This window comes from Tympanuchus pallidicinctus, unplaced genomic scaffold (genome assembly GCF_026119805.1).
Source record: "Tympanuchus pallidicinctus isolate F22 unplaced genomic scaffold, pur_lepc_1.0 scaffold15, whole genome shotgun sequence".
NCBI lineage: Eukaryota > Metazoa > Chordata > Aves > Galliformes > Phasianidae > Tympanuchus > Tympanuchus pallidicinctus.
Genome location: NW_026294669.1, coordinates 24,847,072 through 24,969,121, shown reverse-complemented (window position 1 = coordinate 24,969,121; position 122,050 = coordinate 24,847,072). Strand labels below are relative to the sequence as shown.

The 122,050-nt window shown below is 44.4% G+C and overlaps 1 protein-coding gene across 6 annotated transcripts; it reads left to right on the top strand.

Annotated features, from left to right (window-relative positions):
• Window positions 1–42,940: 42,940 nt before the first annotated feature.
• Window positions 42,941–102,455, top strand: KLF7 (KLF transcription factor 7). 6 transcript variants are annotated; one of them, XR_008204770.1, is made up of 6 exons: window positions 42,948–43,320; window positions 71,827–72,439; window positions 88,068–88,191; window positions 94,518–94,912; window positions 95,560–95,644; window positions 96,472–100,387. XR_008204770.1 is itself a non-coding variant. In XM_052675624.1 (4 exons), the coding sequence occupies exons 1-4, from the start codon at window positions 43,219–43,221 to the stop codon at window positions 94,553–94,555; spliced, it is 693 nt and encodes a 230-aa protein (XP_052531584.1). In that variant the 5' UTR covers window positions 42,941–43,218; the 3' UTR covers window positions 94,556–100,387. The 6 variants fall into 6 exon arrangements, 2 of the variants coding, with proteins under 2 accessions (XP_052531584.1, XP_052531583.1); XR_008204769.1 differs by lacking the exon at window positions 96,472–100,387 and adding an exon at window positions 102,038–102,455 and having other exon boundaries at window positions 94,518–95,644; XR_008204767.1 differs by having other exon boundaries at window positions 95,560–100,387.
• The last annotated feature ends 19,595 nt before the right edge of the window (window positions 102,456–122,050 follow it).

Sequence of the window (122,050 nt, the reverse complement as noted above, 5' to 3'; positions counted from 1 at the left end):
GCGCGGAGCCCCGGCCCTCCTCGCGGCGCAGATCCGCCCGCTAAGCTTTCTACTGCCGGCCGCCTCTAGGCCGGGGGGGCAGAGAGGAGCAGGCGCCGGGCCGGGAAGGAGGAAACCGGAGCGCCGGCGGAGGCACCGGGCCACGCGGCCATTTGCACCCGGCAGCGCCGTGCTCCGGCACCCCGGGGAGGGACGGAGCTCGGACGGGCTCCTTCGAGCGCTGAACGGGCAGAGCCTTGCCAGGGGAGGCTCTTCGAGGAGCCGGTGCTGCCTCGGGGCGGGGTGCGCTGCCAGAGTGCACCTCCTGCATAGCCTGCACAGCCTGCACCTCCTGCACACCCTGCAGCTCCTGCACACCCTGCACCTCCTGCATGCCCTGCACCTCCTGCACACCCTGCAGCTCCTGCACGCCCTGCACCTCCTGCATGCCCTGCACCTCCTGCACACCCTGCACCTCCTGCACATCCTGCACCTCCTGGATCGTCATGTCAGGGCTAAAGGGCTCACCTCGTCCCGTAGAGACGAGGGCCGACTTTACCAACTCCTACAGCCCGATAAAAGCCCAACGCGCTCTCGTAGAAAGCACTTTTGTCTCACGAAACCTCAAGATGGCACTGTAGAATAAGATTTGAAGCTCCGAGTCAGGTACATCCCCAGCGCACAGTGCTGAGCTCGCCAGCTCTGCCGCTCAGTGACACTGCGCTCCTGTCCAGCCTTGTTTTCTCAGGGACACCCAATGGATTTCATTTAGACTATCTCAGGTAAATCCATCCAAAATTAAAAGGCGGTGCAGAGAATAATTGCAGCCACATCTCATTTTTCACTGTGCTGTACTTGTCCCCTTTGGCCTGTCTGCAGGCAAGGAGATTCAAAGCTATGAGAACCTATGTGACAAAATGCCTGCAATGAGCAGAACAGACTTGGTGATCTGAGTGTCTCTTTTCGATTCCTGCATTTATCTGTTTTCTCAATCCTCTTCTCTCCTTGTGTTGATCTTGGTGTTACATCATCTTTCTTTGCTCCCCGTGACCAGCATGGTGGATGTCCTCTACACATGCCGGTTTCCCAGACCTGCCTTGCTCACCATGGGGCAGCAACCTTGAAGGATCAGTAAGCCTTTAAGAATAAATTCCAGTCCTTGAAAGGCAACCAAAAGGCACAGACCAGGCCTTAGACAGCGACTCCCACTAGTAGCCCCAGCTGCACGCTCAGGCAGAGTAGCAGCAGTACTGCTAACAGGGCTGAGTTACAGCCGGGCCCTGAGCTATATACACAGGCGGGCAGCTCCTTGCATGGCTCTGATCCTGCTGCCCATTTAAGGTCTGGATAATCCTCTGGCAATCCCGCTGGCCTTCCCCAGCCCTGCACTCACTTGAGGCTTTCTCAAAAGTCCGTCAGCTCAGCTGCAAAGGGCATCTTGCAGTGGTAGCTGTTCCTTTGCCTGCCAGCGTAGGCTCCTCTTAGCGCACACTGCTCAAGAGTGCAGTTTATCTCAAATTAAAACAGATGCCTCGGGTAGGTCACATGCCTGGAGTCATTTGAGATTGTGCCAATGTTTTGTTTCTGTGGTATTTTCATCTCTTGCCCATAGCTGAGGCTAAGACCATATGTGGACTGGAGCTGGCTTCAGCCCTGACTCACACTGATTCAGTGGCAAGACTGGGAGATCATCTCGTGTGCAGCTGCTCTGAAACTTTCTGGCAGCTGTTTTGCACATTCTTCTTTCCCTTCCAGGGTACTTGTTTTTCTCCTCTCAGTCAGCATCCTGACCAAAATCAGGACTCTAAGTAAAGCTGGAACTTCTTCGGGAGTGGGTGTCTGAGCCGCAAAAACCCCTTCCCTCACTAGCATCTGCATTCCTTTCACTGTGGTCTCTTGGGGAATTTGGATAAAATGGGATGGTAATGATGTACCAATTACCCACAAAGTCCAAAAGGGAGAGGTTGACTTGGGGAGCAAACTGGAGAGCTCAGCAGTTTTCAATTCATCAGTGAAAGTTTGCTTGATGATGAACGAAACCCAGCAAGATTAATTACTTTTCTCACAGTTAAGCCTCAGGGGCAAATTCATTAGCTCTGCAGCTGCCAGGCTGATTATCCTGGGCAGTGGTTCCTCGAGCATGGCTTTGCAGGTTGATTCCCCCAGACCCAGGGTCTGTGGAGGCTAAGAAATAGCACAGAGATCCAGAAAGGTTGGCACCTGGCTGCGAGGTGTGGCAGAGCCATAGACCACAAGTGGCAATCTGGAGTAGTCAGAACTGCAGAACTGCTGACGCTGGTCACACACAAGGCAATATTTATTGCGGAAACACAGAGAAATGTGCGTTTTAAGCACTCTGGTCTACACACCACTGAGCAGAATGCAACACAAAGATAGTTTCTGAAGCCACCTCAGGGACTGATGTATAACAAAAACATCTTTCAACATCACATACTTGCTGTCAGTTCCCATAAGACCATTGTGGTCTGGCAGTGCAGGGACAGAGAGAGGGTGTTTGCTGTACGTGTATGACTTAACGTACAGGACAAGTATTGCTGGGAAGAAAAGAAGGTAGGGTGTGCTCCAGGGCTTCAAAACCACATTCACTAATGGATATTCTCCTCAGGAAAGAAAGAGACAGAAGCAGATTGTTTGCAAGTGATGAATGTGGAGGAAGGCAGATGTTACATTAGATGGTTAGCAAAGTGTCCAGTACATTTCAGTATAACAAGCATTGCATTGCACTGTTTTTGAAACAGATGCAGAGGGAGGCAGGAGTACCTCCATGTCTCTGTAATGGATGTTGCTGTTCATAGCAGACTGATCTAGTGGTGACTGGTAGGGCAAAAAATGAAAGATGCTCTTCTGAAATCCAATGGCAAGTCCTCCATTTTGGTCTCTGCATCTGAAATAGATGGAGGCTTAGCTACAAACTCCCATGCAGAGCAGTCTTCAATCATTTTATAGCCTCTCAGGACGAGCTAAAACTGCTTACTCATCAGGAGGAGGAGAAAACCCTACAGGTTTAGTACCTGCCAGGGAGAAGAAGATTCACTGGGCTCCCTGAGCACTATATTACAGAAGTAGGTCTAAATTCACAGGTACCTTAGAACAAAGTAACCAAAAATAGAAATGGTTTTCCAACATCATCCCACTTAAAGTTAATGAACTGCAGCTCAGGTCTGCCCTCCCTGCTCTTGGACATTAATCATTGCTAAAAGCAATAAATCTTCCAGGCCAAATACAGGCTTTACAAACAGGCAGTTTGCATGCTCAATTAGCCCAAGGAAATTGGTGACTTGGCTTAACCCCCATTGTTTGAAATACAAAATCCTGCTGCTGCATCGGTCATATTTTTCCTGTGAAAGCAGCAGCCCAGGAAGGGAAATCCCTGTCCCCTGGTGGGGACACTTCCCTTTCTGCAAAGCTGCAGCCTTTGCCCTCACCTCAGTGCCACTCAGTGATGCAGCAAAGGTGGGATTTTGACAGCAGTGCAGCAGTGAAGGTGCAGGTATGCTCTGTGCTGCTTTTCTTGCTTTGGGACCTACAGGGAAATGGCCTGACAGCACCTTGATTATCAGTGTCATTGTACTGACAGCACCTCCCTTGTACCAAAACATGGGGACATTTTTCTTGTCTATCAGCTCTTTTACCACATACTTCATAATTTGTGGGTATACCCAAAACCCTTCTGTTGCTTTAAGAACTACAAAAAACTGATTAATGATATTGGCAGTGCTTTACTGAAGAGTCAGGCACAGCAAATGCAAAGAGGACAGGCCTGCAGCTGAGATACCATGTACTGGGATGTGACTGCAGGGTGAGAAAGGCCAGCTCAACGCAGGGGAGAGATCTCTTGGTGAGAACTTTTCATTCCCTGTGGGAATTGGAATTCATCTGTGGCACATGGAGAAAAAAATTGATGTAGAAGACCTGGTGGAAGTCAATGCTGAAATGAAAAAACACACTAAACTTAATGACTGCTTTCAGACTGAAAATGGGGCGGTGGGGGAGAAATTTTCAGGGAATAATTTTGAGATTTGGCCAGCTTTAGCTCAGAGTGCCTGCATTGTGGTCTGAGGTTGGCTGCCAGGGATAATCACTCTGATGGTAAATACTGCATTTCTATCGGCACAGCCTGCTGGTTTGGAGTCAGCTCCCATCATATAGAAAACATTATTTAGAGTTACTTCCATACTTTGAAAAAATAAAAATAAATCTTACACCTCTGTATCTGTCTTTCTGCCATGTCAGAACCTAGCAAACATTCATCTGGTGAATAATTTTGGTGGCGGCAGGAAGCTGGGAGTCCGTGCGTGTGGTGTTTGGTTTCAAGATCAGGATCTCATCGTCTCACTTTAGCTAATGTCTGTGTATGTTGAGCTGCTCCAGTTTTCAGCATGTCCATTTGATACAAAGCTGGGTTGTTGGAGTTGTGGGAAGAAGGGGGAAAATACTGGTAGAAACATCTGGAAGGTAGGCTTATTGGAACAAAGCAGGAAAAAAAGAAGGTGGAAGAGCGGAGGAACTCTTAATGCTGACTTCCTTAGTTTTCCATTGCAAGTGTATGCTATCCATTGCTAATTTAGCTGCACAAGGGGATCATCATTCTTTTAACATAAGCCGGGGCTCCGATCTTTCTCTCAGCTTGTGATACCCAAACAGCAAATTGGGTCCCTGTTGAGTTGTATTTATCAGCTCAAAAGAAATGGAATTTTTCCCTTCCACAGTCAGGAGGAAAGCCTTGTCAGACAACATGACATGCTCTCCCAAACTCCTTGTAGGTGGTCAGTTTCAACCATTAGATTGGCACATCCTCACTGTCCATCATGCATCCCCATCTGCTCTTCCTATCCCCACTGCCCATCATCCATGCCCATCTCCCATGCCCACCATCCACCTCCATCCCCACCACTAATCTGTGTGGTCTCCATCACCACCTTTCATCCCACACCATCATCTTTTGCACAACTAATTGCTTTGAGCTCTCACCACATGCACTGATTGACGTGAAGATGACTACAAGCTGGTTTGAATGGCAATTTAAACAGGCAAGCAGGAAGCTTGGATTTAAATAACGAGGTTTAGCCTTCTTTTGGATTTGTTTTTGCTTATTGTCTTTCAGGTCGATTCTCATGGATTGCTAACTATTAAAACGTGGTGATTTATACAACACCTCCCCTGGCTTTGCTATTATATGTAGGTGAGAACGAGATACTGTATCTAATCACAGGTATTTATTTATCCAATTACATAACATATTTACCTGTGTGGCTATATAACATATAATTTAATTTGTTCAATGAAAATAGTGTGCCTTCCTTACTAGATTTGTGTCAAACCATCTGAACATAAATTGGAATTCAAATAAAAAAATCGCATTACTTTAAAGTATTCTTATTTAACTATTGATAAAATAGCTCAAATGGGCACAGTGTAAATGACAGTAAAATTGGCATTTACAACAGACCTATTAGACAGAGGGGAATTGGACTGAGGAAAACAAATTGATTTTTTTCTACACTGCACTTGACAACTGCACATATGGAAGGGATCTGCTGATTTAGAAAATCCTAATCATGGACAAATGCTCATTTCTTTCCTTCTGCCTCTCACTTTGGGGTTGATCTCCAGGGGCTGGGGGGCTCCTGATGTTGCAGTGCACATCTTGTGTCTGCTCCCAGTGAGCTACTACGAGATCTTGGGAAATGGCCCAGGGCCTGCTGCTGTCGGCATGCAAATCTGCACAAGCAACAAGTGCCTGAAGACCAGATCCAGCTGTACAACTTGAATAAAAACTATTCTGTGTTTTTTTGAAAGCTCCAGCTTTTGCATCTGTGGCATGATACCCTCCTGCTCTGCTTTTGGGGGTCTGTGGGCACACAAGGCTATGGCCAGGCCAACAAGAGGAAGTGACCTTTGCTTGTTGATAACAGTGAATGTCAGGAGGAAGTTCTTTACAGAGAAAGTGGTGAGGTGCTGGAACAGGCTGCCAGAGAGGCTGTGGATGCCCTGTCCCTGGAGGCATTCAAGGCCAGGTTGGATGGGGCCCTTGGCAGCCTGGTCTAGTTCAGATCTGGAGGTTGGTGATCGTGCCTGAGGCAGGGAGGTTGGAATTTGATGATTCTTGAAGTCCCTTCCAACAGAAGCCATTCTATGATTCTATGATAACATATCATTGTGCCACAAACTGGGAATAAAACAGGAGGAGCTGATGCTCAGCTGATAGAAAACATCAATGTATTGACTTTGTATCTCTTTGTCAAGATAAAGATTGATTACTTCTCCTCTCCTTTAACTGGTAAAATTTGATATATAAGTGAGCTGCCATGCAGAGCTATGTACAAAAGGATATTATATGGAAGGGGAAAGCCAAAATCAAGCATTTGGCTGAGTTTAAGCTGCTAAAATTGACAGTATTATCTCTGTGTGTGGGCTAGCACTTTTGGAAGGCTAATGGTGTCAAAATGGCAAAATAAAATGAGAGTAGGTTTGGGAGGACAACAGACATTACCCCTAGAAGAGATTTGTGGTTTAATGTGAATGGCTTCACATTAGAAGGACTCTGCCCTGGCTGACAGGTGCTATCCTGAGAAAGGCACCAACTTGCCTGCTCCCCTCTGTAAGATGGGATTATGGAGGACAGCAGCAAGGAGGCTGATGGAGAGGTTCATTAGTGGAGAATATTTTCTCGCTCGTATTTAGCTCTGGCACGTGGGCAGTGTCCAGCCTACTGCCCACCATACCAGTCCCAAGCTGCCCAATGTAGCTAGTTCCTGTGCCAGCAGGAGGAAATAAAACGTTGTAAGGATCTGTGGCAATAGTTTTGTTTCCTTCATGGATTCTTTAGCAGAGCAGTAAATCCCACAAAATCTATTCAGCCTTCCCCCTGCAATCTGGAATTCTGGGTGAAACACATCTGGACGGATCTTGATTTTTGGAAAATGGGCATAGAGAGAGAACTGTGGCTTGCAAAACAACAACCAGGTCTCCCACTGAAGCCTCCAAGTTACAGCAGGTCTTCTGCTCCCAAGTAGTGGATTTCATCCTCCTCCTGGTGGGCTGCCTTCAGCACCACTTCCACTATGGCTACAGCATCAACAACAGGAAGGTGGGATAACATCCCAGAGCTGCTGCTGGCTTCAGGAAGGCTTAGCAGCCTTTGGGTTAGTGTCATTTCTTGTGAACAGGAGGGATCAAGAGCTATATAATGAGAAAACACTGACCACAGCCCAATCTCATTTCAGTGCCAAATTTTAATGGCTTGTCTGACACAAATATCTCAGGAAGAAAGAAGATCAAGAGCTGTGGAAGACCAGAAACTGCAAAGAAAGCACAATGCTGCAGCATGAATTCCTGGGGCCCACTGTTTCTTTAAGCACAGCATAGGGCTGTGCTCTGTCCAGGAGGAACAATCCTGGGTGAAAGGGCTGCAGCTTCCCTGCAACCTGCTGGGGCTTTGGGAAGGCAGCAGTGCACCAAAGAGATGGAGGAGCCATGCAGAGGGTGAGTGCCACGCCTGGGGCATGGGACAGCACCTGGCAGAATGGGATCTTTCTATGGCTTTATTTTTCCTTGTACCTCTTCACAACAAGAACTTATGTGCAGCCTAAGCAAAAAGTTCCAGGGCAGCAGCTAGGAGGGAAAAGAGATATGACTGTGTATAGCTAATGGCAGATCGTAAATGACTGGTGGTGTCAGACAGAGGTCTTCAGCAGAGAAAGACTTGAAATGGTAGCTGCCATTTGTTATCTGCAAAGAAACAAATGGAAGTACTTTTGCCTGATGCCTCTTTTATGTCCAGGTCTGGAGCTTTTCCTTGTTGCTGCAAAGCAGATTACACTGATGGAAGGGAAACCACCGGCAGCCATCTGCTGCGAGGCAGCTCGTGCTGGGAGTGCAGCCGGGATGCCCCCAGGGTACTTCTTAGGGGCTGCTCTTGGCTCAGTGTGAGATCAGAAAAGATGAAACCCTTATGACAGTGGCAACCTCCTCTTCCTCTTGTTCCTTCCTCACTGCTGGTATGGACAGTTTGATCCCAGGAGAAAGGACTGCCTATACGTGCTTTAGCCACATGTGGGTGCTGGCAATGCCACTTCTTGGTCAGACCAGGTTGCCTCTGTTCTCTTTATTTGCTTTCCCACCATGGACTTCTCCATCTAGTTCTGTGCTCATAAAGAAAAGAGTAATTTCTTGCTGTGTTTTCCCTTCTGTGGTCCGCAGAGTCATATAAACAGTGCATTTTCTGACCGAGTCAGGGAAAAAGATGCAGCAGCCTATGCCAGATTGTGCTGGCTGATACAAACCTTTCTGGCTTTGACTATTTTCATCCTTTCTAAAAAAAAAATCCATCTATATACACTACCACAACAACAAAAAAAATCTGTTTTGAAGAAAAAATCATCATATTTTCATGCTTTTCCATTTGCTCTGTCACTGTGGATGCTGGCTGGGCACAATTAAAGCACCTCGAGACTCTTGACACTCATTTCTCAGGGCTGATTTTAGGGCCGAGCCCATCTGGCATAGCTCCCTGGTTCCTGGCACAGCACTGGATTCTCTTCCTGCTGCAGCCAGGGAGGCTTTGGGATGGGGGCTACTTCAGCATGTCTGCTCCATGGCTTGTGCATTCTTGGGGCAGAGCTGAAGATGACAGCAGGAATTTGGTCTCACTCCACCACCTCGCTTCTACACAGGAAGTGCAGCTGGGCAAGAGGATGCTGCAGAGCACAAGTGGGGCCTTTTTGGATCAGCAGAGGCTGGGGAGAGGGCACTACTGGCAGTGCTGGGCGCTGGGCTCTGCCTGCCCACTGGGCGGGGGAGGTCTGCTGCTCCACCTAGCACAGCTCTTGAGCCGACAAGACAGCGGCCAAGGAAGGCAGCAGGAACTTTATTATGCATCTTAATTTATAGATGCTTCCTTAAACCAGTCACAGACCTCATCTGTTTGAGAAATCAGGTTCATATGTCAGCTGTTATGCCTTCTTCCAGGCAAATAGCACCACAGCATCTGCAATTTCCATAAGTATGTAGCACTTTGAAGATGGAGATACATGAGACACTTCAGTGTAGGTTGCCTTTAAGTGCCTCAGGATTTGTCTCATCAACATAAAGGTCTATTCACTGCTCAGTGCGTGCTTGTGTTAGCCTGAAGTTGCTCGGGAGGAAAGAAAAGAAAAGAAAGGAAAAAGAAAAGAAAAGAAAGGAAAAAGAAAAGAAAAGAAAGGAAAAGAAAAGAAAAGAAAAGAAAAGAAAAGAAAAGAAAAGAAAAGAAAAGAAAAGAAAAGAAAAGAAAAGAAAAGAAAAGAAAAGAAAAGAAAAGAAAAGAAAAGAAAAGAAAAGAAAAGAAAAGAAAAGAAAAGAAAAGAAAAGAAAAGAAAAGAAAAGAAAAGAAAAGAAAAGAAAAGAAAGGAAAAGAAAAGAAAGGAAAAAGAAAGAAAAGGAAAAAGAAAAGAAAAAAGAAAGGAAAAAGAAAAAGAATTAAAGAACCAATCCATAAACTTAACATAATTTCCTGAATTTCATTCATTTTTCTGTAATTTTACACGTCTTCGCATTAAGTGCTTATGTTGTCAGAAAAGCACTCAGGATAAGTAATATCACTCTGTGAGTCACAAATGGAAGCCATGTCGGCTGGCGTTGTGAAATGGATCTATATCTGGCTTTTTGTCCCTCGATTTGAGATGATCTAATTTGATTTCTGTGATTTACGGTGAGGAGGAGAACACTTGCTGTCCTCCTGCTCCCTCTGTGTGCCCTCACTCCATTTCTTCCCCTTTCTGAATATGTTGAGTTTCAGAAGTCGTTAGTCTCTGGAAGGAGACTGAGCATACTTCTTGCCCAAACCGTTTTGTATACCAATCACTGGAAGAGCGATTTTTTTCTCCTGCCCTTGCTGACAGCCTGTGATAGCACGTATCATTCATGCCGGTCCTGAATTTGGAGATCATGGCAAAACTGCATTTGTAAAAGAAATGAGTGAGGCATTTGGGTGAATTATGGAGACCTGCAAGAATTTACTGCTACAGCATGGCACTGCCCATTTCAGTGCCAGTGCCGCAGCATGACAGCCCACTGACTGCACCAGCAGCTTGATTCCTGACCGCAGGGCTGGCACAGCATCTCCATGCCTAGGGGCTCCCACGGCACTTAGTGGGTCAAAGTTGAGATGTGTAAAAATGAGCCATCTATGCAATCTTGCTAGCTGTTTCTTGGACAAGGAAAAACTCAGGCTTAATGCAATACAGTTTAGCAAAAAAAAAAAAAGCTGCTGCAGCTCAACATCAAATAGGTTAATGCTGGGATTGCCATGGACATGTGGCACAGGGCCAATATGTTGATCTTTGTGGACATAGTTTCTGAACGTTGCTGCAACCTGCAGTCCACTCCCATGTCCACACCAGTCACTGCACCTTTCCTTCCCCTCCAGTGTGGCTGCAAGCACCATATTGACCAAGATGCATGGAAAGAAAAATGCCTGTGCTCTGCTCCCCCAAAACTGGGGAAAGAATGGTGGTGGCAGGATGGGCCCAGTGGGTCACTCCTGGCTGCCTGGCACCCTCTGCCCTCACTGCATCTGCAGCTCAAGTCATGAATAAACGCAGTAGCCACACAATATTCTCAAGCAAACATCTATCTCGCAGAGCAGTGGCTGCTGTTACAGGCTGCTGATGGAAGTGTAGGGAAACAAGTCCATTGGAGCACAGCACTGGAAATGAGGACATTCTCACAATAATTTTTTCTTCAAGTTAACAGTTTCCAAATAAGCAGGTGAAACGGTCTGAGGTGATTAAAGCAATAGAGAAGATTAGTTTTGTTAAATATAATCACCTTTGCTTCTCTTTTATGCATGGAGTGATTTTCTCAGCAGGATGTGTTATCTATTTTAGTGAATGCCTGGCTTTTTTTTTTTTAATGTAAATCAGGTTTTTAATCTTTTTGTGTCAATTTGATCGACTGTAATAGCAATTCTATTTGGTAGTAGTTCCCTCCTTCCCAAGTACTTCTGCACATTTAATTGCCTTAATTGTTCTAATTTGAATAAATGTGGGATCATACCTCGGCTTTCTGAACCTTGCTGAGGACCCAAGGTGTGGGCCTGGACCCCTCTGCTGGCAGAGATGGGGTGAGGAGCTCCCATGCTCACCTTGTCTCCACAGAGCCAGGACTGAGTTGCCAAGTGCTTTGGGTTAAAGCCAGAAAGAAAGGAAGGTGCAATGTGGCATCCTCATGTGCTTTATTAGTGTGTGATAGGGAGAGGAAGTCAACGTGGCCTTTCTAACTGGGGAGACAAGGAGCAAGCAGATGGCCCCAGTTACCTATTTATTTCACAATGACCACTGATCCATTTTCTGCAGAGAGATGAGGATGTAAGGAAGGTGCTGCAGCATCTGGGGATAAATGCTTGCAACCTGGGTGCTGGGTTTGCTATAGCTGGCAGCTCCCTGGGAGTGCTGCTCCCTGCAACACACCCACCAGCAGCATCCCAGCATCTCACATGGGAAAGTTAAGTCCCGGTGTTACTGGGAAATAAAGAGGAAAGAGCTAGATCATTATCGAGGAGGAAAAAAAGGCTATAGTAGAAAAGAAATTAAGAGAAAAAAATAGCAAGTTGACCATTATTAGGAAGGGAGATGCAAAGAGATAAGAGATAGGGGGACACAAACATCTCGTACAGTATATTAAACTTTGGCGCGGATGTAAGTATAAAATGCTCCACAAGTCCTGTAATTGAGAAAATCCATCAACTGTCCTGACAGCTGTTCCAGCATTTCCAGAAGCGATAAAACTTGGATTTATTTCACTTCTGGAAAGAGGGCAGTATCACCTTCTGGCGGCTTTAATGAAATGCCATAAAATTCGAGGAAAAACTGTGCTGTAAAGTAATAAAAAAGGGCGTTTGGCCGCGGATTGTTTGCTGAAGCACAGTCGGAGGGGACGTGGTGGCCCTGCTCCCCTTGGCACTGTCCCTGGGGGATTCCCACAGTCTGCTCTCAGTCCCCGTGCCACGTCCCTGATATCCTTGGTGCCAGTAACAAGCAGTCGCCCCAGGGGGTTTTTACAGGCAAAAGTCCTAAGTAAAGACTGACCCCTTGGTGGTGGCTTGTGCTTGCTGGGACAGAGACAGATCAGTGCTCTGCAGGGGGAATAAAAGAGCATTCTTAAACATTCCTTAGGGTCCTGTAGAATTTGTCAACATATTTTTTTGGTATTGGCTTCAGAGGCTTTTCCAGTGACTGCTTCCTTGCTATTCTAAGTGGCACACTAAGTTCTCTCTCAGCATAAGGGAAGGTGAGCTGCCACCTCTCCCCACCACAGTAGGCAGCAGACACAAATCTCCAGCTGCTCGCAGTGCCCAAGTCAGTGCAGGGCTGGGCAGGCTGAGCTCGGAGCAGGAGCAGGGACACGGAGTGGGGCTGCAAGTGTGGACACACTGGTAACTGCATCTATACTGTTTTCAGCCACTCTGTATGGTGACAGGAGAAAAGGTCATTGCTGCAAAATACCTCCTGTTTCACAATAGCTGCTAGGCAGCGAGCTTGCTTTTCTATTTAATTTGTGAATTGAAACTAAATTTGTAATAGCTTTTAACTTATTTGAAGAATCCCAGACTGTAATTTAGATTTAATTTGTTGGCAAAAGAGTGTACCTTTTGCACACATTTTTCTTTTTGGCTAACTACCATCTCTCACACAACTGCTGGCATGATTTCCTTGCCATCACCTCACTTGTGCAGTGCTGCGGGCACCCTGGGATGCAGCCCTAAGCATGGTGTGTTCCAACGGCAGTGGGGAAAAGCCTCAGAGCAGCTGAGGGAGCGGCGCTGCTGCTGGCAGGGAGAGGAGCCACAAACCTCCTGGGGCACTGGGCAGAGTTCTGTGCTGGGCACTGTGGGTCTGCCAAGGTCCTGGGAGAGACTGCTGCCCGCAGCCAGAACCCAGGAGTGTCCTAGGACACTAAACGAGAATTATTTGAGTATTGGGAAGGGGATTTCCTGAGAATTTGGTGAGTGCACATCAGGAGCTGATACCGAAAGACCCAATGACCTGCCTGGGGCAATGCTGACCCAGCAGCAGGGGGACATCCTGCTGCCACATTCCTGTAAGAAGAACCTTCCAAATTAACCCAAAGTCAAGATTTCTGTGTGAAGGTTCCCATGGCAACTGTGCTGCAAAGATTAAATATTTAAAAATATGGAAGTGCTGCTGGCTTGCAAAGCAAACACAAGCGTGGGTCACACCGTGCCTGCAGCGAGGAAGTGCCGGTGTGCTGCACCAGATGGGACGGGGCTGGGGGGTAACAGGATTTCCAGCCTTCACACCCCAGCCCACCAGGCACTTCTCCTTCCCCAGGCTCCTTGTTCCCCTTTCTGGCTTCCCACGTCACCAGGAACCACCACCATGGCCGCAGTCCAGACAAGCAGAGGGGTGAGGCCTGCCTCAGGCTGGGAGGCTCCAGCTCCAGGGGCTTCATCCAGCACCAGCAAACACTCAAGAAACCCTGAATAAGGAAACTCTCCCCACGTCTGATCTCTGCGGAGCAGCATCACTGTCCACAGCCCACACAGACCATCTCCTCATCCCCAAACCACAACAAAGTGCAGAGCATGAGGCCAGCCCTTCTGGCAGCCACCCCTTAGCCTACTCTGAGCAGAGGAGCAGGGAAAACCAGTTTAAAGAAAAGAGCAAGTCTTCCTCATGCCAGAGGAATGTGATCTGTGGAGAATGTCAAAGCTGTTCCCAGCAATTTGGGTAGAGAGGAGCAGACCAGGCAGCACTGATGGTTTGCCTTGTTTTTTCTGCACTGCTCTTTTGTTCAAAAGCACTGAACAGAGAAAAACAAGTGTTCTGGAGGAAGTTATCAGCTCCATATACTGGTGGAAAGCTACTAATTCACCAGAAAACAGTGATCTGTTTTGACTGCCTTGTTTTGGTTCTGGCGTGCTTCTCCTAGAATACACTGTTTGGGTGGCACAGATGCTCCTTATTTCAGTAAGACCATTTCTGCTGTTTCTGAATCAAAATGTCAGAGAATTTCACTGCCTGTGTCAGAGCAAGGAGGCCCCAGCATCCTGCTCCACGAACCTGCTTGGAAGCACATGGCATTTTTCACACACTGAGCAGGGGTGCCACAGGACAGGGCAGGGATCAGGCACTGGGGATCAGGTATTAGGGATCAGGGACAAGGGCAGGGCAGCACCCAGTGTGAGTGGGATGGGCCACATATCCTGGTTATTGTGATGGTGCCAGCAGTACTAAGCACGGCGGTTCAAGCACTGGGATATCTGCAGAACTGCACAGATGGCCCTTCCTGACACGATAGAGATTTAATGGCATCAAAACTCCAACTCTTTTCTCTGGAAAAGAGATATCTCATCTTCAAAATCACCGACAAGTTACAAAAGTTGAGCTTTTAATGGCACCCACCGTACCTATATTGATGTCTAACATTTCAGCCTTGACTCTAAGGTAAGGAAAAGTGATGCTCATTAGAACCCTTCTTCTAATTAGCTGCTGCAAACAGATTTTCTTTTATAAATGCCTGAATGTAAGGTTATTTGTGCACCTAATTTCTTTTTTATGTTACATTTATTTTTAAGTGTAATTCACTAAGGCTTAACATTTGTAATTCTTGCAGGGGCATTACAATGAAAGATGCACATTTATTACAACCCCTTAAATTGCCGCATTTTATTTCCATATGCTTTTAAATTGCTATTGAGCTTGTTTTGTGCTCTTCCCACCGTTAAAGCGTATTTTTTTATCGTACATAAATGGTAAATAATTGATATCTGCCATCTGGTGCTAATCATCCCACCAGCCCTGTGTCTCCACCCTGTCCCTTTATTCCTCATTGCTTCTCCCCGACCAGCTCTTCCCCTCCCTCCCTCTGCCAGGTTTCTGCAGCTCCACACTCCCGGAGCTCTCGGTGCAATGCCCACAGTCATGCTCCCATTACTCTCTGTGCCCAAGAGCCCAGCTCCACCAGTCCCATCCCACAGGGCCCTCCCTGCCTGGAGATGCTGGACCCAGGCACTGCAGGGCTGTGCTCCGCAGCCCTGGGCTCGTTACTTCTAAATAGATGGTATCGCTGCAAGCATTTTCTGCTGTGTTAGCAGCAGAGTGTAGGGATCCGTGTGAGATATGAACACCAAAGTGCAGAGTTGGCTTTCTCTCAGTGCTGGAGAAAAGCAGCTGTACATTTCAGCATTTAATGGCAGCAAACCCCAAGGCCTGGTGGCTCCAGAGGGAAGCACTGAAGGCCCAGATGCAAGATGATGTGACTGCTGCCCAATCCGCCAAGGAACAAAATGAAATCTCTCTGATTTCCTAGGACTCTCACTGAGCTACTATGCTTACACACACTGAAAAACAATTACAAAGTATCCCATTGCCATATTAACATAGGAAAGCCTTGGGTTTGACTGGAACCAACGTGTGACTTGGATGAGCAGAGCAACTTTTTGCTCTCAGCCTGAATTACATCCTTCCATAAAAACAAATAACCACAAACTGGGGCAGATTCTTAGGATGGAGAATTTCTCTCTAAACGGTTAAAGTTGAGCAAGGCTGTGGGTGACCAAAAGCAAGATTTTATGGTGGGAAATGCCAGGGAAATACAGCCAGAATTACTACCAGCCTAGCCCATAATGACAGCCTGTGCTGTGCAGAAATGCAACCAGCCATGCTGAGCTAATTGCTGGTAAGGAGCCAGGAGTAGTAATGAGCCCCAGTGGGACTTCTCTCATTTGGGGATGACAGCCTGGGGGGAGCTGGGCACTGCAGGATGCAGCCATGGGTGCAGGACATGCTGGGGCCATGGGATGCTTCACTGGGCCCAATATAAGTGAGCTGGCACTTCAGTCCTTATCTTCCTTCCACCTTACAGCAATTTTGCTTCACTGGTGAACCCAGCAATCAGTATTTAACACACAGGAGGAAGATCTGGTGAAGATCTCCTGTGAGATGCGTTGGCCACATTCAACCCCAGCTTCCTGCTGTCCTTGCAGTGTTGGAGCTGTCAAATCTCAGTGTCACCCATGGACATGGCAAAGTGCATCAGCCCAGAGCATGCTCCCCTGCAGAGCCCTGTCCAGGGGCTTCTTCCCAGGCTGGTCCAGGCTGTCCTCTGAAACACTTAACCAATGGCATTCATGACCATGAGGAAATTTCTATAAGGAGAAAGCCCTGTACTGTGTCAGGCAGCACCAGTGTGTGATTGATGGCACGCGGTGGGGTATGCAGGTACCAGCAGGGGGGCAGAAATGTTATTTTCTTCCTGCATGTTTTTGGTACAAGAACTGGCAGCTCTTTCAAAGCTTTTCCTGAAAGCTGGCTGTCTTGTGGGATTAAAAAATAATGCTGTGTCAACAGATGCACTTGCACGGAGCAGGTGAAGCAGCAGTGAGTGAGGGAAACCTGCAGAGAACCATGGGAGAGCAGAAATCCCCAAGGCCTGGACCCACCCCCCTAGCCACAGCCTGGTGGCATGCAGGAATTGATGGAGGTGAAGGCATCCTATGCTGCTGCAAGGCCCAGGGCTATGCTCAGCCAGGTGCAGCCACTTCCCATTCTGTGCTTCCCTGCACAGATCTGACGGGCTCATTAGCACTGATTGGCATTTCTGGAGTTTTCAGGGCACTTTGGAGGAAGTGCAGAGAGTGGGAAGAGGAATATGTTAACAACATTTTCACATAAGCCTTTCCAGCCTCCTCATTTTTCAGTTAGCAGTGGAATGAGTCCAACTATCTGGGATTTTAATGTAATTAAAAGCAATTGGGCCCAAAAAACCCTGAAAAACACTAGAAAAGTCACAAACGTTCAATCTTCTCCCAACCATCCCCCAAGCCACATGGGATGGGATGCTAAGAGCATATGGTGGTGGTGTGGGGTGGCTGTCCCCATCCCCACCACCACCCCACACCAAGTGGCCGCCCTGGTCATGTGTGCACGATATTCATCATAAATTCATTCTGCAGGTGAAGTGGGAGCTGGTGTTTGGTGCTGAGCAGCCTGGGGCACTGCAAAAATGCCAAGGTAGCTGGTGTGTGTTCATAGTGAGCACAGAGCAAAACTCAGCCCTGAGCTGCACCCAGGCACAGCATCCCCAAAGGGACTCTGGAAAATTTGCCACAGGGAACTAAAGCTCTTTGTGTTAATAAATGGATAAAGAAGGAAACTTGCTGCTGGTTTCAATTCTTGCACTCTCTGATGATCTTTGCAAACCAGTGCATTGTAAACTCTTAACTAGCACGTTGGATTTTCCCTGGGACTGGCAGCACAATGAGCTGTGAAGCTGGGAGTCACTATTGCACTGCAGCTTCCCCAGCTGCTCATGTTGAGCAGAACTGGACATCCACATCCCTAAAAGTTGTTCTTATTCTAGGCAATGTGGAAAAGGTATAATCCAGATACATCCGGAGCACTGCCTGATACAAGGTATTCACATCTCAGCATGCAAATACACAGTCTGTATTTTCCACAGGCATCCTGCTTAGCCTTTAGATTTCCTGGGATTTGACTTGTGAGTGGGAGTTCTAAAAGGAAATAGCTAATAGAAAGCAAAAGAGCAGGCTGTGCTTAATAACTACCTGATTTAAGGCGAATGTGAGGTATATCTAGTAGTGAAGGCAAAGCCTCTGCTTTGCGAACTGAGCAGCAGCAGCCAGCAGCATGTGCTAAGCACGGGTCCCTGTGCCTGCTGCCATGGGTTTAAGATTAATGTTCCTTAAACTAAACAAGAATGGATGGGAGGATTTTCCACCAGCGCAGCTTAGTGAGTCAGGAGAAAACCAACATTCAGCAGAAATAATCTCAGTCATTTCTATTGGGGTTAGATTTTCACACTGAATCTCAGCTGCCAATTTGCATGGATAATCTCAGATTAGTTTTAGTCTGTGGCTTATTTTTTGCTTTGCTGCTTTCTCCCGCTCCTTAACAGTACACTTCTGCAGCCACAAAGGCAAAGAACGGTTACGATATCTAAATAACAATGATAAGAATGTCCATCTAAACGTGAGCGGCTCAGCGCTTTTGCCTCCCCCCCCCTCCCCCCCTTCACTATGCATTATTCATAGCAGACAACAGGACCAAATGTGTCCATTCCCTGTGCAATTACCAGGAGAACACACGCAAAAAAGTGCTAGCGCCTCATAGTGAAAGGAGATGTGCAAGCACCGATTATTTGCAAGGCATTGTTACAAAACCTCCAAGTCAGACCTCCTGGCAGCTCTCATTACACATCCTGTGCAAGCCGTGTGAGAGCGTGGTGGTGGCTTTTGTGTGCTTACAGTGTGCTGCTGCTTTAGCACACTCCAGCTGGAGCTGTTGTCTTATCAAAATGCCTGCGGCTGAATGACAGGGCATTGGCAAAACAAGACATCGGCAAGGCACTCCAACCAGTGGTCACTGAGGTCTCCAGCACTGCCACCACGGCTGCTCTGTGCTCCCCAGCACAGGAGCTTTGAGAAAGATCACCTGCTTGGCATCCTTTGGAGATGCATGCTCCTTTGCAAGCAACTTGCAGTTGGACTAGATGATCTTAGTGGTCTTTTCCAATCTCGATGATTCTATGATTCTATTCAGTTAGAATCATAAAATTCTAAGGCACCACCAAGAGCATCCGCTGCCACAAAGCTCCATTCCCAGCCTGCGAGCATCCCCATGTAGCAGCCCTGTGCATGGGCTGGAAAGAGGGGATACTGGGAGCCTAAGCCCAGCTACCTTGCTGAGACGCAGACCTCATTAGGGACAGATTCACCATGCCACAATTTGGGGCATTTTGGCTGAAGCCAATAGATACAGCTGATGGAACTTCTCTGAGTAATGGATTGATGCTAACAGGTGCCACCAGCAATGGGACTAAAATGAGAAAGAGCAGCAAAGCTCTTGTTTCTGCTGTGCCAGGCACTGGCAGGAATTAGGCAGCCGTTTGGGCCACAGAGGGGCTCAGCAGTTTGGAGAATACACCCTTCTTACTTTCTTGTTTTGTTGATAAATACTTCTTGCAGTGCTTTGGGCAGTAAGTCTTTTCTTCCAGGTTGGCAGGCCTGGGAGGGCTGACACGGGCAAAGATGTGTGGTTTCCATGTGGATCCTTATTGTAGACATGCTGCAGCACTGCAAAGGGAATTGACTTGAGCACAAATCAAGCAGGGCCTTAAGTGCTTTGTTGAACAGCAGCCGAGCTCTTCGGTAACGAACACGACTGACAAAAGAAATACAGAAACAAGACGTGATAGTCTAATGTGGCTGCAGCAGGGTAACTGTTGTGATGTTTTCTGCGGTGTAAGGCGACATGTGAACACCATCCATCAGTGCACACTGCTGCCATCTTTCACCAGAGGCTAGCTTAAAAACCTTCAAGACTTGGCAATTAAGGGGACTTCTAATTGAAACAGAACAACGGTAGCATTTTAATTGCCACGCAGCTCCACTTCAGAGTGCCACATTCTAGAAGAAATCCATGTTTCTACATGAGGGTTTAAAAGCACGTTTTAAGAATCATACAGAAATTCTGTCATGCATATGTTTTGTCTCAGGAGTGATTTGCATAGATGTGGATGGCCCCATTACTACACAGTACTAAAGGTGCATGCAGGGATAGAAAACACACTGCTTCAATGGGCTGTGTTTGCCCATCATGTTGGAGGAAAGGGAGACAAAATTCTGCAAGAGGAGATGGCAGTGATAGTACCCAGGCCTGCACTGGGCAGGAGTTGCTAGCAAATAGAGGATGTAATTTATTAATATACATTTATAATTCTTTCATTTACGAGAGCCCTAAGGCATGCTGCAGCAGACAATTCTGCTGATCAGCTGAATAAAAGCTTTTTGAGCAAAGATTGCACACCGTGTAGGGAGCTGTGCAATACAAAATCAATGTGTTGGATGGGAACTTTTCTGCAGCAAGCGGTTGAGGGAGCTGCTGCTTCACAGCCCTGATATTTGCCCATATCAAGGCAGATGACCACCAAAGATCAGTGTGTTGCTGGGTTTTGTTGCTAATTAACTGCTGGATGCCACTCGAGATGCAGAAGATCTGACCCATGCCCATGCTCTGTGCAGACCCCATGCAACACCAGCCCTGCAGGGGCCCTGCTGGTTCCCTTGGTCTCAGCCCCTCACCCCATCAAGTCTCTACAGTGGGAAGTTAAGGAGTAAAAGGCTCCATCTGCTGCTGAGGTGTAGCTAAGTCTGCAGACAAAGATTGTAGCAGATAAACACACTGATCTTGCTCTCAACCAAAAAAAAAAAAAAAAGGCCACTGGAGGACTTTTTTTAACCCGCAAAGTAAAAGCTTTATAGCTAGTATTAATAGGTTTTATCTGATGAAAACATTGCTTTCATCAGGGATGGGCTTCCCTCTTTCCCTGCAGCAAACATTTGAGGAGATGCTTTAATTTTTTTTAAGCTGTCATTGATTTTTCAGAAGCAAAAATGGACACGATCAAGCAGAAAAAATCCATTTTGTTGCAAACTGATTTTCATTTGGGAAAACACTGTACAGTTTTCAGCTTGGCCTCCTAGCTTGCTCCCTGACCCACTCTTCTGTTGGTCAAAAGGTTACGGGAGGCTGATAAACATTGCAGATAAGTGAAATTGCTTTAATCGTAATCAGAATGTTAATATTCCTTCCCAGACAGCAATGTCCCGCTGCTTTCTGCAGGTTGGCCAGAGCTGCTGCTGCTGCACCAGGGAGCTGCATGGGCGTGGAAGCCGACTTACAACGGACCGGGGACCCGCAGCAGCCAGGAGCGGGAGCGATGCCCCATGCCCCTTCCCTCTCGGTATTTGCAGCTCAGCATCCCACGGCCGACGGCCTTGGATGCGTTTTGCAATCGTCTCCGCTTCGTACCAACTCGAGGAAAACCGTGAAAAGGTGAAAAGCAACGAAGCTGGCACCCACATTGTTCGTTTCCAAATGAGATAGCAAAGCTGCTGCTCCAGTCCGCAGGGGCACCGTCTGCCATGAGTCAGCAAGCAGCCAGATTTACTGCCGATTGATTAAATTAGCATTTGTTACAAGGCAGAGAGGGAGGCAGAGGGAGAAATCCTCTTCACGGCTCTTGAATTATTTATACCCTAGAAGCCTCCGGCGCAGGCTGCAGTGTACCCACACAGGGACGTGCTGGGACCTTGTAGTACCTCGTGTCCCCCGACGAAGTTCGGCAATGGGGCTGCCCTGTGTGCATGGGTCCATCACTGCCGCGCCGCTCCAGAGGGCGTCTTGCTCGCCTTGTTTTGGCGACGGGCTTTGTTTTCCCCATAATGCCGTGATGGATGGAAGGGAAGCACCACTGTATTTTAAACGCCCTGCATCCACTGAGTCTTTTTTTAATTGTGTCGGAGTGACTGTAGGCTTCTGCAAGGAAGGGAAGGCAGCGCTGGTTTTGCTCTGCTCCCTTGGCAGGAGGCCAAACATGGGGAAAACAAAGCTGAATTCCCAACAATTTGACGTGAGATCTTTTTCCTAGGCACTGATAATTAATCTGGATGGAGTCAGCCAGGCGCACTGAAATCTCAGTACAGCCTGTCTCCAAGTGCAGCACTCAAGACATGACACAGTGGGCTCAGGACACAGAGGGTGGTGGAGCACATGCATCCTCTTGCAGGGGCTGCTAGGCTGGGCTGTGAGTGGCTACTGGGATGAGAGAACACAGGGATGCTGAGAAACATGTCTTACAGGCAGGCTGCTGAGCAGGCAGGTTGTGCTGCACAAGAAAATCTATGCAAATCTGGGCATACAAACAGCCAGAGAGGAGCAGGACCACAGGTCTTTCATTCTTGCTGCTCTGCCTTATTTAAGAGCAAGCCAGACCCGATCCAGACAATAGCACTGACAACAATGTCCATTTATTTGCGGAATCGGCAGCTGGCTTGAGTAAGAAATAAGGAAACTCTTCCTTTTCTCCTATAGACCAATATCCACTGTGACACCATTAGGATGTGTTTCTGTGCTTCCTGGTTTGACCATGTGTGAGATCCGCAGCCTCTTGCAGGGGAGAGGAGGGTAGAGCAGAGCAGAACAGTGCTGTCCCTGGGCAGGGGACTGCTAGCATGCCTGTCCTGGAGAAAGAATTTAGGTATTTACATTCCATGTTAGTCAGCCATCAGATATTCACAGCAATAGATAAATGAGGAAAGGAGGGGTGGTTTGACTGCACAAGGGCTGAAAAGGGAAATAACTTTTTACAACCAGCCAATTAAGTTATAAATCTTGTTACATCCAGGATTTATTTAATTTGTTCTCTGGACGTAAGTAAGAGGGAGACATGCACTTGGCCAGGCTGGCCAGGCTTTGAGAAGCAGTGCTGGCATTGTGGGGAGCAACATTTAGTCCTGCACCCGGGGTGTTCACCATGGTCCCACTTGCCTCAGGCTTGCAACAGCATGGCTTGAAATTTTGCAGGGAAAAAGAGAAGTATTTGGAGGATATGAAAAGATTGGCTTGGCCAGGGCAAAATCCTCATGCCAAAATAAGACTTCTGAGCCTGGGCTGACCATGTGGTAGCTCCCACCTCATGATGCATGGAGACAGGGCACAGGGACAGCTTGGGCATCTTCCAGATGCTGCCAGCAGCCAGGCACCAGAAGACACAAGGTCAGCCCCCATGCTGGCCACTCCTGGTGCCCCTCATCATTCCTTTGTGTCAAGAACAGAGCTTTTTCCTTGCAAGGGTCATGGTGCATCTCCTCGATACAGTGAGTCCGTAGTGATGAATGGGTGTTCGGAGCCCTTTCCCAGCCAGCCCATGCAAATTCCTTGACAACATTGTGCTGTGAAGCTCCAGGTCTTTGCTGTCACAGGTCGGAGGAATGCCAAGGTGAGCACAGCCACTGATGAAGTTTCCAGTCATATTCTATTTTAATAATGAGATCCTCCATTTGTTCAATTCCTAAAGGTGACCCACAAAGAAAAGTAAAAATCTGGGCTCGTGCCCAGTGTTCGCTTCCCTGTGCTGAAAAAAAAAAAAAAAGAAAAAAAAAGATCTGGACGTATGTATTTTTACAAAGCTTTGTTTCACACATCAGAAATTCAGATCCCTGCTTAACATTAAGACTCTGGGGGGACAAAATAACTCATAAACAGTTTGGTTACAATGGTTTGGCTGAGCATTGGAAAGGTGACCAGAACATGCCGGTCTGTGTTCCTGTTTGGTCTGTTACTAACACCATTAACATCTATTGCTAAAGAGGCCAGATTCCTGCAGTAACTCCTGTAACACCCACATCTCCCTGCCACATGTCCTCCAGCCACCACATGGTAGGGAGGTCCTGGGAAGGCAGAGGGAGGGCAGCACAAATGTGGATGCTGCAGATCTTTGCTCATCCTCACCAGGATGTGGGCAAAACCATGTGGGATGCCCCTGCTTCTGCCTGGAAGCAGGACAGAGGCACTTGTGATGATGCCTGTGTTTAAAGTTTGAGATTCCCAGATGCTTAGGCAGCTGGGGACACACAGACCTCTCGGTTTGAGCCACTTTTTGATACTTGTGTACGAGGGATGGGCTCTCACCAGACCCAAGCCAACTTGATCAGACTCTGCTGGGGCCAGGGTCCTTGTTGACATCAGGAGGATCTGGACCATCTTTCAGAGGAGGCAAATCCTCAACTTGAACTGCTTCCACAGTCAGAGGTGAGGCAGCATGAAGCACTGCCTCTCTGTCCTGGTTTTCTATTCATCCGTGCACAGCTCTTCAGCCCATTTTGCAGATGCTGGGCAAATCTCCATCAGGCAGTAAGCTCTCTGCAGAGAGGTATGCTGCTTCTGGCTCTGGGGTCTTGCATGGCAGCATAAAAGCTGCTGAGTTTCCTTCTCTCTCCTAGCTGTTCAGCTCTACAAGAGCTCCCTGCCACTTCCTTCTGAGCATTTCGTTGGCTCTTTGATCCTTTCCACTCGCCCTCTGCCAAAACCAGGGCTGCTCTCCAAACCCACCAAAAGTGTTTATTGGGTTTTACGCTAAGTTTAGTAAAGGCTCTGTCTTACACTGGGGATTTCGCTAGTGTCCCTGTCAACTCTGCCTTTGAAAGCTTTCCTACTCATGCTCACTAATAATTTATTGCTTGGCTTGTGCTTGGCTTCCTACTGTTCTCTTGGCTCCACCACTCTCCCTCCCTGTTCACTCATCTTCCTCATGCAGGTCTGGGAGCAGGAACCAGTTAATATTTGATTTCTTCCCTGCAGGCCACGTCTGGCAGGAATCAGGGGACCAGCCGCAGCCGCCCCCAGAAGCAGCGTGAGCCCTGGAGCCAGGCACAGCCCTCCCACGTCTCACTTGGCCGCCTTTGTGCCTCAGGACGCCCGGCCCTGCTCCCCGCCCCGCACCCACCCCCAAGGGCTCTTTCCCTGTTGATAATCCATTATCTACATTTAATGCCTCGCTGACGTCCTTCCCTTTGTCTGATGGTGAAACCTCGACCAGATGTGAGGCTTCTTCTGTTACTAATGGCAAATCCTTTTGCAATAGCTGGTCGGAAAATGGGGAAACTGTTTTCATGAAGTGAAAATTGAAACATTGGAGTAATTTTCATTCTGCAAGCCTCACAAAGGAGCGGTTTTTATTTGAGGTCATTTCTATATATATTTTCTTTTCCCAGAAAAAAACCTGTAGTTCAGAAGATGAGTTTGTGTCAGCGCTCTCACCACTAAACATCTCTGCTGTTCTACTGTAGTTCCTATTACTCTCATGTTTCACTTCTGAAAAAAAATGAACTGATGGAAGGGAGGTGGCACAGCTCAGGTCTGCAGGCTGTTTTACGCCTGGCTGGAGCAGCTTAAGGCCTGGGATAAAGCCTGCCCTGGGCAGAGCCATGAAGCTAGAGCAATGAGCCCTTGCCCTGCTGACAACTTGAAGAGGGTCAGCCATAGCCCCCCTATAAAGCAGAGGTGGTAAGGTGTGGCTGAGGATGGTTCAATCGTTAGCCGCCTCCCTGGGCAGTAAACTACACAGTGGGAACACATGAGTGAAGAGCAGGAGGCACTCCTTGGTGCAGTGCGTGTTGGTGGCAGGACAGGCACAGCAGTACTCAAACAAAGCCCTCGAGGTTAGGGCTTTGCTATGCTGGCTAGGATCTGCAGGCTAGGATCTAAACTGAGACTCCCAAGCTATGGGTGTGCAGGTAACACAGCACACAGCCCTTTTCTGGGGAGCAACCACACTAGCCCAGCACTTTGCTTTTGCACTTGAACCTTGTGTGCTGGGATCTGCATCACCTTTTTTGATGAGACAGATGGTAAGAGGAAATCCTGGACCACGGGAGCCCTGAGCCTTGTCAGCAAGGCTGGGAAAGAACTGTCCTCCCGACCAAATGCTCATTCTTATCACTACAAATATGTCCATCTATGTTTTTCCTTCACATGCAAGCATTAATTTCTGCAGCTAATCAAAAAGTCATTGAAAAATGTCAGTCTGAGAGATGTAATCTCTCCTGTTCAACAAACTGTCACTGAAGGCCCCCCAGAAAGACCTGTAAGGACATGACTGTGTTCTGGTGTATGTGCCCAGAGCCAGGAGCTGAAGAGCCTCCCAGCCTTACTCACAACATTCGTCCAGTTCAGAGGAAACAGCTACTTTTTCAGCTTTGGTCTAATTCAGGAGGATTTTTTGTTTTTAATTTATGAGTACAATGACATACCTGTGAACTGGAGAGGTTTGTGTTAGAGCTGTGGAAGATATCGTGTCCAGTCATTTTGGAGAAAAAAGATTATAAACTCATTTGATACTCCAAATAGTTGAAACAATGGATAGAATATGTGAAATGAACACACGCAAGGCAGTGTGAGCACAAGACAAACTAATGCCTGAGAGATTTAACAGGAGGTGGTACAGCAAATGCACAGGATTACAACCACAGCATGGTCCAGGAAAGGAAGAGCAGGCAGTAAAATAAGCTGTGAAGGATGGCTACTGGGAAAGCAAAGGAAGAAACGAAACAGTGAGATGTCGGATCAGCAAAAGCCATCCTGGAGCTGTAAGCTATTTTCCTCACGTGATTTTTCCCATGGAAGCAACATGGAAGCTGGCAGCAGGACATAGGACACACAGATAAGGGCTGAATGTTTCCAAGGGGATGTTCCAGCACCCACAGGTTTTGCAGCTGCTAGCTGCACTCACCTGCTTGATAACTGAAGCAGGCTCCCCATCCCAGAGCAAAGGCAGTAATTGCAAACAAACACTGCCTCTGTTGGAGTGGCTCCAGGGCAGGGGAACAGAAATCAGGCAGACCCACTGCTGGCACACAACTGTAGGGAAAACTGGTGCTGCTTCAGAGAGAGAAACAGAGGCACAACAGGGTGCCTACTGAAACCACTGCCTCGACTACCCACTTCCCACTGGATCCCTCCCGTGGGATCCCTTCCAGTAGGGCTGTGTCTGGGCACCTCTTTGGGTTTCCTCAGAATTGCTGTGAGGTATCTGGCTGTGCCTGCCCTGCCCTGCTGGGGAGGATGGTGCAGCACCAGCATAGGGCTGAAGTCCCTGAGCAAGAGGTTCCCTGCTGGTCATCACACTGCAGGAGATGGATGCGGTGCAGCTGGCCGGCACTGGAGAAGGATGACACCATTGCCGTGTCGGGGGAAAGCTTATCCCACTTCTCCTTCAACCTGCACCTACAATTTTCCCTTTCAATCTCTCTCCAATCTTGCTGCTCCCACATGGGTTAGTAATATAGGGCACGCAACGGGGCTTCTCCCTGCCTGGCCTATCCTCATCTATTCAGCTAATTAGATTGGTTTTGCTGGAGGGGGATGTGGGGAAAAGGGAGGGAGAAGTAATGAGAGGAGAGGGGGAGATCTTGTCCAAAATCCGCACTTTTGCTCCATTTTCCCTAATCCCAGGCTGGTCCCAGCTTTAATGCCATATGCAATGCTCTGCAAAACGGGGGGCACACTACTGCTTGCAGCAGCAGCAGGTGTTTGAGCAGTATTGCTCCTGCCCTAGGGAAATAACAGCTCCCAGCTGGCCAGCGAGGTGCCACAGAGCAAGCAGCAAAGGATTTGTGTCTGTTTACCCCCCACCCCTCTTGCAGAGAGAGCACAGAGTGGGCCAGACACAGACAAGTGGTTTAGGGGCGAATCACCCCCAGAGAGCACCCATCAGCACCAAAAATACCCACAGCCAGACCAGTGTCACACAAGCAGCTTTATGACTCCTTTAGTGGGGAATGAGTGGTTAATTACCATGTGCCACTGCTGTTAACCTCTGCAAATAAAGTCTAATTATCGCAGATTAATGAACAGAGCAGAGGCACATCCAACAAGCCACTGCTGAGGGTCTTGCAGGGCCACATTTCATCGTCTTTCTGAGTACCGCCATCCTGCCTGCCTCACACTGTGCTCCCCTTTGAGCAGCTCCCTTCCATATTTGGCCTTGCCACCCCTGGGCGGCTGAACCCATGGAGATCCTGCAGCTGGCCAGCACTGCTTTGTACTGTTCCTTGTTTAGGAATAGGAGGTACTCAGCAAAATCCAATTTTGAATAACAGTTTTGAATGTTCTGCCTTTCAATGTAGGTTATCCAGTTATCCATCTCCTTTTCTAGGTTCAGTGGAATGAGAGGTGTCACTTGTGCCTGGCTCCATCCAGCCATACTGAGCGACTGGATTGCATACATTTGATTGCAAATATCTAACTGAAAAATGAGATGTGCACAGGCAAAAGCAGAGAGATATCAGCACTTCAGAGCACTACCAAGATAGAAGGGAGCTTCTTTGGGAGGCTGAAGCCCCATATAGGTGTAGGGATTGTCCTACAAGGACAGTCACACATCATGGCCCATCTCTTCCCATGGTTTCATCAGGAACTCCTGCATCATCCAAATCTTTCCCATCTCTGGGAAAGAAAAAAGCTATAAGCACGCAGGTAGCTCTCGTAGTTGCAGGGAATAGCTCAAGAGAATCTCACAGACTGAAAAAGCAGACAAAGAGAAAAGAGAGCACAGTTATTGATTATTTTTAAACTCACACCATCTTGAGAATCCCATGCCCAGAAGGACTGGAGCTCTGACAACCACAAGTGTTGGACTGGCATGGCAGTGCTCCAGCAGTGCTTGTCAGAGCTGCATGGCAGGATTGGGCCCAAGCTGAGGCCTGGGGGGGGGAATGGGTGTAGCTTCAAAGAGAGAAGTGTTAATAGATTACAAGATTTTATGGTCATGTCAAGAAAGCCTACACTTCAAGCACCAGTATAAATAATGAAACATTTTTTTGCTATTCTGGCTTATTTTCAGCACTTGCTGAGGGGCTTTGTCTCTTACCCAGTGACCAAAAGTATCCTTTCAGATTTAAATAAATCATCTCACACTCTCCCCGATGAGCATCACTACCACACACACGTGAGATTGCTGCACAAAGGTTCCCGTGTTGCCAAATTACTGGAGCCTCTTCTCATTATTCAGCCTGAATTTAAGTTGCCAGTCCCAACTTCCCATGCTCTGAAGCCAAGAGGGATGCGCCAGCAGAGAAAGGAAATCCATACCCAGGGATGCACTGCTGCTGCAACCGATGCCTAATGGCCCTCGTGGCAGAGCTCTGGCTGTCTCAGCTGTACCAGACTGAACATTTCCCATTGTCTCCCTCGTGGAGATGTTGCTGCTGAATAGCACAGAAACGTCCCTGGCCAGGCTGTGTGCGAGCGCTCCGACACGCTGCTGCACCAAGAAACCAGCAGATGTAGAGGAAGCTGAATGGGCAAATGAATGTTAAAATAATTGGAGCCACCATTTCCGACTTGATGAATATGTTGCTCAAATTACAGCTCTGCCTTGAAAACATAACAAAACAAAAACTCCAATGAATGTAACATTAATTTAATAACAGCAGAACTTGTAAATAATGTAACATTCATTTAAATGGTTGCTCATGCAAGATCTCTTGAGAGGAGTGCAAAGGATGTTATAATTTTGGGGATGGGATGACGAGCTCTGTACAATGCCATGTTTTATTTGTGGGCTCCCAGCAGCATGTGGCTGAAGAGCAGGCAGCCCCCAGCCCTGCTGATCAGGACTCCTCCTGCTGAGGGAGCACACTGGGGGTGGTGGCTGTGCTGCATACTTTGTGAACAAATGGGGCACGCTTTCCTTCCTGCACCGATCAATGTGCCCATTCCCACAAGCCATGTGCACGCAGCTCTCAATACCCAATTCCTCTCTTCCTCCTTCACACTGCACATAATTAAGATAAAATCCCAGTATTTTGGTTCCTAATATACACCAGTCACTCTCCCCAACCCACAACAGTTACAGCGAACTCACCTCACTTTATTCGCTTAAGGAAATGCTTTGCCCCACACACTGACAACCCTGTATGCAAAATGATTTCTCACAAGGAAGCTCCTTCCTCCTGCACACACCCATGGGGTGACCAGGAGGGCTGGCACTCAGGTGAGCCATCCATCCAAGCCAATTGGTGACAGCCACTACAAACACAGTACGCTGCTATGGACTGTGCAAAATCCACACGGCTGCAGCCTCGCACATCCCATGCTCTGTGGACGAGCATCTCTGGGTCTGACCTTTTCCTTCCTCTTCCTTTTCCTCTCCTCGTTGCTCAGCTGTGTTGCAGGCTAAAACTCTCTGGAAAGGTGCATGCATGCCTCCTCCTCGCTGGTCCCCAGCTCTCTCCCCAGCACTGCCCCATGCCTGGCTGCAGGGCGCTGGTGGCTCCCACCCCACACAGACACAGCCCAGCTGTCCCCCCTCCACTTCAGCTTCTATTCAAGTATTCCACTTCTCTTTCACCCTCAAGGGTGAAATTAAAGGTGGAATTAAGTTCACAGGAACACAAGAAAAGCAGTCCAGAGCCTAGCTCGTAATTACCATCCAACCCAGAGAAAAGCAGAGCACAGATATTCGATCCAACTCTTTGTCCTTTACACTTTTTTTTTTTTTTTTTAAGTTGCCCCCCCCTTCATTTTTTCTCTTTTTCTTTCCTGCTGTAACAGCCTATTGCCAGCATCCACAGCCTCCTTTTGCCAAGGACCTCTGGGTTTTTTCCCTGCCTGCTTCCTCTGCTTTATTTATTGACATATTCAATAATTCAGAGGAATCTTATTTTAAATGCACAGGGCAGAACTCGCCCCCAGGTTTAAAAAACAAATCCTGTCACGTTTGGCAAACAGCTGCACACAAAGACAGACATCAAACATATGTACCCAAGTATGCAAATTCAAAGAATCAATAGGTGGAGAGCATTCTCTATTTCCATTTTTCATTTGGAAATAAAAGCTCGTGCGTAACATCATAATAATATTGCAGCGCCGGTGTCCTTGGGGTGAAGACTGTCCTACAGAATGCACCCCATGGATAAGCTTTTCTTCCACAGTGAAGGTCAGCCTGCTGCCACAGGGACTGTTCCTACACAACCAAAAATACTTCATGGAGAACCGATGTGCAGGGCTGGGCTCTAACTTAACACGACAGCCTCCTCCTCCTCAACCCAGGCATTGCTCTGTGCCAGCTGTGGATGGCCCCAAAGCAGTGGGCACTGAGTTCTGGCCAACTCACCTCCGTGCTCCTTGGCTGAGCACCTTGCCCAGCTGGGATAGTGACATGTGGACTGAAGGTGGATGGATGCCTGGTGCTTGTTTGCCCTCTGGTCTGCAATGAGGCTGTGCAGTAAATTTATTCTGTTCCACTATGCTATTTGGAAGGTTGCAGCTCCCTTTGCAGCACCCGGAGTGCATTTGTTTATTTTTCTCTTCTCCCGTGCCCACTACGCTGCACAATCTCACAGTTGACCAGCTCACTCCAGCCATCACCTGTCATGTAATTGCCACGGTTTGTTTATAGATAATTGAGAAAGAATTGTAAACGCGCTGAGATGATTAAGATATACACAGCTGGTGTCACCAGAAACCAGGAAAAATGAGTATCGAGGCTGGATGAAAGAGTAGCCTGTGCTGCTTCACAGTGACTCATCTAAGACCGTTATCCTCCAAAGGATGCCAAAGGCAAAGAGCCTGCATTGCAAAACCGCCGGTCTGTGCCTCTGGGATTTTTTCATACATTATCATTTTCATCTCGCTGCTGTCAGTCGTACAATAAATGTGTGCATCAATACAGTAGGGGCAAGCAGGAGTCTGTTTTGAAGAGACATTGGCATTGTCTTATAAATGTCAGCAGCTGAACAACGCAGGGCTCTGTCACTCGCTACCGCTTCTATCACTTCCCTTTTATTAAAAATACATATTGACAATAAAAGCTCCAGCTAAGAAAACAAAGCTCCTCCCCCAGCAGGAAGACCTTGCTCCGTTCTTCTTGGAAAATCTTTAAAATGTGCCCTGAGAAGTGACCTTACACATCTCCTCACCTCCTGTGAGTGCCATTGAAGTATGCTTTTAAAATCTGGCAGCAAAAAGGGAGGCTCCTGCAAGCATTTGAATAGCCAGGCTTCCCAGAGCCTCCGCAGGAGCAAATGTTGGAGCTTTCTAAAATACTGCCTCTTGTCCAACCAAACGCTGCTGCCCCGCAGGGTCTCCACACCCAGCCCGGGGAGTTGGAGTGGCAGGAGCAGGGCTGGAGCTACTGGGCAGTGCAAAGAGCCATTGAGCTGGGAGCCTGGCAGGTCTGGAGGGGATTTATCCCACCCGGCTCAAGTACTGCAGGTGGTACTGGCATAGCTTTCCTATGATGGCGGTTTAAATGATAGTCTTTTTGGTAGACAGGTAATTTTCTAATTGAAAATTATCTTCCAAGGTGGAAAACCCTTTTCTAAGTAATGCAGGACAGAGGAAAAATTCAAAAAGAATCCTATGAAAACAAAGGAGCTTTATTTTAGCAGTCACTGCCCAAAACCTCAGTGTGCCCCAAAACTCACACTCGGACTACACGATCTTATTGGTCTTTTCCAACCTTAAAGACTCTGTGAATTTGTCTCTTTCTTACCACTTTCCTTAACCAGGAATGGTGGGGACAGAGTGCTGGTGATGCTTAGGAGCAACACTCGCTGTACACAGCCTACTGTGCACTGCAGACTCCCTCCTGTCTCCATTATGTCCTAGAGATGCTGTTAGGCAACTACTATGCCTTCAGTTTACACCTGCTTACACCTCTTTATCAGCAAACAAAAAGCTGCAGGTCCCGATTCCTTCACAGAAGCTCCAAAGGAAATATGTTGCTCAAACACAAAAATGTAAACATCGCCACATAAACGTCAATCATCATGAATCTTAACCGTTGGCCATTTCTAAACTATCTGACTGCAAGTCTAATTGTTTTATGGTTAGAGGAGCGTTTAATATACTATGAACAGTTAAAAGTTAGCAGTTTGTATTCAAAGTGATTAATGGCACCATATTGTATTTCAATTACTATGAGATACTTCCCCGTAATAAACGATGGCAATAATATTCACATTAAGTCAATAAAGAGCATCTTCAAAGCGTGATGTATAAATGCCATTATCGCAGCGTAATTTGAAAGCATCACACAAGTTAGCAACACTGGTAACAGAGATCCCAGCACCCAGAGGTAGTTGTTTGTCCCAATGCCTAGAGAGTTTCTCCCCTCCCAAGTGCCTCATAGCCGTGTGCCCTGGGCACTTTGTGACCCAAGAATGAGGCAGAGCTCGCACCCTCTCATGTGGGAAGCAATAGCAAGTTCTCATTGCTTTCAGCTACAAGTTCATAAACACCAGAGATCTTTCTACAGCCTCACACCCTGGAATATTGATGCATTCCCCACCAGGAAGAGAAAAAATTAAAAAACAGGTGTTTCTTTTTCCTTTCTTTCTTTCTTTCTTTCTTTTTTTTTTTTTTTTTTTTGGATTAAGAAACAAGAAAATTAATTCCAACAAACAGTGAGTTGTTTTGTATAGCATCTTAATTTCATTTCATTTCACTAAAAACACACTTGGCTTTGATGTCAAAAAAATTGCACGTATCAAAATCAGATACAGTATTAAATATCATCTGAAGATAATGATAAATTAATAACTTAAGAACAGTATATTTACAGTTAGTAGAAAATGAAATAAAATGAGCAGGAGCTAGTAAGACATTTTGATATCACAGAAATGACAATTCTGTCTCTATCAAAACAAGACATTTTGACATTAATGAAACAGAACAGAAAAGCCCAAACGATTCACTTTGCCTTTCCTGTTGAAAATAATGCTCAAATTGACTTATTCTCACAAAATGCCTCAATTTCAAAAGAAAAGCCACATGTAATGAAGGAAACTCACTCCAGCTGAAAACCTCAGCAGTCCTTTCTGCTGAGGGACTGGATCTCTGGTCATTCTTTGGCACCTCTGACCCTCTGGTAGGATTTGGACCCCCTGCCCTGAGACTCATACATTTCCTCCACTCTGTGTACGTGGGACTTGATGGCTCTCCTACTTCTAAAGGGAAAAGTATGCAGTTTGTATTCCCACATCATAATGTCATAATGGCATCTCCAAGAAAAAAACAATGCACCAAAAATAGTGGCACATCATAGAAATCTACAAAGCCTTTTTAAGGAAAATGAAACATCCTTCTTTGCAGGTCAGTTTTAATGTATCCAGTATGAGGATCATGGGAAAGTGTGAAAATCTCGGAGGAAGCCATTATCTGTAGATCACTGCCACAGCAGACCATAAAGGCCTCTCCTGAGCTATTAGAGGCAGTTGCTTCAATAAGCATTCATCCTGCAATCAATGCCAAGAAAAACAGTACTGCCCTTTCAGACTCCCTCTGCTTCAGCAGATATGAGGTGGCCCTTGGGGGACAGGTCCCCAGTGATAGCACTGCTAGCTCCACCACAGTGTTCTGTCTGGAGCTTCAAAATCCACCTGTTCCCAAAGTACCTGTCATCTTGGCAGCAAAAGCACCCTATCCAGTGCTGACATTGGTTGATAGTCCTGACCTGCACACACTGTGTGGGGAGAAAAGGGTTGTGTGAGCAGGGACAGCTTCCTCCCCGGACAGGGCCACGGGAGCACTGTCCTCACAGGCAGCTCATCCAAAGTAGGAGCAATACATGCATGAAAAACAAAAGTGCTGTGCTCCTTGACACACACACTGTCCAAGCCCAATTTAGAGTGAAAACTACCAGTGGAAAACAAGGAAACCTTCAGAGTTCATCAGTCCTAACCCAATTAATGCTCATAATCTAAGTTACCAATAGTATGGAGCTCTCTTCCACACAAATCAAAGTCGTAACGCCTAATGCGCAGCTGAGAGATGGAGGCTGAACAGGCTGAGTTTCCAGGTCAACTCAGGCCGTGCCTTGATCATCCAAACTTGGAAAAATGAGGAGCAGTGTTATTCATTTCCGTAAACACATGTTCCTACTTACGCCAATGGGAAACCTGCCATTGACTTCAAAGCAAACCAGAGCAAGCTCCTGCAGCAGTTGCTCTTCTTAAGGAGAATGACTAGGCATCCCCAGTTTTGGCACAATGCTTGCAGTCCTGCCCATTTATAAGGTCATGGTCACAGATAACACTGCAAGAGCTGGGTGAAAGTTTTTGCAGGAATACTCTGCTAAAATTCGTCACGTCCACTGATGAACAACGTGCTCAAATGTGTGAAGAATTCTGTGAATAGGTTCATAAAAATGATTAAAAATATATGCAGGATGTAGTGGCTCATCCCAGAAAGGGGTGAGTCACCATTTCTCGCTGCAGTAAGACAACACACTTGAAAACTGCAAGGGTGCAGATGTTCAGCCAGGCATTCATGCTCCCCAGTTGGCTTCCAGTAAGCCCATGTGTACCCAAAGTGGAGCAGCCGAAGGGAGGCAGGCTCAGGGCTGAGGCTTTCTCAAGGTAACACTGCATGGCACTTGTCCCAGCCATGCAAGCTCTTGTGACTTCTCTGTCAAAAGCCCAGTGATGTCTTTCTGCGTTGCCATGGAGAAGAAGTGATGTCAGAGACAGAAGCAGCTGGTACTTTTCTGCTTCCAGGAATTTGCAAGAGTTTATGGAGGGATGCACACCTCCCTCTGCCTTCACTTTTCCAAGGCTGTGCACAGTTTCTTAACTCCTGGCTTCAGAAATTAGCATGAATCCAACTTTAGAGCTCTGGCAGGAATCACCCAGCATCTGTACCCACAGCCACTCACAAACCAGCTTTCGAGGCAGGGGACTTCAGAACAAGACTCACATCTCCTCAGCTGCCACTTATCACTTGTATTACCTCTTTGTTTCTTTCCTCAGAAATAAAAAAGCCCCAGCTTGCCTTCTGCAGGCATTTACCTCCCATTACAAAGGAGGGAGGCTATGTTGGTGACCTCCATTTTACCAAATGGGTAAATGGATTTCTCCCACCCCTTCTAAAATAATCTCATAACATTCCCCATGGCTTTAATAGAAATAACCAATTACTCATTGGTGGCAGCAATTGCTATGGGTAGAAAAGGCAGGGAAGACAAACTGCTAGCTGCACTGCTGCGCACTGCCCTGGAGGAAATGACAGCTCAGCAGAGCTCCCTACTCACAAATTGATGTGGGGAGCCGGGAGTATTCTCCCGTTGCAGAAGGCTCCGAGGGAGCAGCATCGACAGGCCAGTCTCTTGGCATCAATCCGCAATATGAGAGAATCCAGTCTTTTTCTGGATTCTGACTCACTTTGTGATGTTGGACAAAGCTTCACCTCTGTTGTATTTAACCCATGAGCATCAATGTGCAACCAATACCCCAAGATTTAGGGAGTGCTCTTGATACTGCTGTCTTTCTACCAGCAGCCAACTTTGTTCATCTGGCCCCCTGCACAACACTGGCTGGAAAGGTGCAAGAAGCTCAGCAGATCCCCATTGACCTTCAAGTGAAATCAAAGTAACAAAAAGCATGGTGAGAGACAGGCCAAGGACAGGTTCCTCCCACTTTCCTTTCAGCAGTCAATAGTAGCTGGGCAGATGAGGGCTGAGATCCCAGAAGAGCTTGGCTGTGAGCAGGAGTTTGTTCAAAGGTCTGTATTCAAGTCGGATTAAGGCTGAGAGACGGAGAAATCCTGGAAGTGCAGTTGGTATTGGGATGGGAAGGGGCTGCCCAAAGGAAGAACCATTTATCTTGTTTCATTTGACAGCAATAACCAAATAGATGCTCTCTAGAGGGAGAGATGTTGTGGTACTCAGGTGATGCCTGTGTCATGCTAGTAAAGCCAGCAGAACCCAACTGATGAGTTAGAGCAGAGAGTTTGGCCTGGAACTGAGTTTGTCTTTGGTCCTCACTGTTTACATGTGGCTTGGTCACTGCTGTGAGCTGTGTGCTAGTGTCAAACCAGGTATTCTGAGCAGCTCCAATACCTGCCTGCATCCAGCATGATCCACTCTGAAAAGTGAGCTCAAAGCCTTGATTTTCATTCCTTGCATTGATGCATTTCCTTGTTAATTCACACATCCACATTTTATTGTGAGAGCCACATCTTCAGTAGCTACTTGTAAGGAACAGATCTTAGAGAGAAACCCCAAGAGGATGTGAAAACAGCACAGCAAGAATCTTGCAGCTTCCTGCCGAAGACAAGTTTTGTTTTGAATGAACTGAATTTCCTTAATATGTGACAAGACTAGAAAGAAAAATCCAGCAATGCTCTATATCCCTTGCTTTCTGGACAGTCCTCTCCTTTGCATAGGGAGTTCCCTGTGGTGCTTGTCTTTGCTGCATGTGTTCTGTGCTGCAATGACAGCTCTTCTAAAAAGAGCTCTTGCTAGCTACAGCAAAGGTAAACCAACACTTTGTTCAGTGCAGTGTGTATAACAACACAAACCTTGGTTAGAAGCTCCTGAACAATTCCAGTAATCTTTCCATTTTATGGTAAGGTTTTCTACAGATTTCCCAAGTGTAATCCAACTCAGTCATTTAAAGGCCACCAACCCAGAGATTCCTCTTAGAATTTCTTAGTCTTTCTCATGTCTAGTAACAGCTGTTCAGTATATCTCCCATGGTACTGCATCCTATTGTCACATTGCAGAGTGCAGCAGAGGGACAAAGAGCCTCAGTCTCTGCCCAGGGCTGGCACCTCTTCCCACCCAATCCATGAGAAGTCCTGCTGCCTTCAGCAACACCACCACGATCACCAAACCACCGCTACACAGGAATGCATCCTACCACGCTTTCAAGCATGCTTCTCTGGACTGAGGACAACCTTCTCCTTCATTCCTAGCACAAAGATACCTTTGTCCCCAAGCCACTATTATGAGTGGCACTGCAGCACTGTTGGCAACAGTAGGCCAGAAGTGTTCACAAAGTGTTCACAATTGGCAACAGTAGGCCAGAAGTGTTCACAAAGTGTTCACAAAATGGACACTTCCCATCAGGTGGGAGCCATAAGAGCCCAGCCTGAGCTAACATTCAAGAATCAGAGGTCTTCCTTGCAGCTCATTATTATTTATTATTTGTACTGTAGAAGTACCTAAGAGCCTACTAATACGATCAGAGACTGTTTATGTCAGATGCTGAACACTAACGGAATAGCAATGATAACTGCCCTTGCAAAGAAGTTCAGAAACACACAGATCACTTTGGGCAGAAGGCAGAGGTCTGTGTTTTGCTTCTGTGTGTGCTGATCTTTCTCATCCCCAGAGGCTGGAAGCACAGGTACCACCAGAAATTTGAGAACAACTTCACACCTCTACTGCCAGTCTGCTCTTAGATTCATAGAAGGATCTGGAGGGCAAGAGGAGTGAGAAGGAGAGTTACACAGACATGATGCTTTTCTGGAAAGAAGGACAGATGGGTGGTAAAAGGTTCAGGACTTGAAAGACAGAAAGCTTCAAGGTCAGAACCAGATCAGGTCTATTCAACTATTATTTCAAACCTTCCCTTGAAGCATCAGGCTTTGTTTTTCAGCTCAGCCCAGAGAACTGAACTAGTTGTATGGTTCTGCTTCAGGATGGCACGTCTTGCTTTCCCACCAAACATCTGCATCTGGCCATCAATCAGCTTGCAAAGTCCACCAAGACTGTTGGATGCCCTAAGTTGTGATTATGGGTTAAACCCATTCATCTCTAACCCCAGAGGGTGCTCATTATCTGCTTTGCAATTAAAGCCATTGCATTGTCCACAGAGCACTGATTTAGAAGGGAAGGGAGTCAAATGGTGCCTGTTTTTAGGAAGGAGGAAACCTGCAGTGCTTCATGCTAGTCACTTTTTCTATCAGTGGAGATTCAGAGAGCAGCTCACAGACCAGGAAGCACCTCCAGCCATGCAGGTCTAGTGCAGAGATGCAGCCACCCTGCTTCACACCAAGCAGTGCCATGTGCAAGGTGAATGCAATGATTATGTTACAGCATTGCCTCCCAGTTCAACAGAGGCCACAGCTATGCCAGCTCCCCTGGATAGAGACAGAAGGAGAAATCACTTCTGCCCCAGCTGTCCTTGGGATGCTGTTTTTGGGCTGCACCTGCTAGAACATGAAGTGTATTCAGCTTTAGCTCTAACTTAAATATTTCTATTGAGATCTACCTTCTTGGCAATGCAGAGGATCACAGCACCATAATTTGCATCTCTCTGATGTCCCTCTGTCCTTCATTTTTGTGTTGCCCCAAGGGGCAACAATAAGCATCCACTTATGCTTTCCTCTCACAGACAGTGCAAACAGGGAAAGCTCCGCATGCACCAAGAACATCTTGCATTCAGAGGAGCTGTTTGGTGGATGGTGTGGAAGAGTAAAAAATGCAAGGTGGAAACACACACAGACACTTGTGAGTAAAGCCTGACCAATGAGCTGGTCTGGAGAGGAACAGCATAGAATAAACATGGTAGAGAAGTGACAACAAAATGGTGTGTCTATGATGTGGGATGTAACCTAGGTGTTTTGCTCCCCACACTATTAGGGAAAAAAAAAAGGAAAAAAAAAAAGGTTTTCTTCCTCATGTTCTCATTGCACTTCCCCAGGATGAGCTGCTGAAGGGAAGAGATGGGATCCTCAACATCCTTCCTGGCAGTACGATCACGCAGTTTAGAGAAGGTTTAGAAAAGTTTAGGGAATGTGAAACACTGAACTACTTCTCAGGTCACTGAAATAGTGCTGTGCAGGGGCAGGAGGAAGATGTGGGGCCAACAGCAGAGGCCTTCCTCTAGGAAACTGAGGTCTGAAGCTGGCTTTAGAGCTGTCCCATTGCAACTCTGGAAGAATCTTCCAGCCATGCCACCTGGCAGCTCAACACCACCAAAATGAGCCTGCTTGCTTGGCAGTAGCTTTCTGCACCCACTTCTGGAGAGCCTACAGATGCAAACTCAGCAGGCTTCTTAGTGCCAGTCCTCCTCCTCACTTTACACAAGTGGCCTCACCCAGCCTCTTTGTCCTCAGGATGGACACTGACTGAAGGACCAATGCTTTTTAACAGCCTTGTTGCAGTCTGTAAGTGCAGCAAAGCTGTGTTAACCCTAAAACTCCAAGGGGGCAAACAAAGAATCGCAGATGGCAGGACAGCACACAGATGTGACAGTAGAAAGAACTTATAGCCTACACACCTAGAATAACTTGCCCCTGCTGGAGAAAGTGCTTCAGTACTTTTGCCATCTATGAAGACCATGGGTTTAAAACTGTATCCCGAGCTGCATACAGGGGATCTAAGCATAACTGTTTCATTGGTACCAAAGGGAATAAATTCAGTGACGTGCTTAAACAGCAAATTGATATACAACCCTATGGCTTTATGGCACTTTGTCACTGTCCATTTTAAAGCAATGAAGCCAACAACACCAGAGTTCCCAGCAAATCAGCCTTCCCTGCTGGGTCTCCATTATGTACCCCCTCACTATCACACCTGGGGTCAGCAGGGCTGGAAATATGACGATGGAAAGCAATCAGACTGACCAAAATTGTGAATCTGTGTACACTGGTGTATCGCAGAAACCCAGTTAAATGCAGGGGGCAGTTCTGTACTCCCAACTCGGAGAGGGTAGAAGAGATTGTTGCCAAAGGTCCTGTGGCAGGCAATGAGACGTTCAAGCTCTTTCCAGAAAACAGAGAAGTCACCTCTACTCTTTCTTCAAAAGAGCAGAAGGAACAAGGAAACATTTTCTTTCCTTTCACAAGGACTAACCACTCTCATGGCCCTGTAATGCAAAAAATAGTAGCCTTTTCCTCTTCCCAGGAGCCAAGACCCATTACTGCTATGGTACAGTCAGCCATACCACTCCCTGCATCTTCCCAACATTTCAGCAAGTGCAGCAATGATACCTTCAGGGCTAGCCTAAAAAATCCTTCCACAAGCCAGGCTATTGTCTTTACCCATTTCAGGACAAATCTGTGCTAGGGCTGAAATGTTCTCCCTTGAACTTTCTGCAGGTCCAAACTTGTGCCCTTTACCTCTATGTTTGTGCAGACCTCAACGCCCGTAAGCCCAGCTGTGTGATGGTGGTGCTCCTGCTCCATGTGAGATTGCATTGCTCTCTGATGGGCAGCGTGGTTGAGCCAGAGCAGGGAGAGTGGCTATCTGCCAGGAGTAAGGTCAGTGTATCCTGGAAAACAAAGGAATATGGCAAACATTGCTTTCCATTACCTTTGGGTTAGCACAGCTATACACTATCCCAGAAGCCGGACTGAGAGCATTACACTCAGTGTATCATCACGTTCATTTTTTTGTCCAGACTTTTCTACTTCTGCCAAATGATAACCCCATTCTGCTTTCTCGACTGACCTCCAAAACGGAATATCCAAGACAATAAAAATGCAATGTCTGCCTGGAAACCACCTGGGCATGCAGCCAGATCCATAGCCCAGCTCTTCACCTCAAGGCTCACAGCCAAAATCCTGCCCTCAGACAATTTCTTCTGAAGCCAGAAAGAGCAGCAGACCAGCAGCTGCGCACAGGATCTGGCCATCAGTTACAGTGCAGCCTGGGCATAGGCAGGGATTTTTGCTGGTGCAAAGTGTTGGTTCCACCGGGAACAACTTTCAGTTCAAGGGTGAAAAAGAGGTTGTTCCTACAGGGGCCTGCCTTCAGCAGGAAGTTCAAAACTGATGGACAGAAAGATTTTAAGTGACAATTCAAACCAGAGCTTTTTGGTGCAAGCATATGTGGCTGTCAGAGCAGACGGGACTCCTGGGCTGTCTGCACACAGATGCTTGCAGGTACAGAGCTTTCCAATAAATCTAAGCACAAGCAATCCACAGCTCATGCAGGCCACTGTTCTTGCACTGGTGTTACAGGGATGGCTTGGCAATCAGAGCAGGATAGTTACACTTAACAAGGACAGAATTATAGCACCAAAATGTTTTTCAGCCACAGGAATTACAGGATTTGAACATACAGCATATGTTTAAGTAGCTCATGCTATAAATCTTTATTGCTTTTGTCCTGTTTCCTTACCTAGGTCAGAGACAGCTTCTACATATGCATGTGGCCTTGTTCTGACAAGCTCTTTAGGAGTGCTGCTTTTTGAAATCTCCTTCTGAAACAGCTATTTCTTGCAAAGCCTCTCAGTACAGGAGCTGTGCTACAATACCTGGTACTGCTCCTTACCATATCTGACCACCTTAGATGAGTTCTTCGCTCTTCAAGGTGTCGCAGAAAGGCACTGCTGTGCCAGCTTGAGGCATGCCTGGAATTGGTAACGACTGCCTGGAGGACCTTCAGCACCACTCACTGCGCTAACCTTCCCTCTCCTCTTGCTGCCAACATGTGCTTTGCTACCTTTGCGGGTGTGTTTATGAGAAAGAGCAATTTATTATTCACACCCAGCTCTTCTGTGAGGATGAAAGCATTGGAGATAGCCACGCTTGAGACAACCAACAGCTCCTGAGGTGCAGTGTGAGAAATGGGCATCCTTCTGAGCCTGGCCCCAGCCTGCGCTGAGCTCTTTGGCAGGAAGGAGCATGAAGGTAGGGGTCAAAACCTGCATCCACACGTGTTTCTGCATAGGCGAGACCATTTATGTGAAAAAATGCCCCCTGTCCAGTCTCTCCCAATTACTGTGGAGCAGTTTCACTTCCCACTTTTCCTCCATATTTTGGCTCTCAAAATGAGAGTGTAGCGCTTACTGTTTTTTAAAAACGATGGCAGTGCTGCCCATCAGCAGCCTGGAAAACACATGCCTTGGCGCAGCCTTTGTCGGGGAAACAGCTTTATTCTCAGAAGCACTCTTCAAGAGGGGCTTCTGTAACTGTTAATATGGACTCGATCTCGGAAAAGGTAATTTGTCCTCATCACTAAGAAAGACAATGTACCACGAACTAACACCGATGAGTTCTGCCGCCTCGCGTTCTCCCACCAGTCGGGGCAGGACACGCAGCATGAGGTACGTCAGGGCCCCGCACCAGTCCGCGCCAGCTGCGCACGGCGGGTGCTTGAAGCCAGCAGCGCGCGCGGCTCCCTCGCTGAGGAGCGGCGGCGGCCCCACGGCAGCGCGCTTCCCTCGCTCAGCGAGCGTGGCGCTCCGTCTCTTTACGAACAGCCTCACCGGTTGCTTTCCTCTTCAGAGGCCCCGGGCACGAAAGCGGCCCTCTCCCTACCCAGCTATCCGGGCCTTCCCCTCGGGCCGCACGCCCAGCGGCGGGGAGTGGCGCGGCGGCTGCCCGCCCCGCAGCCGCTCAAGAGCGGCGGATTTCTGCTGAAAGCGGCAAAAGCCGCGAGCCCGAGGCGCGAGAGGAGCGCCGCGCCGCCCCTCGCTCTACCGCCATCGCGCGCACCGCCGCCCCGTTATATAGCGCCCTAAAAATAGCTCGCCGCGCACCGCCCCGCGAGCCGCGGGGAGAAGGCGGGAGCCTCGCCGCCAGCCAATCCACGAGCGGTAGGCGGATAAGCCCCGCTCCCGAAGCCTTCCTCGCGCTTCCATTGGACCGCCGTGACTCCGGGCGCGAAGCGGCCCCGCCCCCCCCGCCCCGCCGTTTACCCTACATGGTCACGCGCTGCCTGAGTGGGCTGCGCGCGGGGGGCGGGCGGGGCGGCCGTGAGGCGGCGGTGGCGGGAGGGGGGGAGTTGGGCCGGGTTTGCTGAGGGAGGGTGAGAGGGAACCGGGCGGGGGGGGCCGAAAATAAAGCGGGGAGGGGGCGGGGAGGGTGGCGCGAGCGCGCATGGCCGCGGTGGTGGGGACGGGGACGTGCCCCGGTGCGGCGGGCGCGGGGTGCTCGGAGCGCGGCCGCCTCGGCCCGGCCCCGCGTCCCCTCCGCGCTGACAGCCCGCCTCTCCTCTCTTCTTTCTTTTTTTTTTTTTTTTTTTTTTTTTTGAAGTGTGACTGAAACAAAACAAAGCAAAAGGGACGCTGGATCTATCATTGGTTGCTTTTCCTCCTCTTTTTTTTATGATCCCAAACACCCCCCTCCAGAGCAAACAAACACACACAAAGCAGAGCAGGGGCCGGCCGGCAGCAGCATGGATGTCTTGGCTAGTTATAGTATATTCCAGGAACTGCAGCTTGTCCACGACACCGGCTACTTCTCAGCTTTGCCATCCTTGGAGGAAAACTGGCAGCAGGTGAATGCTTTACGTTACTCCTGTAAATCTCTTAAGTGCAGGCAGTCGGTGCCTCGGGGCTGCGCTTCTGCCTTTTATTTCATTTTTTGTTCTCTGATTCAGGGTTGGTTGTTTTCCTTTTGGTTTTCTTTTTTTTTTTTTTTTCCATTTTTTATTTTTTTTTTCCGCGTGGGTAGAGCTGTACGTTTCTCTCTTTTTGCCACGGCCAGCTGAGCAGCCCGTGCAGCCCTGCCTGCCCGCAGCTGTCCGAGCACCTGAGGCCCGGTGACAGCCGCCAGGTCTGCCTTTGTCACCACTCCTGCTTTTATTTCCTTTCGTTTTTGAGCTTAGTTTTTCTTTTTTCTTTTTTTTTTTTTCTCGTTATTTTTGTTCTTTTAAGTGAGGCTGATCTCTTCCAGCCAGTGCTGACAGCTGGTGGAAACGGAGTAGATCATTCTTATTTTCAAGTAATTAGTACATGTCAATAAAAATCCTATCTGAAAGCAGAAGCGGGTGCGGGCAGGTGCATGGAGGCAAAAGCTTTGAAGCTGAATTCTGTAAGCAGGGGGCAACTCATTTTTATTCCATTTCTCTTTTTTTTTTTTTGTTTTTCTTTTTGGAGCATGAGGAGAAGTGCACGCTTCTCGCCGTGCCTTAAGACAATGCCGCCTCTGGCTGGTTCCCATCACCAGCGCCTTCTGGTTACATGCAGGAAGAATCAGGGTAGTTCTAAAGGTGGAAATTGTGTATTGTGAGTGCATTGAAATGATGGCTGGTGGCAGATAGAAGCTGTATGAAATTAATGACGAGCCCGAATGCATATACCTATAAATAGTTATCTGCCAGGATAGGGAAGGAGAGGGAAGGCAGCATTCCTCCCTGTAGCCCTGTTTATGGAGGTGATTTTCTGGCAGAAGTGACACGCCAGTTAGAATCCTCTAAACTGGTGTCTCTTTAACAGAAAAAATGTGCTCGTGAGTAAGAATAGTGGAGTGTGGCTGGAATGACATGTGGTGCTAATGCCACGCACAGACCATGGCACCATCAGCTCAGAAATAATGGGCCACTGGTTTTTGTCTTGCAAGCACTCACGTTAGTCTTGGCTAGTGTAAAGGCAATGTGTTAGTTCTCCAGCAAATGACAATGTGGAACATTTATTTAATTTTCTTTACAAGCATGTGTGCAGGGAGAAATGTGGCCGGTCAGGCTGTAGCTTTGTCATCTGGCTGTGCTGTCGCTGGATCTTTAAAGGTTTGCCCTAGCAAAATTGTTTTGGCTCCAGCTTTGTGTGTGCACACACCTACAAGAGGTTTACTGACAGCTACGTGTGAAGACATCCAGGATTTAATGTGCAAAATGACTGATCCAACTTTGCTTTATCCTCCAAGGGGGTGGGGATGCTTCTTGTTATTAATATTCAGCTCAATATCCATGGTGGTCACATCTGCTTTCCTTTCATAATTTTAACATGCTAATTAAACTGAAGAGTTTGATATAATTTCATTTAAAAAAATAATAATTTCGTAGCGTCGTTGTTGTTGGATGGGTTGCATATTACTAACAGCCTGGGAAGACCAAAGCGAGATAATGTGTTGACATAGCCAGCATGCTTTAGGCAGTACTGTGCGTGATACTCTGTCTCCTACTGCCTTCTTTTATGTGTGGCAGTGGTTTGTTTGATATGGAACAAAGTACCTACCCAAGCTCACTTGTAGTGTTGCAGAATTGAAATGTAACCCTTAAATGGTTAAACCCCACTGACTCTCAGCATATTTGGAAAGCAAAGTTGAGAAAAAATTACTACCTTTCTTCCCCTCAAATCTTCCAAGCAGTGCCCAACGTTTCATAATACATCCTGTATTTACAAATTGTTTTTCTCCCCTGTTGCTGCCTGGACTCTCCTTGCAAACAATGGGGGAGCAAAGCTGGTGGATCGCTGGTGGCAGCAGCTGCCGTCACTGTGCTGAGCATGCTGCCACATGGGCTTGGCAGACCCACTGACATAGAGACCCTGATTTCAGTCACTTGTGAACAGCACCAGGTCTTAGGGATTTATTCACTTTGGGCAAACCGTAGCAGCTTTAGGACACATTGCATGTGTGTGGGTGTGCACCTGAAGGCATCCCTAAAAGCTGTCAGGGCAGTGACTGATCCTCATAGGAAGCGTTGAGGCTGAGGGCAGCAGCTTTAGTTCTGAGCAAAGGGCTTGAATGGGTATTGCCTGCACTCCCATGAAGATCTCTAGTGCAAGACCTGAGTTCCATGGTGGCTGCAAAGCAGTGCGTCTGACATCAGCAAAGCCATGTCCCCAGGAGATTACTTCAGAGTCTCTTAAATTGAGGGAAGTAGTTGTGTGGGTCAAGAGCAGGCTTCCTGGTCAGGCTATGAGCTCAGTTTTTTCTGTGATTATCAGGCTGTTGGCCCTCTATGGAGAGGGGTTAGTCCCTGCCAGTTGCTGCTGCTTCTAGGTCTCTCTTCCAATACTAGAAAAGATGTGCATGCCCCACTGATAATTTGCATCAGTGTTGCCACAGTCCTGACTCTCTGTTCTCCTGACTCTGGATCACGCTTTTGTAGCTGAGGATTTCGCAGCTGGGCAGTTGCTCATATTTCCGATTGTGAAACACCATCACACAGAGAGGGCACCGACAGGCAGCAACAGGCAGGTTACTAAATGCTTGCATGTGGTCAGCTGATCTCTCCCTTTTTCCCTTCCCACTACAAGAGAAACGTGAGCAAGTTTGGCATTTACACTTTTGACAGCACTGGAGCTGAATGAGAGCAGCCCAAAATATGTACAACACAAGTGAATTTTGTCATCTCTTCCTTCCTACATTTCCTTTTCAGGAGGAAAAAATAAAAAAAAACATCACTCCATCCCAGATATATTTTACATAATAAAAGTAGAAATACCTGGAGCGAAGCTGGAACTGAATCCATGATGTGTTTTGCATTATTTTAAAACAGATGTTGGTGGGAAGGGGGAGGTTTGGGTTTTAGGCAAGAAAATGCTTGGTTTTACTGTGTCAGCTTTGGCTGTCCTCCTTCAGCTGAAGAGCTTGTGAGGTTAGGATTGTTTTGGAGTGGAGGTTGGGATCTAATAAGGCGCGCAGCTTCATCAGGAGAAAGACAACTTTGTTTAGTCTCTTCAAGCAGCACTGCACAGCCACAGCACTAGGAGAGATAAAAGAAAGAGGTGGGTTGTGCTTGGAAAAATCAGGCATTTGCTGTACACCAGCTGGCTGGTATCTCAGTATCTGTCTGTTTCTGCCTGATGCTCCATCCTTGCAGTAATGTGAACCGTCTGGGCCGCTCTCGTCCCTGTGAGCTGACTCCGCGTTTCAGAATCCATCTGGAGGTAGATTTCAGTGCTTGTGTGGCTGCTGCCCTGCAGCATGAGCTCTGGTCACACGCCATTGCTCACCAGGAGTAGACGTCTGATGTGGCATCCTTGAGACTGGGATCAAGCTGCAAGGAGAGCAGCACGAGGCTGGGGAGTACCCTGTGGCTCTGCACGGAAGGAAGCAGGCAGAAGGCTGGTTTTGAGGGAGGTGGCTGCAAGGAGTGTATCCCGTGGAACTGCACGTGGTCCCACTGTCAGCAGGCTGGGCTGCAAAGTAATGACTGGCAGGAGCTGGACCGGGGGCTTCAGCCTGTTCTTGTGCTGTGCCCTCACAGCAGTGTTTGAGGGGTCATTAAAAGATCAACGTGCAGAGAGTGTCTCCAGTAATTGGATATGTTTCTTCTAAATGCGGCATTTCAAACTTCAAACCGCCCTACTATCCTGTCCCTTTGGAGGTCTCTGGACTCATCATCTCTCTGTGGAGAAGAGGTCTTGATGGATATATTGAGGGACTCTCTTCATTATCTGTGAGGGCCACAGAGCACTCTCTAGCATGTGATTCCCAGGGCACAACAGGCAGGGAGCTGCACAGGGCCACCGTGCGTGTGGTTGATTCAGAAGTTTAGAATCTACAGGGTTTGAGTGTCATATTCTGGTTTATACTGCAAGACAGCCAGCCTTTCCCACGTGTCATTGGGCAGAACAGATCTTGGTGAGAATAGCACTGTATCGTTGAACTGATGTTTTCCTTTTTCCTTGTCTGACTCAGTTGCTCTCAACTGCAGCAAGCCCTGATCCTTTGAAGGGGGATGTACGTTTCCTGAAAGCACAGAATCAAGGAAACCTTTGTTTTGCCTTTGACTCTGTCGTAGAGCCTTCTTTGTGTATTTTAATCAAGTCTTTAAGCCTCATTTTGTCTTGTTCTGAAATGGCTGACAAAAATGATGCTGAGGTACAGTGTTTGTGGGATGGGGAAGCTGAAATGACCCATCCTGGCAGAGGGCCTGGAGATCCCGGTGTTGCGTGAGAGCAGAGGATCCCGAAGTGGCTAATCTCTTACATCTTAATGCTGACTTCCACTTGTCAGACAGGATCATTTTCAGGCCTATAGGAAAAGTTTCCTGTGGAAAGGCATAAATGACACTGGAAAACATTCCTGCCTCCACATCATCTCCATTGTTCTAGTTTAATGGCATAGTTGGCCGCTACATAAACTAAAACATCTCTTTTAATATTGCTATTTCATCTTGGTTCCAGTCACAGTGCAACACATTTCTTAAGTGCTTCTTAGTACATCATACCTCTAGAGAATAACTTGCAGAAATGGTTGACTTCCAAGAACAGCCACATGTGTAAGGCAGTGTATTTCAGACCTGAGCACCAGTCTATGCTCTCTGCTTCTCCATGTGCTGAAAGCAAGCTCCTGTCATCCTGTAGAAGGAGATGGAGAAAAAGGAAAGACGAACTGGAAACTGCTGTCAGTATTGTTTTCTGATTCCCCTTAATTACAGAATCTGCTGTTATAAATTATTAAAGCATTATGAAAGCATAGAGCCCTGCAATCCACATTACAAGTGTTAAATAGTTGACTGTGCATGTGACTTATGGCAAGTGATTCTGAAATGGAGTATATACCTGTAAGCAATACACAATCCTGTGGATACTGAACTTCAATATACTTCTTATTTCTTTGGGATGTTTTAACCCTTGCACCTCTCAACCCACCACTGTCTTTATGTTACAGTAGGCAGTACATAGATTTGAGTAGGCTACAAAAATATCAAGATATGTAGCCAGTCTGCAATGCAGTGCTTCCATGTGGAAGCAGCGGAAGCTCTTCAGTGCAATGCAGTAATTGCATACTGAAGTTTCTGAGCTTAGAGGACAATGTTTTTTTTCAGGATACTGCCATATTTTTGAGGCCTTGCCCAATATCTTTCCACTGAGAAACATCCAGTGCTTTGGTTCTCCATTCTGCATGGAACACATGGTACAGGAATGTAAGAAGGAAGCTGTTTCTGTATGACTGTAGCTGCATGTGGCCAACTTTGGTTGCGTTTGTCCTTAGAAAAAAAGGATGTTGCTCACTGGTGAAGCTGGTGTTCAGTATGTTGAGCAGTTGTGTAATAGTACACCTCATACCAAATCTGTCAAATCCTGCAAAAGGGAAGAAATTCTTATGATCACAACACTCAAAACTTCCTAAGAATTATTCACAGGTATTTTAATTGATGGAATTTTTATTTTGGATGGTAAAGCTGGATTCTGGAGAATTAATAAAAGTTTTCAAGAGTGATGCCGAACCCCTCTTACTATCCTCTCTGTTCCTCCCTTGTTATACTAAATAGGGTACAGAGTACAGATCTGATTAAAGAATATTTCCCAGCGTGATACTGTTATGTTTGAGACCATCCCAGTTTTCTTCTGTTGACTTCGGTCTTGATAGGCACTACGCTTGTTTGGATGTCTGAGTTGAGTACTCTCTTGGCTGTGTTTCCTTCCCAGCGTTGCCACTTCAACACTTCTAAAGTCGTATGCTTGGTTCACAAAGCACTGAGATGGTCTTTAAAGACACAGGCTTTAAAAAAAAAACTATGATATTCCTTCTACTTTTCTTGTTTCTGAGCCAGTGAAGACATATTCTGTGGTCTTTTGTTTTTAAAAATAAAATGCTGGTTACTTGATTCCAGCAGCATTGAGAAAATGCTTCTATTGTCTAAGCTTGAGAGACATCAGCATGGAGATATATGTATACGTCCCTGCATGTGCCTGCTAGCCAGACTGCGCTTGCAACCCCTGGTCTTGGCAGCAGCTGGTGGGGAGGGCTGCCTGGCTGCCTGTGAGAGCAGGGTCTGCATCTCTTCTCCCTTCCTAGAGGAAATTGTTTCAGCCGTTGTGCTCTGGGGCAGTTAGACATCTTGGATTGCATCAGGGTGCCAAACCTCTCCTTGGTTCTTCAGTTATAAGACAAGTTGGCAGCTTTTCGCTTCTTCTGCGGATGCTGTGAGGGTCACTGTTAGAGGTTTGGGGTGCTCAGGAAAGTGGCTGGGGCGAGAGGGGCTGCACCAGATCCAGCCACCCCGTCCCATGCGATGAAAGCACAGGGCAGCTGAGAGCCCTCTGTGGCTGTGTGATCACCTCTGTGAAATACTGTAGATAAATAGCTGAAAGTTGACCTTAACCCCCCCTCCTCGGGATCTGTGGTATATTTGAGACAACTGGTGCATAGTGCTAGTGCTACCTCATCTTGGTTTTTAGAAAGTGGGACAAACGGGAGTTGCGTGTAAGAAACTTGGACAGATAGGCAAGGAATTGTTTATTTTTAACATTTTAATGTTTTTCACTGCATTGGTAAGCTGCCCTGGTGCTCTTGGTTATTTTAAACAGGTACCTGCTCTCTCTTTGTTCTCACACGAAGGATCCTTTCCAATCCAGAGCGTTTCCGCTCCGTGCAACTGTGTATTCATTACACGTGTTGTTGTTTAGAGAACTATTAAGATGCATGTGGTATACTTTACAATGTACACTAAAGAGTCTGAGTCACGCACAGACAGCGTATCAGTGCTTGGTGAAGGTCCCACAGACATACGCATTTAAGTGTCATAATGGTTTTGAACACTGCTTATAGACCATGTCTGACACATCCTAATCCTGCTGGTTATTTGCCAGTGTTGTGGACCTGCGTGCAAAGCTAGGGCTTAAATCACACGAGGGTGCCAACAGCCCCTGCTCAGCAAGGGGTAGGGAGGTAGCCGGGAACAGAAGCGAGGGAGACAATGTGATTGATGGGGGGGCATGCAAAGGAGAAGGACACTGGCTTGTGAGAGGCTTTTCTGAGAGAGTCCAATTCGTGTCCTGATTTACAAATCCTGCCCTTAAATTTACAGCCTCTCAAGGTCGATTTTAAATGCATACTGGCATAAGGTTGACATTTGACCGTGATGGAGCTTGTAAATCAACGTGCTTTGACATGAACTGCAATCAGTGAAATTATCTCCATCTATATAATTAAAAAAAATAAATGCCGTAAGCAAGGTTTGTGCTATTTTGGACGGGATCATCTTGCCCACCTGCTGTCTTTGCAGCTCTTGCACTGCAACATCCTTCCCATGCAACTGAGTAAAGTGACTGGAAATCAAAGTGAAAGCGACTGTTCGGATTGTGTAGTGAGGAAAATGCATGCAGCGTGACAAGTAAATTAGATTTAAAAATGCTTTCACTACTAATAGGCTACTATGCTGTTAGCCATTTGGTTTTAATCCTGACTCTTCAGTGGGCATGCTTCATTTCCAAGAAGAAGGAGAGTTCTTGGGTTCAAACATTCGCAGTTTCTACCCCTTGCTGATTTGTCTTGCCTCCAGCTTGGTAGGGGAATCAGCATCGAGCTTTGTACTGGGGAAAGAGGTAGGGGACTGCCTTTAATTGTCTTCGTGTTTCACTGATGCTGAATGGAAAACAAAGGTTCCAGAAGCAAGGGCCTTAGTGGGAATGTTTGGTAAGTGGAGGAGAAGGGGAGAGAGCTGCTCTTGTCTACTTGCTTTTTACACTCTCATCACAGCCTTAGGTGTGATGTTAGACACTGATCACTTTTTCTGCTCGATTCACATAACCTCTTGGGTGTGGGAAACTTTAGGTGATGATGTGGTAGTTCCAAAATTCATGTATTCTAATAAAACACTTTAGATTAAATAAAAATATCATTTTTTTCCTTTCTTTCTTTCTTTTTTTTTTTTCCCAGCTGCAGACTGCTTGGTAGAAATGTTTCAACCAGGGTTACTTTCTAGAAGCTTTCCTCACTAGGACTGTCCCCTGTTTCCACAATAGGACTGTCCCTATTTCTGATGTGAGAGACTTGGTTTGGCACCAAGTCTGCTTTGCTGTCCTGTGACACTCAGACTTGATTCATTTTTCCCATCTAGTATCAATTTGCCTAATAAAAGATATCTGGGCTCATTGCAGCCCATGACTCTTGTATTGTTTGAGCACTGCAGCCACACACCACGTGATGCCATAAGCAGTGTCTGACTGCTTCTGATCTATAACCTGGAAGTACAAATCTGAGGCATACAGATGCACGAGGTGTGCAACAGCTGTGCAGCCACATGTCTCCATCACCTCCTTAGAGCTGCTGGTCACTTCTTCCCACTCAGCTCTGCTCATACAGGACTCCTCACAGCCAGATGCAAGGTGCTTTGTCATCTTTTGGGTGAGGGTTCTGTGCTCATCCTGCCTGGGCACCCTGGCTCACTGCTGGTTCTGAGGTGCTTCACATCCTAGAGCGCAGCGGCTCAGGGACTTTGATCATCTACTTGTGGCTGCACAGTGGCTTAACGGGTCACAGCCCTACTGTGCTTGCTGTCTGCTTCTTACTAGTGCACTTCATGATCCTTGTTTGGAGGTTGTTTTCTTCTTTTCTTTCTTTTGGCCTCCCATGTCAGCCTGGAAAATTTACACTGCTCCAAAGGAAATGTTCCACTCATCTGCAAGCTACTACAGCTGCTGCATGAGTAATAAAATAAGAAAGGGATGGAGAGGGAAGAAGAAAGATGGGAGCTGGTGTTTCATATGGAAAGCATCAGGACAGAAATGGCTTTGTTTCCGACACGTGGACAGAGGAGAGGCTGTGTTTGCTGCTCAATGGAAAGTCTGTGCCAGTGAAAAGAGACCTCCCTCATCAGTGACCAGATCAGCTGGGGAGGAATGTCAGTATCTCTTTTTAAAAATTTGTCTACATTTAAAAAAAAACATTGGAAAAGCAGTGGGCAATGGAATGACTGGTGGGGAGTATGACCAGTTTGGGCAAAACAGCTCTTTTCCATTCTGTATGCTGCTGCTATCCCAGTCACAGCTGTTCATAAGCTATGCCAGCACCTCAGAATGGATGTGAGCATCGAAAGGTTGCTGTACTTTGGGCAAGGTGCTCATTGTTTTTATGTGGTTTTGGTTTGTGGTCTTTTGGGATAGTGTAAAGTTGTGTTTGTAGGCTTTCCTAGACATTTGAGGAAACCAGAAGCTTGTTTTTGGTGTTAAGAAACACGCTTCTGGTGTAACTGGAAGCCTCTGGGGGTGGAGCTTTAGGAAACAGATGAAGGAGCAGGAGGGGTTGCAGTTACATAGCAGGAGGAAGGGAGTTTCTGTCTGATTAGTCCAGGAGAAAACTATCAGAGATCTCCTGTCTCGAAAGAAGAGGTTGATGGCTTCAAGTGCTGACCCAGCCCAATGAAAGGAACTGTAAGGTGCTTCTGTAGCTGTTGGGGAATTTTAGGATAAGTGCATGTCATCTGGTATCGTACAAGAACAGCCTAGAGTAGGAAAACTAATCTTTCAGGAGTCAAATGCCTGTTCAGCTGAATGCTGAATGATTCCTAGGTTGAAGACTCCACTGGAACTGTCTCAGATGGATTCTCTTCATACGGTGAAAGCTAGATCAGCTGTGAGGCCTTGTAATTTAGGATTTTCTTTGAGCAAGCTGCATCTCTCATCAGATGTTATACTGTGAAAAGGAGGGAATTTCTGTCTCCTTTCCTTTTCTGTATGCTTAAGTGGAAGAGGTTAAGAAAACCTTTGACATCTGGTTCTGAACTTCTTTTTCTCTGTTTAAAAGGGAAAAATAATTCTCACATCACATGAGGATTTTGGATGAGTTGGTGAGTCAGATCCTGGCTGATGCAAACTGATGCAGATCTGCCAAAGTCACAGTGGTGATACGCAGATTTGCACTGGCCCAGCATCTACAAAGTCACTTGACACTTTGGAGGAGAATGGTCTATACAAATCCTGAATATTGTCAGGATGTGGAATAAATACCAGGATATGGGCACAAAGCAGCACACCCATTTTAGTGATTTGATTAAAACAATATTGCTGCTCTATGGCTCTCATAAATGTGCTTCAAATGTTATCTGGGGAGGAGATAGTCTCAAGAGCCATAATGAGAGGATACATATTTTTCAAATATTGTGCCGTAGTAAGTTATGCCCTGACTGTATTGGCTTATTTCTGCTTTGTAGTGTAGTGTAGTGAGTGTGGCCTCAGGCATCTTATAAGTATTGTTTCTCCCCCTACTTTCAGCTAATATACAATGGAAACTGCTGGAAAGAAATTTTCTCTCCATCAAAAAGTGTCTATGAAACAGGATGCAGCATGGTTCACTTGCTTTGTTTTTTCAGATGAAGAAAGCATGGAGGTGGGAAGGAAAGTTTCTAAGCTTTAAACATGCTCTCACCAGCACTGCAAAGTAGGATGATACCTGCTGTGGGCTTTGCTCCTCCCAGGACAGTGATACCTGTCTGGGAAACAAAGACAGGTGAGAGAGGTTGTGCACTGCCATGACATGGAGAGAGCGTGGGGCTGAATTCTTCCTGCAGATCGGCCTCTGAGGTTGAGAATGATCATAGGAGAGCTTGTGTTCAGCATGGGGGCGATCTGAATGACAAATTCTGAAGACAAATGAGGTTCAAGAGCAGAGTGCACAGAACAGAGTACATGTGGTGAAAAGGCATTTTTGGTCACTACCTTCATCCAACGTCTGTTAACTGTGATATAAACAGATTCGGTCCATTGCTAATTTCTGATTTTCTAAATTGCTACTCAGCAGTTCTGCTAATTCGGAAATTTCTAATCCCGAAACGAGCACAGAAAATGTAATCTCTGTAACATCATAAAATTCTTTCTAGATGCCAATTCTTACTGCATGCCCTGGTGCATCTTCCTCATTTCATTGGAAATCCACCTAGTGTGAGACCCTGCTTTCCTTGGGAGCGTGGACTAAAACCTCATGTGGGGAAAGAATATCTAAAAGCCTGTTTTCCTTCCTGCTTGAATCAAATTCCTTGCTGTCCTGTATTCTCTCGTTTGTCCATGAGCACATGCTTTGTTTGGTTTCATATCCAATCCATAAAAGAATGAAGTGATGCTTTTTACCTTTATCTATATTAACTCTTTCAAGCATTTTCATCTCAATGTTGAGTGAGACTTCCTCTCCCTGACTGGAGATTATAACACCGATTGTGCAGCAGACATGAAAAATAGTAATAAATGTGCATGTCTCTTTCAGTTTTGTCGTGCTTTCCATCTTGGTGTTCCCTCCAGTTTTCCTATATCAGATGCTAAGAATGTGTCCTCCAAACCATATTGCTCTTTGCTGTCTTATCTGCTCAGGATCTCTTTTCAGCCCAACTGGATCTTAGCTCTGTAATTAGTGTGTGTGTGCTCTGTTGCTATTTCTTCTATAAATGCATTAATTTGTCTTTCTCCAAATTCAGTCTCAAGGATTTGTTTCCTGCCCTGTGTGTGTTTCTTTACATACACCCTCTCTCTGGTGGATCACAAAACAAACAAACAAACAAACATACAAAACCCCCAAAACTGTAGCATTTACTCTTTATGCCCTTTTCCCTGCTTTCTTCACAGTGGAAGCTTTTGATCAGTTTCCTTAGTTTTCCGGGTTGTTTTTATTAAGATGTCTTTTATAGTGGGGGCTGCAATCCATCGAGTAAATGGAAACAACAACAAAATAATGCCAAGTTTTGTTTGTTTGCTTAATGAAACAGATCAAATCTGAAGTAGATGAAGTCAAAATGGTGTTAATGATTGGATGTGATGGTAGCTGATCAGAGTGGCTATTGACAGCAGACAGTGGTTTTAGAGTCTAAAAACAAATAGAGGTATGGGTTTGAAAACTGCATGGTTAGTAGTGATGGGAAGAGCAGGGCTGCCATGAATTGCTGCCCCTTGTTCAGAAAACAGTGTATGTGTGCCAAAAGCTGAAGGTCACTGGTTTTTGTGATCGTGGCTCTTTAGAAAAGCTGCTTGAATTTCTGTGACACCTGACACACCTCTGTCCTGCCCCTCAGCAAAGGGAGCGGTGTGGGCAGGGTCCCAGCATCACCCAGTGCCTAGGAGGTGGCCCCTGCTGGTGGCCCGGGGCAAGGAGGCTCCACGGGGCCATGGGAGAGCATGTTGGACCTGCAGCATCCTCATGCTGATCCTGCAGCAGAGGAAAGATGCTGTCATCAGTGTGAGGAGCATGGAAGGCATCAGTGGGAGAGTACATTTTCCTGGACTCACCCTGTGAGGCTGTGAACATGTTTCTGAGTGCTGGCTGCCACTAAGAAACCTTCCTGGTGTTTCCACCAGCTCACTGTGTGGCTCCAGTCCTTGCAACACAGAAGGGCACCATTTCCACCTTCTCTGCAGCCGTTGTTGCTGAGTCAGTGCTGGGCAGGCAGCTCGGCCTTGTCCCAAGGCTGCTGGAAGCAATGGAAATAATTCCCTTGCATCCAAGTGGGTTCTGGACTGGACCCAAGAGAGGCAGGACTGGTACATCCTGGCTGCGCCACCATAAAGGAGGATTTGAGGAAGCTGCTAGTAGGAGGCATGCTGGAGGTGCAGGGAAGCACTGAGTGCCGTGAGACCTTCCTGGTCTGTTTGTCCGCTTTGCTGCTTTTAGCCATTGCTGCTCCTTTGGGGCAGCTCAGGATGCTCGCAGAGGAGGCTTGCAAAGAAGTATTTTCCTGATGTTTTGGAGGATGTGTGATTCCCCTTCCTTCCTGCACAGGAGGAATGCTGCTCAGCCCATAGTGTCTGCTGGGCTTGTAACAAAGCAGTGGGGCCTCATTGGATAGTAATGAGCATCACAGCTGCTTGTGTGCTGCAGAGCTGTGATGGTTTTCTCTGGGTTGTGCTTCTATGAAAACTGTTCACAAAAACTGGGATCTTTCTCCTCTTTTTTTTTTTCTTTTTTTTTTTCCTTTCTTTTTTTTTTTTTTTTTTTCCAGTAAGTGTGAGAGGATACAAAATAACATGTTAATATATAAGGCTCAGCTGCCTCTGGGGCTGTAACTGTGTTCTCTTAGAAGTGCAGGTAGCAAGGTGTACAAAACAGGGTCTTGCCTGGGAATTAGCAGCTTTCTCAAGCACAAGCGTTCCACGGACAGTACAGAGGAGAGCACCATTTAGGAATGTTTGTGCAGAACACAAGGACTGCAAAGAAGTAGGTTCTGCACAGTGTGCTGTCACAGATGTTCTCGCAGACAAGCGTGTAAAAAGCCAAATGTTTTAATGGAAATTAAGGAGTAAAAGGGAAGAAAGGACCTGCTGCAATTAGGCACCATGTGACATCGTCCTTATGAGCTGATGGCGTGATTGCATTGCTCCACATCCCTGGTGTATTATTCCACTTAATGACTTCCAGGTGGAATTGAAAAAAGAAGTGTGTGCAGAAAATCCGCTTTCTGTTGAGATACTGATCAATACAAAAGTTTAAGTTCAGAGATAAAATAGGAACAAGAAAAGTGGAAAAGCAGTGGTCTTTGTGCATACCTGTATTTCAGGACCAGGGACCAAGGAAGGACTTTCTCCTTCACCCACTGTGCCAGTGGATTTGTGTGGTCTGGGGCAGTAAAATTCCCTAGCAGAACCCTGGTGAGTCAGAGGACTGACACCTACAGCCTCTCACAGTTGCCTTTTTGAGACTCAGATTTTCCAAGAGCAATGACAGAGCTGTTTCAGCAAAGCAAAATGCATATGCTTCCATCTAAGACCCAGGTTTTAGAGCGTTCAGATGTCTGTTTGATATGATGACTGAGCTTTGAACACATAGGATGCTTCAGTCACTGCCCGTAGAGAGCAGGGAGATGTAGGTGCCCATTTTTCTGGCTGGGAAATTGGGGTGCCCAAATAGTTGTCACAAAGAGGAAGCTGAGAGTGGAGAAAAGGCTACCAGTTCCCTGGTCTCTATTTTAATTAAATTCTTTTTGCAATTGTCTTCCCTGGCAGTTTAGCTGGTGGAATGTGGTCTAGCGGAGGAATTTTTGGCTGCAGACTTGACAGGAATGTTTTTCTGGGCCAAATTCTTGCTTAGTGTAAATTAAGATAACTCCACTATCTATGATTACAGTTCTAGTGATTTACTCCTCCCTGTGAGAATCTGGCCCTGGCTTGCAGACAGTGGGCAGTGTCATATAATTTGTTCTTTTTAATTTTAGTCTGTCTAGACACTTGTACAGCACCTCTTTCTGGGAGAGCTTTATGCCAGCAGCTCTGGAGTAGCACCACACTTTTCTGATAAGAAAATCTTGGTAAATACAGTGTAGAGACCCATAGTGAGTTCAAGTTCAGCCTTTTACCTTCCTTGTGCAGTTTTTGGCTTTGATAGTCTTTGTGTTTTTATGTCAGAGAGGTGTCAGGATTTCTTCCCAGTGGAGGGGAGAAACAAGTCTGTTGTTTTCCCTGTTTTTTGACCATGTCCAAACTGAATGCTGAAGAAAGACAACTGGTATAGATGCATCATTTCTGTGGTGCTTTTTCTTTTAGGTTCTCTGTTGTGTTTTTTGCTTCACAAACCACCTGGGATGGTGCACACGCACATTGCTGCCTGCGTGATGCCCTTCCTCCCACTTGGCTTGTGGTGCACGCAGGGCCCCGTTTGTACTGAATCCTCAGATTTGCTGGCCACACTTGAGCAGATGATGAGCTGTAAGTGTTTTTCTCCCCTTCCATTCTCTTGCCAATTCCTGAGCTACTTGCAAGGACTGTCTGTAAACTCTCTTTGTGAAGAGCCAAACACAGAAGGGCTACGACTCTGACCAGGGCTTGGCAGTGGTAGAGATGTATACCCTTCTACTACCATTCCTTTTGTTTGAATCCAAACACACTTAACTCAGCCCCTAGTCCCCATAATATTTTACAAGATTTGCTATTCATAAAGTCCCGCCCTCTGCAGTCACGTTATTGTTAACTGCCTACATTTATGTCTGTCCCCAGCCCACGAAGAAAAGGCTTTTTATAGCTGCAAAGAAAAGTCTGAAGATAGGAATCTTAAAGCAATTAAAGTAACATTTCTTTTTGAAAAACAAAACAAAACCAACCCAACGCATAATGCACAAAATATGTGTGGGTTTCCACCTGAGCTTGATCAATACTGACAAAGCGGAGTTCTCCCAGAAAAGCAGCTTGCATGGAAATGGGTAAGAGATTCTTTGTGCAGTGTAATGATTTTGAGAGACATTTCCCCTGTGAACCACAGCCGAGTTTGCACCCCTTCCCCCACAGTCGGCAGAGGCAGGAACGTATGACCAGCTGCGTGTAAGCCATCGCTGTGTTAATAATGCTGCTGTATTGATCAAATTGGGCTTCTTTGTCACCAGGGACATCTGGGGGGATTTGTTCAGACTCCTAAGGCTGTGCCTCCTAAAGAGCATTTTCCAGTCTTTTCACTGGGCGAAGGGTGTGCTGTGCTTTTTGTCCTAGCCTACAGAATGGTGCTTTCAAAAGATTTCATGGTGTCCCACCACCCATTGCCTTTCTTTTCTGCTCTCACGGCTTCCACCTCATTGCTGCTCAGAACTGGCCATGTCTCAAGCTTCAAAATGTGTTGCAGCAAGATCGGATTCTCTGCCCTTGGAGAGCTCCTTGTGGCTGTAAGCACCGCTGCTGCTGGAATGTGAATAAACAGAGTTACGGGAACAGGAGAGGCTTCCTCTTTGCTTAGAAAGTGAGCAAAACATCAGTAAGAATGCGGCAGAGAAGGAAAACATGTGCAGGGTGGTTTTGTTCCCTGCCTCCGCCTCCAGGCTGATATTCATGACCTTGTTAAAAAGATTGGTGTGCTTCAGAGGCTGCACGTGGTCATTTTTGAGTGTAGGGAAAAACGAAATGTGGCTTTTATTTTTTCATCTGATAAATTGCCAATTGCAGGTTTTACTTACAGAACACTTTGAGTAGGCTGAGGAGAACACAATCACCTTGATATTATATTTATGAGTAAAAATGGTATGAGGGAAAGAAAGCTCTTTGCTCACATGTAAAGTAGACTTTTAATGCAGTTTTTTTTATTCCAGGAGTGCTTCATTACTTCTGGTGGGGCAGGGACACATTAGCATCTTCAGAGGAGGACTGGAACACCTCAGGGAGCACCCAGGAGCTTGCAGGGTCAATCTGACTTCATGGTTTTCTGACACATGTTGTGCACTCAGTGCTGTGTTGATGGGAGATCTGCAGAACTGAGGATACCTGTGGTCTGATGGGAAGGGTTAGAGATGTAAAATGGATGAATTCCCTCTGAACATTGCTCTCATGATGGAAGGCATCAATCACTGAGGTGCTCATGCTGTCCTCCTGAATGTGTCCACGTGTTGAAAAGGCCTACTTTTGACTTCTGGAGGGACTCACGATGGCAAAAGTCATGAATAGTGCTTGAAATACTGCATCCTGGTTGTGCAAACTGTGCCAGCATGTAGCGTTACTGATAGCTAACACAGTGTGTTTTGAGCTTGTTTCTCTCCCTTTCTGAATCCTCATTCCTGGTCTGTGGGACTGAAGCAAATCCCTCCAGCAGCCCCAGTTACCACCACAAGGAATTTTGGCTCTCACTTTAGCACTGATATCATTGCAACTGCCTGGGAAGCGGTGGGAGGAGAAGCAGCAAAGGCTCCCAGCATCGTTCCCTGTGAGGCAGAGGCTCAGCCTGTGGTCTCTTGTGCAACTCCTCCTTGCCTAGCATAAAGGTTACCTTTGTGTGTTTATAACCAAAATAATATTGCAGTTCCTGAAAGCTGTAATTTGTACGTGGGGGAACATGATGTTTGTGTTTATCTGTTACAGGGATTGTACCATAGCAGAGTGACAGAGTTCTCAAAGTGTTTGGGATGATGATAGCTGGCAACAGACCCTGCCTGTGAGGGCTACTAAAAATGACTTAAGCAATATTGATGATAAACAAAATGATGGGGAGGGTTGGTTGTGCCACAAGGAAGGGGACACCACTTCTGCAACAGGAGAGCTGTTGTACCTCAGCAACAGAACATGTCCTTGCTCTTCCCCTTCCCACAGACCAAGCTGAGAGAGCCTGGCCACAGTCTTCCAGGCCATGATAGCAGAGACTTCCATCTCACTGCAAAAAGGCAATAGAGGGAAGGAGCAGTATACAGCTGCCCTACAAAAGCAGACTTATTGTAGAAGGTACTATATAGTCTTAAATAAATAGAAAAGGAAAATCAGGGAAAATAAGATTCTTAAGGTGAACTAAATTTTTAAAATGTCTGAGTTGGAAATAGACCCAATAGCATGTCTGCTGTTGGGATTATAATAGTCACAGTTTGTTTCTCTTTTCCTTGTTGGTAAATGAGTTTTGTTTGTTTCTGTTCTGGAGGGTGGTGAGAGACCAGAGTACCCTGTACCAAACCCTTTATGTTTGTAGTGAACTGGAGATGTGTGTGATGGTTCAATAAGGCTCTGTGCTGTGAGTGTGTTGTCTTCTAACTCCCAGCAACATCATTAGGGCTTTCTAATGTTGGAGAAAGTGTCAAATCTCATTCAGTTTACTCAAATACGATACTTACGGATGGCTCTGGAAAGCCAAAGGTCTCAGTAAGTAAGGTGCAGGCAGAATGGATGCTGAAAGCCTTACGGCATTGTCAGCAGAGATGCCCTCACCTTCAGAAGGTGGTGCCGAGTGTTGTGCTCCTTACGGACCTGGAATTAATTTGGGAACCTTCCCAATTAATCTGAGAGGGACAAATGCCAGGAAAAACTTGAGGCAGGGCCTGGCAGTCTTGCACAGTATTCTCCAATGTTTCCAGGGACGCTTTGCCAGGAGAAAAAGAGTAGGTTGCCAGCAGAGAGAGCATGACCAGGGGCAGTGCCTTGCCTTAACCACAGGGTTCCTGCCAAAGTAAAATGTTGCTGAGGAGATGCAGCGTGAAGGAACAAGGAAGGAGAGGATGCTAGTGGGGGAAGAGCCTGGAAAGAAGAGGCTTTGGGAAATATTTGTATCAGACAGCTTTCTGAGCAGGTCTTAATCAGGTCCTCTCCCATCCTTCACCTCTTTCACCTGCTGCTGCAGAATGTCAGTATCTCCTGATGCTTCGTCAGAGCACTCAGCCTCTGCTTGCAGTAATGTAGTACCACCCTCTGGGACTTTGTGTTGTAATCTCTGCAGACCTGGCATTCGGCAGGTATCCATACTGGGCATTTCTGTGGAGGATGTCATGATGGCTTATTGCATAGTTAGATCCTCTAACAAAAGAGCAAGGCCCTTGTGCACAGAAAAATCTTGAATTGACCATGTTGGCCTCTTGGATGCTGGGAAATCGTTAGATCTTCCAGGAATACCAAGACATTGCATTCCTTCTAGGCTATTTTCTGGCTGTTACTACTATTAATAGCTTTGTCCTGAAATAGCACTTTCATATGGCAGTGTATTAAAACCCGTAACAACTGGGTGGATGTCCACAATCAACAGACTGAACAAGCCAGAATGAGAGCTGTGCCTGTGTAAGTTGGCTCACAGAGGTGTTCTGGCTCCAGGCAGCTGGTGATGGGACCTGCTGAGCTTTCTTAAGTCAGTTATGGGAGGGCTCTTGGTGGCATCTCCCAGCTGTCCATCTTATGCAGCAGCTGCTAGCTGTACGGCCTGCTGCAAACTACACTGATGCAGGGAAGATCTCTTTCATGGGGAGGAAGCACTACCCGGTCTAGATCTGACAGCACACCTCAACTTGCCAGTAGTATCCACAAAAGGATGTGCCAGATTCCTTTATGTTTGGTCTAAGGCATTTTGGGGACACAGGTCTCCTCAGGTGCCCGTGGGCAGGCGCCTGTGTTGCTGGTGAGTGGCTGGGCCAATTCTGGCAGGCTCTTTTCCAGTGTGCTCCAGCAAATTGCTTTAAAAAGAGGACCCTGCTGCTTTTACTGGGGCGTGTGGCAGCACAAGTGCACCGTCTGTGAGATTTGAGGCTGGATCAGAATCCCTGATGGCTTATGTTTTGGCATAAATGCTTTGGCAGTGCAACACAGAAAGGAAAAACAATGGGAAAACATTCTTGGCAGCAAGGGGGTATCCTTTAAAGAGCACCTGCTGTTGAGTAACAGGCAAGTTTACCTGCAGTGGGATGCATGAAGGCTCTTCTTTTTCTGTACAGTGATGAAAATCCTGGGATAGACATGGCAGTAACCTGATAGTGAGTACCTCCAAATACACTGCTGGCCCATATTAAGCCAATCCAAGCATCAGGATGTGGTGTTTTTAAATTCTTCCAATTTTTCCATTTGGGTCACATTGTTCCTAATAAAGTAGACAAGATTTGTAATATAAAGTAACAATCTCCAGCCATCAAGGAACATGTCAAATTCTGCTTCACGTAAGCCAGAGTTAAATGGTGATAATTTAGAGCAGAACTTCATGGAGTTGGAGTGTTGGCAAGGTCCTCGGCTGATGTAAACAGGAACAATGAAATCAGTGCTGCTCTGTGCTGATTTACCCCAGCTGAGGATCCGGTTGTGCTTCCCATCGCTTTGCTTCTGGACTGAGTTTTTTCTCAGTGTGATGGTGAAACCTGAGGCTGCTGTCTTCTCTTTTCCGTTCTCAGACTGGCATATTTATCACAGCAGCACATGCATCTTCTTGCTCTTGTAAGATAACAAATTGCCCAAATGATTTTTAAAAAAGGAGAAAGAAAAAAGCAGCAAATGGCTTTTGTAGGAGTGATTAGACCATTGCTGTGTTCACATAAGAGTTTAAACTTCAGCCAAGCAGCACTCTGTTCCCTGCATGGCTTGAGGCAGACTTTGGTCCTGTATGTTTATTGTGGTTTAGAAATGGTATAAATGCTCTTCTATTCTTTTTAGTTCTGACCTTATTCTACTCCGTATTCCTCTACTTCCTCCTGCTTCCTGTTTCCCAGACAGGTCCCCACCTCTTCCTCCTCACAGCCAAAAACAATTCAAAAGGCAATGTACAAAAGGTCTTTTTGAGCCGTGAGATGTGGCAGTGAATGAGCATCGTGTGTGGAGTAGGTGCAATAGTCCCAGCACACGGATGTTGGTCATACAAATTTAAGGTGAGGAACGGGACATTTTTGGGTTAGGAATTCAATGCTATACATCCTCCTGTTTCATATGTTTTTAGGTCAGAGCAGAGGTGACTCACAGCCCTCACAACCCAGAATGCTCTCTTATGAAATGTACCACATGTCGAGTGTATTGATGACACCTCCTCTTAAGATTTTAGTTAATTGTGAAAAATTGTGCTTGCAAATATGTTGCCTGAGCCCATGAGAGCACAGCCGGTGTACACATTAGTGCCAGCTGATGAGGAAATGTGAAGCTATCTCTGGATGTTAATGAAACATCTCTAGCTAGTACATTTTTTTCATTCATGATCCAATCCGGACTAATTACAAGGAATCCAGTTCTGCTCTGTAACCCCACAGCAGTACTTCGTAGGGATGAATCTTAATTGAGGATCGAGACCTAAAATATTGCTCTACTTTGTACATTTCACAGCCGTCAGCATTTACTTTAGCATATCCATTTCCTGTGAGAAGTTTACCACACTCTGGGGCATGCTTTGAACCTGATCCTTTGATTTCAGTGGGAGCTAGAATAGGCACTTCTAGAAGCTAATTGTCCCTTTTTGCTATTTATATATATAAATTAAAGCTGCTTCCAAGTGGGACAGCAACAGGTTAAATACCTACTCAGTGAAGTTTGGAGGAAAGTTCATAGCAAGGGTCACTAGCCAGCTTACTCAGAGCCATGCAAGGCTGTTACACAAAGAAGTCATCTCTTCAGAAAGATTCTGAAAGGCATTATTTATACATATCTATATATAATAGCTTAAAGGGCTTTTGTATGGCTACTTGTGGTCTGAACTGCATGGCAGCAGACAGTGCGTGCTCTGATGTGTAAGCACACATGGGTTTTATCATATTTTGATACTAGCACAATGGGCTGCCTCCACTTTTGAATTCTTCATTTGGCCGTCCTTAATCCTTTGCTGACACTGCTGCTGTTTTTTGTTGTGACTGCTTCAGATATTTTTTCTATCATTATTAAACAGTCAGAAAAACAACACAAGCTCTCCAAAGCCCTGGTTCAGTGTTCACAGATTTCTTTCATCCATTTTTTAATCTAGATGCCTATCAAATTCAGCCATGCTTATCTGCAGTCCTTTGTTCAGTATCTCACAACTAGTGCACTGAAACTCTCTATGCTTAGAGCCCAAATACCACAGATATTTAGTGAACAAATATGGTTTGTCCTTTTACAAAAATATTTGACTGATATGATTAATTTTATTATCGCTAATTGAGGAACAAATCTTGATTTTGACTTCTTGATTAGATTTGTGGATTATTCTGTTCGAGGCATTTGTTTCACTACCCATTTCTGCTGGTGCAAATTGCTAATTTATAGCAGAAGTGTTTTTTTTCCTTTCAGCTTTAGAGGCTGACCAAAGTCTTTGCTGATCCTGGTTACATCATGCCCCAGAGCAACAGGGAGATGGCTTCTGTTTATGTGAAGGTTGTGGTGCTGCTCCTTAAGTAAATCTGCAGACTTCTTACATTAAATGGTATCTTTGCTTAATGACGTTGAGGCTTCTGACTTCAGTATCTTTTATGGTCAGAAGAAAAACGCTGTGAAAAGAACGCGGGGAGAAAGCTGCCAGGGTCGTGGTATGGAAACATTCTCTGAGACTGTTTTTGTGCCTGAATGATAGCAAATGGGCTGGTTTGGCTAAATACATTTCCTTAAGAGTTCACTCTTTGGGCTGACAGCAGGGGGAAAAAACGGACACAGGTCATAATTATCTTGAACACATTTGCAGAGACTTTGGTTCTGTGCAGAATATTCAACAGAAATGACAGAGTTAACAGACTTGCCTAGTCCAGACTGCTGGCTGCAGAGGCACTTAGCCTCTGTGAGTGGACTGGCCTGGCAGCTCATGCATGCGCTGGAATTACCACAGGAAAACAAGGCTTTGTAAATCAGCTGATCTTTGCTGACCATGTGTGTGCCTGATTTTGCTCTTGGCAAAAGCCTGCTTGTTGACATAGAGTTAACTTGGATTTGCCTCATATTTACAGGGGGGCTAAGAATGCATGCAGAATTTTGCCACGAGTTAGGTGTCTGCAAATGGCTTACTGTTCCTGAAAAGTATAGCTGTCTTTTTCTTAAGGAACTGTATAACATCTGGGCAGGATGAGCTGGCACATGGCTAGGAGTTTTGCCTTTCTTGTCTTTGAAATAGAAACTATTTGCTATTGCCTAGCTGAAATCTTTTCTTACTATCCACTCAGTGGATAGTGCACTATTTCAGAGTGCAGTTTTCCCATTTTGCTGAATGTATTTAGCAGAACTACTTACTTTAATACTAAAATTCTGTTAATTTTATGCCATCCCAAATGTTGGGCTTCAGATGTGCTGCAGCTTTTGACAACTAGCAACTGCCCAGTAAAGGTTGCCAAGAGGAAAAGCTGGAGGTTTTGGCAGCTGGCTGGAAATAGACGGCAACCTTGGAATAGATGGGCAAGAGTATTGGGGTTTGTTGTTGTTCAGGAAGTAATGAAGGCTTTTGGTGGCAGGGAGAAGATGGAGCTTTCAAAACTTGCTTTAGGGTTAAAGGGAAAAATAACATGACATTCCAGGAAAGGCAGGTAAATTTTCGACCTCTTACTCCTCTTAATTCAGAGCTGTCTCACAGCATTCCGTTCAATATCCAGGAACCAAAATGCAAGTGCCACTGCAGCTGGAAGCTTTTACTTTTCTGGTGAACGACATACTGACACCAGGCACTGGACCTGGAAGCAAGCTGTGATAGCTTGGTCTGAGCCATGGTAACCCTCACCCTGGAATTATTTTTTTGGGATGCTTTCAGGTTGAGGATGTTTTCTCTTCTGTTGCAGTCTTGACATGTCTGTAATTTTTTCATGTTACAAATGAGATCCATTTTTTATGTGCCAGTGGATAGTGGTGAGATCACAATGGAGGATGGCATTTGACCTTAGCTACTGCATATATAATTCTGCTTCGCACCAATAAAGATTTGCTGCAAAGAGAATCCTTTCAAGTACTGTAAACAGAGCTGGTAGATCAGACCTGCTTGTCAACCACATTTGACATTTTCATTCTCTGTCACAGCCTGATCTAAGTATCCAACTTCTTAATTAGGTTTTGGACAGCTTCCAAGATCGGTGCTTGATGTCCCATTTTATCTGCAGTAAAATGGCACTTAGAATTAACTAGCACTTCCAGATGAGGACTTCCCATAATCTGCTAGAAAAATTCAGAATCAAGATGTTATAAAATACTTCAGCATCAACAAAACAGAGGAACCCACTGAACATGTTGATTAGGTGTCTTCCCCAACTGGCCTCAAATCATTTGAAGTGTTTGGGCTTTTGTTTTATCCTTGGCTGAACTTCACTGTCACCGTGTTGTCCTGTCTTTAGCTGTACAAAACACACAGGAGCTTGAATACTGTAAAGGCTTTCTGCTGGCTGCTGTTAGGTGAGTGCTAAACTCTGCTGAAAATGGTACGTGTCACATCTCCACTCTCAGAGCATGTGTGTGTTTCTTCTCCACTGCGTTCTGTAAGAAGTAGGTCCTTGCCAGGCACAGAGCAGCACTACAGTGGTTGTCTTGTACTGCCAGAAGGACGTGGTCCTTTGTGGTGTATTCTGCTGCTCTGCTGAGAAGGTGGTATGGCGTGGGGAACAAAGAGATGTCACAGCTTACCAGAGTGTAGTCAGGAAACACCCATCATTGTTTGTAGGTGATGAAAATGTACCTCTGTTGGGAAACTGAATCTTTTTGTAATTGAATCCAAAATTAAGAAATCAGGCTGAGTTTTTGTGGGGAATGTGCATGTGCCAGATGATCGTCCTTTACTCACTGGCTTTCTGCAAGTATCTGGAGTTTACCAAAGTCATATCTTATTATTTCTCAGCTATTAATCAACGTTTATTGTAACTGGCTGAACTGAGGAGCAAGGGGCAAAGCGAATGACCCTTGTTAGTCAGGGCAGGTGGGTTGAAGTAGCTGGGTCACTTTTTATCCTTACCCTGCAAAAACCATTTGACAGCAGTCAACAGTCTTACTGATCTTCTTATGTCCCTGAAGGGAAACATCTTCCTCTTCCCATTACAGTTTTGAAGCCTTTATTGCAACTAATCCTACAGGCACCAGGTAAGAAAGTTTAATACCCATCAGATTACTTGCTGTGTAGCAACCTACAGTGTAGGAAGGCTTAGTTCACACATGTGAAGTATTACATCTATTAGGGCAATCTCCCCATCTCTTGCATGAGTACGTGTTGAGAATCCAGACATCCAGCAGAACTGGCAGTGACGACAGGAGCAGCTTGCTCTCGTCTCACGTAACTCTGGAACACTGTCCTCTCAGGCTGGTGGTGGAAGTGGAAGCAGTAGATTTCACCAGTGCCTGAATCTAGCCGTGTAGGCTCATGTCTCTGGGTATTTGTCAGTGTCCTGCTGCTCTCACACAGAATTGTTAGGTTTTGCTGCACTTGTCGGCAAGTAACTTTGTGGGAGTGGAGGTGGAAGAACTATGCTTCTGCTTTTGAAGGTCCCTAAGGCTGGCGGTCTCAGCCCAAGTGGCTTCACCAGCTCAGAGCTCAAGACAAGGGGTTAAGCTTACACGGCCTAAAAATGCTAAGCCTTGCTGGGGCAGGAGTGAAAAAACCAGGCTGCATTCAAAACGCTGCTTGCCACTCCCCAGGCAATTTGGGCCCGAGCGAGGGGAAGGTCACATAAGGTACTTGGCACATGCCAGGGAGTGCATATGGGGGAGGAAGCTTTGTTCTGCAGGCCGAGCCCTGCCTCGACAGCAGGTAGGAGCTGACCGGGCTGCCGCAAGGCTGCGGCCTGAGCTCTCCTCGGGCTTTGTCTGCCATGCAGATGAGATGGAGATCCTCCGGCTCAGCGCTGCTCAGCTTCCCCTTGTTGACTTGGTGGAGGGACTGAGGGGAGCGGGAGGGAGGGAGGGAGGGAGGGGCTTCATTATATTGTTTCTTTTCCTTTGAGTTGTTTTTTTCCCTCTCTATGGGGAGATGGGCTTGATCCACTGGTTTTGGATTTCTGAGGCAGAAGGCAAGGCATGACCAGCTGGTGTCTTGAAATGGCACAGGTGCAATGGCTGCGGGAGGGGGGAGCCAAGAATAATTACAGGTTTCTGAAGCATCAGGCTTTGCCTGAAAAGGGCTCATCGAGAAACTGCTCTTTATGGAAAATTAATGGTGAAGCTAAAAAAACTGTCAGGCCTACTATTGTTATCGCTGGGCTAGTGGCGCCTTAAAGGAGCAGCACCTTCTGCTTGCACCCATGGGCCCCAGAACCAACGTGCAGCTTTCTGGTCTTGGCAATTGAAGTCTCCTGCCACTGTTGTCACATTTAATGGCTTTTAGTCCCAGCCTCCTCCTTTTTTTTCCCCCACTTCTATCCCTAATTTCTGATTATGTTTTTATTTTACTTTGGAAGCCTTCTATTTATTAGGTCCCCGATCTATTTCTGCCCCACTGGATTAAGGCTAAGTGAGACAGAAAGCCCAAATTACATGATGTGGAGAGTTAAAAAGCATCACTTCTTTTGTTTTGTGTGTGGGATCAATCCTGGAGAACTGTGAGGTTCACTTGGAAAGCTACCCCCAAATCCCTTAATTCATCTATGGAGAGGTCAGATCCCCACCTATGGCCATTCTCCAGTCCCAGAACTGCATGTTAAGTAGGCTTTTTGTGTCCACAAGAGCAGCTCTCCATTGTTACTGTGAGCAGCCCCAGTATGGCTTCCCTCATTGCTGGTACCAAAGTGTCTGCTTTCCAGGGGGAGAAGAGTGAGCAGGGTCAGTAGGTGCTGGTGCCACAGGGACAGCATAGGGGCTGTCCTCAGGAATGAGATCAGATGGACCTTCGGAACAGGGCACTCCTGAGTGAAAGCTGAAAGCCTTCTCCCCTGCCCCTGTCCCTCAGGGGAAGTCCTTGGCCCCAAGTTAAGGTGTGTTCAAGGTGAAAAGGTTCAGCTGTCACACAAGGCAGCAAGGTTAGGTTGCAGCAGAAGCAGATGCTGTGACACCTCGCTGTGAAGCTTATTGCTGATTCCCATCATTTCCAACTTTCTGCTGTGCTCAGGAAGTAGGGTAGCCTCAGGGGCAGCCCAGCGGATGTACAGGGCCAAGTCACATTGTTGCAGCAGGAAATAGGAACCAATCCAAAAATCCAGCTGAAGGAGCAGTGGTGAGAGCAGAGCGCACAAATGAATGGTTTCTCGTGATGCTTGGAGCAAGGCTGTTGGAGAAATGAGCTGGCTGCCCCCAAAGGGAATCCCCTAAGTCCTGAATGTTGAGCTTGCACTGAGTTAGTTAGTGTCCATATCATTGTTCCTCAGTCTCATTCTGTTTAGGAGGTGGAGCAGCAGGCTTCTGATGATCTGGCTTCAGCTTTTGTCTGCTGTTGTCCATTGAAATCACTGCTGGAAGAAAAGAGGATAGGTGGTTGTTGCAGCCCGTTGGTTTCCTAGGGCAGTGCAGCAGTTTAGTGTTAACCCAGAGCAGAAGGCAGCAGAATGCCCAAGCTGTGGGCTGCAGGTCGCGGATGCCAGTTTTCAGGTAATTCTGGGAGGGCACACTGGTTGAACTTCTGCTTGCTGAGTGTCAGGAGCCCAAAAAGTTACCAACTTCATCTTCTAGGGATTTGGCAAAAACAGTTCTTCAGAGATCCCTTTTATGGTAGACAAAGAAGTGAGGCCCCCTGCTAAGTTTGAGCAACTTGATCATTTGGTGGTTTGCTTAAGGCAAGATTGCTGACTAGTAAGTCCAGACACATTGCATACACAGTCTCATGTGACTCCACTGAAGTACAGCACTTCTCGCTTGCATAAATGCCATTTTTTTTGGTTTTTGCCAAGTCCATCTCTACAGCTCAAATCTATGACCAGGTATATTAAATAATTAAATAGATAACTGTCTGACAGAATCTTTTTTTAAATTCAGAAACTCTGGATGTCATCTCACCAATTTGTATCTGCAAACAGTAGTGTTGCTTCCAGGCTACACTGAAAGTAATAATCCTGAGTTAGATGTTAGCTCCCAGGAAGCTGTGAATGGAGCCTTTTTGTGCTCCTATTGAGGTTTGTACTCAAAAGACAGGAGTCTCTGTCTCATCTCTAGTGGTAGGAAGCTTTTGTTTCTTAATCAGATGTTGGGCTTCCAGGTTGAGATGTAGTTGGACCATTAGCTCCATTAAGCTGCACTGAATATTTCTGCCTAAAAATCCCTTTCTTTATATCTTTAAAGTGTTCCCTCAGGAGTAGTTTTTAAAAGTTTCAAAAAAATATCTCTGTTGGTATGTATGTTATTTTAAGTCCTGTAAAATTTCAGTGAAGGTATTAAACCAACTATCCTTTCAGGCAGCAAGAAATGAAAAACAACACTAATAAACTCCATTAAAAGCTCCCAAAACTACAGATAACGGCTTTCTATAAATAATAAAAGTCTATAATGTTGGTTTTGGAGAACACTGGCAGCATGATGGTGCCTGGAGGCTTTATTGGTGCTATTGCTAGCTTAGGGCAGCTCATACAAGCTACATTCAAGTAGTAGGTTCACCCCATCCTCATGCTATAATCACTGCTACGGAGATGTAGGAACACATTTTTATGCGGCAGCATCTCTGCCTGCATCTTCACCTACTTTTCAAGATGCTGTGTGCATGTCCTTGTGTGTAAATGTGGTGTTCTGTATTCAGGAGGTCTCCTTGTTCAGATGTGACAAAAACCCTCTAAAAGAGGCGCTAGGTCCCCACTTTCTTGTCACATCTTCATCTTCTCTCAGCCCCTTCAAACAAGCTATGCTGTTACTGGGGGATTTTCTTTGTCTCCTCTTTCTATCTTAAAATGATTTACTTAAGATTTATGCCATTTTAGGAGAAGATTGGGCCTCAGCCAACAATGCAGAGTTAAGTTTGTAGTAAAACGTAATGTGTGTGAAGAAAGAGGAAGGAATTTGCTGGAGAGGTGACTTTTTGTGTGCACCAGGAGATTGGGCAGTTTGAATGTTTCATGTAGAGGTGATTGTTTGCCAGATTACATTTGAAATGCGGCTGTGTGCAGATTTCCATTAAAATTTAGTGGATGCTTTCCAGTTATTGCCTACATTACCATAATATCCTCTACCATACAGAGATATTCCCATGCCCTCTGTCCGAGCAGTTTCAAACAAGTACCAAATCCCCATGCCTCCCAAAATCAGCCGTCTTTTAAGGAGGGGCTGCTGCACATGAGTGCTGTCTCTAAATGGCTCTGGGCCATGCTGTTCCCCTGCCCTCGGTGGGAGCTGTGCTGTGATCTCTCTCTAATAGCAATTTCTTTCCCTGCCTTCCCCTCCTGCAGACATGCCTCGAGTTGGAGCGATACCTTCAGACTGAACCACGGAAGATCTCTGAGAGCTTTGGTGAGGACTTGGACTGCTTCCTTCATGCCTCCTCAGCTCCAGATGCAGAGGACAGTATCCGACGGCTGGATCCCATTCTTTTGCCGGTGGAGACAAGTATGTGTGACAAAAGCGCCAACATGGACATTATCCTCTCACGGGACAAGCTGCTGTCTGAGACGTGCCTCAGCTTGCAGCCCACCAGCTCTTCCACAGAAAGCTACACGGCCGTTAACCAGGCCCAACTCAATGCAGTAACCTCATTAACACCCCCTTCCTCTCCGGAGCTCAGCCGCCACCTCGTAAAAACCTCACAGACTCTCTCGGCGGTGGATGGCACAGTGACTTTGAAATTGGTGGCCAAGAAATCTTCCCTCAGCTCCATGAAAGTGAGTGTAGCGGCAGCAACCGCGGGGACAATAAAGAGCGGGCAAAGTGACAGTGAACAAGGAGGACCAGGACTGGAAGCATCTCCAGAAAACAAGAAGAGGGTTCACCGCTGTCAATTTAATGGGTGCCGGAAGGTTTATACAAAGAGCTCCCACTTAAAGGCTCACCAGAGGACTCATACAGGTACTTGTGTAGGATGCTTCTTTCATCTTGTCCTCCTGCCACCTAACCGTAACCATCTCCTTTCATTTTCATTTAGAAAAGAGAAAAAAAATCTCTTCTGAAAAGTCCAAGCCTCTATCTATGAAACAGGGCAATGGAAAATTATGGCAGGCCAGCAAATATCTCCTCTTTTCAACAGAATGGAGGAATTCGTGGTCTACCATCAATGCATTGAGTTTTCATGTGCCTTATGGGGCTTGATGGAGAGTAATTTTAGGATACTTAAAGGGTGGAAGATGTATCATTTATTGTAGAACTGTGGGCATGCCAATTTCGGTTTTCTGCATTCAGTTTCCCAAGACAGCTTTAAAAATGTTAATTTTAGTCAAGTGTTAATTGCTTCAAATGGAAAATACTGTGGGTAGGTTTTTGCTGCTTTTTGTGTAGGAGAAAGGAAAAAGCATATTTCAGTTTTGAGATATGCAGTTTAGGAATAATGTTTGTGTGAGAGGAAGCTTGTGTAGATGCAGATGTGTGCATACACAGATGCCGTACCCTTGAGATCTCACTATTTTGGGCTACACTAGTGAAGAAATACAGTGAGAACAAATGGGAGAAATGCATGGAGTTTGGATGGAGTAGTAGATAGAGAGGGAATAGGATGTATGGAAAGATACCAGGCAGTTATTTTGGATAGTATTGATTAATGATGCATATAAGCTTTACTGTGTTAGTGTCTTGAAGCATAGCAAATTGGCTTCAGTTTGGCTGTTCAGCATCCCTCCTCTCCTGTCGTTTGTTCACAGTCCCCAGTAGCTTTTCGGCTGGCATTCACTGGCAGTAATAGCCGTGCAGCTTGCTAGCGTTGCTGCTTTGTTCTAAGTCTCACATGTGAGATGATAAATTCCCATTAGCACTATCTTATCATGTGATTATTCTTGTTTCCAGAGGGATTGCTGTAATCAGTTTTCTCAATTTTACTGTAAAATGTGTGGTCTCCTACAATAACTGCACATTTAATTCACGATCTTATCATGCACGCAGATTCCTAGAAGCGAGGTGGTTCTTGCAAGGTAGAAAATAACATGTTGGACCGGTGCAGTAAATCAAACAAATGTGTCGGCTGTTAAGAGAGCTGCATCCATCATGTACTAGGCAGCACTGTAAAAGTTACATGGTCTGAAGTATAAATCATATTAAGACATAAAGGCATTGTTTTTGATCTTTTAATATGTGCTTTCTAGTGCTTTTACTGGAGATAGCCACCTTACCAGGAGTGACCTCTCTTGCAATTCTGTGATTTCAAAGCCAGTGAAAATAGTGCTTTCATTTTAAAACCTGCAGTGGTACAATCAGGAGGCTCCTTGTGCTGCCAGTGCTGCTGTGAGGGTAACCACAGAGACACAGGCTCCACCAGGGCTGCCCAGGTGGATGTCCCAGAGGAAGCCTCCCTGTGAGCCAAGGGCACATCTATCCTTCCTGGCATACGTTTGGCACGATAACCTGTCTGTTCAGATGTGGCCCCTGCGTTCCTCTTCAAGCTGCAAGTGACAGTCTTACACGGCTGTTCCTGAAGTTAGCCAAGGATGTTCACCTAGGTGGATAAACTTGTGGAATTTCTATGTTCTTATCACCCAGCAGGTGGCAATGGGGACAAAGAATCCTGAGAAAACTGTTAGCCACTCTTGCAAGACCTCCACCCTTTGATGTCAAAATCACACAAGATTTTGCATGCTTTTGAACCCATCCTTAGGTCTGGTCAAATTTTGTGTCCTTCCCCTGGCTAACATCAACATGTCATGTCTTGTGCTTTACAGTTATTCCATGATAAGAAACATTTCTCACTAACGTCATGATACTTTCATAGAATAGCCTTAGACTGCACACAGTGCCATTGTTGTGTCTGTGTCCATCCATCCACAGCAGTACTCAGCATGGTATGGGCAAGTCCATTTGCCAGCTGATGGGGGAGACCTATATTGGGATGAAGGCACTGCCCTATGTGGATACAGCACCCATCACTTCACATAGTGGGTTCTGCTCTCTGCCTAAGCTTGCTGGTTAAACCATGAGTTTAGCCAGTCTGTAAACTATTTACTGGTATGTGGAGTTGTTCTTGATTTCATCCACTAAGTTCAAGAGAGGCAGCAAAGGTTGTTAAGGAAAAACAGGAAAGTAGTAGAAGAGAGGCAAGACAGAAATCCAGAGGAGGAGCCCTCCTCTTTGCAGCCAAATAAGCATCCTATACTCATTTACATCCCAGCTGTCCACAGCTGTGTAGAAAACATGGTTTGATTTTGCAGCATGGACTTGATGCATCGTCGTTGTTAAACTCTTTGCTACAGGTGTTGGGAGCTGATAGGAACCTGACTCCCATTGCACACAGAGGAAAGTTCAAAGTATCTGAGCAATCTGAGTAAATGCTGGGGAGTCGTGTGATAGGACTACGTAACTAGCTTATTTGGGTCCAAGCACAAAGTCATTTAGATCCCTTTGTCCCGTTTCAGTGCTCTGTTCCTTTGATATCACTAACAGCAATCAGAATGGCATAGTCAAGACATTACGTCTTTTTACTCTGACCTCTGCAGTGGGGTTACCTCACAGGGAGCTCTGGAGCTTCCTGTAGAAGAGAGGTACAGAGGGGGCTAGCTGTGGAAATTTGGGATTGAACTGTAAATGGCAGGGCTGCTTCCTTTCCCATGCGCGCCTTCGGCAATGGGGACAAGCAGCCCTGTTCTCCATCAGTGCTTTGTTTTTTTGTGGCCGGCGAGCCGTGTGTCCTGTGAGTTTTGAATGCACCCAGCAGTGCCAACAGCTAGTAGCCACTAGGCTTAGTTAGTGGCTGAGCCAGGGGGTCTGAAATGATTGCAAGATACTTTCCTTTGGCTGGTAGCTTGTTAGTATGTCAGGAGGGAACAGTCTGCCAGTGTGGGCTCTTTGCAAGTGGGCATGAGCGCTCCGACAGACAAAAAGCTCTCAGTGTGGGGCAGGGAGGCAGATGTGGGCTGGTCACACAACTTGCATGTGCACTGTCTACTTGCTGGATGAAAGGGATTTACTGCCACGCATGAAAACAAGAAAGCCACAGGCCGGGGAGCTGCGGGGTGGAAGGCAGCGGAAGGAGGTTGCATTCCTTTCGTTCATACGTAATGCTGACCAGACAGAGGCTGGCTGGCCTTCCTCACAGCAGGATGAGCCAGACGGGGCTGGAGGCAGTGCAAACTGATAGCAGCTCGCTGGGTAGGAACCCGGCTTCTGCGGCTTCGCTTCACTGGAGAGCCGAGACAGTCAGATCCCACATTGCTTGTGGTGCTGTGCAAGCCTCTCTAGTTGTACTCCTGTATCTCATCCATTCAGAAATTAGGACAGTTCTGTAAGGCCCATCAATGGTTGAACTGGTTATGAAAACAACTTCTCAGTGACCTTTGGAGAGGGAGAAACAATTATCTTTCTGGGAGAGAATTTAATCTGGAAGGGAAAGGGGAAACATTGTCTGGGTGAAATGGGAAATCAAAACATTCGATTGGATTCGAAGAAGTCTAGAGCACCTAAAGTGAAGGATGTGTAAAGGAGCTAGGAACAGTGTCAGGACTGTCTGCCTGTCTGTCAGAGGGCAGCAAAGAGGTCATGCCGGGGTGAAGTGGTGGCTGTGCTTGTAAACAGGAGCGGTAGGATTGGAAAGGCTGTGCTGCCAGCATGGGGATGAAGGAAAAAAAAGCCTAGCAAAGAAGCCACTGGGGCTGGCACTGTAACCCAGCTCTAACACATTCTCTCACACTTATTCATAGAGCAGACATCAGTGTCTCCTTTAAGAGACAGGAATTCTAGTCCAGTCTTCACACAGGCATGGAGATGAATTGCCAACATAATGGAGAACAGAGAGGAAGGGAATTAGCGTGAGCCAAAGAAAATGTGTAGTCATCAGTACTTCCTAAATTAGAAAACAGGATATTGCTGGTGAGTATCTGGATGCAAATATGTCTAAGGGGGAGCTGACCTGTGACCTATGGACAGATTAGTCATGAGGAAGTCGCTGATTCCCTTGGATCAAAGACCTGTGGAAGAGATTTCTATCTCCTGACCAAACAGCTCACATCAGCTTTCCTTGCCATAATGTACAGGGGAAGGTATGAGGGGACATGGATGCTTTATGGCCAGAGATAAAGCATCATGTATAATCTAACCAGGAAATCCTGAAGATTGTGGTAATGATAAAGAGCGACTCCCAGAGCATCCTGGGGTTTGCATTTTGTGAGGATCAGGTTTTAAGTTTTTTTTAGTTTACACACCTAAAACCAGGATATCTGATATAGCCTCAAATTAACTCCAATTAACGTAAGTTTGCCACCTCACATCTTTACTTAAGTTTCTTAAGCAGGAGATGCCCACATAAACAGATAGTAGTAGTCTACATACTGTCTTAAGATAGCTCTTATTTAAGTGGAGTTTACTTCACGTTGTCATGACATCTTATTTTAAATTATGCAGTTCTTTGATCCAAAGTGCTGGGTGAGAGTAAGCAAAACAAATAAATCCACCGTGCAGGAAAACACATTACTATGTTTGAAAGAAAAAGACAAGAGGTACACAAGAGTATTAGAGCATTAAAGAAAGGAAGGATTTTAAGGTGGGATTTAAAATGACAGAGAAGAGTTTTCCAACATTGCTGGGGCTAGAAGTGGAAGTGTCAAGAATTCGGAAATGAAAGAATTGAGGTGGGAAGGCTGGATGATAAATGAAGAAGATTAATTTGAAGTGAAAGAATAATAGAGAATATGAAGACTCTATGCATCAGTGATAATCCATGGATGGAAGCTGCAGTGCTGTGTTGTGCTGATGAGGTGGCTCTGGTGAACAGAGGGCCAAGGATGAGAAAGAGAATACAAGTGGCCACACAAAGCACTAGTTCTGCAGAATGCAAGCTTCTGAATAATGAGTAAGGGAAAAACGATTGGGAGAAGAGTATATCTAGAGCAGGAGGACTAATAGCCAGGGCCCGGGAATTTTTGGTGTACAGCAAGAGATCCACAGCTTTGCCACAGTTCCCCAGCTCTGCATGCGGGGCTGGGACATGGCAAAGGGACACGGAGGAAACTCCCATGGCAGCAGCTGAAGTAGTGGATGAATGTGCTGCTGGAAACAAGAGCAAGGGAACCGAGGCAGGAGGGGTGTGTGAGGAAGACCTTCATTCATGCCTGGGTTTGTTCTGAGGTATAGATGCATTGCCAATTTGGAAAGATGTGTTTTGTTAGTTCTGTTTTCTTTTTTAATTTAATCTAATTAAAGCTGATTAAAAGAAGCCCAACCTGATCATGAGCTCTTTAAAACCTTTTTCTTTTTGAAGCCATTTAACCATTTGGCAAGATTAGAGGGAAGTCTTATGATTTCACTGTACTGGGCCAGATCCTCATTTTGTTATTACAGTGAGAGCTCAGGCTGAGACAATGCGCTTTGTGAGTGACACAGACAGCAGGAGAGGCCCTGCCAAAAGCAGCCCTTGGCATTTAACACACCCATGTTGTTCAATTGCTTGGTTGCTGTTACCAGAATCTCCAGTCCTGTGTTTCTGCTCCATCATTGGCCAATTCAGTAGCACAGGTAGGGAGATGGTCTTAATATTGGGGCTTGAAAATAGACATAGCTATTGTTTGCCATATGAGATGACTTTTGGTACAAGGGAGACCTAGAAAGTGATGCTTGCTGTCTGTCAGCAGCAGTGGGAGGGATAGTGCAGGTGCCTCTGAATGCTACAGCAGGCCATTGCTCATTTGTCACCCGGTGTATTGCTCACATCCATCCATCCTTGAACCCCTCGGAGTCACCTAGCAAAGGGGATGGAGGATGTGGCTCAGAGTACCACCTCAGGTGAGCAGATGGTGCACGTGGTATAGCACCACAGTGTAGTCTGAAAAATGTGTTTGAAGGTAGGTGAAGGACAAGCATACGATGCAGCCTGAAGGGCAGATTTCATGTATAAAATTGTCTATTTCAGTTTTGCTGGATTTCAGGAGAAAGTGTGTTTGTGTCTTCAGAACACTGTTGTCTAACACCACTGTCAAAAGCCAGTTGGTTACCAAATGTCAAGCAGGAAATGGTAGTGTACAGCTGTAGGCTGAAATAAATACGAAACAAGAATTTTGAGTGGGGGGAGTTTTAAAGACGTGTGCAGCCCTTTTGGAAAGGAGAGGACAAAATGCTGCACAGGACTTTCTTTACCTGCAGATCTCTGGGCTCCGATACGCCTGGACTCACTCCTATCACCAACGGAGAGAACTTAATAGATTAGTTGGGCAATTTTGCAATGTCATTCTAGTTTTTTATGACGACCTTAAGTGACCATTAGAGCACTAGAAGGGCGTATTAGTTCTTGGAAATGGACGTCATAAAAATACAGGCATTCGTACCTGCATATACTTTTGTTCAATCTTTAACTGTGTGGAACTGCGTTATGGTTAATTCTCCATGAACTTCCATTTGGATGCTTTCTTGTTGGTCACCTGCAACTTAGTTAAGCTTTTTCCTCGAAGCTGCAATTTTTCACATTTGGCAGTTTTCCAATGTGGTTGCTGTTAGTTATTTTAGAAGGTGGAGAAAAAATATTTGTTTTTTAGGAAAACATGGCACGTGTGCTGGGGATGGGCAGGGAGAAAAGAGCCTTCCTCCGTGCAACAGGCTGAGCTAAAACTTGGCCTGTGTAATGGGAAATAATTGCCTTTGAGTAGAAGACTTCTGTCTGTGAATATCTGGTTGAAAATTAACTTGAGTGGACTAAGCTGTGATCTGTCATAAAATGATTTGCATTTTATTGTCAGTCCTTTGCAAAACCCAGAGAGCCACAAAGGTGATTCTTTTCCAGGGCTTTGTTTGCCATTGGATGTGTGTTAGGAAGTGTGTTTCATACACAAGACATCTATGTCTTTCAAGATGTCTCTGTGAAGATGCAGTGTCACCCAGCAGTGGGGTTTTGTAGTACATCTGTGCTATTCTTTATTTGGCAGCACGAATGACCTGGGTGACTTCCAGCCATGTGAAGTCTCTAAGGGAGAAGCAATCCCTTAGAGCTGAGGAAAGGGAATCATTTGTGCACCTCCCAGTCAAATCTAATATTTGAATGAACAAAAGCATACTAATCTTGTTCCTTTCTTCTTTTTGTTTTTGACAAAACTGAGAACCAGAGAGGAATGGGTATTATTTTTCCTCGTGTTTTATTCTTGTGCTGTCTCTACTACTCTGCATCACTTTCTTTCTGTCATCTTTCTTTGATTTTTTCAGTGGCAAAGGGCAGAAAAGGAAGCGACACGTAAATAGAATGAACCACCAACACTGCAATGGTTTGAATAATCAAAAAATCACATTCATTAGCAAAAATGTGAGCAAAACCAATTTAAAACATTAATAATTGGGAAAGTGGGCATGTCTTCAATTGTTTTGTTGCTTGTTTCTTGGTCAGTTCTGGTCACTGACAAATATCTTTTGTGTTTACTTTTGTTTTTTGCACAGTATTTCCCAGAAACTCTTGGACCAATACGCAAGTGTCCAAGGAGCAGATCTGCTGCCTGCTCTGCACTGAATACAACACACCATGTCCTGCAAAGGGCTCTCACCATTGTTCACCCCCCAGTCTAATTTACCAAAAAAGACAAAGGCAAAAAAGTCTGTTGTGGAGTCCTGGACAAATTATAGAGTGATAAAATCATAAATTCTGACCTGGTGAACTGCTGAATTTTTCTTCTTTTTCATCTCCTGCTGCTGCTGCCTCGCCTTGCATCTCTGAGCTCGCAGAGCTGTGCTGAATTTGAAACTAAAAGCCCTCAGCCAAGATTTTTTTTTAAGTTCTTACAACTTCTCTTGGGGACCAAAGCAATGGCAGCCTGAAGCAGCACAGAATGTGTAATTAGGGCAGGCAGCGATGCCTTGCTGGTGGGGCCAGGCAGGAGGAGAGGAGGGGATGCGCGGCACTGCGGCTCGCACAAAGCACAGGGCGCTGACAGCCCGGCCGGGTACCAGCCCTGCTGCACAGCTGCTCTGCCCTCGCGTTGCCAAGCAACTCCATCCATCCTTTTTTCAAAACATTTTAATTTTCCTCCCCCCTTCTCAGTCCTTCTGGAGGGCTAATTGGGGAGCCGCGCTGCTGGCGATGCTGCTGGGTGCTGCCGGCCGTGCCACACGGCTGCCGCCCCTGGGCTGGTAATTAGCAGGCGGGAGGCCGGTGCGCGCCCAGGCTGGCGCCGAGGGGATTTGGAAGGGCGGTGGTGTTTTGGGGCTTTGTCTCAGTGGAAGTTTGAATAGAGCCAGGGAGGTAAAGGCTGGCATCAGCCATCCCACGCCTGGTGTGGGGCACGGGTTGCAGTGGGGTTCGTTACAGGTGGCCTCGCGAGTGGGGTAGAAAATGGAGTATTGCCATTTCTTTGAGCGTTGCGGCATGCGTTGCTTTCCTCTGCATTTCAGCTAGACAAGTAGGCTTTGTGGATGTGTGTTACGTGTGTGTGTGTCTGCAAGAAATAAGGCTGAAAAAAATCATTTATTTTCACATCCTCTGCAGCTGGCTTGGTAGAGGAGCTTTGACAAGGGCCCTGGGGACTAATCCGGAGCTTTGAGGTTCGTGGAAAGACTGATTGGACATTGGATCTGGCTCTTAACCTCTTTCCCCCCCATCTCTAATACAGACATGATTAGAGCCATCTCTCTATAAGGGCACTTCTGACCTTTTTGGATGAAAGGAGCTGTTCATCATTCACGGAAATGTACTTCTTTTACACTTGATCATCCCTGCTCGCCTATAAATAGGTACAACCTTCTCACATTGTGTTTTTCACAATTCTGTCACATTCTTCTCCAGCCCTGCACTGTCTGCTGCCAGCTTTTCTCTTGTGCTTTGTCACCGTTTCAAAGGCTTTTCTATCTTCCAGCAGGTGGCAAAACTGTGAATAAAATGCTTTTTTTCCCTTTTTCCTCTTTTTGGGTAGAAAGCACTGGTGAGCCACTTAAAATACTGACCATGCCCCCCCTTGCCTTCCTTTGTCATAATAAAAATAATAATTACGCTTGCTATTTCTCCAACAAAAATCAATTAGGAGTATATTGAGGAATGAAAGGCTCAGGAAAGTATCTGAAATTGATTTTTATAATTAGTTTTACTGGTTGATGGGTCACGTGTACATACACTTAAATAGTGGCATTGACTTCCAGAGGATGTGTGTGTTAAATAGCCTGCTCTTCCTTTTTGCTGAAGGCATGAACCTTCTGATCTTAAAAAGAGGGTGGTGTTGTGTGCTGAACTGCAGCCACTCTGTAGCTTTTCTGAGAAGTCCTCAGCAAAGCACGTTGGAGTCCTGTGGTGGTAACTTGCTGAATTTAGCATGAAAGTGGAGATATTTGACAAACAGCAGATCTTGGGATGCTCTTCCTCTGCATCTTGTATTTGAGGGAGTGTGCAAGTGCAAAGAGGGAGGACAGACACAGGTGTAAAGGAGACCTATTTCCTTGGGAGATTTCATTTTTTCCAGACTCCTTAAATCTGAATTTCCTTCTGCGACATGCTCCTGTTCAATATCACGTAGCACTTTCCATACGAATAGAGGTGTGACCAGTCACATTTTCTGTTATGTCATGTGATGTGTACTGATATTCAGCTAATAAGAAGAATTATGGCTCGGCTTCATTGGTATGCCACGCATGGAGCTTGTAAAGCTCTCAGGGACCCTTACAGATGAAGAGCGCTACATAAATATAAAATATTGTTAATGTGATGTTCCACATTAGGCTTCCCATTGTGCCGTGGCAGACTTTTGTAATAAACTGTAAAGCAAATACAAATGTCTGCCTGGCATTTCTCCGCAAGGCAACTTGGGGGGCTGCTTTCTCATTTGCCCCCCGTTTGCTGGTGTTCCTGAGCAACCTCCATCTGCAGGGACATCAGCCCCGGCGCAGAGCTGTCCCCCTAGTGACACTGCAGGGCCGTGGTGTGACGGTGCGTTCCCATCGCCAGCCCAGGAACAGAAGGTCCCGAAAGGATTTCTCAGAAAGGGTGGCAAGGAAAGTTATTAAAACACTCTCTGAAAAAGCCAGTGGGACTCCTTGGTTCTTCACACACTTTATACAACTCAGGCCCTTAGAGCATCCGTTTGCATTTAATTCCTCTCTCAGCTGTAATTTGCAGTTTGTCTGATTCTCTGGGAATGCCAGTCTTAGAGCAAGCATGGCTAAAGCTGTCTTTCAATACACTGAGACTTTTTAGAACTGGTTTCATTTTGAGTATTTTTTTAATCACAGAATTTAAAAAGGAAGGAGATGTTTTGCGTTTCTTTCATAAAACTTTTTTTTATTTTTAATTCCGAAACTGTATGTAAATAAGTAGAACCCATGGTGATTTTTCAGGGGAGTTTATTCTTTTTTAAAGACTCACTTCTTTGTGTGTGTACATTCTATATTAAGGAGCTCTTATAGCATAACAAACATTCTATTTGATTGCCTTCACAATGTGCATGCAGACAGGATGTGTTCTTTTCCTCAGTTTCTTTAAACCTTCCTGGCTAACTTAGTCATACTGATAAAAGAAACTTCTTAACTGCACCGCATTTTAGCACTGAGACATCCTAGCAAGAGTTTTTGACTGTAATCCTCCACTGTACTTTTTTGGGTTGTTCTCTTTTTGAAGATCATTGCAGGACTGTGGGGCTTTAATGGCTTGCTTATTTTACAAAGCACTCTGTAACCAACATGCCTGTGCTGTGTGTTTAAATTGAGGTGAGTGGGGAGCCAGAAGCAAGCAGGCATGGATAACCATAATATGTTTGTTTGCTTATAATTCTGTAAAGATACGGTGTGAAACTGGAGCCTTAACGGGCATATTTCCAATGGAGCCAGCCATTGGGTTTCACCTCACAGCTCTGCCAGCCTATGCTGTCTTACTATGCGCATACCCAAATCTGTAGGGTTTTCTTCTAAAGTCTTCACTCTTGAAATCTATGGAATAGAAACTAAACTGTTTAGTTTCTTTTCTTTTATTCTGTTTTAGTAACTAATATTTCTAGTTGCAGGGTTGCCAAGAGAAGTTTAAAATCATGACCCTGAGTTATCTCTAAAGCAGAAGGCAGATGATCTCTATGTGTTACTGCTTTCTTCTTTAAAATCTCGCTATTTTGGAGGGAAGATAGGTCTCACAGGCTTTGTAAACTCTTGGACTTGGCAATAAATAGTGCAAAATATAAGATGTATAATATCCCCAGCATCTTCTGTTGTGTACTGTAGTTTTGTGATCGTGACAGCATCCTCAGTGGATCTTGGTTATGTACCTCCATGTACATAACGTTTCTACTAATTGTAATAGTGGTTTTTTGCAATAGCTCGATTTTACCTTTTATCATTGCACGCTTCCTATAAATTTACAAAGTTTTTTGTTGCAGACTGCACTAAGCTAGATGAAATGGAAAGGGATGGAGGGCCAAACCGTAACAGTGTACTGTGGGGGTAGTTTCTAAAAGGAGGTTGTCTGATGTGTGTATGGGAACTGTTGGACCACAGCCTGAACCTCTGATTGACCACCCGAGGCAAGCGCTGAGTCAGCTGTGGGAGCACAGGTGAAGGCAATGCAGCTGTGCTACCAGAAGGGGTGGAGCCTGGCTGCACCTCTCCTAGGCTCCATTTAAGGGCTGACCCCCACTGCAGAAGGGTGTTTTTCTGGAGAATGTTTCTGGTGGGGTTTACTGTGAGCCTACAACACTGGTGAGCATTTTCATTTATTTTGATTATCTTTCCACCGTGATAATCTTACTAAGCCTAACCTCTGTGTAGCTGTTGACTGTACACCTATTGATTGTGCAACTGTACACCTACTGATTGTGCAAATGTGCCATAAACAGAAGTGAAACAGAGAGCTTCTTCCCCACGTAGACCAATCTCAGGCTACAATAAATGCTCTGGGAAAATGAAAGGCTAGAAATGGTCTAAGAACTGATCAGTAGTTTTTCCTGTAGTGCTCTATGTGCTCATAAGTACCTGCAGGCTGCTGCTAAAACACCATCAGTTTGCAGCTAAGGATGTGTTCATGTGAGTATTTTCTGCAGTTTGAAACTCTGCTTTTAGGGCTGGTCTCTGCTGCCCTCCTTCCCAGCGCTGTGGTTCAGCCCGGAGAGCAGACACAGAAGCACAGTATTGCAGAACCACAGAATTGTAGGGGCTGGGAAGGACCTCTGGGATTCATCAAGTCCAACTCCCCTGCTAAAGTGTGTTCCATGGGTTGCTCCACCACCCTAGCTCAGTTCTAGAATTTTTTCATGCACAAGTGGGACTTTGTGTTACCTGCATAATCTGATGCTTAAAATCTGCATTGCTGGCTGCCTGCCCTTCCCAGGTGTGCTTGTGGACACGTAGAAGCTCAGCCAGCCCTGTGGTGGAGTTTTTTTGCAGGCACACAGCTGGGTATTGGCTTCTTTTTGGGTGTGCTCTATGAATTTGAGGATTTATGTAAGCACTGCGTGGATCCTTGTGTTGAACAAGGGTGATTTAAGGAGCAGAGCTCCTTCCTGAGAATGGCTCTCATACAAAAGGTTTAAGTTCAGTTATTAATTTTAAGGAATTAGACCCTGAAAATTGACAGTATGGCACATTTTTAATTGGATTTTAAAGCCCATAATTAATATGCTAAAAAAGGGGAGATTCTTGTCCTGTAGAAGTGAGTGGGAGTTTTGCCATTGCTTTCAGCAGAGGAGAATTTTGCCATCTATCCTTTTATTCTTGTAACTCCTCCACAACAGCAGGAGAGCACTGGCACGTGGAAATGAGAGTTCCCATTTCTCCTGCCTGCCATTTCAGTAGTGAGGTAGGAGGGGCCTCTCCCCCTCTCGTGCCCACGCTTCCTACAGACATACACCTTGGCGAGATAGCTCTCATTTCATCTGTGAGTAAGATGAAAGCAGCCATTAAAGATGCAGTTTGTTCTTTGTCCTCCCATGCAGAGATACAGAGATCTCTCTCTCCATGCCCGATTGGACTATGGAGTGGCTGAAGGAGAGCAGGATGCTGCCCTCCCTGAGGTCTCTGCATCAGGGAGTCTGTAGGGCTTTAAAGGTCACCGTGCTCCTTTGCCTTCACTGTGTGCCACGCAGAGCTCTGCACACCAGTGTGCTCTGCTGTCTGGGGGCACAAGGAGGTGTGCTGACATTTTGTGTGGCTTCAGTTACAGAGGAAAAGCATCTGAGAACAGAACTCAGCTCAGGGCAGTGTAAGCTGCAAATTGAGATCACTTGAGAGAGGAGCCCCCGGAGCAAGCAGCAGAGATACGTGGCATCCTGTGGGTTTATCAGTAATCATGCTTGGCATTTCTGTCTCTCTTAACCTATATATAGCACTGTATGTTTTCAAAGCTTTTGACAAATGTTAACAATCCAAACCCAGCTTCAGTCCTAACAGCCCTTGTTTCACAGAACCACGCGATGTTTTGCCTTCACCCTTCTGCTCTCACACTGGCCGTACCTGCCAGATTTGGCTGAGCACTCATCTTTCACCTTTATGGCACATGTAGCAAATGTGGTATGAGGTGCTTTGTCTGCCTTGCTGTCTGCTCTCTAAGGTAGGCACTAGAGAGCATCAGAGAACCAAGCAAGCTGAATTATCACCGAGGTTCATTTACTGACAGCTTCTTAAAATAATGCACGCAAACTGTTCACTTAGAATTGCTGCACCATCTCAGATGTGATCAGAGCAGGGGAAATCCTTCTTCTCTGACAAGGGGGGATGAAATACAATGTGCTTAGTAGGGTGTCACGGGCTGTGGAGACAGTGCCAAACAACTGCAGCCCTGGTGTCTGGGGCAGTACTGGTGACAGTGTTTGAATTGCAATTGAGGAACCAGCACAGAAGCAGGACACCAGCACTTGGCTCGCTAACAAGAAGTTTTTTGCCTTTTTTTTTTCTCTGGAAAAAAAAAAAAAAAACACCACAAAGAAAAAAATCTCACTAAAAACTGTACAAGTCTGCAGAGCTGACCAGTCAGGCACAGTGTAAGTGTGAGATGGGGTTATTATTGTCTTGTTTGGTGTGTCCCTATGGTGGGTTGTGGCACACCATAGAGACATCCAGGCTGGCCTTTCTTGTTTCAGGGACTGAGGGGACAATTTGGTATTCTGATGAAGTCTCACTGGCTGCTGCTCCCTCTTCATTGCTTTACCCAGTGAATCCTTTAATTGAGTTACTGTGCTTAATGCCCGGTAAAGTGGCTCAGCTCCAGTTAACACCTCAGCCCACTCTGCTGTCTGGGGTGGGTGACCATTGTAAAACAGACCTGCCTTAGCAATAAGAAGCTTGCAGACTCACTCACAGCAGAGCATATTTTTATTATTAAGTATTTTGATACAATTCTCTTGCCCTCTTTGCTTTTCTTTTTCATTTGGCTTTTCCACTTTGTCACCTCGAAATACATAGGTCTACCATAATGAGATCTCACTTCTTTACCTGCTGAATAGACATGCTAAATATAGAAATCTGAGTCTCTGCACTGAGACATTTGCCTGCTGTGGCCAAGAAGAGAGGTCATACAGATTGCAACTTCAGTTTGGCCAGTGGTGGTTTTTTTTTTTTGTTTTTTTTTTTTTTTTAAGATTGCCTTCTTAGCAATTTTAAGGATAAATAAGTAATAATCCCTTCTCTGCTTATAGTTGCTGGCTTAGGATCTTGGTAGTGCAAGGGATATCTTGTCAACATTTTATTTCAACTCCCTTCTCTCCTAATGCATTTGCACTGTGCTGACTGTGTGGGGATCAGTGACACTGAATTCCTACAGAAAGAGAAACAATGGAGCATTTCCTTGTGGGGGTGATGATAAATTTGAATGCACATGAATACATGTGCACTGAATGAGAAAAGGGGGGGCACCAGCCCTGGGAAGCCTCCATGAAGAGGTCTGAAGGACTCCACTGGTGCTGCACCACGGCAGCCTGATTCACAGAGGCTGCTCTTTGTTAGAAGATGGCTAAATGTGAACACAGCAGACCAGTCTCACTTCTGTCTTACTGCTGCAGCGATATGATTGATATCTGGGGGCAGAAAAATAGCCCCAAAAATTGCTGGGAGCAACTGGAGAAGGTGCAGCTTTAGGAGGCTGTGGGCATGGAAACTTGGGGAAGCAGATGTGAGTTTGGCCACGCAAGGGGTGAGCTGCAGCCTGGGAAAAGCGTGTGGTGCAGTGGTGGTGGTTGCTGTCGGAGGGTGTGCAGGGAGAGATGTGATTTGCTCCCACCTGTGGTGTGGTTAGGCATGGGTACAGCCATCACAAGTACCAGAGCAATTAGCCAGCAAGAGCTGAGCAAGCTGCAAGGTTGACTGAAAATGAGGCTGTAACAGCACAGGGCTGAGGATTCTGGGGACGTGCTGAGGGTTTCGCTCAAGAGCAGTTAACAAGCTTTGTTAGAAATGGGAAATGAGGTGTAGGGAGAATTTTAACAGATCAACAGGAGCTGAAGCTGGATCCATCCACAGTACAGCGCGTCATATGTCCTAAGTTGTTTGAATTGCACTGTGGCCTTGATCGTGTGACTGAGTGTGCACTAACCTGCCTGGGTGGGGAAGGGGTGAGGTGGAAGACACGGGACTTGCAAGTGGAGTGCTCAGTAATGCTGCTGCTGCGCTGACTCTTCTCTCCTCCCCTCTGCAGGTGAGAAGCCTTACAAGTGCTCGTGGGAAGGGTGCGAGTGGCGTTTTGCACGGAGCGACGAGCTCACGAGGCATTACAGAAAGCACACGGGTGCAAAGCCCTTTAAATGCAACCATTGTGACAGGTAATGCAGCCTCCTGATGTGGTGTTTAAGCAAAATGTGGTCCTCGTGAATGGTTGGTGTGGAACTGTCAGACCCTTGGCAGCCTGGAGTGGTGGGGCAGCCCGGCCTCTCCATATCTTGTGTCCCCCTTCCTTAATCCCTCAGCCAAAGGAGGGCACAAAGAAAGGGCTGGATGCAAGTCTCACTGGAACCTGCCCATGTTTGTTGTGGGCACAGGACTCAATCCATAGGGCAGCTTATTTAAATACTCCGTAATCACAGTGGAAGTTCAGAAGGCCCTGGACCTGCTGTTGTCAGAGTAGGTCCACAGAGTATCTCCACAGCTTTCCATCTTGTTATGCCAGTGTCCCTTGAAAAGCAGAGCTCCTTCCCCACCTGCTTCCTTCAAGGGCTACCCCAAGCACCTCTGCTGGCTTCCTGTATGTTGGCAGGGTACTTCATTTTCAAAAGCACTAAAAAAAGACTAATTCAGGCACATCTGACAATTTAAGTTCATGAGATTGTTTTGTGTTGGATCAGTGATTGCTGCATATTCCTGCTAATGAGTGAATCTTTTCTCCAGTTCTAATTTTCAACCTTGATGTCTGTTTGATGTACGAAATATTCTGCCACCTTGTTTTGAGTGGGCGCAGATTTAAAAGCATGGTAGGTGCCTAGAGCCAGGCTTCTCAAAGAGCTTAATATGTAACAGTCCTCCTCTGGGCACTCGGAACTGAAGGACCAGGTTTGCATGGAGAGCTGGGCACCCAGCGATTCCTGCTGAGGGCAGAGGAAGCTGCTGCTTGCAGCCCGCTTTTTGCTGTCCTCGCCACTTCAGCTGCTGAATGAAAAAGCTCCTCTGAAAAATTGAATTGTCCTTGCTTGGTGCTGAGTGCTTTTGAAAGCTGGGTTCTTTGAATGCAGAAACAAAACCAAAAGAAAATCCTCCTCTCTATCCCCAGTCCCAGATGATAAGAAATTAGGGTGGAGCAAAAGCAATTACCACTGTAATGACTCTTGACAGCACTGTCAGGATCGAACAATGAGCACTTCTCCTCAAACCCCCAGCTGGAGGCTGGCAGTGCCCTGGGTAAAACCTGGATGCAGTGTAGAGCAATCAAATAATGTGCTTGCATCTGAACACGTTATCTGGTAATCCTATTTGTACATATATTTTAAAAGAGACTTAAGAAAATTACCTGTCTTTTTAATGCAGCATTAAGGTTCTCTGCTCTGATAAGAAAACATTCTGTAATACAATAAAGGCTCTAGGAAGCCTCTGGGTACACCGGACCAGCAGAGTACATGCATGGAGAGAGGATGTATGGGACATAAACAAGGGACCCCATCCTTTTATGGGAAGGAAATTTGATCATTTTCACATCCTGCCTTTCCAAGTGCTTCATCTCCTTGAGCGCTCTTCTCCCCTCGTCTCCCTTCTTCCTGCCCCCCCTTCTGCCACGGAGAGCCTTTCTCTTGGATTGTTTTTTGCCTTAGCCCTGGATTATTCTTTGTTTTCTGAGAATGAGGGACAGGATAAACTAAGTAGGGACTTCTGGAGTCGTGCTTTTGTATAAGCACCTCTGTGAAGGAGGACATTTGTGTTCTGTTTTTAGTGTAAGGCATTTCCTTTCTCTTTTTTCTCTGAAGAACAGAGTAACCACCCCAGCCCCAAAAGCGCACTAACACAAGCAGTGCATACTGCAGGGTTTCTGTTAGAATCTCTGGCAGAGATTTAAAGAAATAGTCAGTATTTTCAACTCCTTAGTCTCCGTCAGTCCATCTTTCAGCATTCATTCTCCTCCCTTTTCATATTTCCCCTTACTATCTGGGTTTTTGTTGTTGGCAGCCAATCCAGTTGCTACAGTGAAGAGATGCATTTTTGCAACTGTCTAATACATCATCTTTTCCACTTCCAATAGATCTGCAGATAAAAGAAAACAAGATTAATTAGGAAGTTAAGACTGCAAGTCTGTGCACTAAACTCCATGCACATGCTTTTTATGTGTGGCAGGAGTCAGGTTCAGCTTTATTTTCCCAGTTGCAAGCTCACTGACTGGCGCTGCCTGTTCTTTTGGACCACTCTGCCATGCCACTATTTTTCCTTCTTTTCCCATTCATTGATCTCTCTAATACTGTCTATTGCAGATGTCACTTCAAGTGAGCACTCAGATGTGCATAAGTCTGTCCCTAGCCATTTAGACAGATGTCTAATGTTGAAGAAGCTTCCTCCTGAGCCAGAGATCCCAGATAGAGAACAGTTTCTTCATATCTGAACTGCTGCTCTCTTCTGCATCCACCTTTATTGACACAAGGTGTGATCACTCCCACAAACATCTTGGCTTGATAAATCTTAAGGAGCTTTTTGGAGCTACTTTTTGCAATACTGACATCACAGAATTGTTTGGAAGAGAAGGCTGTACCTGGGCAATCAGAGCATAAAAGCGGTGATTGAAATAGTAAAGGGGAGAACTGTACAATTGTGCTTGCAGTTCCCTTCCAGTCTATTTTCAGAAGCAGTTGTATCTATTACCTCCTGGCCACCAACGTGGGAATATTCATATAATCTCTGTACAAGACAATTCTAAAGCAAAAGAGATTAGATGATGTGATGCTGTTCTGCTGCTGTCCCAGCCCAAGCACTGCGTACCCCACAGATCTCATTGTTAGTTACAGCTGCCAGGCCACCGTTGGTTTAAGTATCACCATATGTGCTGCAAATGATATGTGGTTTGGTGGCAGCAGGGGGAAAGGAGAATCAGCTGAGGTGGTGCAGAAGGCGGTGTGCAAGTCCCTCGTGCCTTCCAGACACAAGGGGTACGCTGTTTATCATCATCCTCCAGGAGCTATGCTCTTCAGAAACACAGGCAGCTTATGTTCCTCGCACAGTACGAGGCTTTGGCACTCCAAGGGAAAGAGGATGACAGGGGAGTGGCACTTGCTTGTTACGCCTGTGTCCTCTTGGACAGCAAGTTAAGAGTGCGCTTAGCTGGAATGCACAAATCCCACAGCAGGGAATCCACAGCTGGTAAGAAAGATGGCTGAACAGTACATTCTCTTCTCGTCATTGTTACCTTCCCTCTTTCTCCTGCAGAGACTTCAGTGCTGAGCAGTACTGTGTTGCTAGGGAGATGGAGCAAAAAGAAAAAGGAGCCAATTGTGTTTCAGAGCGGGAAAGTTTTGCATTATGCATCACTGCATGACTTTCAAAATTAGGGTATCTTAACCTAGCATAAACTGTCCTTCCCAGGAAGAGCTGCATTGTGGGGATGATGGGCCCATGCACAGCACACAGTGCTGGTCTAGAACTGGAAGAGGTGCAGAGCCAGAGTTGTGCAGCAAGGTCTTGTCTTGCAGACAGGATGAGGGACTAACAAGCTGCTGCTGCTTTCTGTGTGGGAGAAGGAATTTATCTTGTCAGTTTGTCCTGTGGAGCTTTCTTCGCTGCTGGCTCTTGTTCCAGCAGAGAGAAAATGTGCCTACTGATCAGTAGTGGGTTTTTTTTTCCCCTCTGACATACTTTAGCTGCAACATTTGATAGAGACTGCTTTACTGTTGAAAATCAAAATCTACCAGCCTTACCAATAAATAGAGCTAGCCAAATTAGTCAGCAGGAGAATATGAAGAATTCATGTTGTACCATTTTATTAGCAGGAATTAGCAAAAAATTATGCCATTTTAGTATCTGTAAAAACATTATAGAGCTGAAAAATACCCTGGATACTAATACTATGGTAATTGAAGTGAAGCAGTGGCTTAAATTCATATTTTTAACAGATTTTACTGTGTTGTGACTCTGCACTCTTTTTCCTGGGACGCATTTCTAATACAATTGGAGAGGAAAAGCCATTCTTGGGTAGTGGTCTTATGACTAGTCCTAGGCTAAAGTGCCAGCTGGTGCATGTCTTTTTGGCAGTCACTCGAGCTGTTGTTGTGTTTTGGCAGCCCTTGCAGCTAGAGCATGCTGCTTTCTCTGTTTAGACTGATGAGAGAAATGTTGGTCCATGGGTGTATTTTGGCACCCTGAGGCTAGAAAATTCTAGCTGTGCTGAGCCTGCTGTGCTGAGAGCCAAGTGCCTGTTGTCAGACCCTCATCTGTGTCTCTGCACTTCATGCAGGAGCTTGGAGGAATACAGCCACTATCCCATTCTGAAATCTTTATTTTTTGCCATTCTGTTACAGAAGGGTACTAACCTTGTCGTAAGCTGATAGAAATCAGTAGAGAAAAGCTGGTTTGAGCAGAGTTGTTCTTGTCCTCAGGTGATGAGAATCAAGCTTTTCTTATGAAAGTGCCTTCTTACAAGCTTTCTTTGTCTTAAGAGTTTACCTTTTGGTGACTCATCTTTGTATAGATGGAGACAGACTGCTTGTGCAGCACAGTGCCAGCAAGACAGAAGAGATTCCCTAACTATTTAAAACCTCTTCATTTTCATTAGTTCTTCAATTTCTTAGCCTTTTTTCTGGTTAGGATTTCTATTGTCTGGGTGTTTGCCTTTAGATTGAGGTCACTTTTGTTTTATTTTCTTTGATTGTATAGTTGAATTTATTCTTTTACGTTCTTTCTGAGAAATAAAGAATACTCAGCTACTGCCTTTTGAAAAGTAGACTTACTGCCCACTTGTAAGCTATGGAGATTCTCACAGTAAGCCATTAGTATATTCTCCTAACCGGTATTTTACACTTCTGTATTCTAAAATATAGTGACAGTGAAAAGACATTGCAGGCAAATCAGTTCTGGAGGTTGCTTATCATTACGTCCTCCGAGCCTACAAAAACAATTTATTCAAAAGCCCCAGATACGCGTCTTTGTGTGTGATATTCACAATGAATGCTTCTTGCTCTTACTAAAAATAAATGTGCCAGTGTCTTACGGCTTAGGGTGGAAAGAAAGCAAGCCAAGATTTGCAGGGAACTTGGAAACCTCCCATTTCTACTACACGCTTCAAGTTGAACGCTCAGAAATTTGATTTATTAGGATGTCTCTGTACTGTCTGACAGTTGAGCTCCATCTCAAGGCTTTAGGGTAGGTAGCCAGAGCCACTGTCTGCTTGTCCAGCAGTTTGTTCCCTGTTGCTGTACATACCTTTATAGTGATAGTATGAACTGGGTTGGTGCATTTAACCTCATTTCTAATGGACATGGAGTTGGAAAAATATTCTTGCTTACTGTCAGCCTTAATAAAATGGAATTTGTATTGACTGACAGAGAAGAAAAGCGCCTGTCCACCTGAGAGCCCCTAGTCAATGAGAATATGTTAGTGGTGTGAAGTCTCAGATTTTGGGCTGCAGTTCCTGCTGCTGTGAGTTCCCTGCAGCATGTCTTCTACAAGGCAGTTGCTTTAGAATGGTAATTCCTGATTAACTCTTTTTGGGGTTGCTCTTCTCTGGGAGAGTGTTTGATTCTGAGTATGTTAACTCAATTTCCCAAGTGGATTAAGTAATTTCAGAAGAAGGCAATCATAAGCCTTTAGAGAGGGAGTTAATCAAGAATAGATGCTTCATTTCAAATTCATGCCCTACCTTATCCTTAATTATCTGCATGTTTAGACCAGCCCTAAAAGGCAACTAGTTCTCTAGGGTTGCAGTTCTAAGACAGTCTCATCAGAATCCTTATACATGTTCAGAAAGTTATTTTTAATGAGGAGATGGAGGAACGATGGCTTTGTGGATGAACAACAGAAACTGAAAGTGGAAGTCCTGGCTGTTTAATTCTTGTGTTATTTACAATTTCCTTGCCTTTCTGTGTCTCAATTTTCATGTTTACAGGGTGGGTTTAATAATAACATAATTCAGGGGGATAGCATTCATCAGCATCCACATACTACCACTGAGATTCCCTAGGGAGAAAAGGAAAGATACATAGCCTGGATGATTTCCAGCCCATGAGCTTTGAACCATTTTCTTTCCAATTTGGAGATAAAAATGGGAATTTAGTTTTTGAAACTTATGTTGGTGTTTGTTAAAGGTAGTGATTTTTTAAACTGGCTTTGCTAAGTAAAGCTGATTTGTTTTATTTTTCACCATATGCACACGCACAGACACTATTGATTTTGTCCTACAGGTGCATGTATGAGCACGCTTCTCTGGTATTTCACACAGAGAAAGAGGAGGAGGGAAAGAATCATGAAAAGAGGAGAGTAGTCTATTTAGCTTTCAGCAGCGCAGTTGGCCATCTGTGGTCGTGGTGAATCACACAGAGTTTGGTGGTGATAATCTGAAGAACAGTTCTAAACCAGGATAAATATTTCCTCTTGTATATGAGGAGGGAGGAGCAGGAGCCGGGTTTTTTTGTTTGTTTTTTCTTTTCCCCAAATCTTGATTTCATGTGACATTTGGTTTATTTTGCAGGTGTTTTTCCAGGTCTGATCACCTTGCCCTCCACATGAAGAGGCACATCTAAGTATCTGTCAGCTTGGCATGGATGACATCTGAGCTAAGTGTTGTGAGATGAAGTGGAACTCAAGTTATAATGTGCTGCCTTGCAAGAGAAGAGAACTCTATCACATGTAACCCTCTGTACAGAGACCACACACTCACACTGTCATACACCCAGTTATACTTCAATACATCCATTGGTTCTTTATGCCTTGCCCCAGCTGGATGGGAGAAGATGCAGGCGAGGAAATGCTGTAGAGGTGAAGTCAATGAAAAGGAACAATTGCTTACAGTACTTCGTCTCTCTTGGATTTGTTTCCTGGTTTTGCCAATGGAAAACAAAGGAAATGGAGGAGGCTTCCCTGCAGGTGGACGGCAGTAGGAGGGGCTTATTTAACTTGCTTCTCAGTGCAACTCAATAGGAGAAAATGTCGTCTTGAAGTTGCATATTTGTAGCACTAACTTTCTTTTTAAATAGATGGGGGGAAAACAATGACCTAGAAAACCAAATCCCAGTTTGGTAGCCAAATTAACCTCGTGGTTCATTTGTTCTTTGTCTGAGGATTCCTAATGTTCAATGCATCAGACTTTTCACAGACACTTTGATCTGTCTTGGTTTTTGTTCTTCTTCCTAGAACTGAGCTATTGAGATTCATTTAAGTCAATACCAGTAGCCTTAATGGCAGTAGACTGTGGAGTGACACTTGTTACACAAATATCCTCTCTTTGGCCTGAGTTTATGTAGACTTCACGGAGGACTATGTTTTGGTTTTGTTCTTGTTTTTGTTTTAATTTTTGTTTTGGCTATTGCACAACATATGCACTAGGGACTCTGGAAGCTGCTGCCATGATGGCTAAGTGGCCAAGGGATAAACTTTGAGAAACAGTATCTAATATCTCTGTAGGCCTCACCTTATTGCCATAGCTAGAACTTCTTGTTTATTTGTTGAATGAAAACTTTAAAAGCTTATTTGGAAGCTTAAACCTTTTTTTTCCTCTTTTCTCTACGAACAAGTGATCTTCAGAACTCCTTGTCTGCACCTGGATATCGGTCTGGGACTGGCCACACAGGCATGACTACGGGATTCCTTCCACATCATGTGAGCATGTTAGCCACAACTCACAGTGACTTAGTGATGAATTATGTTGCTTTGTCTCGCAGTTCTTCTAATAACCAATTTAAAACATTAGACTTTTGTTTGCGTAAAGAGCACCTGCAGACATTTTAATTTAAACTTGATGTTTTTCGAACATCTTACACACTCACATACAAACAAGCCAAAAATCCTGCTCCAGTCTCTGAGTGGGAAATAAAGAACTTCTTCCAAGTACAATGGCTTCATTCAGCATTAGCCTTTTAAAGAAATAATGAAAGTCCTCCTTTTCCATTCATCAAGTTGATGCTGTAGCCTGCTCCTATGTGTAACAGTGTAAACAGTGAAGGAAGGGTTGGGTTTTACGTACAGCAATGAGACTTTTCTGAATGATTGATCTAAAGTGCTAATAACCTTGAGGCCCGTTTTGGCCTACTGTGTGAACCATCAAGGGAAAGTGAAGGTCTCATGCTCACCCTTCAGTCCTATTGGTAATTTGATTTTGTTGGGCACAAAGTGGATTTAAAGTCTTTGTTACAAAACAAACAAAAAAGCATCTTACGATAACTCATGTTTGAAACTATTTGGCGCTGGCCCTGACTCCAAAGACTGCATTTAGGACCATGAAGATGGCTTGTGCAAGCAGGCGTGTGGTCATTAGATTGTATACTTTGTATGTTCTGGGACCATCTCTAAAGGATGACTAAAAATTAAACAAAATGGTGCATGGTCCACAAATGGTTGCTGCTCTTTTATACTGTATTAGCCAGCTGCCCTTCTTTGACTGTTTTGACACATTGACTGTTAAATATTTCCCTTAATTCATGTTTTAGGAATTGAAACTGTACTCTTGGGGAAAAGAACAAACAAGAAACTCAATAGATGTTTAAGAGCTGTCATCGGGATCCTTGGCACTTGAATTCTCAGAATTTTGCAACCTTTGGTTCCAGTGAGAGATTGAATTTACTCAAAAGATGCTGGTTTTCCTCACAGTTCTTGCAAAGCACTGTGACTGTCAACTGAATGCTTTTGGGACAGGAGGGAAATACAATGTCTGGCCCATATGGCATGAAATATGGACCAAAATCTAACCATCTTTTAGGGGCAATGATGTAACATTCATGATAAGAGAGGGAGAGAGAGAGAGAGAGCAAAAGTGAGTGAGAGGAAAAGAAAGGTAGAAGAGGAGAAAGAAAGAAAATTGAGTTTATTCCAAAGATTTAAAACTAACCATGCTATGTATACGTATGTGGAGCACTGCTTGCTGACAATCTTGTATTTCTCTGCTTCTGTGTTTGCATACTTTTTATGACCATTCCATCCAGCTGTTCTACTGGGACTGAGGGCCCTAGAATTCAATTTGTATTGGAATATATGGAGCATCCTGCCAGATGTCTAATGGAAACTGAAACCGCAGCTGTGTGAAACCATAGAACATCCAGTCAGTGCATTACATTAGAAAAAGGTTAACAGAATCCTAGAATTTCATTACTGTAGCATCCTAAAGTATATGCTCTCAAACTCACTGCTATGGTACTCTTTGGCTGTGAACCTGCATAAATATCTTTCCTTGACCTCTGAACACACCTGCCTTTAGACATGCTAACAGTAGCCTACAAATCATAGTTATTAAGTGTCAGTTTAAGTACCAGTTATTCCAGTTTTCATTTGTGGTCTTGTTGATGTCTCATTTAAATATGGCAGAACAAGGGCCCCATGGGAAACAAACAAACATGCTGAAATGTATGATTATTTTGTTCTGAAGACATGCTTACAATTTAAATCCTGGGTCTATCTAGCTATAAAAACATAGAAGAAAAGAGGATAGCAGACTTAACCAGATTTTAGACTTAACAGGCTCTTTCTGCTGCAGGTCTTGAACTCTGAAGCCAAATTTGGGGCTTTGAGACCATCTTTTCTGTTTCTTAAGGGAGGTGTTTTTCACAAGTGTGTTGTGTATTCTGTCTGTCTTTGCACTTCAGTTCTTGGGTTCTCTTTTGCAAGTGTCTTAATCATTACTGAAATTTCAAACCTTAACTTGTATTTTGTAGGAGTCTCCATTTTGGAAAGGCACATTCCAGGAGTCATTTTTTACAATGACAGCTTTTCTTTCCTTGCAGATATTTCAAGCTGTACACTTCAAACCTGAGTAATGCATTATAGCTAGATCCTTTTTGGACTGTATCCCCTTGCTAAAGTTGTACAGATATTCTCTATTTATAAATTATGAGTAGAAATAGACTAATAAGGAAAGGCAAATCCATTCTATAGGTCTTCTTTGGAAGCAAAACCATAAATAGATGATTTGGTAACGGCAGAACAGCAGCCAGGTCTTTCTGGCTTTTCTGAAGTAATTCAAATGTGATTTCCAAGGCCGTGGAGCTGTAGAATGAGAACAAATTGAGACAAATATCACGGAAAATAGTATGCATGGAAGAAATGTCCCTTTCTGTGAATAGTAAATAGCATTTTGGAGCAGAGCATAGAATCAATCATAGGAGAATGCAGGTGGGAGGGGAGGTCCAGAGGCCCAGAGGCCATCTCAGCCAACCTTTACCTAGAGCTGGGTGCTCAGGGCTGTGTCCAGTAAGTTTTTCAATGCTACCAAGGATGGAAACTTTGCAGCTACTCTGGTATAGGCTGGTCTGGTATTTGACCACTTAAATGTTTAAAAACAAACAAAAACAATTGAAAGATAAATCTGTATGTCAAGTAGGAATTTCCCATGTTCTGACTTGTTTGCTGTCTCTTCTACTGTGCACTGATATGAAGAGTCTGACTTCATTTTCTCCACCATCTCTGTAGGGTGTTTGTAAACATTAATAAGGTCTACCCTTTTCTCTTCCTAAGATTTAACTGTGTCCACAGCCTCTGTTCAACTGTCATGTGCTCTGGCTCCTGATCTCCTGGGTGGAGCTCTGCTAGACTTGCTTCAGTATCTCATTAATTTTCTTGTAAGGGAAGACCAAAACTGGACAGAATATTCTGGATGAAGATGTACTTTATATGTAACAGTGTTGAAAAATCATTTAGAAAGTACCAGTATCAAGATTTTTCTAATCGGATTTACTAAATTTATTAATTATGTTTATGGAAATACATTTTTTATACTGCCAGATTGAGGCCTGGCAAGCAAAAATCTGTGTTTTCTAACACAATCATCACTTTTTTTTTTATCTTAAACTGGAAAAATGTTATCACTAGTATCAAACACGGGGACGTATATTTTAGTCACTTTTTAGAACAAAGCAACACTTCAGTGCATCTTTGCGCTGCTGTTTTTTCCCCCTTAGGAGAAAAGCAACCTAAAACATCATGGGTATTTTATAAAGAGTAGTTTAACAGGTTTAGAGAGTCAGTTATTTTTCATTGTCTCAGATTTTCTCTCTTTCAAGAGCCAGCATTCAGTCTAGAAAATTATTTCACCTGGATAGACTAGGCAAAGGAACAAAAGAAATCCTATTTCCAGGACTGAAATCCTGCATTTATTCAGTGTCTTGGACAAAGCCCTGAGCGTTCTGATTTAAGTGAACTGTTTTTTAAGTTGAGGGTAAGATTAAGTAACCTCCAGAGGTACCTTCCAACATTAATATTTTTTTGTTCCTGTGATTCATATCAGAGCCCTCTGTAATTAAATGTGTACTGGTTATGGCTCTTCTTAGTCTTGCTCCAGCAGAGCAAACTGTAGAATGGGCCTGTAGGATTTTTCTCTAACTCTGATAGTTTAATCCTTATTACCTTTGTTTCTTCATGAGGAAGATGGAAAAAAATCTTGAAGCAGCAAAAAACAACTTAGCAAAGCAGTTTGAAGGAATATCTTATCGTGAGATGTGTCACAGCTGCAGGGACCAACCAAAGATTGTGGAAACAGATTTACTAGCCTGGAAGACCTATGTTATGTCTCCAAAATGATTCCCAGTACCTGAAATCTCTGCCAACTTTTATTTCTATAGAAGTGAATAATAAAACCTTTTCTTCCTTTTCCATTCTTACTTGCCTCAGATATTTTGGATTTGGGTTTGCTGTATTATTAAAATACCACATTTTCACTTAATACCCAGAAAACATTGACCAAACATGATCAGACAGAAGAACCTAAATGCGAGAAAAGCCTCCAGTCCCTTGATTTTTGGGACTGTTTTACCTTCAGGTCTGAAAAAGGATAATCACAAAGGTTGTGGCTAAAATGGAGTTGAATAATTGCAGTGATTGAGTGTATTTTATCTATGACCTTTTTGATATTTACAGAATCAGGCTTTCTTCTTCATTTTATCTGACTTGAGACAATTTGGGCTTTTTTAGCCGTCTCTAACACAAAGGTTCCTCCTATTTAACAAACTTCATTTGTCTGTGTACAGAAGAGGTCATAATTGGTGCTTTTGGCAAAACTGATGAAAATCCAACCGTCTTAAGGGTTTCCTTTTGTCTCTCTTTTCCTTAAGGTATCAAAATCTTTAAATTTAGGAAAAAAAAAACCACCAGAGGATCATTTTTACGTAATTTGATGTTACCTGGTTAGCATCCAGTTAATCAAGGGCTTTTATTCTTGATTTTATTCAGGACATAGCACATCTAGACATTCCATCCAGCAAGACTGTTTTTTAGCTTTTGTATTTCTAGGTGACGCCTTTAACCCAACACTTTTTGAAGTACTTTTTGCTGATTTCAGATAGAGTTGCCCTTGCAAAGGTCATCGCATATCAAGAACAATAACAGTGCTTGACTAACTCTGTGGTTTTGGCTTGAAAATAGAAATTATTTCCTCCCAAGATTTTCCAGATGCTCATAGACAAATCTTGCCTGTCTTTCATGCACATAAAGTCTACACCTTATTGAATGATTATTTCCAGATCATCCCTGGATACTTTTCTTCCTTGTGGCACGTTTGCATCTGTTTTTGTTGATAGTTTAGAGTCAGTTACTGCAGTCTTCCTCCTCCACAGATCTACACTGGCTTCAACAGCAAGATTTAGCATCACAAGAACCAAAGGGCCTGTCCTACTTGGTTTTAAGATCTGTCTCATAAAGCTGAGACTTTCCTCCTCCCTTAGAGGAAGAGGTCCAAGACATACTTGTACTATATAAGTTATATATATAATGATGTAGTTGTATATATAAGTTATATATATAAAAATGTGGAGATGGTGGGGTAGGCTGCCTTTATCACCTCAAAGATGAGTTTCCCTACCAGAAAGCTTTCAAATGCAGGTGTCATTTTCAAACAGGGTTTTATAGTTTTTCCTTATGCTTGTTAATGGTATTTTTGGTGTGATAATTGAAGTGGAAACTCTTCACAATTTTCCAAATGAAAGCTTTGATGATTTTTTTTAAGTGCTTTGGTCCTGACTTCTATATACTGCCAGAAAACAGGTTCTCTATCTCTGTGTGTGGCAGTACAACAGTCTACTGTATACACCTACACAGAAGAGGAAACTGAGCTACTGATTTACAGTGTGTAGTAGCCAACCGTGCCTATTGCTTTGATTTAGGGAGGGCACCTACTGTTGTCACTGCATTTTAGGAATCATTTCAGCTTTTGTAGGAAAGTTTTCAACGATTCGGGGAAATACATGTTGCTGTGTACTGTGAATGATAGGCTGCAAACTGGGGATTGGGAGGGGAGGTAGGAAGGGAGGGAGATGTGGGCTTAGCATGTACACACTGAAAATGAACTAGAATGGACAGAAAGGTGACAATTTTAGCCTTTATTATTGGGCTTCTTCGGGAAATAAAAAAAGCTAATTTGCAGTCCCTGAAAGGCCTGTTGGCTGAAGGGTTGATCTTTATATTTTGGAACATGCATTTTCCTATCTCACTGTATTTTAAAAACCAGGCCTGTCAGAATCTGGAAGTAGATCAAAACACTGGTTTGCACACTGCTTTGTTACCAAGGCCATGTCTCTACCGGGGAAGTTGCTCTATATTGAAACATCAGTCTAGTTAAGATCACTTTGTAGATGCACCCAGTAATCATTTGCCTAGACTGTATTTACATTGGCATCTTATGCAGTTAAGCAAAAGTGTAAGAAACGATTAAACCAGTTAAGATACAAGAAGGTTCTTGCACCAGTTTAAGTGTATGGTTTTGTAGTCACTGCATATAAACCATGACAGCTTTTCTCTTAGAAACAAGGCCTTAGTTTTGCATGTCTGCTCATCTGAATTGGAAAAATAATAATGCAGGCTGTGAATTTTTTTATTGCTTTGCAAAATGGCCTGTGTTCTTACTTATCCTTTAAAACCTTTCTTTCTTTCTACTTCACATTAGATTTTTGTTTGGGGGATTTTTTTTAGTAACAACAATAAAAAGTATGAATGCTCCTGATTTAAAAATAAATAAATATATATATATATTGCTTGAAGGACTTTCATTTTGCACTATATTTTTTCTTTTACCAGATGTGTCTGACAAGTGCATTTTGGAGATGCCCTCGGTCACGTTCTCTCAGGCCAACTCTGGTATTTCTAATATATCACAGAAGTACCCAATCTTGTAGCCCTCAGTTCTGCCTTTTTTTGACATTTTATTTTTTTTAGGCTTTTTATATATATATATATATATATATATTACTTTGTCAGTTTTTTTGCTGTACAAAAGTCTTAAGATTTAAAAATATTATTTGTATTATATGATGGTGGTATGTTAATGTTACAAAATTATTAATGAAGAAAAAATTTATTTTTGTTACTGGTCTGTTTCATAATTCTTTTTTAAATTGGTATATTGTAAGATATCTATGCAAAAATGTTATGTGACGCATTTTTATTTAAGAATGTAATATGTGTAATAAACAGTAGAATGTGTTTGGCCCAACAATGTTTAGTGTGCCTTGTCTATTATTTCTTTTTGAAGCTTCTGTGAACAGTGAAGTCATTTTTGAATATCAGTTAAAGCTATGGTTCAGTAAGAACACATGGCATAAAATACATAACTTCCAAGAATGATTTAGCTTATCAGAATCACATTTTTGGATTTAAATAACTTTTTTAAAGATGTATTTTATAGTGGCTTAAGTGTTGCTTATATCAGTGCTGTTGCACATGTTGTTTTTGGATAAGATGCGTAAGAAAGAAATTTGCAATCTTAAAAGCTGACCAGATTTCCAGATTTGCTTCTGCTGGATTCAGTGAATTTATTCTTTGTCTGCTTGCACTGGTTCAAGATCTTAGCCAGTATTTTTGTAACAAATACAAAGAGCACTTGCATTGTATTTTCCATGCCTAGCTATCAAAATACTTGTCAGTCAGTGGTCAAAACAGAACTAGACTTTGAATCTCCTAAGCATTAATGAGGTGCTCTAGTCTGTGTGTAATGCTGCACTGAAGGAACTGAATGCACTGTTATTCTCTTTGCCCTGCCTCTGTCATTTAGCCTCCCTCTTTAATGTCTACAAAATTGCAAACACAATTGAATCCACCTGGATGATGAAGTACTAAAAATGTATTTGGGGAGTAAATACAGTAATTCTGAGCACAATTACTTTGCATTGTCGTAGAATAAAACGGAATGACTGACTTTTAAAAATCGACCTGTATCCCTTTAAGTTTTTGGTGTCTTGTGATCACACATGGCAGTGACCTAAATGGCACCACATATGAACATCCTGTAAGCCTCATCTAATACAAACTTGCTACCTTTTATTTCTGCAGCAACATGCACTTTCACTGTTGGAAGACCTGCTAGGACTGTTCATGGCAGACAGAAGGTAGGATTGCCCTCCTTTCCTCTGCACCTAAAACTCAGATGACCATTCTAACTTAATCATCTATACTCCCTCTGTAGCTAGTGAAGAGAGATGAATCCAGAGGTGACTCACTCCAGGCATTAGCTGAATGCAAAAGAACTGGGGTGGCATCAAGCATTTCTGGAAAGTCCCACGGTAAGTTGGAAGGTAAAAGTTCCAGCAATGCACATGGGTACTCTGTTCAGTCAGGTCATACATACAGATGTTGGATGGACATGATTTATAGATATCACTGCAGCAGTGGTATCTTGATGTCACTCACAGAGCTTGAGTAATTGAGGCAGTCATGATAGAGTTTGCAGCATACTACTACAAAAATACAGGGCTGAAAAAAATGGTCTCTTTTTGTATGTGGATTTGTACAATGTAGGTATGACTGGAAGTACACACAAAACAGAGTTCCTTCTGCACACAGGATCTAGTTTTAAAGTTATTGGTTTTTTGTTGTTGTTGTTTTCTTGTAAAGACGGGGTTCTATTGTTTCACTTTCTCTCTTCCTTGAAATACTCTGGAAGCTTTTAGCATCTCACCTGCCTTGAGCTTTCTGACAGACTGTTTGTCTAGCCTAAGTATAAATAGTATATCTCTAGTATAAATTAGTCCTCTCCACCTATGAGAGGTTCTTGCAGAGAGCTCTAGAAAAGCTTTTATGAAGGTAACTTGGAGGCAGCATGGCTGGTTCTTTGGCCTGTGTTCAATTGGCTTGAATTGGAGGAAGGATAATCAATTACAGGTAACCACTTAAACTGTTTGTTTTCCAGGAACTTTCAGAAAATGCAGTGCTTTACACTTCCTCTCATGAACAGGCAGTTTATATAGTATAACAACAGCTTAGCCTGCAGGATCAGCTGTCAGACACTTCCTTGGGCTGGAGACCAGGGAATGGAAATAGTGTGAAAGAAACACCTTCCCTCTGAAATTGTTCAGGTAGCACACAGTCACACACCTTAGGCAACTCCCACTGTTGAAGTGTGGAGTTGTGTAAGGAAAGATTTTTTTCATTTTCGGGGTTAGATTGTATGTGAGCATCTTGTTGGACCTGTACAATGCAAACTCATGTGCAAACTTTGCATAATTTTCCAGACAGTTCCTGTCTTTCAGATGCACCTGAGCAGAGTGGAGTGGTAAAACCTGGGCATAGGAGTTCTTAAACCTTCCTCAGGCTGATGCAAGCTGAGTGAGCTCAACACTTTATGGGCAGGAAATTTCTGTGTGAAGTGCGTGGCTATCTAGCTATTTGTCCATTGTATTCCAGTTTGAGGCTCATATTTAATATTTCTAATTTACTGAGGTAATCAGAAGCTAATCTTGCCTTCATGATCTAGTCTAAATGGTTTTAGCAAATCTAAGACTAGCACTAGTCCCGTAATTAAAGAGAAGTACAGTTGAGTGATGGCATTTAAATGGTATTTTGGGGCATTTAGGAAGGAGAATAGGAAATTTCCTACCCTTCAGCAAAAAGACCTCTTATCCTTTTGGCAGATAGCTGCAAAATAGGTGAAAATTCCTAAAATTCAGTGATGAAAATTGTAGCCTTCCAAGGTGAATATTTTGGTCCCTGAAATATGCATTTACTTCCACCTGCTTTTTTGTGACCCTGGGATACTGTGTCTGGCTGCTACTACAGTAATTTGGAAGCAGGAGGATGGGACAGTCCCCTTGATCAGAACAGTGCTTAATGCTTTGGAAAATGGTCTGAATACAGCTCATGAGTCGTGGCAGAGTGTGGAAGGTTCCAGATACAGATCTTTATTTCCACGTAAAATCAGGTGATCTCATTCCCTGACCTCCACAAGGGGTGAGAGGGGTTTGCATGTTCCTGCATGACACTAACCCTGTGTTCCCAGAGCCTGGGCACAGCGCAGTCCCTGATAAGACAGGAGACAAAAATGCTCCTCCTCACTCCCCAGATGATGCTGGGAAGGACAGTCCATCAATTCAACGTGGCAGGGACCAAGCTGGAGGCGTTTTAGACTGCCACAATGCCAAGGCCTTGAGGAGAGACCCAAAGCCTCTCAAAATGGCGCCCGGCCCCTCAAAATGGCGCCCGGCCCCTCAGGTTTCCCGCCAAGGGCCGTTCCTCAGTGAACCATCCACTCAGGCCGCTTGTGGCACTGACTGTAAGTGCGCCCCTGCTCAGAGCGCTCTGTGCAGCTGAGGAGCTGTGTGCTGAGGGTGCTTACGCCCATCCCTAGGCAGCATCCATGAAATGCAGAAGTGACAGCATGAGCTTTAAGGTTGAGAAGAAGCACGTGAGGAAATATTCTCCCTGTCAGGTAGGTCTTTTTGTGGCGCAAGAGAGCCATGCTGTTTTTTTCTCCCCACGTTGCCATTCTCTTACTCCTCCTGTCCCATCCTCACATTTCACGTTTTGGAGTCTTTTTCAACTGCCAAGCTAGCACTGCTTTTTGCTGAGCCACAAGGATTTTCTTTTCACTGTGGTGGTCACCAAATAATTATAAAAATCCTGTCATTAGAAAGATTCTTCAGGGTGGGGATTGCTGTTAACCCATGACCTGCTTTTCTCTCAGTAATTCTGATGCTGGGCGCCTGCCCTCTCAGGCCACCACTCCAACAAAAAATGAGCACTAGGCATCCCTGCATCACATTTGCATTCATAAACCCAGCAAGGCCAGTCGTCCATACTGTTTAATTGCTGATATGGCCATGCCAGAGCCTCCCCAATGCTGCTTGGTATTTGGCTGTGCTCAAAGTCAGTCCAGCCAGAGGCACTATTTCAGAGATTGGGTGGGGATTTGGGAGATCACATAGGGAAATGATCAAGATTTCAGATGAAAAAGATGTGAGCCACAATGAGAGATTTTACTTGTCCCTATGAATACCACCATTACCACACAGTGCATTTCCCCCTACAGGTGCTGTTGGGCTCTTGATGTGGTCACAGCTGTCTGAGGAGAGCAGAACAAGCTGCCAGGGAGCCGTGTCATTGCAATCAGGTGTTGCCCAAAATTAACTGATCTGCAGGGTGAGATGGTAGCTGTGCTTCTTCTCAAACACAGTCTCTGGCAGCTGAGTCTCCCTGGCTTGGTGCCTTGGTTGTCTCTCACAGCACAGAAGATTCAAGATGAAGGCTGTGCCAGCAGTGGTGGCAAAGGCTGCCAGACTGGGCAGGTGTCCCCCTTTTTCTGTTTGATGTTGCTATGCAGCTGTGGGTAAGTGCATGCTCTGTAAGAAAGTTGGCCTGCTGTAGTAGGCAGGTACACAAATCTGTGGTCTGAGCAATTTTGAGCAACCAAAATCAGACTTCAGGTAGTTGCTGCCTGACATGTTTAAGAGGGCAGTTTTCCCTTTGTTGAGAATTACATTGTGCGCATATTAAGGGGAGAACATTCCCCTAATTAGTTAGAAAATACAGGCAATGAGTCTTTGTGTCAGAAAGGTCCCTTGCTTTTCAGAAAGGCTCCACCTACTCGCAGGGGGTGGACTTGCACAGAAGGGACTGATGAAAAGCAAACAACTTGGAGAAAATTACCTGTATGTGTGTCAATTTAATATATATAAATATACACTGAGATTTAAACATTTTATTTATTAACAGAAGGGACAAAGATGAATAGAATGCTCAAGACAGAACATGGAAAAACAACAACCTCAAGTCAAATTTTAATATGTTGAGAAATGTTAGTGAAGCTGCATAGCAAGGAATTGTACCAGAACTTGATGGTGTCAGATTGTACCTATACCACAGCAGATGTTTTAGGTAAATTTAACCAAATATCATAATTTTGTATTGGTTCAGTTTTAGTGGTATGCACACCCTTTTCCTCTGTATGCTTCTATGTAGCAGAAGTATAGGTATGTATGTGGAATTCACTTGCTCTCTCGCTCTAGTAGCCACACAACAAGGTGTGAATGTCTATATAGGATACTTTGCCTGAGTGATTCTGCTGTGAAAACTAATATTGGTTTCGTCTTTGTATGAGCAAAGCAGAGGTGGTCTGCTTAATAGAAACACAAAAGTTAGAAATAAGCAGTGGGGAGGCCGCTTTTCTTGATGTTCTAGCCAAACCAAAAAAAGGTGATTTGAACTGTCACTTGCTATTACTGAGTTCCATGCTAAATTGAGACTTCAGGAGTTGTCAGCCTAGTCCACCTAGTCTCCTTTACTAAAACCAAATCTTGCTTGATACTACCTAGCACCAAATTACATCCTGTTGAATATCAGCTTCTCCTTAGGTGACTGCCAAACTATGAAGTGATAGTTTTTGTGGCAACACCATGATATTCAAACACAATAGGTGAAAGTACTACATTCCCATGGTTTTCTACCTCCCCTGGCTGGGATTTTCTATTGGCAGTTATTTTGTGTGCTGCATTAACAGTGGCTCTGTGTTTATTCTGGGAAAGGCCAAGCATACTCTTGTGATTTGTACAAGTTCCCCAGTTCAGTAGGATTTATTTCTCATCACTTAAAGATGTGTACATTTAATGAAGCATGTGCATTTGAATCTCAGCTGATGCAATACTGATATATGCTGTGTGATACTGATATTTTGTGATGCCAGTGTACCTTTGCTCTTTCAGGTAAGTAATACTAAGAGCATCTTGTCAGGACAACTGTGAAGATGAAATGTTTTGAGGGGGCTATTTAACTTCTGAGAATATTATTTATTTGGCAGTAAGTGGATCTTGTTTGCTGTGTCCTTGAATGTCTATTGTTATAAGAGGTAAAAATGTACAATGTTTCTGTGAGGAAGCTCAGAGACCAGTGTTAATACACTGTGACCTGTTTAGAAAAATGGAAGATACCTCTGAAAGAGCTGTATGCTATGTATCCTTGGGAGTGCTTAAGAGCATCAGTGCACACTCTAGTCTCTTCCTTTCTTGAAGTGTTGGAGGTTTCAGGCATTAAAGTTCATGGTCCAAAAATACATAGGGGAGGAAAAAGGCAACTGAAGTATTTAGTTAGCAATTATTCAATCTGATAATTGTGGAAAGAGAGGTCATCTCCGATGAGAGGAAGAAATTCAGTTCCAATGTCTCTGAGGAGGTTTTTGTGGATCATTTTTCAGGGCAGAATACATTTTAAAAAATCCTTTTTCTTAAGCCTGGTGTTTGGTCTAAAGACAATAAAGCTACTTAGTGTATTTGCAACTTAAGTGGAGCTTAGACTGCAACAATTCTTAGTCCTTAGTCCTTTATTGATTTATGCCAAGCCTTTTTCTTGCATCATAAAATAGACTTAAAAAAAAGCAACAACAAACTCACAGAACGCTAACAAAAGTGTTAAAGGAGAGTCAATTTAATTATTGTGTTTCTGTTGGCACTCTTTCTTTTGTCCCCAAAAAGAGCAGGCCACAGTTCTGCTCTTCTGTATAGCCCTGATTTTTGTAAGAACAGTGGAGGCAAGTGGAAATAGCCATGGGAGTAGTCCATGCCTCAGCATTAATAATGTATCAAATTAAGTGCTTCCCCTAAGAGCTGCTCCTTTGTATGATGATAGACCAGTGTTTTGTATTTCCTACGAAACCTTGTTTTATGTCTAACACTCTGGGTGGGTTGTATATGTACACTCGTGTCACGTATACCAAATATGAGTAGCAGTGGAGATATTTTCCAGGCTTTGCATAGTCGTTTTCTTTCTTTTCCTCTTTATAATATCTACTTATCACTCCACCTCGGGCAGTTCTTTTTACTCATCTCCTGGGTCACTAACCACCCCACCATCATGCTGTGTGCAATCTTTCCAGCAAGACCTGAAAACATGTTGTGTCTTCTTGTGTTCAAGTTTCATGTGGAATCCCAAGCTGAGAGAGGCCTTAGGATAGAGCGCTAACCGACGGGGATGGCAAGGCAGTCAGGATGGTATAGGCATGCAGAACTGAGGAGCCAGGGCCACTCAATATGTTTTTAATGAAACTACTAAATATAGCCATTGAATGAACAGAACTGATGGACACAGGGAGTTCCCAGCTCTCTCTTCCATCTGCAGTCTTTCCACTGGCAGAACAGAGGAAATTTAAAACCAAACTGGCACGTATATTTTCAAAGAAGTGCTATGCAAAATTGCAAGCAAAATAATGGATAAGAGAAAAATTGTTCTTTTTCTACAAAAAGCCTACTAGGGTTTTTGATGTTCTTTCCATAGAAAAGAATCAAAACTGCTCTCACTGTTTCCACTGAGCCAATGGAAAGATCAGTAATGGCATAGCTGAAAAAAAATCAAAGCAGAAATTGTTTTTCATTATCGTTTTCATGACAGGGAAAAAAAAGAAAAATCAGTTGTGTCACTACTTTAAGAAAAGTAGTAAATAAAAAAGTAGAAGTGAGCCTTGAAATGTCGTGATGATGAAGAGGGAGCATTTCCAAGGGAAAATGCAGCCCAGATTTAATTTCAAAAAAGGGTTTGCAGCCACACAGCTCTGACCTCACCACCCTGTGCAGGACTGAGCAGTTAGAGGTGGGTAGTTAAGCCTGGGTAAAAGAGGGTCTGGTTTTCCATGTGCCGCCTTCTTTTTCCCACATCAGCAGCAGCTAGAACAACAGTGGCCTGTGTATCCAGTGCTGGAAGATGGGAAGAGGGGTGATGAATGACCTTGAGTATAACTACACTGAAATCACAGCAGTGTATTTTGAAGTAGAGAGCTCAGCAATGAATTTGTTTAAAAATAGGTAGATGGCTAAAAATAACTGCCATCAATGTGTTCCTCAAGCTTAATAACAGGAGAAAGCAGAGTGTACAACAGGGAAGGAGTACTTAATATAATGGGTATTTCTGAAGAATGAGACAATCAAAATTATAAGGGATATTGTAATACTCTAGAGGGTCACAGAGTGGGGGGGAACGAGCTCTGTAGCTGCAAGATACCACTGGATCTATAAATATCAAATTTTATAGGTAAAGAAAACCAGATAGTAAAGCTTGTATCTATTAACGGTCAGCAAGAAGTAATATGTATTAGGATAGAGTAAAAAGGACCAAGCATGACTCAAACCAAGCTCCTCTGGGGAAGAAGGATAACAAAGCAGTTTGCCAATATTAAAATTTGGAAAGGGGATGTTTAATTGTAAACACACAAAACCGGATGGAGGTACTGGTCAACAAGCCACAGAACTGCAGATAAAGATATTCATAGCCTTAGGCTGAGCGTGGAGGGCTTTGTTCTGTGTAACTCGCAGCAATTACAAAGAAAAGACTGCAGATTTTAAAGACTCGATTATCTAAAGCCTGCTTCTCTACCTTCCCATCTCACACACGAATGCTACACTGAAACGTTTTCAAAGAAATTCTTCATCCTGCTGTTTCCCTCTACAGTTCCCTCCCTCAAAACTGTTGTTATGGTAACAGTCTGGCTGTTTTCTTGCTGCTGTGAATATATGCAGAAAGATTCCCACACCATGCCACTGTACAGATAATAGCCTAGAATTGTTCAAAGTGTCCCCTTGAACTGCTAAACCTTACACCTTATGCATACTAAAAGCAAGGAATCCAGCTGAAATTGCAAGGGAGAAATGTTTAGAATAGACACTGCTCCGCAGTGGTTTAAGTCAAACGTATATACAAATCTCTGCAGAGGCAGATACTCCAAATTCCACATGAAATTTAGAAAAATAGCTGCATATTCATATATAAAACAAAATGGGTAGTTACATTTATATTTGAGTAAGTTTGCCAGAGCCTGACTTGCAATAGCTAGTATTTTCAATCTATAACCAGATTAGTCTTGCTAGCTCTGTACTGAATCCCAGAAATACCCAAATTAGACTAAAGTCATTCAGAACAAATTGTCTTTAAGTCTCACTTCCCAACTCAGTAACCAGTTGCATGGGGTGTGCTGTGCCAAGTAGGCAACAAAGCTGAGCTCTGACAAGTCAACTGCAAATGCATAATCTGGGGTCAGACTCATTGGTATCAATGTGTTGTTGTTGTTTTTCTCAAGTACAGAAGTCAAGGAAAATGGGAACAGTGGTATCCTCCCAAATATTTATGTAATTAAACACGTACCCCAGTTCTTTCCTTTCTCTACAGAACCTTATTTTCGTTCGGGTGGTTTTAATCAGTTGAGTGGTTTTTGTAGATAGAGGCAGTTTGTGCAATGGATATTTTAAGCTTGGATATCAAGTGATATTCTTCAGGATTTATGCCTTGTAGGGATTGTTAAGCTGGAGATCTTGTGACAGAATAAATTTTAATGGCTAACCCTTACAAGCATACGAAATAATCTTTAAAAGGTGGCAAGACTACTATTAAATATTTCAAATGAGATGCATCCAATCTTGAGGTTCTCCAGTTCATGAATCACATTTCCAGAACAGTGTTTCTTGGAGCCCAGATCAAAAACGATCTCTTCTTTCAACCCTGAAACTTGGTCACGTTTTTGTGAAAGTCAGAATTGTTGAATTGGCTTCACAGGCTCTAAATGTCTCGTTAAAGCATATGGCTTCTTTAGTATAGTATTTTAAAAGTATTGGTAATATTTGTCAAGATTTGCAATATGTTAGAAGGTCCTATGCAGTGGTCACAAACACACAAAAGATGTCTCCAAAAGATGCCATGGAGACATAGGACAGAGAGTTTTGTATGAGATTTATTCCTTCTTCCTTTTGTGAGGCTGTGTGCAGCTAATTTATGACTTTCAAAATCATCATTAGGTAGTTAGCTTATAATGAAAAACATCAATTAAAAAGCCAGGCTCAGTCTTATGTGTACTTTATCTTCAGGATTCCAGAGAAACAGAAGAGCAAATTCCTCTTAAAAGTTTGGGAATGTCCTGCTATTTCTATAAGCTAATCCCCACCTTATATAAATAGCTGCATCCTACAGTTCCTCAATCACCGGCAATGTTTGGAAAAGACAAAAACTTTGTGAAGGTATATTACATATGGCAAGAAGAAACGAAAAGTGGGGAATAAAAAAAGGGGAAATAAAGTACGAAGGGAAATAGGAGGGGAGAAAAAAAAGAAAGAAAACAAAATTAAAGAAGACATTCATTTATAGAGCTGCAAAGGAGAGGAGGTATCCTCCAGTTCAGGAAAGACTTCCTGTTTCCACAGAGGTGATTAATCATATGCTTGAAGTTAAGCACACGCTTATGTGCCGTGCAAAATGAGGATATAAGAAGAAATTATGTACTGAGTGGAACATCTTGATTTTATTTCACAAAACATCTTCTTTTCTTTTAAATCTTGTCTGTTCTGTCTGACAGGAGAATTGATAATCACAGGACAAAATCGATCTAGGCTCTGGAGCAACTGATTGCCAACAGGTCAGCTGAAGCATATCCTGTGCTGGAGACTAATTGGAGTTCTGCAGTCGTTAAGGAATATGCTAGGGAAGACTGTGAGACCCCACATTTGTATTTCCATTTTTATTAGCACAGGGACAGATACTAGGAACGGATTCTCATTCTTTACATTCATCCTCAGCTGCAAGTATCTGTGTGCTAGAAAAAATACAATAGACAGATTCTTATTTATATTCTGGTACTTTTGTGTAGCTTTGGGTAAAAGGGCTTTCATTGTAAGAATCGAGAAAATACTTGCACTGAATTATTAAGTGGCAGAAATAGCTTTTCTGTAAATGTGAATCTGTCCCCAAATAGAGTAGCACTGTTAAAAAAATAAAGTGATGAGAGAAGCTTTAATTCAGGCATGTAATTGCCTTGCAGACATTCATCAGTTAAAAACAGAAAGAAGAAAACAGGGAAAATATTATGGTCTGATACACTGAAACATTTACCCCCAGGTAAATCATGAGTACTTCTGAAGTCAACAGATTGGTGTAAAGCAAACTTAGAGCAAGATAGAATTCCGAGATAACATTTGCTCAGGTTACTTCCCTTATTATTGGAAGGATTGTCAGCCTCAGCAAGCTGCTGTTTGAGAGGATAAAGGCTGAAAGGGAGAATGCTTGAAAACTAATTAACAAGTTACCAGCTGAGTGACTCTCATTATTTTGAAATGTAAATGCCTTTGTTGATTAAATCTGGGCCATTAGCTCTGCTCTGTGATCAGAAGTGGAAAAAGATGAAGTAAGAAACTCTGTTGTTGTGATTGGCCGTTGAAGTAGCTGACCCATTGGAGAACATCCCGAGAATGTACAGACAGCTGAAAACATGAGCCTTTGTGTTTGGATTTATGCTCTGCAACTGAAACTGTGTAAGTCTGCAGTTCTCTTCAGATTATGCAGAGATGAAAAACATGACTGACATTGACCAGTGGTTCCCAATCAATCAGTTTAATAACAAGACAAATTCCTATTCAGCAGAATATTGATAATATTTTGTGACTGTGAGTTCTAGTGCAGAACTGATGAAAGTTTCTTCTCAGATCCTTACTGTGAATTTTTTTCTACTCCAGAGGCCTCGAATTGCCATTCCTAAAACCACATTTCTGCACACGTAAGAAGATAGGATAGTTTTATTTATACACCTTCCCAATTAGCTTGCATAAGAGTAATCATCTGATTTCAACATCCACTGAATGGCACACTTTTCGTATATGTAAGGTCAAAGTCTACCCTAATTATAGAGCAGGATGAAGGAAAAACATTTAAGTTAGCGTAACAATGCTGGTTCTGTGGTATGGACTTTTAGCTCTGAAATGTGCAGTCAATCTCCAACCAGCCTCTTGTTGACTCATATCAGGAGCCAAGACTTTAGCATTTGGGTTTTGCGATCCACTTTTCTTCTGTCTTCTTTCCAAGTGCAGCCGGAGGTTCTCCAGGCATTTCCTTACCAGAAATCACAGTGATCTTCTGCCCACCTCAGGACAATGTTATGTTAAAAGGAGTTACATTTTGAATGACCAAAGAACCATTAGGATAATCTGAAGTATTATTTCACAGACGTGCATCTCAGTCAGAATGTCTGAAGCATCGTACTCTGTGTACTGTAAATAGTGAACAGTACCTTTCAAAACCTTTCTGGTGGGGGCTTTGGATAAGTTGGCCAAACTTGCAATTATGGAATTGTCTCTAACTACTGTGCTGATCATTTCTTGAGCTTTGGGCTACAGAGAAAATCTATATGCTATTTGAAAAGATGAATCCTGGAAGTTTGGGAGAGCCTCATAAAATATTGGTGAGAGCAGAATTCTTGTTTAGGAGCAAACAAGAAGGAGGTGGGAATTTAGTGGAGTCCTTGGTTAGCGGGACCAGCTATGCGAATATAAAATGGGTGACAATTTTGAATTCTCAACCTCTCTGAACTCAGGGCCCCAGCAACGTGAAGCCATTAGGACAGGAATATCATGAGTTCTTTTGAAATGCTTTGTCTTGTCTTTTGGCTTCAACAACTGATGAGCAGTTGTTTTTACTGCAAAGTTTAAAGAAAAAGAAAAACAACAGAGGCTAAGCATACTGGGTGCTTTCCACGTGTGTTTAATAAAATATGGCTGGAGCATTATCCCAAATGACTTAATGACTTACACCCTCACAAACAATGATAGCTGTAGGAAAAAGCAAATATTGACGCACCAATAATGTTTGCTTAGCAATCAGTGAGCAATATACAGCAATATTCAGGGCATCTTTGTTACAGTAATCAATTAGGCAAATGAAGAAATGAGGTACTCCAATTAGAATTATATAATAAATGCTGACCTTACTGAGAATGTACATTCTGTAAATCTTTATGAAGCTGTGCATTTATCTGCTTCTCAGTCAGTATCACTAAAACTGTCACTCTAGTTGATTACCTCCCAATATCTGAGCCATCTATTTTAACATCATCTTCCACGTGTGAAAATGGATGTCGTCACACTATATTCACACAGCTTCCATCCAATTTGCTGTTCTGCCTCCAAAAATGATCAGTGCAACTTTTGTCAGAGGACAGAATTCCAAGGCTGAGGAGCTACTGAAAATATGTCTCATGGGATAGAACATACAGGTGAGATTCACCATCCACTCTTCGTGACCCCACCAGGGGCAAATTGTTAGTCTGTTTCCCCTATGCTATTTTCTGCTTCTGTTAGCATTTTAAAAGGTCTCAACATCTAGCTTTTTTTTTTTTTTTTTTTCATTTCAAACTCTGTATTTTTTTCACTGCAGGACAAATATTTGCTGTGGAAAGATTCATCTGATGGGATTGACTTTAAGACCATAGCCTTGTCTTTTCCTTCTTTTCTGATAGTATTATTTTTGGCAGCTGAATTACGAGAAGATGTTACACAAAGTGTATTTACAGTATAATGAGGTTCAATGGGGTTGAAAGATAAAGTTCATTAGGCTCACATTTAAGACAATTAGAGCAGAGAGGCTGCACTGAAGCATTGTGTTTGTCGTTTGCACAGTGTTTCTGAAAATCAAACAGCATAGATTGTCTGGACACTTACTGCCTTCCTTTCTAGCCTTGCAGCTGATTCTCATTTACAACAGAGTCCAATATTGCAGAATGGAGATTGATGGAATCATTCAGCACAGTGTGAGCAAGTGTACGTAACTTCTGCTCTGACCATTATCAAAGTTACTAGGAGAATAAATTGGAAAGGATTTTAGCAGGAGATGATGTCGGTACCATAGTGACCATGCAGTTGCTAAGGAAGTGATTGATTAGCACTCTGATTGCAGGACTAGAAGAGTTAATTGCTGTGTCCTCATTCTGTTTCTCTAGGGGAAATACCTGCTTGCCAATTATACATGACCAAAAATATCCCACCTCTTAATTTTTACAGTATCTGAAAGCCAGCACCTTCTTGACCCTGAACATCTCCATTATGAAATGTGAATTCATAACTTTAACCAGTAACTGCAGCACAGGCAATGTTAACAATTACCCTTTGTTGTTGCGGGTTTTTTTGCTATGTTCTCCCCTCCCATACACAGCACACACTTGCTCACCCCCTGGAAGTTTGAGAGCCATTTTTTTGTGTGTAAGTCTGAAATTCAGCTATTAAGCTGACAAAGGCTCAGGGAAATGAACTGAACTATCTAGTGAGAAGAAAAATGGTACTGTAAAGATGGAATAAAAAAAAGCCTAAGGTAATAGAGATTGATCACTCAATCTGTCCGTGGCCTCAGATAAGACTGATTGAATTTAACATGCTAGGTTACAGTTAAGAAGCTGTTTTGTTTCAGTGGTTATAATATCATTTCAGATTATCGTAGTAAGCTATTTATTTACTTTTGCATTTGTGAGTCTTTTAGTCAGTTCCTTTATGTGAGCAAAAATATGTTTATTTTCCCACTCCCTGCTGTTGTGTATTCTATTAATATCACTTTAGTTGAAGTAGACGGGCACAGTAGAAACTATTTGGTGTTGAATTTGTTTCTCAGATTTCTTCTTTTATTCTTTTTTCTTCTTTAGGCACCTATTTTTATAAAATGATTCAAAAACCTGCAGGCATTTTTAATACACACTTAGTTCTCTTCCATCTCTTCCACACTGGCCATAACCCTTCAATAACAACCAACTAAGATGCAGAAGCCTATGTAAGGACTGTGATTTATCTCTTTCAGAAAAGATGGAGATGGCACTGTACTTCCCTTGTTTTCCAAAACAAAGCACTCAGAAATGGCCCCAGTTCAGTCTGTCTCTGATAACCAAAAAAAAAAAAAAAAAAAGAAAAAGAAAAAGTCTGCCAAAAGAAAATCTGAAGTTAATAGAAAAAGAACACTGCTGTGAGATATACTGCCCTTTTATTTACTTTTTTTTTTTTTTTACTTTTATTTATTTACTAACAACCATAATTAACCATAATCTCCCCTCACCAAGGGAAGTTACCCCTGCTATCACGGGTACTCTTGCCTCATTTCTCAGGCAGAAGCTAATGGGATGTTGGTAAATTTGGCCTTTCTTATGCTCCCCATAGCCTCTCAGTTATTTCTCTGCACTGCCCTTCCCATGGCTCGCTCCATTTGGATTTGGTAAATCATGGATTCTCTGAGCAGCATTCCAGTGCCATGTCATGCTTTGTACTGTGTACGCAGACCACAGTGAGACTACTTAAGAGCTTATTATCTAAATAGATGAGGCAAAATGGGTTTCTAAAGCAGAGTGATGGAGAAAATGTGATCAGTTCCCAGTAGAAATGAGTAGCTCTGAACAGAGGGAGGTGACAGAAGAGAGCTTGAAGTCCAGTAGCTTGAGCAAGATCTGACTTTCAAATTTGACTCAGCTATTTTTGATGATGTTGAGGTAAATGGGGATCAGAGTGCCTGTACTTATGGGGCCAAATAGTTGTACTAGGGGCACCAGACAGTTGTCTGTGGACTTCTGGACTCATGCATTTTCTGTAGCAGAAGTAGCATGGTACCCAAAATGAGATCCTCTTCCACCCTCATCCAGCATGACCCCATTAGTTTGCAGCAGACATCTATCAGAATGTTTGCGTCTGCCTGTGACTGAGCAGCATGCCTGTCCTAGTGCCCCCAGCTCAGCTCTTCTTTTGCCCCCAATTTGTCTTCTCATTATAAGTCTCTCCCTCCTTGTGCTGCGTGCCATCTAGATAACAAGATATATGCACTGCGGGAGAGGTGCTGTCTATGTTTAAAATGTCACTGTCGTACCTTGTCCAGCATGGCCCTGACCCATTGGCATTTGTCTATAAGAACTACAGTAACAGAAATTAATACATAAATCCTCCCACTTCAACAGTATAGGAAAGGTGGGGTGGTCATGACCCTATACTACATATTCCCAACCTCGCTGAGAGTCTTTGAACAAAGGTTGTCACTCCAGGAGAAAACACGTATTACCATCTCTTAAGTGTAACCTCATAAGCTTTTACCTTGTGGGAAAGTGCCTCTGTCTCTCTGTTCTTTCTTGATCATATATTTTGGTTCATGTGCAAAGCCTCTTGTGTCTTCATTTCTGCCAGTGAGGAGGGAGTAATTTTGAAAGGGTATTAGTGGTCTGTTGTTTGGTATGTGCTTCAGATAGATCAACGAATGTGTCAGTTTTTCCAAGAATACCAAGCAAATGTTGTATAAAGGTAAAGAGCTACCTATACTGCTCCACTGGCATAAGTAAATAGATAAGCAGACATAAGCAAGTCTTATGAAAGTGGCAAGCTAAAAAGACCAGTCACAGGTACAACCAACTGATTGAAGGAGGAAGCAGGAAATTAAAAAAACAGTTACACTGGTGTCAGTGTAGTTTGAGGGAAATGTGTCAGCATCTGCCAAGTAGGGATCAGACTGTGACATGAGAACTTATCTCCTCGTTACCTACCACTTGGATTGAATATTCAGGCATTACCTACTTTTTCTGTTGCTTTATTCAGCTGAGGAAACAAGCCTGGTGAAACATTTCATGTGTTTTTCCTAGAATGTGCCCACTGCATCTGAGTGTTTCTGATCTGGGACAGGATTTTCCTCTGGTGCTACTAGTAAAATCAGCGTTATCACATTATGAGTCATCTTGTGTAGCAGCAATTTTTGAAGATGTTCTGCTTTCAAATGCCACATATTATTTAATAAATCATTTCCAAAGTCCTCGAGCTCCTAGAAAGCCAATTAATAACACATTTCTTTTTAAATACGTGTGCCAGCAACCCACACATTCAACATGCCAAGCACTGAGGCTTAGCATAAGTTCTCAAACCTTTGGCTGAGATCCTAAATATAAGCACCAGAATTTTCAAGAGAGATGAAGACTAAAAGAGCTTCAACACCACATTAAGAAATGATGTATTTGGTCCTTTTGAGAAGCCAGAATATAACAAGAGACAGGGCTTGTAATGCAGGATTCATTTTCTAGCCTTTGTGAAGTGTGCTGTTTCTTCAGTAATCTTGGGATTGTATACTGGTTTCTCTTTAGAGTGATATTCATACATTAGAGGATTGGATCAGAGTACAGCAGTTTTCAGTAGCTCTTATTATTGCCCCATTCTCTTGGCTATAGTTTCACATTAAAGGAAATGTAAGTTGGGAAGAAAGAATAAGAAGGTAACGGGAATGGAGGAAATTATGGTGACCTGATTTATGAAGCAGATTGTGATCTCCTGATGAAAATGGAGCAGAAGATCCAGCAATTACCGTGGGGCACCGTATTCATGTAAACGAACAGGCTTTAGTAGACCCTCCCTGGGGAAAAGAGTCCTTTTTGTTCCCGTATTTACAGGGATGTAAGTATAATTATTACGGAATACTACACTCCTGATTGGCAGGAAAATTGCAGCTATGTTCTGTGACTCTGTCATGTAACCAATGGTCTGCCCCATAAATCATTGCCCAGTTACATTGTTTGACTGGAGAAACTTCTGTTACTGCCCTGAAAACAAAAAGTAAATCCACACAGCTTGGCTGTTGGAGGGCAAACACCGGATGTGCTTAAAATTTTCTTCCCTGGACACATTTTTTACTAACAAGTCGTGTTCTTTCTGCATAGGCAGATCCCATGAGGGAAGCACATACAGCATTTCTTAATTTGGGATCACACTGGCAGGAATAGGACTTGTTATTTAGTTTTTTGTTGTTGTTTGTTGGTTTGTTTGTTCTTTTTCAATGACTATCAGTCTCCTAAGCAACAAAATAAGTAAGAGGAAAAATAGCAACTAGGCTAATAACAAAACTGGGGGAAATCCCAGCCTGAGTCATTGTAGGAAAGGGAATTAGCAGTCCTCTTGAGCCTTGTGACACATATTCAACAGAAAATGTTGTTTGAGGTTATCATCCTGCCACCTGCTGAAGATACAGGGTATGTTATTACCAGCTCTTCCTAACACTGCTTGCTTTTAAAAAAGCAATTGAAGAATGAAGCAGTCTTCCTTTCAGCAGATAAATATGTAGTCTTTGCTGTAAACACCCTGCGTGTCCTTCCCTCAGTTTTTGGGGACTTTTATCATGCACATTAATTAAATGCAGCTTAAGTTATGTATTGATGTTGGCACTTATTTCATACCACTGCATACTATGCATTACAAGGCTTTTCAGTATTTGAGCTTCTTTTTTCATCACTCTCCTGTGATTTGGTTCAGGTTTTTTCTATTTGTAAGGGAAGAGTTATGTCATGGCCTGAACTGATGATTGAGCACCTGAGTGAAGAGGGCTGGCCCAGGAAGCACAGGTGCAAGCAATTAACCCGTGCTTCCCCCATGACCAGAAGTAGCAGACCATGGGTCCACCTCTCTGGGCTCATTTAAGGGCTAGTTTCCATAGGAGAAGGTCTCCTGGGTGAAGGTTACTTTCTGGTGAGGAATGCTCTACAGCCAGAGATCCTATTGTCAGTTGGGTGAGTCAGTATTTTTTTTTTATATGAGTGTTTTGGGTTGGTTGGTTGGTTTGTTTGTTTTCCTGATGGTGCTTTGCCTAGTATTGTAAAGAACTTCTCAGAAGCAGTTTCAGTGCTTCCAAGGACCAATACTACTGGTCCTTGATATTTTCCTAAATTTTCCTCTTAAGGTGTTTATATGGGCTTCTGTATGCTATGCAACCACTTTTTTTGTATGTTGGGATGTAGGGACTTCTGGCTCTTGTTCCCTGTTTGGTAGGAAATAGCCAATGGGTTCAAGAATTGCTAAGGAGAAGAAAAGAGACAATGTATTTCTTGGGCTGTAGTTCTACAGGAAAAGAAGATAAAAATAAGGCGTGATTAGAGTCTAAGTTTTTTTGTCAATGGATATGGGTTTTTGGAGGCATCTTTTGATCTCAGAGCTGGTGATATATATATATATATTTTTTTTTTTTTTTTTGAGGAGTTACTGTGTGTACTCCAGCACGTTACCTGATCATGATGCTGAACTTAATCTAACCCAATAAAACCTGAAACCTAGTATTTTACCATGATCAACAACAAAACGTTGTGGTAGAAATGTTTCAGGGTGGTGGTTAATTTATCTAGTTGGCTATGAGAGACTGTATTTAACAATTCCCTTCTATTTTAAACTGCTTGGAAGCTTCCAGGGACTTTGTCTGATTCCCTGTTCCCCTCTGCTACTGCTCCTTGTGTTCTTAACTGGTGCATGTTGGCAGCAGTGCAGGCTGCCCAAGTAGTAGATGGTGAGGCTTTCTATTGGGCTGTCAGCGTAGGTCTTTTAATCAGTCAGGATTTTGTTGTTGAATGAAAGAAATCTCTCTGACATCGTCCAAGTGAATGGTCCCCACAGAATTCCCAGACTAAGCTACCGTGAGAAACTGGGTAAAAAGGTTTTAGAAATTGGGCAACTGTTGAGATTTACAGAGTCAGATCCAGCATTGCAAAAGGCAGAAGTTCTGCTATGGATTTCAGTGCAGGACTAAGCCGCTGCCACTTAGCTACTATAGTGACAGAAACCTTAACATTTTCTGAGGCATTGTTGTTGTGCTGGACTAATTTCAAGCTTAAATTTGGAATTGTTTGTACAGCAAGTTTAGCTAAATTTGGAATTGTCTGTACAGCAAGTTTAACATTGCCTATTGAATTGAACTGTCTTTTCTCCTAAGTACAATATGTCAAAGAAAATATACTTAAATATCTTAAGTACATTGTAGTTTTGCAAATTCTCTTCCTTTTTCTCCAGAAAAAAATGACTGTTCCACAAAGAGGATGATTTCACATTAGGCAGCTTCTGTTTCTACTCTTATGTTTGGAAAATGTTGCTGATCTTTACTAAAGAGCCCTCAGAGGCTTGCTTTCTGTGAGGCCAGAATGCCTCATTGGCTTGCTGCAGACTTTTGCTGGCATATCATCATATTAATGTTCCTTCTAGGTTTATCTGAAGTGTCTCTGTTTTGAAGCTGGAAAAGAAATGGAATGGTGTAGCAGAATATCACCATTTGTTTTTA

Excerpts from the sequence above, each read along its gene's own strand:
- KLF7 (XM_052675623.1), top strand. The coding sequence starts at position 43,219 with ATGGATGTCTTGGCTAGTTATAGTATATTCCAGGAACTGCAGCTTGTC. Across the intron at positions 43,321-71,826 it reads TGGAGGAAAACTGGCAGCAG|ACATGCCTCGAGTTGGAGCG; the intron begins GTGAATGCTTTA and ends CCCCTCCTGCAG. Across the intron at positions 88,192-94,517 it reads AAATGCAACCATTGTGACAG|GTGTTTTTCCAGGTCTGATC; the intron begins GTAATGCAGCCT and ends TTTATTTTGCAG.